The sequence below is a fragment of the Podarcis filfolensis genome (assembly GCF_964270895.1).
Source record: "Podarcis filfolensis genome assembly, chromosome: 16".
In the NCBI taxonomy this organism is placed as follows: domain Eukaryota; kingdom Metazoa; phylum Chordata; class Lepidosauria; order Squamata; family Lacertidae; genus Podarcis; species Podarcis filfolensis.
The window spans coordinates 3,421,505-3,538,036 of NC_139620.1; the positions used below are offsets into that span (position 1 = coordinate 3,421,505).

Here is a 116,532-nt window from a genome sequence, read left to right on the forward strand (position 1 = left end):
TTTGTGCGTCCGCGTGGGTGAGCATGTGTTTTGAGGATGCGTGGGTAAGGTGGGCGCGAGTGTCGTGACATAGATATATTTCTATCTATTTTTTGCATGGCTTCTCAAAAAAGAAAAAAAAAGGGGGGGGGAAACGTTACTCTGTTTCGTGTCAGAAACTCTCAGCTTGCGCCGGGCAGAGAGGGAGATGGACTTTCCTGCTGCGAGGGAACAACCACATCCCTGAATTTGCCACGATACAACCCAAACCCCCTTTCCCCGCTACCACGATCCGTGCAGGTGCTGTCGAGAAGAAATAAATGCACTTTAGTATTTATGCCACAGGGTTAGGAGCTGGAAGGGCCTTCTGAACAGATGCTGAGCCACAAAGTTTTTATTTTAAAAAAAAGCAAAGCAAGCCACAGCGAGGTTTTGTCCACCCATCCCTGTTCCAAAATTTAGCAGCTCTGTGGCTTAGGAAGAAATAGGAAGAAACAGAGCGCAGCCCAGGTCATCCCGTCGAAAGATGTTTATGCAATCTGCACACTTTCCACTTTGTGTCAGTTTGGGGGTTTTATTGTGTGTGAGAAAACTTACTGGTTTTCCCGGTCCTATCATGGGGCAGAGGCCTCAGTTGGCAATTGCAGGGGGTAGGATGGAGGGGGAAGCAGCAGCAAGGCAACGGGGGACAGAGTTGCGTGTGTCCTCAGGTGTGATGGAGGTGGCCCTCCTGACCCATCAGCTCAGGCACCAAAAAGGAAAAGTCTTGGGCTGGTCTTGCCTCCAGCTCCCAAGCCGGCTGCTCTGACAAAATCTACCAAATCAGGCAAAGCCACAGTCACACCACATGTTGAAAGCAGTATGGCGGCACTTGAAACAGCCGCTGCTGCGCCCAGAGGATCCTGGGAGCTGTAGTTTTAAGCATACTGATAGTTGCTAGGGAAACCTCCCCCCCGCCTTTCACCTCAGAGAGCTACAATTCCCTGAGTTCCCTGTGAAGAGGGATTGATCATTCAACCACCCTGAGAATTGCAGCTCCGGGATTTCTCCTAACAGCTCTCCCGCACTCTTAAACTACAGTTCCCAAGATTCTTTGGGGGAAGCCATGACACTTTAAAACGGTATCGAGGGTGCTTTAAATGCATGCGAATGTAGCCTTTGCTAACAAAGCACTCCAGTGGATACACAAACACCATATTGGTTTTAGGTTGTGGGTGAGCCAGTGGAATTTGGCGTGCGGACCTGCACTGATAGGTGACTGCAATAAAAACTACCTTTACGATGCGGCAGATAAGGGAGCGGATACAGGCAGGAGGAGATTTTCTTTGACGTCTCACCGACGATGCAAAGCTGCCCCCCTCCCCTCCTACCACACACCAGAATTACCTTCAAAACACAAAGCACACTGGGTGGCAAGGTGCATTCTGGAGACAGTGCAATACCTGTGGCGTTTTGGAAAACTTACAACTGCGCTTTGTGCACGATACCTGGAGTGCTCGAGACGGGTGTGACATTGCCACATCAAGGCAAGAGGTTGGGCGGCCATCCAGCAGGGATTCTTTAGCTGTGATTCCTGCACTTCAGGGGGTTGGGCTAGATGACCCTCGGGAGCCCTTCCCAACTCCACAATTCCGATTCCCGCAATTCTTAAGAGACACAGCTCTGAGAGTCAGACTTTGAAATGGCAAAAGGACACTTTCTGGAAACCAGTTTTTTTCCCATCGTTTGACTGCTCCACTAGTTAATTCTCCTCTACATCAAAGTTTCCTATAGCCTGACCCTGGTTCTGAGCTCTGGGACCTCAGAAGGTGCCTTCTGGCTTTGATAATCTCTTTCGATGTTTAAAAGCTCCCTGCTTCCAAAACAGCTGCAAACCAGGAGACCTTAATTATATATATTTTAAAAATCCAGACCCTGCACAATAATGTCTTCATTTTAAAGAAGAAGAAAAGAGCCCCAACTTGGCAAAAAAAGAGAAAAAATGAAGTTTTGTTTAAAAAATGGCAACCCTGCAAATCGTTTTGCCATCTTTTCCAAATTTGGCAATTGCTCCTGTGCCTTTAATAACAGGCAGACAAAGCACCAGAGCAGCTTTTCCAGACAAGGAGAAATTTCACCTGCCTCGATTTCGGAGTTCAGGCTTTCTTTCAGAAAGGTACAGAGAAGTTAGAAGTTTGTCTGAAGGAAGGGAAAAGATGGCAACCTAACAAATGCCGATACATTTCCCACAAGCCCTTTCTTCTTCTCCCCTCCCCTCCCCGCTCCCTGGCCGGTGTAAGCTGAGTGACGTGGTCATGTTTTTAATCAAAGCAGTGCATTACTATATATTAATAAATTGAATGTTTCTTCTTTGTTTGTCGACCGAGCTAACTTAAAAAGAGAGAAAACCAAAGTCGCTTTTTTGGCCTGTAAACGAGAAAATGAAAAGGAAAAAAAAAGGAAGAAGCTGTACATTTTATACCAAAGGTTTTTCTTTTCTTTTCCTTCTTCTTGGATACCTCATCCTGTACCTGTTTGTGGTGAAATGTTAATTCACAAAAAGTAAACGTCCTGAATTGAAATACAATGCAGTGCTTTACATTTAATGGGCAGAGGGCGAAAGAGTGTGTTTGTGTGTGTGTGTTTCCTCGACAGAAGCATCTGCATTTAAAAAAATGCATCCTTATAAAATCTCAAAAAGAAAATTCCTTTAGAAAGGCAGCCAAACTGCTAGGTGGAATTTCCAACAGCAAATCTCCACCAACAAACTCACCTAATTTGCAATCCCCTAGCCTGAGTGGAGATGAAGTCCTACTGTATCTGAGGGTGCCACAAGTTCTCGAGTCCCACTGAAAGACTCAAAGCACAGCCATTTATTATATATATTTATGGCCTGTCGTTCACCATGCTGCCCCATGATACACTACAATTGCATCGTGTCTCACCTTCCATTGTTTCAAAGGAGCAGAAAGGTGAAAACCTCAACCCAACGTCAAAAAGTACAAGAAGCGATGGGGCCAGAGGGAGGGGCATTCCACAATCTGGGGAGCCACCACCGTAAAGACCCTCTCATGCCCTGCCACCCCACAAACTTCACAAAGCAGTGGAGGCCCTGCTGGCGACTCAACACCTGGGCAGGTGTCAGAGGAAGCATCTGTAACTGAACTCAGAAGCATACAGGAAACCTGTGCTGGTCCTCAAGAACTGGTATAATACATGCCCAGCAAGCAATGTCATTGCACAGAGCAAGGGTAGCCAATGACGTGCCTCCAGGTGATGCTAAACTACAACTCCCATCATCCCAGGGTACTGGCCATGCTAGCTGGGGCTGATGGGAATTGGAGTCCAAACCATCAAGGTGTCACCTCACTGGCTAATCTTGGCATGGAGTGTCCACTACACCTATCACAATATACCCAACCAAAATAGCAGCCTAGGCTTGGAACATTAATGGGTTATTTTGGCAACTCAACTAAAGCTTGGAGCAGCCTTCTTTACGTGATGGCCGGCCCTCTCTCTACACCAGCAGGGTGTGGGTAAGCACAGCTCCGTAGCAGAGCACATGCTTGGATTGCAGAAGGCTCCTAGGCATGGCCTAATAAAAAGGATCTCTGTTAGCTAGACCAGGAAATAGCTCCTCTGTTCAAGAACCACATCCCAGGCCATGGAAGATAGAACAATGGTTGGATCGGATTCTCTCTTCAGGCAGCTACTTTTGGTTCATCCTAAGGAGAGCCTGTAGGATGATGGCCGTGGCCCACCTAGGCCAGCATCCTATTCTCACAGCGGCCAGCCAGACGCCCGTTGGGAACCTGTAAGCAGGACCCAAGCACAAGAGCACACTCTCGTCCTGCGGTTTCCAGCAACTGGGATTCGCAAGCAAAATTGCTTCCTCCAGCGGTGGAGGAGACTTTCCCCAACTTTGGGGAAAAGGTCACAGCTCATTGGGTGCAGGACACACACTGCAGATGAAAGGATCTTGGGAAGGGTGTGCCCAAGACCCCAGAGACCTGTGGCAATTCAGAAACGGCTCTGGGAAAGGCAGACCAGCAGCTTCACTCCGCCTGAAGCAGCTTCGCACACTTAATTCCAACAAGTGGTTCAAGGCTCCTAAACCCACACTTCTGGGTACAGAGCTCTCCCCAAAGATCCTGCATTGCAGGGGGTTGGACTGTGATTCTATGATTCCGTAAAAGCACTGCAGGATCAGAACAAAAGGTCCGTTTAGTCCAATACAATTCTTACAGTACTTAGCCAACATGAGATGCAATATCAGCAACGCTGCACGTATCATGCTGTGTTGCCAAATCAGAGTATGGAGTTCAGTTGGCTGGAATGTCTGGTTTCGTTTAAAAAACAAAACCAAGCTTCTAGATCTTATGAACATGAAAACATGACCTATAGCGTATGGGCAACACCTAAAAGTCTCAGAAGCCAGGAAGATGACGGAAGAAGATTTTAAGAGCATAGGTCATGGTTTGCCAGCGTGGTGCCGCTCTAGGTGTTTTGAACTACAGCTCCCACCCAGCAAAGACAGCCGAGTCAGGGATTGCGGGAGATCCAAATATCTGAAGGGGGCCTGGCTTGGGGAAGGCTGGTTAAGGGAAGGGGCTCCATTATGTAACAATCAAAAGCAGAATAAAATTATATAAAGAAATCATGCAAATCTGCCCTGTTCGCATAATCTGCGCAGGTCCCAAGAATTTAGCGGTTGGCTGTGGGTGCAGAAATTCAGGGCTGGATCCAGAATAAGATGAGCAGCACTGAAATGTTTGTGAAAAGTAATATAATGATTTTAACGCAATCAGAGGCAGCAATGCTTCTGAATGCCAACTGCTGGCAACCGAAGGAAAGAGTGCACTTGTGCTTGGATCCTGCTACTGGGTTTCCCATTGGGGCACCTGGTCAGCCACTGTGAGAACAGGATGCTGGAACAGATGAGCCATTGGCCTGATCCAGCAGAGCTCTTCTGATGTTTTTATGACTTTAAATTAAAATTTCATTGATTTCAATCAATGCAACTAAGTCTTGATCCAACACTTGGCTTTTCATTAGCCCAGAACACACAGAACGTCACCAGTTTATGGGTATTCTCTGCCTACTTTATAAACAAATTGCCACTGGGAAGGAAGTGGAACCGTGAGAATCAAAAGCATGGGGGAAAAATAACACACAAGAGATTGCATAGAGATTTGTGCTGTAATGGTTTTTTTTTCCAGCAGAACACAAGGAATAAACAGCACAAGGGAAAAACTGGGTCGAGAAAATGAGACAGGGCAAAACAGAGGTTGGGATTGTAAGATTTAACACACAGAGAAAAAAAACGGAACAAAACAAAACAAAAATCCCAAATGCACATTGTAATTTGTTCCTCCCTAAAACAGTGGGGGGGGGGAAGAGTTTGAAATAAATGAGGCGGCTCACTCCACTTCTAGCAGACACAGACCTTCATTTTAAACTGGGGGGGGGGGGACAATGGAACGGAGGGGTGTTCCCAGGGGGGAGGAGAAAACGGCGCACAAACTTCTTTGCTCGTTCTTGCAACCTAACAAGTCCCCAAATCCGAGGAAGAGGAGATGGTGGTGAAGATATAGGCGTTCCTGTAACAGAATGTCGCCTGCCATGCCCAACATCTGTGGTGGCGGCTACGGGCGCGGCAAGTCACCAATGCCCACCGCTAAGGAGCATGGGAAGATTCCACAGAACGGAAAAGGTTCAGTCCTAAAGAGGAAACGAGGGCCAAACCCACTCAGAACAGCCTCGCCCGACTCGGGAGGCTTTTAGGACTTGTTGAAGGCTGCCAACACAGCCCAGATCATCTCTGAGCCCCCCGCCTTGGCCGCTTCCGCCTCAGGGTCTCTGTCCATGAGGTCCTTGGACCGGTTCATGGCCACGTCGTATTTCTCGTCAACCAGGCTGGTGAAGACGTTCTCCAGCACGTCAGAGGCGTGGGCCAGGACCAGCAGGGCTAAGGTCCGCCTGTCCATGCGGTGGGGGTCATTGACCCACCGGTCCAGGACGCTCTCTTGCAGCTTCTTCACCAAGCGCTGCTTCTCCGTGGTGTTGGTGACCGGGTGGGTGGTCATGTCAAAGAGGAGGAAGTTCTGCTTCTCGGTCGTCAGGATCCCCTTCTCCACTAGGTTCTTGGCGATGCGCTCCCGGACGTTGCGGAGCTGGTACTGCAGCTTGAAGGGGTTCCAGGTCTCACCTGCGGGAGGCGAGGAAGAGGGTCAGCAACAAGGTCAGAACCTTGAGGGCCCATCTAGCTCGGTATGGTCTACTCTGGCTGGCAGTGGCCTGCTAGGTTTCAAGAAGGAGTGTCTCCCAGCTGCAGCAAGAGAAGCCAGAGATTGAGCTGGGCCCTTCTGTGTGCAAAGCAGATGCCCATTTACTGTGCTATGTATGTTACCTTAAAAAGAAACAAAGATTCTAGTCCTCACTGTTTTAGCTACAGATTGTTGTTTGTTAAAACAATCAAATTCATTTATTTAATTTTAGGGATTTATATGGCCTTTGGTTTAGACTCAGTCTGACCCTTATGTCCCCCCCCCCCCATATGGTCTTGATCTATTGGCTACTTTTAAATGAGGCTGCATTTTAAATTGTTTTTAACCTGTATTTTAAATTGTTCTGTTTTTGCCCCCCCTTATGTTTTTACTGTGATTTTATTGGTGTTAGCCGCCCTGAGCCCGGCTCTGGCTGGGGAGGGGAGGGTATAAATAATTTTTGTTATTATTATTTCTTATTATAGGTATGGGAATGTCTTTCAACCTATGATTTGCTCAGGTTCATATTACAATAATCTACAAAAGATGACCTATAATACAAACTTGGTTGAGAGGTGGTTGTACTTTAGCTACAGAATTTTGCACTAACACCTTATGCCCATCCAATTTTGGCAGCGGGGGTGGTGGTAGTGGAACGTGTTGTCTGGGGGCTGACTGTGGCCCCTGAAGCTTCTCTATTCCGGCCCTTGGGACTATCCCCAGACCAAACCAGTCACTGCCCTTGCTTCACATCCTCCTCGAGTGCTTTTGCTTGGGATGTGTCCTTGAACTGTGACAGGGTCTCTTGCTCACCTGGAGGAAGAGACTGGAATGTAGCCTACAGTACACCCACTCTCAGCCTGCAAAAAAAGGTTCCCCACCTCCACATTATTGGAGGGAGGGGTAAGAACGCAATAGGTTGTGAAGCTGGCTTGTTTCAAAAGGTAATACTTAGGGGATTAACCACAGTTTAGGGTCTGAACACAGGTCACTATGCTTTTTTCTTCAGAGCACTGTAGCAGCCCACAGGCATAATTTCAGTGTTCCTAATATTTTGCTTAATGTTTTACTGGACTCCTATTTACCCAGGTATCATGTACTGACTTTTTTTGTTTGTTAATTTACTGAAATATACAATGTCAACCGCTTAGAGATTCTGTTATAAGAGGCACGTAAGTTCTTAAAATGAGAAGGAATCTGTAGACGCCCCAAAGGCTTAGCAGCCCCGCAGTGCTCAGAAACACTTCCGCCCTCACCTGTCAGCAACTCAATCCACGTCTGCACTGTCTCGGCAGGTTCGGTGGCTTTGAGGTGCCGCAGCGTCTCGTCTAGGAGGACGTCTCCCGTCGGGGCATCTGACTTTAGGAGGACCTAGAAGGCAGAAAGAAAGCGAGAGACAAAGACTTCTGCCAGGCGCCCAAAGGCGCACTGAAACAGGCCATAACAAACAGCCTTAGGGAGGCCAGGGAACAGAAAAACCCTCTCACCTTCCGGTCCAGCAGTCGTTTTTTCCTCATAGTCTGTGGCTCCAGCTGTATCCTTCCCCTCATTGCCAGCTCAATGAGGATGCCGCCCCGGAGGCCGGAGGAGATGCAGTCGTTCCAGAAGGACGTGTAGCCCTGAGGAGGAGATCAGGAATGGACATCAGCAAAGACCCAGGAAGAAACTGCAATGTCGGGCCATAAAGAGCTTGTGGTTTGGTGCAAGTCACAGACTTTAGAGGTGACCAAAGACAGGATTATTAGTCAAGGCTGTCATTAAGTAATTTGAGTGGAGTTTTTTTGGAAGGGTGGTGATGGTGATGGTGATGGTTTTATGCTGCTGTTTTGTCTCTTTCATGAAACAGATGGGATAAAAGTTTCGGGCTGTATCCGAAGTTAAACAACTCAGAGCAGAGTTTAAAAAACATCAGATATAGCTAACTTAGGTCTATTTCAAAGAGTATTCCAAGAGCATAAGAAGAGTGTGCTTGATCTGGCCAAGGGCCCATTTAGTCCAGCCTCCTGTTCTCACAGTGGCCAACCAGATGCCCCAAAGGGAAACCAGCAAGCAGGACTCGAGCGCAAGAACACTGTCTCCCCTCCTACAGCTTCCAGAAACTGGTTTTCAGAAGCATCACTGCCTCCAGCACTGGAGGGAGAGTACAGTCACTGTGGACAGCAGCCACTGATAGCCTTGTTCTCCTCCAGGAATCTATCTAATCCAGCGGTTCTCAACCTGTGGGTCCCCAGATGTTGTTGGACTACAACTCTCATCATCCCTGAGCTCTGGCCTTGCTAGCTAGGGATGATGGGAGTTGTAGTTCAACATCTGGGGACACACAGGTTGAGAAACACTGAATTCTAATCCTTTTTTAAAGCCATCTGAGTTGGTGGTTGTCACAGCTTCCTGTATAAGTCAGTTCCATGGTTTAACTATGCACTGTGTGAAGAAGTCCTTCCGTTAATCTGTCCTGAATCCTCCAACATACAGCTTCATTGGATGTCCTTATTGTTACAAGAGAGGGAGGGGGGAAATTCCATGTATAATTTTATACACTTCTATCACGCCACCTCTTTCTAAGCTAAAAAGTCTTTTGATCACCCAGGTGTGGGCTGGGGGAAGGGAGGACTTACACACACACACACACACACACACTGCTCCAATCCAAACTTCTACCAGTTAGGGATTAACTTTTGATGAAGCTGTTCCAAGTTGAAGAACAACTCAAGTCTTCCTTTATAGAAAAAGGAGAGGAGGTGCTGAGCCAAAAGGAGCTGCAGCCTGCCAGATGGAAGGCAGCGCTTCCTGTGCAAACACCCAGCCCATTATTTCAACAGCTACACCGCTTGTTTTAGCCTAGGCAAAAAGCAAAAAAAAAAGTGTGGCATTTTAAAAGCCTATTCACTCCAATATGGTTAAGCTTACGCAAGACACCCTGCCCTCACAACCATTTAACAGCTAGAATCAGGCCTTTATTTACTTTTAAAAAAACAACCCTCCACTTCCTCATAGCAGAACATGCTGGATAAGAGTGTAATTGGAAAGACCAAAGAAAGTCTCTTTTCCACCCATGACCTTTCTTGACGTTTCACAAGGATACAGACAGCAGCCTGAAGTTCAGGAGTTTTATTTCTTATGCAAACAAATTCTGTGACATCAGTGGCTGTGGGTTCGGCTGGATTTTAACAGTTCAAGGTATCACAAAGAAACCTCTTGGAGTGTCTTCTCAAAGAGGGAGGCTGTGTATGTTCAATGTCAGTGCAGAATTTTTGACTGTGACAGGCTCAGCTTCCATTCTGGGGTCAGAGCAAGTTTCTAGTCCTCATTGCCAAGGAGTCACTCTGGATGTGGTTTCCTTAATGGAACTTGGTGCCTCAATTGTAAAGCTAAAATCCAGATTTCTAGTAAAAAACTAGGCAAATGCCACCCATACATGTCTCTGTACAAATTCAGCTGTCCCCTCAAGACCTATTTATTTTTGCAGCTGTTTGGGGACATAGTAAAAGTGGCACTATGGATATAATTGTCTCACTAATGTATTTTAGATTATGACTTTCCTTTTTTAAATTTTTTGCATTTTTAGATGCTGCTGGCTGTCCTGGACTCTTTATAAAGGTGGGCTATAAGGAATAATGATGGGCTGCATCCAACTATTCAGAAAAGACCCAGTGAAATCAATGAAACAAGCTAGTCCTGTCCATTAATTTCAACGGTTCTACTCTGTGGTTGTGCACCACCACAAAAAACTCAATATCATGTTACTAAAGACCTGAAAGGTATGCCTCAATTAAAGATGTATTGTGGAAATCAAAAACCTAAAAAAAAAAAAAAAAAGCTTTGGAATTTGAGATATTAATTCTGACACTGGCATTCTAAATTTCAAGAACGATAGTTCAAATTACAACTTTGCAACCTGCATTCTTGCACCAGACCGGTTCAGAATAGGCCTGAAAAGCACAGAAATGAAATTGCACTCTACCCAAATCTATTTTACTTTGGCCATAAAACCTGTTAATTTTATTGGAGTGTACCTACAAGTATGCATGCTAAGGACCACAGACTCTGACAGCAAACAGAGTGGACCAAGGATAATTCCAAAACCTTTTTTTTAAAAAAGGCCCCCAGCCACACCGGTACTGGGGCTTCAACTCTTACATGTAAAGTCAGTAAGTTAAACTCTCGGAATGATGCCTCGCCCCAGCAAAGGAAATGAAGTTGAAGAACCAGTCTGAGTCAAACCACTGGACGGGAAAAACAAACACGGATCAAGAGTTCCGGCAAGACCAGGGCTTTAAATCAAATGCAGAAGTGCCACATTTCCAAATCGCTTCAGCTCTTCTGGGGGTGCCTGAGCCCCACTTCTCTCTCCAGCTACAGCTCCAAAGGGAATCACATTTAGGCTGTGTAGCCCCCATATGGCTCTGCCCCCCCAAAAAAGAATTGGGGGAACGATAGTTTACCCCTGACTGAGCTACAATTCCCATCATCATTAACAAACCAGTTTCCAGGTTTCTTTGGGGGAAGTCATGCACTTTAAATGAATGCGTGTCTGCAGCCCAGTCAAAATGGATCAATGATTGCTTAACACGGGGGTAGCCAGCAAGGGGCCCTCTAGGTTATGCTGGACTACAGCTCCCATCATCCCTGGCTGATGCAGCCGAAGCGGGATGTGGCTCAGCAACAACATTGGCGGACCCTGGCATAACACATTTCAGTTGTCCCACAGCTCGTGCAGGTGCAATGAATAAGCACATCTTGCCTTAATCCTCAGGCTAAGTCACTATCTTGGTGCCCAGTCTACCTCAAAGGGTTGTTGAAAGTATAGAAAAGGGGGTAAACACTGATCTGTGACCCTAGAAGGAAGATAAAACTTCTACTATGATGTCAGTTACACTCAGGGTCCACCTAGCGTACAACTTAGTTTATGTATTTATTTCAGATATGTATATACAACATTAAGAATCTCTAAGCAGTGTAGATAATAAAAAAGAGAATAAGAACAATTTAAACTCATCCTAAAAGCTACAAAACTTCAAGATGCCTGCTGAACTAAGGAAGTTTTTGTTCGTGCCTGAAGTTCAGCAATGAGGGTGCCTGTCAAATCTAAGGAGGCAGCTTTGAAGATCAGCCAAAGCCCTTTTGGCTGCATCCACAAAACTATCTGTGTTCCTCCTTGAACCTGTTTGAGAGGACAATAAAGACGTTTGCACTCCCTCAAGCATTTGGGATTTAGCCGGGAACATGATTTCAGTTGCTTTGCTTCCTGGTGGCGTGGCAGTAACAGGGGTGGTTAGGAAGCCTATCTGCCACAAATTTCTCCCTATGCACCCTTGCTAAGCCACAGTTTAGGCTCAGTGCTTTGTGAGAAATCAGACCATTAACACTTAAAACCATGGTTTGTTTTACTAACCACGGTGAAATGTTGCCCATGGTTTGTTTCACTAACCATGGGGAAATGTTGTGTCAATATACCTACACTGAGAATTAAGGACTGGCCACAAACCAGCTGGTGAAATGGGCCTGGAGCAAACTTGCAAACCAGGTTAGGAATTAATTTGTACTAAACAAGCCACGGTTGTGTCAGCTCCCCTGGCTCCATGTCTGGATTAACCAAGATTAAAAGACATCCAACTGTGGCTAATGCTAACTATGCTTAAGTGTGATGGGTGCCCTGGGCTACTGTCCCTGCACCATTGCAAAAAAGTAGTGGGGGGTTGATGCTGTTAAATATGCTGTTGTAAGACAACCTGGGCCAGCTCCGAGGAACAGAGGAAGCTGCCTTATTCTGAGTCAGACCGTTGGTCCATCCAGCTAAATATTTCTACGCAAACAGCCCTCCAGGATTTCTGGCAGGAGTCCCTCCCAGCCCTACCTGGAAATGCCTCCTGGGACCTTCTGCTTGAAGGCAGATCCTCTATCACTAAACTATGGCCCTTCCCCACAGCAGAAGTCAACCACCTACGATATAAATGCAACATGAGCATGCAAATCAGTTCCTACAGTTCATGCCCTGGGGGGGAAGAGTCACAAGACAGGTGCAGCTGGAGTCTTGACGCCACAACTTCATTTAAAAGGGTTCCCTAAAGGACAAGGAGTCACTTACAGTATGCATCAGGATACTATTGTAATCTAGGCTAGTGACAGACTAGCAAGCTAATGCAGCTCTCCCTGACAGAGCTTATTCCCTCCCCCTTCTTATATTGTACCCTATGCCTGCATGCCAAGAAAGGGACTCCAAAGACAGGGGTGCATCTTTAAAAAAGTCAGAACAATGTGACCATCCTTCTAAGCAGGACAAAGGAGGGGAAGTCAAATCGTGTGCAGCCAAGGCACGAACCAGCAAGGTCTACATGGTGTCACAAGCAGCAGTGACAACCACCAACCTGGATGGCTTTAAAAGAGGGTTAAAGAGATTCCTGGAGGAGAAGGCTATCAGCAGGCTACTGGCCACACTGGCGTTGCTCTGCGCCAGGGTTGGAGGCAGCAGGCTTCTGAACACCAGCTGCTGGGAAATAATAATAATTTATTATTTCTATCCCGCCCATTTGGCTGGGTTTCCCCAGCCACTCTGGGCAGCTTCCACCAAAAGATTAAAAATACATTAAAACATCAGTCATTAAAAACTTCCCTAAACAGGGCTGCCTTCAGATGTCTTCTAAATGTCATATAGTCGTTCATTTTATTGACATCTGATGGGAGGGCGTTCCACAGGGAAACACACATGGAGAGAGTTGCTGTTGCACTCAGGTTCTGCTTGATGGCTTCTCTACAGAACAGGATTCTGGACTAGATAGGGCATTGACTGGATCCAGCAGGTCTCTTTCAGTGTACTTATGGAACCTCCAGGTCCAAGGGCAGTCTATCTAGATTCCTAGGTTCTTTGCGGTATTGGCCGCTATGAGATCAGGATGCTGGACTAGATGGGCCCCCTCTGGCCTCATCCAGCTGCAGGGCTCTTAGATTCTGGCAGGCTCTAAAAACCTAACATTTACTGGTTTCTCGCCAAACCGGCTTCTATTTATTGTGGACTCAGTCAAGACAAAGGTTCTCTCTCGCTCACTACAAATGTCTCAGTACAATATAACAGAAGGTTGGCAACTGCATGACAAGAGCTCCAATGGTCTAGCAGTTCTGAAGAGTAGTCCTGGGCAGCAGCGATCCTGTGATATGACTCCCAACTTCCACCCTCTTTTGAGGTGGGAGGCGTATGTCACTAGACCTGATCAGTGGCAAAAGCTTCGACAAGTATCTGTAGAAAGCTGTGCAAATGAGCAATTCCAAACCGGTTTACCTCAGTAATTACTAACCAAGGACTGCCCAGGTGCAGGCCTGACACACCTTTGGACAGAGGATTTTCTGCAAAAAAGGAAGAGAACTGAAACCAATGTATAAATGGTAAAGATACCAGTTGGATCAGTCCGGAACTGGTTTTAAAATCCATCATGGACACTGCCCTCTAATAAATTTCTGCTAAAAGAAAGAAAGTAAGTAAAGAGTCCTGGCAAAGTCAGTTATAACCTTTGCGAAAAATCACAGAGTCATAGAATGGTAGAGCTGGAAGTGATCATAAGGGTCATCTATTCCAATTCCTTGTAATTCACGAATCACAGCTATGTTGTCAGAACTAGAATCTGTCCACAAGCTTGATTCAATTAGTTTACGGACACTGCTGAAACCAAGCTTCTCTGACTTGCAACGGGTATTAATTGAGCATAGCTGGTTGTCTCCTTGGTGCTGTTTGGCAACCTTCTGGAGTTTTATTAGTTACTGTTTTGAATTTCTGCTTTACAATGTTATTTATTTCATTTGTATTTTGACAGCTGCCCAGGGTTGTTGTTTTGGCAAGATAACACAGGATATTTATTTTAAAATCTACAACCACAAATACATAAATATGAAGAGATTCTCTTCTATCACCAATAACTACTGGAATCGATGGCCACTATGCTTACCCTGTAGATATGTAAACTTTTCAGATTGAACGGATCACATTTTATGGCCTTTTCACACACACTGCACATATTTTTTGCTAACTTCATGCACCTCACAAAATCTTATGCCATAATAAATGGGGAGCCATTAAAGACTATCAAGAAACTCTCTTTTTCTGGTGGGATATAATGGAGCAGGGGTTATAAGGATATCCAACATTCTGGGCCAGAACAAGGGGAGAGAATCTGGCAAAATGTTTGCCAATGTGCATACAGACACTTATTATGCCCAGCCTTTTCAGTTCACAATAAGCGACAGGCTCAAATCAACTGAATCCCACCACTGGTAAACACTGGCAATCTGGCTCTCGCCACACACCTCCACCTTCTTCGCTCTGGCTCCTCAAATTTCATACAAGAACTGCCCACACATCTCTGGCTTATCTTAACCACTATGGCAGTGCAGTGTAGTGGTCAGAGTATCAGACTAGAACTGGGAAGATGCAGATTCTAACACTACACTCAGCACAGAGTCCATCAGCATCTCTCATCCTGACCTACCTCATAGGGTGCAGTGTGGGCAAAAACAGGAGGGAGCTAATTGAAGGAAAAGTCGGATATAAATGTAATAAATAAGGAACTGCCTTATACCAAGTCAGGCCACTGGTCTGTTTAGCCAGGATTGGACCTGGATCCTTCTGTGAGCGAAGCAGATGCTTTGCCTTCAAAGCAGATCCTCTACCACTGCCCTGAACAGTAAGGTTCTGGTCCTCATGGTTCTGAAGAAAGGGCTAATTTTAAAAAGGAAGCTGCCGTATCCAGGGTCAGGCTATTGGTTTGCCTACCTCAGCATTGTCTACACTGACTGGCAGCAGTTCTCCAAGGTTTTGGAAAGGAGGTCTCTCCCAGCCCAACCTGAAGATGCCAGGGATGGAAGCAGGGACCTTCTACATGCAAGCTGTACCACTAAACTACAACCCTTCTCCCATAAACAATCTCATGCAGAAGAGAAAGCGGCGAATACTGAAGACACAGCTCTCCAACCTGACCCTTGACAGGCAAGCTGTCTTGCTTAATTTCTACTGTCCTGTTTTGGATAGTGTGGTTTTATTTGTCTTTATAATTGCGCACCATATTGCTATAAACCACTCTGGGACCTTATGGTAAATGGGTGGGTAAGAAATCTTACAAATAAGATAAATAGTAATAAAAACCTTCTCAGGACATACATGCTGGGTTGTTTTCCCCAGGGAATCTCAGATATCTTCTCCTCTAGATCCCCAGCTGATTGTGCAGTTAAGGAGTCACTGAGCTTACCTTCTGCCAGTCAATAGCAGTTAGGTGTGCTTGACTAGGACCTGGGAGATCAGGGTTCAAATTCTGACTCAGCCAGAAGGCTCACTGGGCGACCCTGGGCTGCTGTCTTGAGACCTAGCCTTCCTTGCAGGGTGCTTGTGAGGGTAAAACGGGGTGCACCTGGCATCTTCACGATGCAGCTTTCAACAAATGCTGAAGATGCAGCTCTTTACCCTGGCCTTTGACGCCTGAGATGTGCCTGCCCTGCTCCTGCAACTGCAATCTGCTCTGTTTTTAATTCTGAATTTTAAATTGTTGTACCCCTCCTTGCGAGCTGCTGCTGAAGGGCGGTTAATCAATGCATCAACAAGGCTTTTGTACCTCCTTATCCTTCAAGCCGAGGAGCAGCACCTCCTCCATGAGGGTGAGGCGGATGTCTTTGGAGTCTCCGGAGTCTTCCTCGCCCAAATTCTTGTCTGGTATGGAGTCCTCCTCACCCTCCAGCCGCTTGTCAATGTTTCGCCCGACATCTGCGCGCCGACCCCGGTGAATTAACGTTGTCATGGTCTCTCTGTCGTGCCTAGGAACAGAGAGAGAAGAGGGGGGAAAGATATATATGTATCTCCTGCAAATAGTTCTTTGTGATGCTCCCGGTTTCTAGGGGAAGGGCCGCAGTTTGGGGTCAGAGGAACTGCTCTGCCAACAGAAAACCAACGTCTCCAGGTAGGGCTGGAAAACCCTCTCTCTCTGAAACCCCACGCTGCCAGTCAGTGTAGATAATAATGAACTGGATGGACTGATTGTCTGACTTGGTATAAGAAAGATTCCTATGCATTTAAGTATTCAGAACAAGCAGGGCTGGGATCTCACTGCACGGTTAGGGGAAGGGCTGCAGCTCAAAGCCAGAAGATTTGACTTGTGTGCAGAAGGTCCCTGGTTTAACCAGTGGAAAAGTACAGCTGACAGTGTCCAAAACCTTGGAGCATCGTCGCCAGTCTGTGCTAAAATGAGCTAAATTTAAAATTCAATATCAAAAGCTACTGAAAGCAAATAACAGACACAGGACTAGCGTTCATACTAAACCACCGTCTTGCAAAACATCCTCAGGCAAACCCCTCGTTTTTCAGCATTCCTGTCTGCAGCAAAGATAACATAAGGATATGCAATTATTAAGACAGGCAATATAAAATAAAAATAATCTAAAGCAGCAATTTTACAAACGCCGAAGCTGCCCTCCTAACCGAGCCAGTGTGGTATAGTGGTTAGAGTCTTGGACTAGGGCTTGGAAGAGACCAGGGTTCAAATCTCCACTCGGCCATGAAGCTGCGTGTGACCTTGGGGGACAGGTACTGTTTCTCAGCCTGACCTGCCTCAAAGGGTTGTTGTGGGGATTCATGGGGGTGGGGGGGAGGAGCCTTGAGCTCCTTGGAAGAATAAGGTGGGACATAGATGCAATTAATAAATAAACTAAATGAACAACCATGCCTATTCAGAACATCTACTGAATTGAAGGGGGCTTATTCTCAGGTAACTTGGGTTAGTGTTGCAAACTTTCTGGGAGAAGTATATACTGGTGTCTACTGCTGAGTAAACATAGATAGCATAAGGTTGCACACATGCCTGTTTTTTCTTTTCATTTCCCCATAAAACCACTGCTTCTGCTTGGCACAAACTAGACACGAGGTGGGTAGGTAACACCACATCCTGTGCCTCTAAAGAAATGTAGCTTTTCCTGACCCACAAATTAAACTGAGTGGTGCATGTGTAACTTCACACTTTTAACACGTCACTTATTGCAACAATTTGCATACCACTTAATCACAAAATCAAAATCCAATAAAAAACCCTGCTGGAATAATAATGCAAAAAAAAATATTCAGTTTTACTGCATTGAGGTATCACCTTTGCCTTCAAGATGCTCAAGCTGGCCTACACAGCTCTCCCCGCGCTTTGTATTATTGTGACAACAACCCTGCGAAGTAGGCCATGCTGAGAGGTGGCGACTTTGCCCAGGATTGCCCAGGGAGCTTCACAACTGTGTGTTGGGGACCTCCCCTAGGCCCTAGCCTAGGACTCAAACCTCTACTGTTTCAAACTGCAGCTAAACAGGTACAGATTATATTTAGCTGTCTGGTTATATTTCGGTATGCATTTATGAGAACCAATACAATCACTTAAATAAAAATTTAAAAGGAACAGAGGCGTGGGGCCGAAGAAGCAAGGAAGGGATTGGAACCGTAAGCAGCCACCTCTCTCTCGAACACGTTGCAAACAGGTCATTTTAAGAAGAGACGCAGCTATAAGATTACATTTAATACCCTCTTTAAAATAGGGTGTTAAGATAAACTCAAAGCCTCCTGTAGCCTAAACAACGAAGCAAACACAGCAGCATAATCAAGATTTATCAAGTGCACCAACACAATCAGGATTACGGTTCCCCCTCTTAATTCCTAGATGTGGGGCAGAAAGCCACTGCCTTTGTCCACCCCTTAAAGTGTACACATTAAAACGAGGGGGGGGTTCCCTTATGCACCCAAGGGTGCCAAGGCTTTAATCGCGCCTACAAAGTCCTTTCCCAGACTCACCTGTAACAATGCCCTGTTCTCCCCTCCTCCTCCACCTATTGCTCAAGTTGCTCGCTTGCTTCTTAATGGGAAAACTGGGGAATCCTAAGCCGAGCAAACTTTACTTCCTGGTTCATCGGCAAAAAGGAAGGGGGAGGAGGAGAAAGGGAAAGGAGGGGAAAAAATATACACCCCCAGCACATCAGCTTCCTGGTTTCCCTGGAAAACCTATCCTGGTGTGTATGCAAAGGGCAAATGAAAAGACCTGCTGCAAAGGAATTCACCAATAGGCTCCTTGGGAAGGCGGGTTTTACGCCTCTCTTTGTTTCAACAGACAAACTTGGAAAAAAAGAGGGGGGGCACGATTAATTAGGTAAAAAAAGATGGGAGGAGCTAGTGGGATTGACAGCAGAGGGAACCAATGGAGAGGGGGAGAGCGCGCCTGGCTTTCCAAGGCCAAGGAACCAATGGTCTTTTTGCACACACATGCACAACATTGGTGTGCACCACGGGAAAGAAGGAGGTGTGTCCAAGCAAAGGTGTTAAGGCGCCTGCGCGGATGTTTGCATGCCGGGTTAGGGATTGCAAGGTTTTTTTGGGGGTGGGGTTTTGCATCTAGGTCCTGCGCCTGATTACTCGGGAGTAAATCCCTCTCCCCGAATGCAAAGCAGGGCTTCTCCCTCCTTCCCTCTTTTTCCCTCTTCATCAAGTTTGCATGGGATGGAAGGTTTTGCAGGCTGCGCCCAGTGCGTGTTGCGTCCACTTTTCCTCTACCCTCCCCGCCCCTGTTTTCCTTTTGTATAATAATAATAATACTAAATTTTATTTATACCCCGCCCTCCCCAGCCAAGACCAGGCTCAGGGCGGCTAACAACCAATAATAAAAACAAGTTGATTAAAATACAATTTAAAAAGGTTAAAATACAACATTAAAACCTTAGGCTGCAACCTCTTCACAGGAGGAGAAAGGAAAAAGAAAGAGAGGGAGGGAATCAAATTGGCTCCAAGCCAAAGGCCAGGCGGAACAACTCTGTCTTACAGGCCCTGCGGAAAGAAATCAGATCCTGCAGGGCCCTGGTCTCATGAGACAGAGCGTTCCACCAGGTCGGGGCCAGTACTGAAAAGGCCCTGGCTCTGGTTGAAGCCAATCTAACTTCCTTAGGGCTCGGGACCACTAGGGTGTTGCTATATATGGAACTTAAGGTTCTCCGTGGGGCAGACCGGGAGAGGCGGTCCCGTAGGTACGAGGGTCCTAGGCCGTGTATCGTGTCAGACCATTGGCCTGTCTAGCTCCATATGGTCTACACTGACTGGCAGCAGATTTCCAGGGTTTAAGGAAGTGGTTTTCTCCTAGCCCTATGCGGAGGATTGGACCCAGGACCAGTGTCCCACTGACTTTTGGCCCTTAAAAAAGAAAGTAAAATTTCACTTCTGATGAAGGGCTGGTTTCGGGGTTTCAAATTTGGGGACATCCCCAGCCCACCCGGGGATGCCAGCGAATCAGCTACCGCTTATGCTTCCCTTATAAACCTTCCCTGTTTTGAAAATAAAACCCCTGAAGGCGTTAAGGCGGGAGAGGGCGGATTTTCGGACTCGACAGATCTCCTTTTGCTTCCACCTGATCTTCAAGATCCAGCAGCTAAAGCCACCTGTCAGGGATTCTTTCAGCCAGGATTCCTGCATTGTACGGGGTTGGACTGGATGACCCTTCCGACTTCTGGGATGCAAAATGGGAGAATGGATCTTGCAATCCCAGTTTAACCGCTTCTCTGCTTTATTTAAAGCCACCTAATTGGGGCAAGCGTGGGTGTCTCTTCCTTCTTGCCTTATTTATTCCATTGATAATAAAATTTATATCCTGCCTCTCGCCGCCACTCAGGGTTCCGCGTGGGGCGGAACAATTTAAAGCACCCGTTTTAAAAAAAGCTTTTGTTGAGCCATTTGGGGGGTCAGCCAGCGACCCTTGCAGATCGACCCACGGGCGGCCATGAGATCTCGCAGTGGATCCTGATCCGCTTTCTGCTGCAGGGATACATTTCCCCAAGGGAATATGCTTGTTCTGGGCTGACAGCTGTGTCCCTAGGAAAGCATCTTTTCCAGTGCCCACTTTAAAAACTGCAAACAAGAACAACGCTATTATATGTTACATAAAGATTTCCTGATTTTTTGCCTCCTCATTTGCTATTCTCATGCCCGTTCACCCGTCCTGGAGAACCCGCTGGCTCTCTGCTGCTTCAGGGATCCCCCTTTCCCTGCAATGCAGTAATAAAATGGGAGGTCAAGCTCAACCAGTAGATTTCTTAGCTGGAATGGAGATTTGAACTCGGGTCTCCTTTTCTTTTTTAAACGGATTTTGGTATTTTTATATTGCCTGTCAGGCCCAAAGTAGTTCAGAACGGAAAGTGTAAAAACATGTTGAAGCATAAAACAGTAGCCATCTAACAAGGCATAGGTGAAACAGCGGCAGTTAAAATGACAAATTAGCAAGCCTTGTACTTTGTTTCTTCTTTGTGTGTGTGTGTATATCGTATTTTTTAAGTATAAGACTAGGGTTTTTTAACCAAAAAATTAGGTTTAAAATTGGGGCTCGTCTTATACACGGGTAGTGCTGAGGGGGTGTTTTCTTAATTTGGAGTCCCCAAAAATAGGGGGCGTTTTATACATGGGAGCATCGTATACACGGAAAAATACGGTGTGTGTGTGTATATATGTATATGTATGTGTGTATATATACACACACACAAACAGGCCATAATTTGCTCTTCCTTTTCCCTCTCCTCCATTAGAGCCTTTTGAATTTTAAAGCCTTCTGGTGTGGCTCTTTAGTTTATACTGACATGAGCTTCTTTGAGAGGCAATAGTCCCATTTTATTTTTACGCAGTACTGTATAGAAGTTGTTTGTTATAAATGTGAATCACTTTGAGGTCACCCGCAACAGAAAACACTCAATAAGTGGATACAGAAATGTGGCCGAATTTTTCTCCTCAGGAACTTCTGCTGGGCCTGAGAGCCTGTGGATTTATCTTGTCATGTCTGAGGAGGAGCAGCCATGACAGTCCCTCTGACTGCTTTTTGATATGCAAACAGGGCAGCCTTCCTTCTTTTTTGACTAGGGCCTGGGAGACCTGGGTTCAAATCCCCACCTGGCCATAAAGATAACTAGCTGACAGGGTTGTTGTGGAGGATAAAGAGGGGAGAGAGAGACAAAATGCCATTTTGAGTTCCTTGGAGGAAAGACAGGATATATATATATATATATATATATATATATATATATATAAATAAATAAATATATTTTTATTAATATATAATATATAAATATAATAAATAAGATATTGTGTGGTGTCTAATGATCCAGAGACCCCCGCTTTATGCTTTGTTCCTCAAACGCTTCATGAACGATTGAGATTTTGACAATGACTAGAACCCCCAGGCACTTTTTGTACGATTTGACGTTCCTTTATCACTAATACTGCAGAACCCTCATTTTCAAGACAACCATTGTCACACAAGCCTGGCAAATCTGGAACTAGACTTGGCAGCCAAATAGTGCAAAACCGTATTTCTTTCTTTATGCGAAGACCGTTATTTTCCTTTCCTTTCATGACCTAGACTTTGTTACTTAATCCATACGTGACTGCAATTCTTCTACATGCCTGTTCTATGGTTTTGCTTTGGTTTACATCTGTTATTAGAAATATTCTCTCCAATTTATGTACGTCATAAAATGAAATAAAATAATCTTTACAAAAGAAGAAGAAGAAGATAACTATTCCTGAGAGGAATGGCCCCTAGTCTCAGTAGCTGCTTGCTCGGGTCAAGAGACAGGGAGCCATTGTCCCTTCTCCATTTTGTTTCGGACGCCAGCGCCTCAGCGCAGCCCTTTGGCTTTGACAGTTTTATGGCTTATTAATTTATATACCGCTTAAAACCAAAATAGGCTTCTTGCCACATTACGGCCTGATAAAAGAGAAAGAGGGGAACTGGCCACCTTCCTTCAGCCTGCCTGGGCTGTCACTGTGAGGAGAGGGAACGGCCGGTAACCCTGCTAAGGTTTATTTTTTAAAAGGCGGGAAAATAAGAAAGGCCTCATGTCTTAATTGACAACCCCTTCCTTCACTGACTTCTTGGTCGCTGCTGGAAGCCATTTTTGCCAAGGCCGTTGGCACATTTGAGACGCATGTTTTTCAGGACCCACCCTATTCCCGTGACCTTAATTTGGCTGAACTGTTTTTAATTTCATAATTTTTAATTGTCGCAACCTGCCCTGGGACTTGCTGGGGAAGGGCGGGTCACAATTATAATAATTTTGTGGCCGCTGAGGAGATGACAAAGATGGCGCTGGCCCTCCAAATCGACCACAACTGTGCCGTACATATAAAGCGCTATTATACTAAATAATAATAATAATTTTTTATATCCTGCCCATCTGGCTGGGTTTCCCCAGCCACTCTTCCAACAGAAGATTAAAAATACATTAAAACATCAGTCATAAAAAACTTCCCTAAACAGGGCTGCCTTCAGATGTCTTCAAAATGTCAGATAGTTGTTTATTTCTTTGATATTTGATGGGTGTTCCACAGTGTGGGCGCCACTATCTATAGAAGTTGTGGCTTTCACCAGCCAAATAATCCTGGGAATTGTAGTTTATTAAGGGTGCTGAGAGTTTTTAGGAAAACCGCCACCCCAATTCCCCTCACAAAACTACAATTTACAGAGTGGTTTAACAACCAGTCCCTTTTCCCAGGGAACTCTGGAAATGGTAGCTCTGTCAGAGGACAAGGGAGTCTGAGGAAAGGCTGAAGGAACATTCAGCCCAGAGAAGACACAGAGTCCATGGATAAATTGGCAATAGGATGCTTCAGATTACCAGACAGGATGTCACAAAGATGAGGACCAAATCTCGTTTTCCGCTGCTGCAGAAAATGACATATAATGGGCTGAAGTTAGAGGAAGGATTAACTGCAGTTGAACACTGGGAGAATTGTATGAACAGGAAGAACAGTTTGGAAGTGGGGCCCGAGGGCCGCATTCAGGTCTGAGCAACCTTCTGGGGGCCACATGTTTGCAGATGGAGCCAGAGGCAAAACTGGGCAGAGTAATGAATGCTAATTTTCTAAATTACCAGAGGCTAGTTTCTACAGGCAGTTTTCCAGGCAAGCAAAGGGCATTATCAAGAGGACAGGTGCACATTCAGGTTGAGGAAAAGCTTGCAAGCTTGTGCATGAGGTGTGGGAATGGTGTGTGGCATAGCTGTCAACTTACAGATTTGAAAATAAGGGACCAGCAGCCTCGAAAAGAAGGGATCAGCAGCCAAAATAAGGGATTTTGGCTTAGCTTATACAGAAATCCGCCACTGATGGATCCATGCTGCTTTGGCTGCGACTGTGTTTTGCAGGGGGTTGGACTAGATGATCCTAAGGGTCTACAACTCCCACCAAAGAAGAGTGGCAGACAAAACTGATGAACGACGTCAAGATGGCAAAGCTTACAGGCAGAATTAGAAACCAGGAAGAGGACCTCTTTAATAAAGAATGGGGAAAGTTTATAATTTAGTTGAAAAGCTATTGTAAAGAGTTACATACATTGGTAGGACTGACAGGAAACTTGTAGTAAAAATTTGAACTATGGATGGACAAATGATTTATAAAAATAGAGTTATGAAAGGGATGCAGAGGGGGAAATCACAACATTAAGATGCTGCACTGGTTGGAGGGCGAGCATGAAACCTGGGAAATTTAAGGGACAGCAGCGGGACAGGGCGCTGGTATAAGGGAGTTTCCCACCAAATAAGGGACGGTTGACAGCTATGGTGTGTGGCCTGGGCTGAGTCCCGAGGGCCGGATAGAGATCCCTTAAGGGCCACCATCACTGGCTTAAAGAAACAATGTGTGGGATAACCAGCCTCATGTAACCAACATACTTAAGTCGAATTAATGCATGAAGGGGGAAGACCATGAAATAAGCTGTCCTGGCACGCTTGGCTCACCTTGGTTGCAATAAAGATATTGTATATCGTAAATTAAAGTGTTCTCAATATAGTTAATCTTATTTAATATACACACTTAATTGATTTAATGTATTTCTTTATTAAGCCAAATATAATACACAAACAGATTTATGCACTTTCACTCTCAATGAAGACTTTGAGTCCCTGTCAAGATAAAAAGGCAATACTACTAATTTTACCTGAACTCATCATGTAAAGAGGTCAGAGTTGGTTGCTGCAAGCTCAGACCGCATGGCTCTTACAAACTATTCTTATGTTCCTATGTCCATAATTTAGGAACTTTTCACCACTATAATGCGCCAAGTTTTACAGCCTATGCAATTTTTTCTGAATGCCGTGTGGAAAAGCACACGAATCTGTCCCTTTGGAGAACTTGCAAGTAAACTGTTTTTAACTTACCATGCATGTGGTCTTTTTCTTTGCAGGGGGAAGATGAGACTATTTTGGAACTTACTCACAAGGCCATATTTTTAAAGGTCTAACAGTCTATATTTCCACACTTTACTTTGCAGCATATTTTGTGACTTTAAATCTCTGCTGGGGTTCTCCCACCAAAGAGTACTTGACCCAAACTTGGATCTTGGCATCCAGGAATTCTCCTTTTATACTGTTATAGATTCTGGTAGAATTAGCAAAAGTTAGAATTAATGATGGTTTGATTAAACTGTGCCAAACATGGAAATTCCTGTACTTGGCCTATGCTGGCAAGGCAGGCTGAGTGCAGCCATTAATAAACATAGAACAGTCAGTACCCTAACAAACAGGTAAGACATTCAGCAGGAGACAAGGAAGGGGAAGGTTGCCAGGGGGAAAAAGTGTCTTTTAAAATGAGGTTTTGAGCAGCAGCTTTTGGAAAGGAGGGGCCAGAACTCCATGCAGCAATTGGCTGGAGGAGGCTGCACCGAGAGACTGGGGGTGGGCATGACTGACTGCTGCCTTGGAAACAAGCTGGCTGAAGCTTTGAGGTGCAACGAGAGACACTATTGGGATATGATATTCTGCAGCACATCATAGACTCCAGGTATAAAGATGTGTAAAATAAACCATATTTCTTACAAGACACTAGCCTCAGCTGTGCCTCGATTTTCCCAATGGAAATGCAACAATGGTTGAGTGCCTGGAACTCCCTGAAATTTTGCTACAACTTGCAGAGATTGGGCTTTCCCTTGCTGGAGGGAACAGATGCTGGATAGCTATCTGGATGTTGTGTGCTGAGCAGGAGAGCCTAGATGCCTAGAAGTCTCCCTCCAGCTTTGATTCATTGACTAAACAATTTCAATCTATTTCAGTTTCTCATTTTTCCCAATCCTAACTTTAGTTATCCATATTTCTCCTTCAGCTTGTGTGTGTGTGTGTGTGTGTGTGTGTGTGTGTTTTAAGAAGCCCCTTAAGATATGCCAACATTTTAGTTTGCATTTCTCCCAACTGTTTTGTATGCAGTTTTCCAAAATGCGCATCTTTGGAAGCAGTTTTTCCAACTGCAGATTTTTCTAGGTTATTTTCACTAATATACACATTTTTGTGCACAGATGCAGAACTGCATTGCAAAATTAGGAGTGGGAATTTCAAAAGGTAAGTGAGCCAAAACACAGCTATTATTTTAGAAAGTGTTAGGTATGTTCACAGTAAAATGTGAACCAAACTGAATTTCTACCCCATTCCTACTCCACCGTGGCATTCAAAATGGCAGACCTGCTTATCAGGTTGAGTCAGTCCTGGAAGCTGAAGGAAAGCCTCTCCTCCCCACTTATTTAAGCAAATGTATATCCTGCATTTCCATCCACGTTGGCTAACAATATAAAATCCAAGAAACAATATCAAAACCCAATACAAACCAACCAACAAGGACTCCTGGTGTTATTTTTGAGGATGCTGTCTGTCAGCCATGGTGCCCCCACCCAAATAATCAATGAATCATTTTGTATGAGGTTTGTGGCATCCAGAAAATAAATTATTGCAAGATGACTGTGGCTGGCACTAGATGCCACTGCTTACTACAATCATCTTTGGATGCCATATAATTTTGCTTCCTGTGGAGTAAGGTTCCAAAGAGTTATTGCGAAAATATCAGTTATTTCTTTACAGTATTCTGAAAATGAACTTGGCAATCACAGAAAGATTGGGAGCACCCAGTGATGAGGCAGGAATCAACATTTAAAACAAACATTCTGAAAAGAGGCAGCTTGTTCAAGTTGTAAATATTTTATTGTGGCTATAAAATTGGAAGGTCTAAAACAAAGCACATGCACTGCAGACCTCTATAAACATTTAATCAGAAATCAATATGTTCTCGAGTCATACTTCCATTATGTTTCAAGAATTATATAGCATAAAATTTTTAAACATTTTCTCTACATTTTTTATAACACTTCTAGTAACAGAAAACAAAGTAACAAATGCTTTAAAAGTTAATTGCTAGCTCCAGAGAAAGTAAGATGTGCCTAAGAACTGTTGGAATCCATGGGGCTTAAGTCAATTTTGTGACATCTCATTCCACAGTACTTAGATGTGATTAACTTTTTCTGTGGATGAGGCTACTGGTTACAACATCCTTCCCCAAGCTGGTGTCCCGTCTCCCCCCATTTTTTGGACTACAACTCCTATCAGCCCTGGGACTGATGGGAGTTGCAGTCCCAAAATCTAAGAGGCTGAGTCACAAACCTTTAGCTTTTTCCTTCTTTTAATTCACATGGCAGTAATAATATTGCCTGAAATTTTTCCATTTGGAATCAATTTATCATAGTTTGTTCTTAAGGACATTTCCCTCTGGCCCAATTTAAACTGCTGTTGGGTCTCATTTCGCCTGTGCATGCAACATTAAGCACACTTGAGATTCATTGCCTGGGCACACTGTACAGGTAACAGCTCAGAGCCCCAAATTTAATGTGAGCCTGACTACATGAAATGCCACATGGGTATATTTTCTTGCACGCCCAATATTACATTTAAATCAGGCCTCAGATAAAGCAGCAGCTCTCTATCCACGCTGACAAGTGAAATTTACAAGACTAGATTTTACGTGTATCTGAATTAAAAGCCTGTACTCTTAACTGCAAATAAAAGCACTGAAAAATGTTGGCTGGTTTTAACAGGTTAAACTATACCCCCTCTAAAACATCAAAATACTGGATAAAATGAGAAAAACATTCTAGGGAGGGGGAGAAACGGGAAATAATAAACATTTGAAAGCCAATATCTAAATCCGCTCTTTTGGTTCACTGATTTTTCTCCGTTTGGGAACTGAGTCTTCACCAGAAAAGAACTCAAGATGATAAACCTTTTTTAAAAAGACAATGAAGTATTATTTAGTTAAACTCAGAGTAGAACCATTAAAATCAACATACTGACTTACTCTAATGCACCTAAATATTGTCCGGTAGAGCCCAATAATGCTGAGTTACAGAGAACAAAGAACTTTGTGTCCTCTCTGCTGGTTTTTCAGTGAAGGGTTTGCTACAATTGCCCTATAAACCATGCATCTGTGATATGTCATTGATCAAATGGGAATTTCAAATCTATCTGATCAAATAGGAACTATGCACTTTAACTGAGCAGAATTGTAAATCAGCCTCCCCCCACCCCAAAGCCTGACACCAGCACCAGGCTGTCACGATGACCCTGGGGTCAGATTCCTCATCTGCAGAGGATGAGAACAAGGACTCTGAAGCAGAAGGGGAAAGGGCATGCAGGGCCAGCCCCAGAAGCACTTTCAGATGAACCTGCTGGACCAGTGCGCCCTTGCCCCAGCCTGAGGATGTGGCACTGCCATTCTGTCTCAGAGGACTCCCCTGCAGAAGACTCAGAAAGGCCTGTAGCTCCCCTGCTTATCACAGTAGGAGACCAGTGCTGAAGGCCGGGTCCTTTAAGTAGAGCACCATCTTGCAGCACAGATGGCTATATCAATTAGACTGTCCCTGCCACTGCTATTGCTGCTGCTGCTACTACTGCTATACAGTGGTACCTCGGGTTACATATGCTTCAAGGTTACATACGCTTCAGGTTACAGACTCCGCTAACCCAGAAATAGCACCTCGGGTTAAGAACTTTGCTTCAGGATGAGAACAGAAATCTCACAACGGTGGCGCGGCAGCAGAGTGAGGCCCCATTAGCTAAAGTGTTCTTCAGGTTAAGAACAGTTTCAAGTTAAGAACGGACCTCTGGAACGAATTAAGTATGTAACCAGAGGTACCACTGTATAAGGTCTCAGTTTCAGCTTGTTCTCGTTGCTGGAGAAAGCTCAGAGCTCCATGTTCCCCAGAGCACAGCCTGAACCCTGCCTTGCATCCATCCAGCCTGACATTTCCCCCACCTCTTCTGGATTTTGCAGTGCTGTTCTCCAGCCAAGTATTGTGTACAAAAATATGTACACTGTGGCAAAGTGCACATATTATGCACAGATATTCCCCAGTATACACAATAATGTGTGCACTTTGCCCCAGTATACACAAAAATAGGTATACTGGGACAAAGTGCATAAAAGTGTACAAATTAGTGAAAAGAACATACAAAAGAGTATTATGTTAAGAAAAATTGTTTTGCAAAAATGTGTATATTCTGCAAATGTGTATAAAAAGGTAAAGGACCCCTGACAGTTAAGTCCAGTCACAGACGACTTTGGGGTTGCAGCGCTCATCTCGCTTTACTGGCCGAGGGAGCTGACGTTTGTCCGCAGACAGTTTTTCCGGGTCATGTGGCCAGCATGACTAAGCCGCTTCTGGCGAAACCAGAGCAGCACACGGAAACGCCGTTTACTTCCCACCGGAGCAGTACCTATTTATCTACTTGTACTTTGACGTGCTTTCAAACTGCTAGGTTGGCAGGAGCTGGGACCGAGCAACGGGAGCTCACCCCGTTGCGGGGATTCGAACCACCGACCTTCCGATCGGCAAGCCCTAGGCTCTGTGGTTTAGATCACAGCACCACCCAAATGTATATATAAGAAGAAATTGACACTGAAATTCAGATAAATTTTCATGAGGACTTTTAAAAAGAATTTCACAATTACCGCTCACTCTTCCAACCAGTGGGCGGGGTTTGCGACTCTGCATTGGCTTCCCATGCCAGGGTGACACCCCCTTTGGTTGCTGGCTTTACTCCACCCCCTCCCTGGCTACCCAATCGGCTGCTGGCTGGGGGGCAGAGCAAAGACCAGGTAGTGCAGGCTCCAGCTGACCATCTCTCCATTCAGTCTTTGGAGATGTAGAAATGTGGAGAAATCAACTGAAGGCCGGAAAAAATGAGGGGAATTGAGGGAAACCAAAACTGTCAGACTTGCCCATCCCTAACAGCAGGTAATACTCACCATTGTCCTAGATCTCAGGGTAAACAGGTTATGGAAAAGCAAGCCATAGAACTCAGTACCTGCCAGCAATACCTTAGCTCCAACCAAACTTTAACTAGCAAAGCCAAAAACAGCCAGTCCAGAAAAAGCAAAAACTTGTGTAGGAAAAGGATGTCACCATACTGGTTTCTGGAGCTGTCTTGCAACGTAAGCGGTTGTTGAGGGTCCTCTTTGGACAAGTTGTATTGAAGAGATATATATTTTAAACTGTCTGTCTCTCAGCAATTGTTTGGGCATCCCTGGGTTATTTGCCTCTTTCTCACTTTGGGAACTGCTGTTTCTGCTCTGGTCAGCCTCCCTGCCTGTGAAACGGAAGCTTTGAAGATGCAGACTGGGTGACAGCCAGCACCTTCAGAGGCTCCAGCTGGGAGGGAGAATCCAGAAGAAACACATCCCACCTCCACAAACCACATTTTGTTCTGTGCAGCCTCATTTGTTCACTATAATGGCTGCAATTGAAGGCATCATTTTGTCCACTTAAGGCCACAGTCCTAGGCACTGTTTGAACCCAATGAAGCACAGTGGGACTTCACCAAGTAAACATGCCTAGGGCAAGGTTGCACAGCAGGTCTCACTCAAATCAACAGGACTGACATGAGTGAAAACACAGTGGACGACAGCCCTATAAAATCACCTAATTTTCCAATATTGTAATTGCCCCTAAACAAAAAACTAGCAAACCAAGGCTTCTGGTTTTGCATAGAAATGTTGGATTGATAAAGACTGGAGATGGGGGCACCCACAGCAAGAACTCTTGTTACTTTCCTCATAATGCATGGAAAGAACTTACTGGCTTGCCCGATTCTGAGTTTCTTCTCTTCTGGGTTTCTCTGGGACACTTTGCTGCTAACTGAATTTTGTTGCTGCCTCCCTTGTCACCCTTGACAGAGACAGAAGAACCGTTAGCTCCAGGAGAGAGGTCTGCAGATGGCTATTAAGAAGCATGCTGTGCATCCGTAGGCTGTTACTCTTCCTCAACGTGTGTTAAAAAATTAATGAAGGACTCTTTAAGAGTGGCGACAGTAAGGGCAAGTCTTAGCTTGGTCATGACAACATTATGATTTACTTTCACCGCTGTACATCTGAAGGGCATTTCCTAAGATGCTGATTCTGGTGGAATCTTCCCCCACAATGTCTATAAGGTGAAAATGTCAGTAAAGCAACTGGCAGATGCCTACGAAGGTATGTTTCTGTACTGAACAGAGCGAAACTAGGAAAGGAGTGAGGGTAGAAACAACCTTAGTCTGATGGACAGAGAGTGTGGATGGACCCTCACTGTCTGTAAAAGAAATGAGCTGAAATCTTTACAAAACTTTTTCAGCTCAAAAGCAGGACCTTCGGGTTGTATGGTTTCATGCAACTTTCTTCCTAGGTTTCAGAGTCCAAGGCCTCCTTAGAAGCACAAACTATCAAAAACTTGTAGTAATCTAGTCCTGCAGCTTGTACAAAACTCAGCTTCTTACATTTTTAACATTACCTCCCTCAAAATCTTGCTATGGACAACAATAGCTTTGTCTATCTTTCACAAAGCCTAAGCTCTGGTATTTTATTGTTGAAAATAAACTAATGAATATGCTGCCCTACTGGTGCTGCTACTATTTATAATAAATGTTTAGGTTACCTCCAGACTGTTATTATTTTGTGGGACGGATTCAATGGCATATTAGGAATTTAGCTTTATGAAATTTAAGTTGATTTAAAGCACTCTGGAGCAACAAATCCACTTTAAAAAGACAGCAGACCCTTTGTGGTAAGGAACGTGATGGAGAAATGCACTAAAAAAGTGTGGGATGAATGATCAATTGATGGGAAGAGGTATATAACCTCCCTGCAAACAAATCAGGATAAATGCTCAATAAATAGGGCATCTGAAGGAGCCTTAGTTAGTGTCCAAACATGCTGGACATGCATTGGCACTGGAGCCTAAATCAAATATTTTCCAAGAGCTCAGTATGAAGCTGTGAGAAGAAATCTGGGCTTTGATGCTGAGCACCTAGGTTCAGCTGTGCAGCTTATCACGTGGCCTTACGAAAATCACAAGCTTGCTGAAAGGATAACTAAGGCACTGCATTTGGAGTACTATTGCGGAGGAAATGCTATGGAAATAAATGAATACATTATTAAAAATAATAGAATTAATAATAATCCTGACTCCAACTTGCGCAACAGTAGCAAAATTGAGGTAACCTGAAAACTGAGCTAAGCCTTAAAGAACAGGGTTTGTATTGTAAAAATCTAAGTTATGCATCCCTTAAATTTTTTATCTCATTCAGATCATGCAACAGAATAGTTCGTTAATTATTTTAAAAATGACACTAACTGTGTTGCCTTTAAACTTCCTTCCACTTCGGGTCTTTCCCTCAGCTACTTCAAGTTCTGATGTCTTATTAATTAGATGTTCCACCTAAAAACAGTTAAATAAACAAAGAGAACAGCTTTTTAAAAGAGAACAGCTTTGGTTTGGGCTCTTGGAATGAGGACAAACATACCTACACAGTTTTGTATGTGATTTTGCCAAATATACACCCATACAAACAATATCTACATACATTTTGCAGGAACTCTTCCGCTAATTGTCAGATTGTGTTGCACTTGTTAAATCTAGTAAATATTTATCCAGCCACAAAAAAGTAAATCCAAAAAACTAAATGAGAACAAAACATTGGCAAAGAATAAAAAGGCAGCTTTATACCTGAGAACTATTGATGGAGAAAGTTTGGCTATCTTCTATCCTCATGTCTTCATCTTCTTCACACACTAAATTAAGTTCTAGGAATGGCATTGGGAGAAAATTGTACAAATTCTCAGAACACTGAATAAACAAAGAGTTTAGATTTCTGTACATAAGTAGAATGTTCTTAAAAGAGGATTGACAGATACATTGACAAGGCTCTAGTCTTCTCTGAGTGAGAGGCAGGCCTCTTCCAGAAGGCGCAGGCAGTTGCTAAGGAGACAAAAACTGCTGAAGATATTAACTGTGAGGAATGTGGTCCTTCCTCCTCTGCTGTCATTACAAGTTCAGGATGTGAAAGTAGTCTAAACATGTGGGAAGGTTCATTCTTGGGGGAAAGGACATCACTAAGTGGTAGAGCACACATATTGCATGCAGAAGGTCCCAGGTTCAATCTTTGGCATCTCCAGGTAAGCATGGGAACAACTTCTGCCTGAAATCCTGCAGAGCCACTGCCCATTGGTGTAGACAGTACTAAGCTAGATGAACCAATGAATGTGACTTAGTCTAAGGCAGCTTCCTAGGTTTCTAAAAGCAATGGTTGTAGCTCAGTGGTAGAGCACCTGATGTCCAGGTTCAATCTCTGGCATCTCCAAGAAGAGCTGGGAATGACCTCTTGCCTGAAACCCTGAAAAGTCATTGGCAGTCAGTGTAGGCAATACTGAGCTAGATTGACCAATGGTCTGACTTGGTATTTAGCAGCTTCCTGTGTTCCTATCTTCTAACCCAAGTCCTGAGCAGAGTGTCATGCACAGTTTCATAAAAATAAAGAGGTGTGCAGAAAAGGTGTTGCCATGGAGAACACATCACCGTGTACCAATATGAAAGCAAAACACTCCTAGATAACATATGCTCTGTGTACCTTTAGTATGAGGAACCCTGTGTGTGTTTTGCTGCTCCCTCATTCTGTTTTCTGCAATAAAATCTTCCTGTGTAAAGAACACAAACAAGAACGTCTTCAACAAAGCTGAAATGTACCTGTAAAAGCATTTTGTTAAGGATAGGCAATGCAAATACTGTCAAAATTTCAAATAATAATAACTCCATACATCATTACAAAACTATAAAAATAAATTTCAAACCCTTACATCCATTTTATCAAGATGCTGTGGCTTTGTGGAAGTCAATTCCTTCCCTTGCCTTAATAAGTCTGCATCGATGCACTCCATTCGATCTTTTTCCGTCGTCACTTTAACTTTCATCGTATGAAAAGGGGTTGGAACCTCACCAACGCTTAGGTACATTGGCTCCCCCTCGAATGCCACTGCTTCACAATGACCCTCTTTGAATCCTGGAGGGTGGTAATCAGGAGGCGTAACTAAAAAGGAAAGTTGGTGATATTTCATAATGGGAAACATTTGTTTCATCAGCAATTATTCTGACATATTGATGTTGAACAGAATTAAAATTTGAAATGGTACCTTCATCATAATAGAACAGCTTCATCGTCAGACAGACATCACCAGGCAGAGGGCCCAGGTTCTGCATGAGGACATAAATCTTTCGTAGCATCAGGATACTAGCTTTCTTAGTACTTGTGCACGTGTTGTTGGAATTACTTCCATTGTTTTTACTAGAAAAAACAAAACCATCCATTATTTGAAAGCAAGGGCAGCTGGTGCCTCTACTAGCAATACTGGAAATGGAAACAGGAGAATTCTTACATCCCTAGCCCTTACCCACAAAGAATGGCTTTACTTTCCTTCTTCCCATCCTCCACTCTCCTGATCTGTCTAAGCAACATGCCCCAGCCCACCATGGTTTAAAGCAGTCAGGACCCACTATTGACTCTGAGCCTGATCTAAACTAGATAACAATGGTAGCATTACACTCCCCACATACAAACACATGGTAAAGTATTTAAGAAATTTTAAAATGCATGTTTGGGTTAAAGGTAGGTCATGGGCTGAAAATGGTGAAGACAATTGTTTAAAGTACTGTATCTATATTCTGGAAGTCAAATCCATTAGGTACAGGAGAAATTGGGAACCGATAAAACTGCATATTTGCTATTTGATAATATTTCCTGAGCCTTTCTAATAAATGTGACTAGAAACCAGTTGAAGGCTGATTGTTATTGAGCATTTGTTCTGCAGCAATTAAATGCCTTCTCTTTGGTGAACACAGGGACATATTAACATCCAGTTTCTAGAATCAAAGAATACATGTTGGCTTTTCTCAGCTTGCTAGAACAGCCTGGCAGAGAAATGTCTTGTATAACTGCCTGATGAAAACAGTGGGGTAGGAGAGGAGAGAATACCTTGTGAAATCCATAGATGGTCCTTGATCACTGTATTTGAACTTAAATTGGTAGCACTCTGTAACAGTCTAAACACAAAACATAGTAGTTACGTATCAAGTGCCGAAAATTGGAAACAGCAAGTAGAATGCAGCACCAAGTCTAACAAATCCTCCGCCTTTGAATGTCCTCCAGTAAGCTCAGGGTGGAGGACATGGGCTCTCTTTCCCCTGTTTTATGGTCATAACAACCCAAGTGAGGTAGGTCAGGCAGAACAAGAGTGACAGGTCCTGAAGTGAGTTTCATGGCTGAGTGGGGTGTTGAATCCAGGTCTCCACAATCTGAATCTAAGCACTTTGGCTCTCAGGAGTAATGTATACTGATAGTTAATAATTTTAAACTCATTGTATCTAAAGTGAACAAGCAATATGGATACTTAACTGCACTACTGAACACAATGGGTTGCATCTGGTGTTGGTCCTAGACCCACTGAAATTAATCAACATGACTAACTTATGTATATCAATTTCAACCTAGCTGGATATCACTCATTGGTCTGAAATCTCTTTTAGAGCCTTTGATGACAGAAGGCTGGGTTTGACTCTTTTAAATAGACTTCATCCAGAGTGGATGTTAATGATAGCTTCCAGGCCACCCAAACTGTCAATTCACAAGCCAAACCAGCAATTTGTTTCAAGGCTTCCCTGCACCATTCACTTTCATGGAAGAAAGATCCACTTTCTTTAAACAACATCAGTATAAAAAAAAATGGAATGTCCTTCATCATGGAGTTTGATTTGATGCTGGCCTAAGTACTGCATTCCAGTTTTAATCCCTTTTTCATTACCAGCTTTCCTTTGTGATCATTTGGATATTCTTTTTTAAAAAACAATGCACACTTTTCTAATGGAATTAGGGTCAGCAGAAGCAAATAATAAGAGAAAAGATTGCCATAAAGTTTGGGCTGCAACATTTAATATGTAGAATTCATCTTCTTTAATATTATTCTAATTATCACATCAAATAGAGGAAGAGTGACACCTAGTGGCTGGATTTTTTAATCCTTATCTGTGGCAAGGGATATACCTGGGGAAGAGAACTTGCGGTTCTCCAGATGCTGTTGGACTCCCAGCTCCCATCAGCCTCAGCCAGCCTGGAAAATCATCTGTGATGATGGGAGTTGTAGTCCAGCAACACCTGGACTGCCACAGGTTCCCCCCCTCAGCAATATACACTTGATACACTCTTCCCTTGTTCCCAAAGAAAGGAAGAGTCAAACTCGACAAGAAGTGATTGGCTCTCCTGAAGTTTCCTCCCCACCCTACCCCTTTAGCCAAGGGGATGAATTAGATGAGGACCGCAGCCGCTGGTTTCCCCCCAAACAATGTATTCCCAATCTGAATCCACCACTTTTATAAAGCTGGTTGCAGATTAGTGTTTGAAAAAGGAGGTGGTGTTGGAATGTAGAGATGGTGAGAAAATAGTCCAATTACAGTAAATTTCAGAAACCGTTCCCTTCAAATGGCTGTTTAATGATTTATATTAGAGCTGTCCTTTGATCTTTCATAGTGGTCACTGTCAGATGCACTGAATGATCTTACAATCCACATTTGTCGACATGTGTCTCTTACAGCATGTCTCTTCACAAAAAGTATGTATTGATCCAGGACAAAACATCTGCAATATAAAATGTGCACTTATGAATGCAAAATCATAAACTTACCTGAGGATCATCCTGGTTGGTGTAGACCTGTATTTAAAAGATAAACAACATAATCAGGACAATACCAAATACAATACAGCATATGAATTATTAATTAATTTTGAAAGGTGGATGTGTATAAATATATATTAAACTTACTGCTAAGACGATTAATCTGAGCTATTTACACAAAACAATAAAGAAAATAAATTAGAAATTAAAAGCATTATAGTGTGTTTACTATAATGAAATTGCTAAGATGAATCTGTGAACACAGTTACTCATTAAAGATAAAACCATATTTAACTTACATATTTTTTCTGCAGTGCATCATAGCATCCCAGCATCCTGCAAAAATCATAAAATGCTACTGCTTCACACAAATATATGCATTTTGGGTTTTTTAATCCCATTCATCTGTATCTATTGTGCAATTTTTCAATCCTGCTTTTATTCATTAAATGCTTACCATTATTTTATGGGCCTGACAAAGACAGCAATTGGATTCCTATTTACACTGAGTGAAATCCTCAACTACACACACACACACACACACACACACACACACACACACAACTTTCATCTCTAGCCAGCACCCTGAAGCCAAAATCTGCTTTGGCCACATCACTGTCCCTTAAATCTCTGAAATGCCTTCCTCTCCACTCCTAAATCCTGCACAAGCCCCTTTATCATTCCACTCTTCTCCCCAGAAAAATCCCCACCTACAGTACAACCATTTATCCTCCAGCTCTATCACTCTGAAATGTCTGAAGTTCTTCTGCTCTCTCAAATGACATTTTTGTTCTTCTCTTAGTCCTTCTGAAGCCTGGAACTGTTTCCCAGAATGCCACCATCATGCCACCTCTCTTACTTCCTTTAAATTCTAGCCTTTCCATTCCCTCATCTGTACTATACATTTAAAGCAGTATCATACCATTTTAAACAGTCATTGATTCTTTCAAAGAGTCCAGTGAAATTTTCGCCTCACAGAGCTACAATTTCCAGAGTGGTTTAAATATCAATCCCTCTTTCCAGGCCAGGGAACTCTAAGAATCTTTGTGAGGGTTATGGCAGGACGGGGAGTCTCCTAACACTTCTCAGCACCCTTAATTAACTACAGTTCTAAGGATATTTTGGGTGAAGCTATCACTGTCTAAAGTGGTATGATACTGCTATAAATGTATAGTGCTGTGTTAGAAACTGAGATAAGAAAGCTAGGAGCTAAATGGCACCCTAAATCTAGGTTATGGGTGCAACAAGGGAAAGTCTAGGCATGGTGGTTTTTTTTAATAACGAGAATACAAAGCTGGAAATGAACTGCAGCTACAATATTATGTTCATTTTTCACATGGTCTAGTCCTTCGCCTGCCCACCCCCTAATATTCTTAAGAGGGTCTCATCTCCAGTCTTCAGAAAGCGGCTGGAAGTGGGGAGGAAAAGGTCTTCCTTTCCTTCCACTCTGCCGTTTTAATATGAAATCTTTGGCACAGTACTGGGCCCAGAGCTCAGAAACTGCTCACACTAATGAAATTCCCTGTCGCAAAATGAGCCTAGAACAATGGGAGTTTTGAACACTGGTATAGTGCGGATGGGGGCAGCACATAGTACCAAACCTAAGCACATATACCGGTATGTCACCTCTTGTTCCCTTGTTCAAACCTGACTCCATTTCCCTTCATCTGTTTTCTCATGTTGAATTACAGACTGTAAGCTCCCTGCGGTAGGGACCTATTCTCTAATTATTTGCAAAGTGGAAATCACAAAAAACCTACCATTTCACCAGCTGACTGGAGCCAGGGCAGTTTTTATCTTCCCGCAGTATTTTCACACAGAGGTCTTAAAATACAATCAAAATACATTTGATAAATCTTAACTACAACATTGATAATGCTATTACTGACAACTTTTTCTGTTCTTTACACAAGCACAGAATGGAAAGGGAGAATCACTCAACAGCAGTTTGCAAAAATAACCCTGCACTTTCAAATAATTATTTGATTACATGTTTTTGCATATTTTAAGGATTGTCCTATATTGATTGCATGGTTTTATTGTTTTTTGGGGATTGCACCCTGCTTTGGGATCATATTCTGCTGGAAAGCAGGTCACAAATGTTTATAAGTAAATACATAACAATAGCTTAAAGCTCTGGGGTATCACTGTGTAGTAACTTCTGAAGATCACAGTCTGGTGTGTTTATCAGCTACACTACAGAGAAAGTTTGCTCTTTTTGGAAAAGTCATTACCATCAATATATCTTGTTCCATATGCACTTTCTGGAAATATCCCTCTTAGGTAGGTAATGCAGGATACAGCTATTGCCAGCAGTCTTTTCACTAATACTAGAGATTGCTGCTCAGTTGATATTTTGTTGGGAAATATTATTGCACTCTAAAAGGTAAAGAAGAAAGAATTAAGAAGAGCATGGATTCAGATTAGCTCTACACATTCTTATGTCAATAAATATGCAAGTGCCTAACTCACTGCAACCTTCTGTGCATCATACTGAGTTGATCTAAACACAATGGTTACCATAAACATATAATTACTGTAAAAAAAAACAACTTATTAAATGGTAAGAGAAATTAAATTTTTGAAATGGAACTATACCAGAGAGGTTCTTTGCTTCTGAGCAGTTGCCATATTTCCTGGTCTTAGTCACCTGTTGATAAAAAATGTTGTGTTAGTATATACAGTGTTTTGGTGAGAAATTCGTTTCTCAGGCCTGAGTATTCTTGGCATTGACAGAGGCTATTCATTAGCCTTTAAAAGTAACATTTTGCCTATGCACAGCATCTTGTGAGAAAAGCGGAGAAAAGCTGTTTTGGATTTTTAGAAGACAAAAGAAGTTTTGGACAGTTTTGAGGCCTGGGGCGATTATTGAAGCCTGGGGTGATTTCAGACAGGATTTGGGTATCCTGTCCCTTCACTGGGAGTAGACTCTCTTTTTATAAAATGCCCCACTTGGTTTAAAATGAACACATTATTTATTTAATATGTATTTATATATTATTAAAATGCTTTATGCTGCCTCTAATATCACAGATGAAGAGTTTTAATAGTTTTAGACTATATTTTATTGGTTGTATTTTTTCCCCAGCCGGGACCATACCTCTTCTGCCCTGCCCTGCCCTGCCCGCTCCTTGAGGGTAGTAACCAGAGTTTGTTGAAATTAATGACCATGACTAGCTTCAATGTATTCATTTCCGTCTACTCTGAGTAGAACTGAGTTAGGATACAACCCAGAGTGCTCTTGGCCTGGCTGAAATGTGTTTTTGACCTGTGATGACCGTGCATGCCTCTTGCTTGCCTGGGTGAACGATAAAATCACCGAGGCTTTTCATTTAACAATTCAGCAGTATATAAATTTTATGGAATAAATAAATAGAGAATCAGAGTGGGAAAGAACCTCGAGGGTCATCCAGTCCAACCCCCAGCAGTGCAGAAATCTCAGCTAAAGCCTCCATGACAGACGGCCACCCAACCTCTGCTTAAAAACCTCCAAGGAAGGAGAAATGTGTGGGTCTGCACAGGACAGAACCTCTCCTGGACAATGACAGTTCTCTTTCTCAAGCTCTGGGAGGAAGACCTTTCATTGCCTACAGACAGCCACCCAATCTTAAACAACTCCTAACCCACAATAATACTACAACCAGACGTAACACGGACACTGGCACCAGAGCCTGCAATAAACCCAGATGCCAACTTTGCTGCCACATACACCCGGACAACACCATTACTGGCCCCAACAACATCACACATACCATCTCGGGACTATTTAATTGCTCATCGTCTGACATTGTATATGCCATCAAATGCCAACAGTGTCCTTCAGCTCTCTATATTGGACAAACAGGCCAAACCTTACACCAAAGAATAAACGGACATAAATCGGACATCAAGAATCACAAGACAGAGAAACCAGTAGGAGAACACTTCAATCTCCCAGGACATTCTATACAAGATCTCAAAGTAGCTGTATTACTACAAAGGAATTTCAGAAATAGACTGGAAAGAGAAGCTGCTGAATTGCAACTCGTTACCAAACTTAAAACCATGGAGAGACCTGGTCTGAACAAAGACATTGGGTTCTTATCTCATTATACATGACAAAGCCATTTTTCACCTTCTCACCCCTTGCTTTTTCCTGTAAGACCTATTGCAGTCGTTAAGAGTCGTCAACAGGCTCATCACAGCTATCTGCCAATCACCCATTCCCACCACCCTTCTGAGTAATACCCCTCCCCACCTTCTCACTATATAGAAGGATCTGGCAACTTCTGTTTCAGTGTATCTGAAGAAGTGTGCATGCACACGAAAGCTCATACCAAGAACTAACTTAGTTGGTCTTTAAGGTGCTACTGGAAGGGAAAAAAATTTTTTGTTTTGACTATGGCAGACCAACACGGCTACCTATCTGTAACTGGTCTGCACAGGAACACTCTTGTCTTTTTTGTGTGTGCAGAAACTGCCCTACTGCTCAAAGGCAAGAGTCAGATCCGCTGCAAGTTTGCCTCTGGCCCACCCACCCGCCATTGGCGGGGCAAAGCTAGGCTTTATTTCTCCTGGGTCAGAGACCCAGTTTGGCACACACAACCCACACCTTTACGTCATAGCTGTCAATTTTTCGCTTTTCTTGCGAGGAATCCTATTCGGAAGAAGGGAATTTCCCTTAAAAAAAGAGAAACGTTGTCAGCTATGATTTAGGTACACATGCACACAGGCTGAGGGCCTCATTGGTGCCCTTCTGGAAGCTGCACCTAGGACAAAAAAACCCTGCTAGAACCATAGCTGTCAACTTTTGGATTTCAAAATAAGGGATCAGCAGCCTCACCTGTCCGGGGGACAGTCTATGGGATATCAAACAATCTGGGATAGCAACGGGAAGCAGCGCTGGAATAAGGGAATTTCCCACAAAAAAAGGGAAGGTTGACAGCTATGACTAGAACCCCCCATAGCTACCTGGAAAAAGGAACATGGCTCCTCTTTCCCATCTGGGCATTCTTATTATCTCTTACACCAGGAATGTGGAACCTTTGCTCCCTGCCATGGGCATAGCCAGGATTTATGTTGGATGGGGAGAGAACACTATCTGTGCTGGAATTGTTCAGTTATAGTTAAGGTTTTTTAAAATTTATTTACTTGATTTAGTGTGGGGAGCAGCTGCGGCCGGCCCCAGATGTTGATGAACTACAACTCCCATCATCCCTAGCAAGCATGGCCAAAGACAAGGGGTGATGGGAGTTGTAGTCCAGCAAATATCGAGCGAGCCAAAGTTTTCCCACGCATAACCTATTTGTTGTTGAGTCTTTTCTCGATTGAAATTGTTCCCTCATCCCCGCCAGCTATTTACTCCACTGAGGGAGGAAAAACACCACTGAAGCTTGGGAGGGACGAGGGGAGCAAATTAGATCTAAGAAAAGTATAGGACGAGGGAAGGCTCGCATATTATCTACCAACCTCTGGGCATTAAGAGCCCAGCTGCAAAAGTCAACTGGGAAGTTGGCAGCAGCAGCCCTGAGGTTTACGATAGAGATGGAGTGTAATATATAAAATGGGGGGAAGTTCAGGTGCAGAAGCACTCCTGAGAGACCGCGTCTGACTTGAGGCGATTAAAAACAGCCAAGCCATGTAGCGCACGATGCGGTTTTTTTGCCGTGGGGCGGGCGGGGTGGCGATTTAGGACGGCCGTGCTTATAATAATAGTAGTAATTTTTATTTATACCCCGCCCTCCCCAGCAAGGCCGGGCTCAGGGCGGCTAACAAGCAGTAATAAAAACAAGTTATAAGCAGACGACGTTAAATAAAAATCATTCAGGGGTATTAATTTATTTAAAACAGACGCCCTTACATCATATATACAGACTGTAGTATTTTGTTTTATTTTTAACTATTTCATGGCGATTCCCGCACGCTTTTCAAAATCCTTTTTCCTCTCAGCAAAAAGCGGGGATTTTTAGGCTCCTCGCGCGCGCGCCTCCCGCTTTCCCGCCTTTTTTCGCTCCTCCGACGGTTTAACGGACGGCCGCCCTTCCCGCTCCGCCGCCTGAACTTTCCCGCCTTTTTTACACCTCAGGCGACCCAACTCAGTCGCTCAGGGCAAAACCTATTCAGACTGAAGGGTGTACACTGTCAACAACAATAATTCTTTCCTTCCTTAGCTGACATTTTATTTACCCTCTCCGGAGTTACTTAATAAAGCCACACTTCTGTTTTTTCCACCAAAATGGTCCCCGTCTTATGGTGACTTTTAACGCTATCAGAAGCAAATCGCCACCAATCACTATTGTAATCTGGCGGTTTTTACCTTATCATAGATGTTAACTATTTTTGGAAGGTTTTAAATAGGTTGATTTTTTTAAAAAACTGAAACTTTCATTGTCTTATTCTTCTAAACTGCTTTGAGGTTCATTCGTTTTTACAATCAAGCGACATAAATCTCATAAAATCAAAAAAATAATTATTACTGGGTTGCATTCAATGCTAGTTCTTTTCAGAGCAGGCCCATTGAAGTTAATAGACCTAACTTGCTTCCCTCAATTTCAATGGCTCTACTCTGAGTAGAACTTGAGCTGGCTACAACCCCTTATTGTTTTAAAATAGTTCCTTAACAGAAGTGGGGTGTAAGTATAAAATGGCATTGTTCTTTGAAACCATGTCTCACTTAAAAGAAATATCATCTTTTTCTCTCCACCCTCAGCTCTGTGCCTTTCTATAAGCGGAGCCTGTTTTAATTTCATGCCAGGCATGGTTTGAAAAGCACACAGAATATTTTTTCGGTGGAGAAGCGCTGCAGCCCCCTCTTAGACAAGGGAAAATACACTTTTAAGGACATATATATGTACACTTCATGCCCACATACTCAGAGGGACTGCCCTCAACCTCCGTCATGGCTAATAAGTTTGCAAACTGACCAGAAAAAAAATATATAGCAGCTTCTTCTCCACCTTTAACAGAAATCAGAATGTGACATTTTTCATGGCATGGAATTCAAATGATTTTAGCCCTAGCTACAGATCAAATTGCTGCTCAAGACAACCCTACCCTAGGTCTGATATAGATATAGACAGCAATTATTTTATAAAGTCAAGAGTAGTTGAATAGGATGGGCTGTGCTGGTTGAGTACCCTATAAGGCCTTCCTTGTATCTGTGTGTCCAAGTTGGCCAGTTTCCCACTGGTGAATGAAAAAAACACTCTGCGCATCCTCAGAGAACATTTCCTCAATTACCTTCTTACCTCCTCTGCTAAACTGACATTGAAAACAGGGCAAAGTCAAGTACGGCTCTTTCATGCCACACCTTCCACAAAGAAAGTCTTTTCACACATATTTTTGAAAGAACAGGGTTAACGTCTAAACCAGGGGAGTATAAAAGGGTGTTAGGGTATTTTTGTGTGTAGAGAGATATATGGTAGATGTGAGAAGGGAAATTTATCCAATTACTGTTCCTCAGAGATACTGAATGAAGAGGAGAGTGCTCAGTTTTCTTTACTGTGAGGCATTAGAGCTCAAAGTTGTTTAAAAGTTAGTTTAACCTGGAATCCCATGTGTCCAGAGTGGTTGTGATTATTCAGTGGTGTTCAAACGTACTTTATTATTCCTTAACACTGTGCAACGGCCAAATCTGGGATTTCAAAGTATGTCCTGGCAAATGTGTTGTATGTTCAGAATGAAGTGAAGGCATTAGCTGGCAATAGCTATATACGTCCTTGGAAAACATAGCTTGACCTTTGCAATGCACACACATTCCTTAAAAATTCCAGGCAGTAACAGCCCATGATATTTTGCAGCCTGATGTGGAATGGCCAATGGCCCCTTCCATACCAAGTCAAGGTGCATGATCCCAAAGGCCGACCAATATATTCTGGCACCTGGGGCAGAAAATCCCACAAGAATAATAGAATTGTAGGGTTGGAAGGGACCACAAGGGTCATCTAGTCCAATACCCTACAATGCAGGATAATAAACAACAATTGGTTGTCCATTCTTAACACTTTGAGTCACTTTACCCAATGGTAGAGCCGTCCCTGATTCCAGGTTCTTTCATGAACTTTTGCTAGGGGTGTGGCCCTTCAAGTCTCTCTATCTGGCCCTCAGAACTTTCCCCAGGCCACATACACTCAATAGCCCTGTTTTTGCACCTTGGGTGTTTTTGCTTCTGGAAATGGGTCTTTGAACAGCAATAATGCCTCTTCCTTACCTGGATGGAGGATAGAGAGGTGTTAAGTGTGGAGACTATTAAGTCTATTGTGCAAAAGTAATATTTACATGTGCTGTCCCACCCACTTTTGCCTCTGGTCATGTTCACTACTTGGAGTTCAAGACGCTGAGATTCCCTTCCTCTGCCTAATCCAGGCATATCCAAAGTCCATTTTGGGGGCAACTAAAATCATCATCATCATCATCACCACCACACCCTTTCCTGCTGAGTTGGCATTTTATTCGCCCACTCCAGAATTATATAATAAATCCACATTTCTGCCTTTTCCACCAAGATGGTTCCAACTAAAGTGGCCTTAACCCATATCAAAAACAATTAATCATCAATTATTAGTATTATTGTATTGTCTCCAGAAGTAGTCCATAACCCTTTTTCTGGGCCTCAGAACTTTCCTCAGGCCACACTCATGCATTGGCCCTGTTTTTGCACTTCGGGTGTTTTTGCCTGGCTGCAAATGTGTCTTTGAACAGAAAAAATGCCTCTTCATTATTTGGATGGAGGATGGAGAAATGTAAGTGTAGAAACTGTAGTCTACTGTGCAAAGGTAACATTTGCATGTGTTGCCCTGTCCACTTTTGTCTCTTGCCAGTGCTCACTACTGGTATACGGCCTTTAATGGTTATGCAGAAGGAAATGTGACCCTCGGGCTGACAAAAGGATTCCCCATCCATCATTGTAAAGTGGCTTGCTTGCCATTTCTGGAGCCACAGAAGGTTTTTGTTTGTTTCTGTGTTTACCTGACACAGCTTTTATTCCAACATACCTTGAGGTTGTAACAGTGATACTATCCGGCAATTACATAAAGCTTGGGCTGTTCAGAGCAGGACTACAGACATTACATTATTAACTGATTAAGCCCCATAGCGTCCAAGGGATGCTCAGCAAATACCAAGATAAACCAGGATAAATCATCATTTTGGCTGCTTGTCTCAGATCTACCAGGTGGAGCTGACAGGAAGACCTTGCCTTTGGAGACCAATCACTCTTCTTAAAACAGAGCAGTTTGATTTTTTAAAAACTCTAAAGATTAGTTGCCTAATGGGCTGTTCTTTCAGTGACGAACAATCCATTGTGAGCTGGAAATCCTCTCTAGATTAGTGGATAGGAGCACTGGCTGGCAATGCCACAGCGATTCCCATGATTCCTTGCAATTTTAATGAATCCTTCATCGCCAAAACTTAGACCCCAGCTGTTGAAATAACAGAGAATGAGACATTAGGAGAATAATTAACACTTTCATTGTGAACAAGGGGCTTTTCAAGGGTCTTACGATTCTCAGTAAGGAACTAAAAGTAATTATCATGTAGCATTAATATCTCATGTTACGGATGCTTCCAGTAACATGGGCCAAACTTGGGCCCCAAAATGTTGCTGGACTAAAACTCCCATTAGCTAAACACTGAGTCCTGACAACAACTCAACACCCAAGGTTGAAGAACAATGCTTTAGACCAGGCTTCCTCAAACTCGGCCCTCCAGATGTTTTTGGCCTACAACTCCCATGATCCCTAGCTAGCAGGACCCGTGGTCAGGGATGATGGGAATTGTAATAATAATTATTATTATTTATTATTTGTAAGAGGGACACGGGTGGCGCTGTGGGTAAAACCTCAGCGCCTAGGACTTGCCGATCGTATGGTTGGCGGTTCGAATCCCCGCGGCGGGGTGAGCTCCCGTCGTTCGGTCCCAGCTCCTGCCCTCCTAGCAGTTCGAAAGCACCCCTAAGTGCAAGTAGATAAATAGGGACCGCTTTATAGCGGGAAGGTAAACGGCGTTTCCGTGTGCTGTGCTGGTGCTGGATTGCCAGAGCAGCTTCGTCACGCTGGCCACGTGACCCGGAAGTGTCTGCGGACAGCGCTGGCTCCTGGCCTCTTAAGTGAGATGAGCGCACAACCCTAGAGTCGGACACGACTGGCCCGAAAGGGCAGGGGTACCTTTACCTTTACCTTTACCTTTATTATTTGTACCCCGCCCATCTGGCTGGGTTTCCCCAGCCACTCTGGGCAGCCTCCAACAAAGTTTAAAAATACATTAAAATGTCACACACTAAAAACTTCCCTCAAGTTTGTCTTCTAAATGTCAGGTAGTTGTTTATCCCTTTGACATCTGACAGGAGGGCGTTTCACAGGGCAGGCGCCACTGCCGAGAAGGCCCTCTGCCTGGTTCCCTGTAGCTTTGCTTCTCGCAGTGAGGGAACCACCAGAAGGCCGTTGGCGTTGGACCTCCGTGTCCGGGCAGAACGATGGGGGTGGAGATGCTCCTTCAGGTATACTGGACCGAGGCCATTTAGGGCTTTCAAAGTCAGCACCAACACTTTGAATTGTGCTCAGAAATGTCCTGGGAGCCAATGTAGGTCTTTCAAGACTGGTGTATGTGGTCTTGGTGGCTGCCCCCAGTCACCAGTCTAGCTGCCGCATTCTGGATTAGTTGTAGTCTCAAAACATCTGGAGGGCCGAGTTTGAGGAAGCCTGTTTTAGACTAAAGTGTCTCAGAATGGATGGGCAGTGGACTCACTGATATACAATGCTGGCTTAGCAGCTGGTTCTCTAAAGGGTATCCTTACCTATTCTTCACAAGCCAATATTCTTTGCCTTCTTCTGTTCCATATCCAATTACGACAACTCCGTGATTTATATGCTGAGAACACTTTGGATCATCATATACACCTACATACAAAGGATATAGAATCACTTTCAGGTGTGTATGAGCATATGGTACATTTTTGAAACTGAAGCAAATGAAAGTTGCTCTTGAAAAATAGCCCTCCTAGTTTAGGGTCAACAAAATGTGCTATATTCCACCAAGAGGATACAGGAAGCTGCCTTCAGGGCTGCCAAATGAGAAGGAAGAGATGGCACCCATTGATCCCATGTACAGAATCTGATCAGGTTGGTAGCCTAACCTTACTTCAGCAGTGGTTATCTGTTAACATCTTCCACTATAGTGTCAGGCTAGCCTTGTGGGCACAGAGCAGGCTAAGTTAGGAAACCTAGGGGAAATAGCGGGGGTTGCTGTTGCCCTTGGCACCTGCATCACTCTGCCAAATAGCAGGGCCAGCCTTTGCTGCCTCATAACAATTCAGACCATTGGTCCATCCAGCTTAGTATTATCTAGACTGACTGGCAGCAGCTCTCCAGGGCTTCAGGCAGGGGTCTGTCCCAGTCCTACCTGCAGACACCAGAGATTGCACCTGGAACCTTTTGCATACAAAGCAGGTGCTGTACTGTTGCGCTACAGCCCTTCTGCAAACAACGTTGGGGGAAGCAGGTATCAAAGATGCAAAGGTAAAATCATAATGGGATATTAATTGGAGGAGGGGAGGAAGTAATAATACTAGAGTAGTAACCTAACTCCTTACCAAGTTTGGAATTGGTGTTTTGGTAAGGGGGAGTTTTGAGAAAATGTTAGTAATGTCCTGGGAAGTTATGTAGCCTGTTGGTATTCAGTTGGTGGGGTTCAGGACCAACTAAATGTAGGTCACATCAGCACTGGAGAGAAAATGAGATTGGTACACCAAAGCAAGAGAGAGGGAAGAATAGTTCTAGACAGGCCAACAGTAAAAGTGAGAATAATACAAGGCATAATTTATTTGTTCTTAGTGGGTCCTGCATTGCTGTTTGGGGTTAAAAATGGGTCAAGGTTGTGGAAAGCTTGAAAAGTATCTATGGAGAGAACAGCAAGGAATTGTCAAGGATCACACCCAATTGAATAATTTCTTGAAGGAAAGGTAAAATTGTGGCTTTCAGAAGACCGTTAATCTGTGTGCATGCATGCAGACACACACAACCAGCCCTGTCTGAACAACTTGCCTGCACAAAATGGTTGACCTCACTGGGATAGCAAAAGAGTCTGCTTCTTTGCATGCCAAAGAGGGTTGAATCCAACTAAGTCATACTCAGAGTAAACCCACTGAAATTAGTGGACTTAAGCTAGTTTTGATGGGCACAAAAGAAAGCACTGATTTTGGTGCCCACCCATGTTCATCTTATTCAGTGCTGTTTCAGTTCCACTGCAGTTCGGCTTCCAAAAAAAGTGACTTTACTTGTAAATGTGAAGGCCATTCATTTCCATGCAAACAAAAGATAATAAAAATGGGGTGGGGGGTGGAGAAGAGAGAGTCATTGATTACTGTATATATTGTTCACAGACTGAAAACAACAACAGCTAATACTGTTTGTATTTACTGGATGGATTTCCACTCCAGACATGAAACAAATAAGTAAGTGAACAGCTGGCTATTTCTGCTCCTATTCCGTCAGAATTCTCTTGTGTCCCTTGATTTCCAATGAGTCTATCCAGAGTATATTTGCAGGGAAGCACGGTAGAACTCACCTCGCTTAAACAGGAAGAATGACATTAGCCTTGCATCTATACCAACCGATACAGGGCCAACATTGGCTACGGCATCCATCAGGGCAGCTTCATCTCCATATGGGAGAGTAACATATTTAGAGCAGGTAGCAGCTCGTGCAGAGGGGTCATAGTGACACGTTCCATTCTGAAAGAAAAAGAAGATAAAGTTGCTTCTTTGGCCTCCATGGGTTTCTCTAACAGTATAAGATCTTAAGAAGAATTCTGAAGCTGGATCAGATCAAAGGGGCCCGCCTTGTGGGTAGCAGGTTTTTAAAAGGTGTGCAGTAGTGACTATTGCTGACACTTAGGGCTGGATCTACGCTGACCTGTTTAATGTTGTTATAACGATATTAGATGTATCTAATCTATATCTTAGTTAAATAAGTCAAATAATTTTAGCTGATTTGGCAACTAAGGCACGGGTTTTAATTTACACAAATATTCAGGTGAAAGCAACCATGTTCCTGAAGAAGAAAAAAGAACAACTTTGTTTCAGATGCATACAATAAGCAAATATCATCTTAGAAGAGGTACGTCTTTGTATGTAAGTACAATAAATGTAATTTATTTGCAACAGTCTCTAATGCATTGCTAGCAATCATGGCAGGATATATTCTGAAATAAATCTGAAATAAATCTGCAGATGCACTCTGTAGTGTTTAATGTTTACATTCAATCTAAATTAAATGATACAAACCTTGGCTTCATATGGGTAGGAAGCTTCCGAATCAATGCCGTTGTTGTCTATGATATACTGGAAGGCAGCCTCCATGTAGCCTCCATTGCACCCATGGTTTCCATACTTACTGGAGCAGTCAACGAGGTTTTGTGCACTGAGAGACACCAGTTTCCCTGTTCTGAGTTTTAGCTGGCCTTCCAGGGCCCCAACAGCACTAAAGGCCCAGCATGAACCACATGCACCCTAAAATGGAGAGCATCAGTTTCAAAGGAAGAAATTGCTAAGTTCCAGAGCCTTCGTTCTCATTTGTTTGTGGAGAGATTAGACAACATTGTAGCAGGCATTTCCCCACACTTTCCAGTGCACTTGCCAATCACTTTCCTTATCGCAAAAAGTCTGATTTTTCTGGAAGCTGGTTGTTGTGCAAGTCCTCGCAATCAGCTTTAATTGCACAATTTGAATTTGCTGAGGTGTGATTGAATCCCACCCAAAGACAGTGATGGTCTGGAAATGCCAAAAGACCCTCTCTTACCTGGTTCTTAACATCTGTGACACACCCTTTCTGCCTCCAGTCTACAGTGTTGGGGAGGACTCCCAGACTTCGCACATAATATGTTGAATTGTGCATGCGTGAGTCAGGAACTTTCAACCCAGTCAACATAGCAGTCACCTCCTCGCTGGTCTACATGAAGGAACATATTCCAGAGATGTTGCTGTGTTAGGTGGTAGCTTCATGAAGCAAAAGCAACCAAGAGTCTTGTGGAAACTTAAAGACTACCAATTTTATTATGGCATAGAAACTTTCATGGATTTCAATAAGATGCATAAAGGAAGTTCATTAAATCCAACCCATCACTACTCGGTGCTAGCTCTGTAACACAGCTAAAGCACCCTCCTTCAGTAAGATGAAAATGTTAATACTGAAATCTACGTATGAATTGGACTCCCCTCCCCTATTTCACATTTAAAAAGTAATGTTTAGGAGGAACCCTAGAAATGAAATGAAAATTTTCCACCTCTCTCAAAATTTTATTGCTGTAGTTTTCCTCAATCCCAGCAGGAAGTTGATTCAGCCAGTTCCAGTTATTTGGTTTCAATCAGTGGCATATTTGTTCTAATATGACAGAATTACCAACATACCCATCAATCATGTTAAACATTCGTTTACTAACCATATCCCCCAGATGATTCATGCCAAGTTCATAGGAATGTAACCCCAGCGAATGTTCGAGGTTATGCAACATGATAAACTGCAGATTCCTTTCCCAAGTCATACGTCGACCACCTTCCTCTTTCTTAAAAAAAAAAAGAAAAATGCAGAAGCTCACATTGTTTATGAAGGGAAATTTATCTATTATTATTACCATTGCTATTTTATAAATTTATATGCAACTTTTTCATATAGATGTGCTGGAAGTGGCTCACATGACAGAAAAACAAAAATGCTGATTGATACATAATTCCAATAAGAACCAAATGCTACATCATTTCAAAACATAACACGGCAATCACACAAATCACTCAGTTTGATTATGTGAAGACGATAACATTTTAAGGTTGTCATAAGGCAAACTATCAATAATTAAAACATACCAAAATGTATTTATTATTTAAACTAACATAAGACTGTTTTCACCTTACAATTTAAAGTTTGGGTCAATATTGCCATATCTATACAAACAGAACCCAAACTCATCCCAATGCCTGCAATTAAGGTCACATCTACACTTAGTGCTGAATCAACAAACGTCAATCCACAGAAAGCACAAATTACCATTTGCTCTGATTCAGCATTAAAGATGGGGTTTTCCTGGGGAAAACAGTGGCAGGTGAGGGAAAATGCTCAGACACAGACGAGGAAATAGGAAAGTGTGGACCTGTGCCTAAAAAGCACAGGGCAAAAGGTAAGTATGGATGAGTCCTAAGTATCCCACTACATCAGAGTTGTTGATTAGTATCTGTACAAACAGAATCGGTCCTTTGGGCCTGTTGGTTTCTGCCCACAGCCAGCCCATAGTGGAGGATGTTGCAGAAGTTTATACTTATTATTGTGATATGTGCCGTTTATTGCCCTCTGCTTCAGTTTTCTAACTGATCAAACAACTGTTATATCTACTTAATGTCTGCTCGTGTTCTCTAGGACAGGAATGGGGAACTCAAGTGCCTGCCCCCCCCCCGATCTTAGCAGCTGAAGCTGGTGAGAACTGGGGTCTAGCAACATCTCAAGGGCCCCAAGTCTGCCTCCCCTACTCCATTATCAGACCGGGCTGCCTTTGCATTAGGACTATCTTGGCTCTCACTCCAGCTGCCTTGACTACTTGGCCTTGCTGCAGACCTGGCCTGATACCCCTGGAATTATTATTCTGTCTCAAGGCTTTCAAAGCCTTCTGTGTGGGCTCAGTCATTTGACCCAGACTTGGTTATGCTAAGCACATTTCCCTGTCTATGGGGATGGACAAGATGGTGCCCTCACTACACCCCATGTACAGAGGCCACCTGGACTTGTCTTTATCACACTGACAGCAGTAGTCTATCTTAGGTGGGTTGTGTGGCACACAGCTGTGTCCTCCCACCACCTTGCAGCAGCTTCTCACCATCACCACCTCTATGTCTGCTACCGGAGGTAACTGCCTCACTCTACCCAACTGTAGGGTCACAACTGCTGAAGCATCTTCCTCAGACTCAGTGGATAGCAGTTCTAAATTAGCCCTTGATGGCATCCATCTCTGTGTTGTATCCAGTGCTAGTCCTACTCAGACTCATTAATGGACACGACAAACTTAGGTTCATTGTTTTCAGTGGGTCTGCCCTGAGTAGAACTAGCATTGGAGACAACCCTCTGACACCTCTTGATTTCCTGCTACTTGCTTGCTCCTAGAACTGGTGGGGCTTACAACTACAGTGGTACCTCGGAAGTCGAACAGAATCCATTCCGGAAGTCTGTTAGACTTACAACATATTCGGGAACCAAGGCGCGGCTTCCGATTGGCTGCAGGAAGCTCCTGTAGCCAATCAGAAGCTGCAACGGACGTTCGGGTTCCAAAGAATGTTCACAAACGGGAGCAATCATTTCCGGGTTTGCAACATTCGGGAGCCAAAACGTTCTACTGGCAAGGCGTTCGGCTTCCAAGGTGTACTGGAATTTCTACACCCAAGCTCCAATGCCGACAGCTTGTGCCCATACCTCATTTTTGTATGTTTTGCCATACTTTTTCTTCCAAAGCTCCCAGTGCCTGTTGAGTGTGGGGTCCTTCTCCCAGTATGCAGACGAAGCAGCAGCAGCAAATGCCAGGAAAACACAGGCCCACAGTTCCATCCTGCTGAGGCAGACACAGAAAGCTGGTAAGTACGGGGTTGCTGGTGTCATAGCGATAAGACAGGTGGCTTCCAGGGTGAGGTGAACCCTGGGTAAGCACCTGGAACCCCTGGAATCTCTCACCACTTGGAGATTGAGATGCCATTCTTATGTTCTTAATCTGGTATTTCAGCACCTGGGAGAAACATAGCCTGCAGTCTTCATTGTAAGCTCAGTCTATATCCAGCCCTCGTGGCTATGTGTATATTTTAGGACCCACCCTATTCCTCAAATATTAATATGCTATAAATTGTTGTTTTTTAAATTACTGTGAGCAACCCTAGGACCTTAGGGCAAAGGGCAGGTACTAAATAAAATTAACAACAACCTCTAGCCTCCTTTTCCAACTTTCCTTTTGTTACCTACCTCACCTGAATAGTCTTCCCCTTTCCATAACATTTTGCCCAATAAAGAGTTCTGCAGTGCCTAAAAGCTGGCCACAGTTTATGGGTTGTTGTTTTTTTTTGTTGTTGATCCTAATAAAAGTTACCCCTATTTTACTTATTTAAAAGCATTTCAAAACCCCTGTGTGTGTGTGTGTGTGTGTGTGTGTGTGTGTGTGTGTATCTCAGCCTTTTGGAGGGTCCCCTCCCCTCTTATGGACCTACACCCTTTTCAAAAAGAAAAAATTAAGTTACTTCCTCAATTGCTCTGAAAGAGATCAGTAAAGGCGAGAAAAAATCTCTTTCTCCAAGTCTCTCCTTATAAATACCTACCTGAATGCCTTTCAGCAGGCTGAGGCTGGGTGTTCTCTCTTGACCTCTTCTTTAGAGTGTAAGAAACCTTCCTGTTCCAGGAGCCCCTTTCTTATGTTGTTTCTCTGGCTGAACCTTTCAACAACACTGCTCCTGCTTCACCCGCATGCTGTTGATAAAAAGGCTACTTTCGATTTCTTATGCTCAATGTCACATGAGCCTCCCCACCCCAGTAAAGGAAATGCCTTGCTTTCATTACAATGGTGAGCAATCTGAGCATGCAAGATGACTGTGAATAGATTTGTTACATCTTCAGGCTTGCTAGGAGATTATGAAACAAGGAAAGTTTAGCTTGGTTCCCCACTTCACAGGATGCCCTGCATTTGTTTTCTGCATCTGCATCTCTCTCTTCACAGATTGTGCTCACACAACCAGTAACTGGGCTGCTTTCCCCCACTGGATGTGTGTCTATATTATTAAGATTTAAACTAGTTGCGAAACACATTGAAGGATATATGATCTGGATCAAGCCAGATTAGAAATGGATGAATCTGTCAATTTCAGTTCCTCTCAGTGTCTCTCCTTTTTTCCTGTACTGAATTTAGTTTACAATTATTTGTGCATCAGTTGCAATGGGTTTTTTTTAAGTCTTCACTAATGTCTGTCAGCATTTTTCTTAATACATACATTTTTAAAATACAATTTTCCATAATACAATGCATTGTTGGTCATTTCCCACTAATATTTGAATTTGTGGGCAGATACTTTTCCCTAATGCCCACAGTTTTGATTGGTGAACTGCACTGCAAAATTTGGAGATGGGCAGATTTTGAAGGACAGGTACATCTCAGTTTGTGTACTAAGTTTGGGAAATGTGACCTAGGAAGTTCACTGATAAATGTGACCCAATCCAAATTCTTCCCCCATCCCTAATCCAAGTAAAGCAAGTAAAGTTACTAGTACTGTACAAGTAACCAGTAACAGATCTGTCCTCCCTGAGTCAATCTGTTAGGGGCAGAGGAAGCTGCCTTATACTGAATAAGACCCTTGGCACATCTAGCTCAGTGCTGTCAACACTGACTGGCAGCAGCTCCCCAGGGTTTCAGATGAGGTGTTTTCCCAGCCCTTTCTGGAGGCATCAAGGATCGAACCCGAAACCTTTGCTTGCAAACCACGCGCTCTTCCACTGAGCCATGATTCTTCCTTGGCCTTCCTTCTTCCAGTTTGATATTGGTGATGTAAACAGATGGCACAAATTTAGGATGCAGACGTCTCTCAGAAGTTGTGAGTCATGATGGCTATGTGAAGCCTCCAGGTCTAGAGGCAGCCTACTACTGAATGCCAGTTGCTGGGGAGAGACAGTGAGAAAAGGTTGTTGGCATCCAGCCACACTGGTAAGCTTTCTGGAGGCATCTGACCGGCCATTGTGAGAAGCAGGATTCTGAGTAACATATACCCACTTTGGCCTGATCCAGCCAGGCTTCCCAAGCCTATAATCACAGAATGGTAGAGTCGGAAGGTACCCCTAATGGTCATCTTGTCCAATCTCCTGCAGTGCAGGAATCACAGCTAAAGAAACCAATCAGGAGGTCAGGCAAGGAGTCAATTGACTTTGCTGGAATGTGGAGAAGCCTTTATAAAAGACTCTAAAGGACCCCTGACCTTAGGTCCAGTCGTGGCCGACTCTGGGGTTGCGGCGCTCATCTCGCTTTATTGGCCGAGGGAGCCGGTGTACAGCTTCCGGGTCATGTGGCCAGCAGGACTAAGCCACTTCTGGCGAACCAGAGCAGCGCATGGAAACGCCCTTTACCTTCCCGCCGGAGCGGTACCTATTTATCTACTTGCACTTGACGTGCTTTTGAACTACTAGGTTGGCAGGAGCAGGGACTGAGCAACCGGAGCTCACTCCGTTGCGGGGATTCGAACCGCCAACTTTCTGATCAGCAAGTCCTAGGCTCTGTGGTATAACCCACAGCGCCACCCGTGTCCCATAAAAGATCTCTAGCCCCTCTCAAAAACCTGAAGCAGGAAGGAGTCCCTAGAATTTGGTGGGCCATGAAAATATAAACTGGTTTAACTTTAGTGTGGCATGGAGGGAGCTGGCTCATGTCGAACCCAGAGACTGTAAGAATTTGGCTTTGCTGTACAAGAAGCAGCTGGGCTGAGGGAACAAGTGGTTTTTGACACTTGCCACAGCGAAAGGTCCTCTTTCGCCCACACGTATGCACTGGGGCCTGACTCTTGAGTTGAAAGCGGACCAAGTCACTGCACTCAACAAAATTCAGCTGGTGCCCTTCCTGTAATCACCAGAAAGGAGAAGCAAAACTTGACCCAGCTGCTGCCAGTTTTCTCTTCCTGAGCTCACTGATGCTTTCTGCACCCATGCAGACAGTTCAAAGTCCTTGTTTTAACTTGCAAAGGCCTGAACAATTCAGGTCCAGGAAACCTCAGGGACCGCCTGAACCCTTATATATCCCAGCTCAATCGCCGAGATCATTTGCAGGAGTGTTGTTGGTCATCCCCCAAGTTGGCAAGGCTCATTTGACATCAAGAAGAAACCAAAGTGTCTTCTGTGCCAACTTTTAAACACCTGCTGAAAACTTTTCTATTCTGCCAGGCCTATGCAGGAAATTAAGAATATGCCATTGCACAATGGTTAATTGATGCCTGTTTTTAACTCTCTTTTTTAAAAACAAAAAAACAAAATTATTTTATGGTTTTATGTTTCAATGCTGTGAACTGCTTTGGTTTCTTTTTAAATGGCATAGTGGTATAGAATTAAAAAATAATAATAGTAAACATTTCAAAAAGCCAGGCCAAGTTGGACCAAGTCTAGAAGTTTTGCTCCCTGCAGCGAAGGACAGGATGGCATGCTTGTTTCCCACTCATGTTCAGGACTGGTACTTGAATCTCACTTAGGAGCGCAGCCCTAAGGATTTGAATATGGAACCTTCTGCATGAAAAGCTGGTGTTCTATCACAGAGCTACAGCCCTTCCTTTAAAAACAACAACCTCACGGTTTTGAAGAAACGGCCAGTTTGAATAGGAACTGAGAAAGTTGCCTTATGCTGAGTCAGGCAGTTTGTCCCACAAGCTCAGCATTGTCTTCAGTGACTGGCAATAGCTTTCTGGGGTTTCAGGTGGGACATTTCCCTGGCCCCATCTAGAGATGCCAGGGATTGGACCTTCTGCATGCAAAGCAGAAGCTCTGCTACTGAGCTAATTGCTAGTAAATCCAGAACAAAAGAAAACTCTTTGACACAAGGTATTGCTAGTTTTGGGAAATCACCCCACCCCACCTTGGTTGGTGGCCACTGGTTCACATGGCTTTTTCAAAAATCCAAAAGGTTGAGCAAATTCATGGAAATCCATGGCCAATTGCCAAGACTGAAATCAAACCTCCAAGTCCAGATGCACTATATCCCTGAATACCAGGCAGATGGCAGGTGACAGCTGGTCCCTTTGTGCCCTGTTTTGGGGGCTTCCCAGGGGCACCTGGCTGACCTGAATTGGAAATAGGATGCTAGATGGACTGGACCCCAATTCCTCTTTGTCATTATGATCCCAGCTTGTAGCTGTAGCAGCGATCCAGTGGCAGCAACTGAGTCAACCTGAGACCACTCCCCCACTCCCTCCCCGAGAGACTGCTGCCCCCTTCAAGATTTCATTGAAGCACCACCTCTTCACCTCCAGGCCTCACACTCCTCTAGCCCTGCTGGCCCAAGCAGATAATGCACACAAAAAGCATTCATGGAGTATAAAAAGGACTTCGTTGAGACTTGCTTTTAGCAAGTTGCCTGCTCCTAGGGCTTTCTCTGAGTCCCTTAAAATTCTGTCCTTGACCACCTTTGTTCACTTGATTGCTGGACCTTGCTGGGCTGCTTCATACCCACAATATGACCTAGCACGCCTGCTGGATCTTGCACCCTCCTGACTGTGGGCTCCACCTCACCAGGACTGGTCATTCATGGAGGATGTGGCTTGGCTCACTTGCTTGAGTGATCTACTCTGTGTGTTCCTTCCTGCTTTCTCTGCTTGAGGATGTTCTGATGCCCTGATTTGCACGCACCAGGCATGTGGAACCTCAGGCTCCGATGCAGTGAGCAAATGCAGCCCTTCAGCCCTCTCTATCTGGCCCTCAAGACCAAGTCACACACCCCTCATCAGCCCCTGCTTTGCATCCTCCCCTTGTAGGTTGTTGCCCTGCAGGGATGTGTCCTTACACTCTGAAAACGCTTCTCACTTGCCTGGATAAGAGAGGAATACCCAAGTGTAGAGACCCTGGCTCTTTCGCGTTGGGAAAATTTTCATTCTGGGATCCAAGAATCAGCTCAATAAAAAGATCTGCATTAATCTATGCTGCATTTTGTATTGGCATTGAAGTTGGGGTAGAGAGAGAATGTGTTCCTAATATTAGCAAGTTTCCCATTTTTCTTGCAGAGGAAGAACCAAGAGACATTTTGTGTTTAAAAAAATGAAAATGAAAGAAAGCTTTTTAATATGCTGTCACAGACAACTGCCTATATCATTGCAGCAAAACAGCTTTCACGGAAGTCCCTTGTTAGTGCTCCTTAATGTCAGCTCAGGAAGCCAGCCATTTGCTGACACGAGGGCCACTTCTGGTGTGGCAGTGCATGCATGGACTGGTCACATCTTTGGGAAGCTGGCCAGGTTGGCAATCCCGCAGGCGTTGTCCATATTCCGGGCCATCAGGATGTAGCCCTTGTTGCCCCAATCGTCCCCCCAGCTATAGGGAGGAGAGGGAGAGAAAAAGAAAGAGAGAGAGAGAGAGAGAGAGAGAAAGAAAGAAAGAACGTGGATGAACATTCTCTGTCAGCCAACACATTAGAAAATTCAGCTAACCAGGCAGGTGAGATGTCACTTCTGTTTTGTTTCATCTGCTCTGGGTATCTATTCATTTCCTGCTTCTACTTAAAGCGGTGGTGACTGCTTTCAAAAGCCAAAATCGCCTGGGACCAGGAACGTCAGGAGTGTAGAGATGCAATTTTCATGTGCAGGAGTTGCCCATGAGTACGAAAGAAGCCGGGTGCTGGATCAGGCCTATCAGGGGCCCATCTAGTCCAGCAAGCTGTGTTCACAGCGACCAAAGGCCCCCAAGAACCTTGGAATCTAGACTGCCTGCCTCTGGACCTGGCAAGCTGGAACATGTCCAGAGGAGGGCTGATCCTCTGGAAACCAAGTCTTATGAGGAACGGCTGAGGGAGTTGGTTATGTTTAGCCTGGTTGAGAGGAGATGGGATAACCATCTTCAAATTTCTAAAGGGCTTCCACATCAGGAATAACTTTCTGACAGTAAGAACTGTTTGACAGCGGAACAGACTCCCATGAAAGGTGGTGGTGGACTCTCCTTCCTTGGAGGTTTTTAAAAAGAGGTTGGGAGGCCATCTGTCATGATGTATGAACTAGCTGTGATTCCTGCACTGCAAGGGGTTGGACTAAATGAACCTTGGGGCACCTTCCAACTCCAATTTTTTTATTCTATGATATCAAAAAAGCTGGATCAAGGCACTGGGAGCCCATCTAGTCCAGCAACCTGTTCTCACAGCGGCCACCCAGATTCCTGTTGGAAACCCACAAGCATCTGCCTCTGACTGTCAAAGAAACATAGGAATCTGCCTTATACTGAAGCTCTGTACACGCTGTATCTTTAAAGCACATTTGAAGCACATTCTTTCACCCAAAGAATTCTGGGTACTGTAGTTTACCCCTCTCAGAGTTACAATTCCCAGCAAGTCCTTAACAAACCACAAGTCTAAATATAGAAAGGGCAAGGGGATATTCAGGCCACTGGCTGATAGATGGTGGATGTTTGTCCTCCTTCCAGCCTCGCAGTTAAAGTCTCTTAGCCACCTATTAGAGCTCCCCAAACCCACCATTCTTGGACATACTTTTAGAAAACTTCAGATATGTACCTGTTTTTAACAATCCAGTGCTTGGTGCCTTTCTGAGTCCCATAGCCCACGGCCAGGACAGCATGGTTCATGTTGCTGGCATCACATTGCTCGTCGTAATACACACCTAAGGAAACCAGAAGGGGCAGGGTGTGACTCAGTTTAGCCTATCGCAAACTCTGTCTATGGTTCTCAAAACGGGATGGACAAATTAGTCGGTTTTAGTGCCTCCTTTTTCCAGTCTTAAATTCAGCTACTGCAGATCTTTCCTGCATAGTGTGTATGTGTTTTAAAATAAAAAAGTTCACCTTGCAGAAAAATGCCAAAATTGTACCGTGCATTTCTCCAGTGCAGTGTGGTGGTTGAACTGTTGGACTAGGACCTGGAAGAGACCAGGGTTCAAATCCTTCCACTTGGCCACATGGTGGTCCCTGGGTGTGACTTTGGGTTGGTCACTGCCTCTCAGCCTAACCTACCACACAGGGTTGTTGTTAAGCTTTGAGTGTCATACTAGGACAAGGAAGTCTAGGGTTAAGCATCCCCCTCAGCCACAAGGTTGTTGTGGGGGTAAAATGAGGAGAGGGAGAACTATGTAGATGCCGCCTTGAGCTCCTTATAAATGCAGTTAATTATTTAAAAAAAAGTGTGTAATATTTTGCCTTATACAGTTTGGCATGCCATTTCCCCAAATATTATGCCTTTCTCTATGTAACTGCCATGAATCTATGGACGTTTATGCTGACTTTCCCCCAATCTATGCATTCTTGTTTCCCATTTTGCTGCAGTAGTCCATCCTCTCTTACCTCGGCTGTAGAAGTGGAAGGAGGCCAGGCTGGCATCGATGGCCACAGCGATGGGGCCTATCCGGGCAACAGCTCTTTTCAGGGCCTTCTCGTTCCCCTCAGGGATCTCCCTGTAACCACGGCACTTGGCAGCTTTACCAGTTGGGTTATACATACAGTTTTCATCCTGCAAGGTGGATGAACAGGAGAGGGTGAATACAGAGCATGGCAGATTGTGCAGAGGAGCAGTAGAGTTTGGGTTTGGAGCTCAGGTTTCCCATTACCTGGCCGATATATGGGTAGGAATCGTCCGAATCAATGCCTCGGTTCTCCTTCACGTATTCAAAGGCATGGGTCATGTAGCCGCCCCCGCAGCCATCATTGTCGGTGACGCAGTCCACCAGGTTCTGTGGGCTGAGGTTAAGCAGCTTGCCAGTCTTCCTCTTGAGCTGCCCCTCCAAGGCCCCCACGGAGCTGAAAGCCCAGCAGGACCCACACTGGCCCTGCCAAGAAAGAAGGGGGAAGAAACTCAAAACGAGAAGCGGTTGTGGTCAAAACAGCCTTTCCCCAAAACGGCGTGCTATTTGGCCTTGCTTGTGCTCCAGGGTGAATAAGTCTTCTGCATCTCTGCATTGGGTATACAGTATGATTGGATTAGTCCATGGCTCCCAAAAACAGAATTAGCATTTATTATCATTACCACGGCTCTCAAAACACAATTCTTCTTAATTATCATTAGTATTGCTCCCCAAACAGAATTACTCTTTATTGTCATTACCATGGCTCCCAAAACACAATTCTTCTTTATTATCTTTATCATTTGGGAGTCATTATCATGGCTCCCCAAACAGGATAACGGCTATTATTATTTGTGCTTATTATTTGTGTCTTTCCTTCCGAAAGAGCCCGGCGTGGTTCTGAAGGAGCATAAAGACACAACCACCCACACACAACAGCTAAAAAATTCTCCTCTGTGAATTTGTCTAATCCTTTAAAGCCATTCAGGTTGGTGGCTCTCACTACCCCTTGTGGGAGCAAATTCCAGAGTTTGACTATGCTGTGCAGTGTGTGTGTGTGTGTGTGTGTGTGTGTGTGTGTGTGAAGAAGGCCCTCCTTTTGTCTAAAGTGGGATCCTTGGACCAAAGGGAAGGAGCAGAAAAGCATCACAAGCCATGCAGGGATGACTTAAGGCCCACCCAGCAAGAAGCTGTAAACAGAAAAAAGAGACGAGGATTTTCACCTGATTCTTGACGGGAGTAACATAGCCTTTCTTTCTGTAGTCCATTTCGTCAGGAACCCTCTTTTCCCAGTCTGGGATGTACAGGGTGTCGTTGGTTTGTTTGCGTGAGGAAGGGACTTTGAGCCCCGTCATCTTCTGAACAACTTCTTCACTGGTCTGGAGAAGGAAAAACAGCAAGCGAGTGAAAGGTGGATGGATGCATTTGTACTCTGTGAGTTGCATTCTTCATTTTTTCCAACTATATTCTGCTTAACTCTGTAGTCTTTAAGCGGTACGCAACAGGATTACCCCCAAATGCTGTTGTTGCCCAGACAGGCTGATAGCGCAACAAAGGGTGTGGGGACAAAATAACCCGAAACAAACACCAGAACATTAGTGGTATGAAAAGTTACAGGATTTCAGCAAGAAGTTACAGGGATACGCACTGATTGGAAATGAAGCAGTGTGACCGCCTCAAACGCTTGCAGGTGCAAATAGTATTGAAATTAGGATCACGTGTCACAGCCTGGATATTCATCATAAACATGAATCGTCATACGTGTGCTGTAAAAAGAACTTCTAGAAGTGTCCCAGGTTACTAGGTTTTTCCGAAACTGGAGGCCAGGGAGACATTTATAAAGAGGTGGTGGAAGGGTAACAGAAGTGAAGCTGGATTAGCAGTGGAGGCAGGTGGATGTAAAAATAAGTCAGCCTTTCGTAAGGGGTTGGTCAGCTAAAATATTGGCAGTTACCACCATCCCCCCACCCAAGTTAAAAGGTTACCAATCTTCACTTTTGGATTATTTCGCTGCAGAGATGTCCCCAGCAAATTTCTACCACTAGCATTACCTACCATATCTCCCAGGTGGTTCATAGCCAATTCAAAAGTGTGCCTTCCCAGAGAAAATTCCAAGTTATGGGTGTTGATGTATTTAAGGTTCTTCTCCCATACAAGCCTCCGGGAGACCTCATCCATCTGTAGGTTACAAAAAGACGAAAGGTTAGTTCAATATCTTAATGTACAGGATAACCCCTGGTGGCCCTTGGTCCAGAAGCGCCCCCCAGCCAGGTTTCACCTGGACCCCTCCTGACCACCTGCTGTTCTGCCGGGAGCAGAAACGGTTTCTATTGTGTGCAAAGGGCACAATTTCAGGTATTCCCTCTGCGTGAACAAATTGTTGCTAGCAGAAAGGTAGATCTTTGTTCCTCGCAATGCTGCACAAAAAGCAGCCCATCTTGCAACCACTAGAGTTGTTCCGCAAAGATTTGAGGAGGATTTCCAGAACCAGCTAGGGTCAATGCCCCTTCCTGCCTTGCTGCCCAGTCCCCCTACCTTGCCATTATATTCCTTCCTGTGGGTTTTCTTCCAGAGTTCCCACTGAGAGTCCAGCATTCCATCAGGAGAGCCATCAGTAGCCTTGGCTATTGGCAACAGGGCAGCTAGTATGAAGGTGGTCCACAACATCCTGGAATGGGAGAAAGGAGGGCAAGGATGAGGAAGGGAGGAAAGTATCAGGTCACATACACACCGTCCCTTTAAAGCACATGGCTTCCCCCAAATAATCCTGCGGACTGGAGCGTAGCCCTCACAGTGCTGCAATCCCCAGCACCTGGAACAAACATCTGTTCCCAGGATCCTTTGCAGGAAGCCACACGCTTTTAATGGATGCTGGATCTGATTTGGGAGTAAGGATGCACAGGATCAAACCCAGCCAGCCACCCACCCAGGAAGTTTAGAGTGGGACCTCTGGCCAGTCCTCATCTGCCAATCTTACTGACCTCACTGGGTCATTGTAAGGTATAGCACGAGGAGGGGTGTTGACTGGGTAAAACCACGTATGCTTGTCCTGAGCTCTTTGAAGGAAAGGCCAGCTCTTTAGATTGGTAAAGTTTGCTGAGTTCAAAAAGAAGTGAGCTGGTCTTGGTAAGTTTGGGGTCCCCCCTCATTCTGCCGGGTGGGGCGTTGGACTGCTGCCTCCCAAAACCTACCTGGACGGCACTTCTGCTGAAAACAAGTTATTTTTCTGTCTTCTACAGCCCCTTCCCCCCTCTCTCTCCCCAAAACCCGTCCTTTGAAAGGACTAGGAAGATAAAAGAGTCACGTGCAGCGCCACAGCTGGTTCCCATTTATACACTAAACAGCGCCATACGTCATCACTTTCAGCAAAACCAAGATCTGGTTACCTTTGTTCAGCTCCGTAGGGAGTAAAAAAAAATAAACCGAAAAACTGGGGCAAGCTAAATCTCAGTGGAATCCTGTAGGTTCAGGGCTTCAGACAGGAGCCTTTCACAGCCCTTCCTAGAGATAGGACTGGGCCTCTAAGGGGATCTTTCAGAGGATTTTTTGTTCCTCCCACCCCCCAAAATAAAGTAAGATTCTAGTCCTCTTGGTTCTGAAGAAAGGGCTGATTTAAAGAGGAACGTAAGAAGTAGCTGTCTTATCCTGAGTCGGGCCACTGGGCCTATCTAGCTCAGTGCTGTTGACGCTTGGCTGGCAGCAAATCTCCAGGTTGCCAGAGAGGGAGTCTCTCGGCAACATCTGCAGAGGACCAAAGGTCCCCCCATTACATGCCTGATTTAGATGACTGACAAACCACCGCAAGGCTGTAGCAGTGATGGCCAACATGTTGCCCTCCAGATGATGCAGGTCTAGATTACCATCGCTGACCATCGGCGACATTGGTTAGGGTTGATGGGAGGTTTGAGCCTTAAGGAAGGTTTGAGCCTTAATAAGGGATGAAGGGATCATAGATCATAGGATCATAGAGTTTTCCCCACCCACTTCCCACCCTAGAAGGGTCGTCTAGTTGATGGAGAAGACATCTTTGATTTGGCCCATGTTTCAATGCAAACCCACATAATTTGTGCTTCTCTCAAAACAACACGTAAACTGAAACACAGCCATCCTTCAAAATTCACCGCTCTCCAGATTTTGCAATGCATTTCTCTGATGCTCAGTCGGTTAGAGCATGGTGTGGATAATGCCCAGTTTGCAGGTTCAGTTTCCGTAAGGGACAGCTGCATATTCCTGCACTGCAGCAGGTTGGACTAGATAATCCTCACAGTCCTTTATGATTCTATGATATGCAACCCCAATCTCCCAAACGAGTATAAGAATTCATATGAATAAAAATGCAGTTTAGTGAAAACTGCAACCAAATGTATTATGTTAAATTCCCTGCAAACAATGTGTATATTGGGCAAAAATTGCATGCAAAAAGATGTTTATCAGTTGAAATACATGCTAAATGCATTTTTAAAAAATAAATAAATCATGAAATGATGCAGAGGACTGAAAAAAGCAGAAACCGAAATTGGTAGACCAGTCACCCCCTCTCTTCTACAGCTGTCTTACCTGAGTTAAAACTCAGCCACCGAAGTTCTCTTGCAAGGGCAGAAGTTGCTTTTTAAAATACCCAAAGATTGCAACTGAGTGGACAAATGCCCGCGGGCTGCTTGGCTTTATGCTGAGCCGGTTTTGAGGAAGTCTAGCCAGGCGGTGGAAAATCTGGGCTGTTTGTCTCAGGCAAAGTTTACTCAGGATTGCAGACTGACCCGTGGTAAGAGAACGAGGGGGGCTGGGAGTGGGGAGGCCTGGCTGCGGGAAGAGGATCAACTTCCTCACATGATCCTTTGGCAAAGATCACATCACTTTTCCAGCTGGCTCAGGCGGAACTTCAGCTCTGACAGGAAGTGGGTGGGAAAAACAGTTTCCAATCCAGTGCTACTCCTGCTCAGAGCAGAGGGATATGGATCTACTCTGAGTAGAGCTTAGTTAGCTGTAACCTAATAAAGAATAAGTAACAAATTTGCTAGGTACTTTCAAAACATTAAACTCGCTTCGCAAATAACACAAATCCCATTTTACAAAAGGAACAGTAGAAAGTCCTTCTTCATGCAGCACATAGTTAAACTGTGAAACTTAGGAGGCAATGACGGCCACCAACCTAGATTGCTTTTAAAGAAGATTAGACAAATTATTATTATTATATATTTATTATTGCTGTTTAATTAATTTGCATACCACCCTTCATCTGAAGATCGCAGGGCAGTTCAGAACAACAAAATACAAAATGAGAATACAAAATACATAATAAAACAAAAACAGACCGAGAACCCCCCCTCCCAGAAACACATTTTAAAAGCTATAGAATGTTTAATCAGCCAAATGCCTGGTTGAAGTGAAATGATTCTGCATGGTGCCTAAAGATATGTAATGAAGGGGAACCCCTGTAGAAAAGGCCTGTTCTTGTGTTTCCACCTTCCAGATCTCTCTTGGAGGAGGGCCTCTGATGATGATCACAGGGTCTGGGTAGGTTCATATGGGGAGAGGTGGTCCACTTAGAGTTATCGCGGTCCCAAGCCGTTTCAGACTTTATCGGTCAACACCAGCATTTTGAGTTGGGCCTGGAAACTAATTGGCTACCAGTGTAGTCAGGCTAGGATCGTTGTAATATGCTCAAACCATCTTGCTACGGTGAACAACCTGGCCACTGAATTCTGTACCAGCCGACGTTTCTGAACCGTCTTCAGAGGCAGCCCCACGTATAACACGTTTAGTAGGTTACTGGAGTAGATAGGGGCGCAACTGGGCCATCAACCCAAGCTGATGGAAGGAACTCGGTGTCACCGAGGCCACCTGAGTCTCAGGTGACAGCAATGGATCCAGAAGAACCCCCAAGCTGCATCCCTACTCCTTCAGAGGGAGTGTGACCCCATCAAGAGCGGGCCACCTCCCATCCATCCAGTCTAGGGAGCCACCCATCAAAAGTGCCTCTGTCTTATCTGGATTGAACTCCAGTTCGTTGGCTCTCATCCAGTCCAGCACTGAGGCAAGACACCGGTCCAGCACATCCACAGCCTCACCTGCAGATGTAAATGACAAGCAGAGCTGAGTGTCATCAGCATATCCAAAACTCTGGATAACCCCACTCAGTGGTTTCATGTAGGTGTTAAAACAGCATAGAAGATAAAATTAACGGAGGAGAAAACTTCTGATGGCTGCTAGTCATGATGGCTCTTCTTCTTCCATAGTTGGAGGCAGCAATACTTCTGAATACCAGTTGCTGGAAACCACAGGAGGGGAGAGGGCTCTTGTGCTCAGGTCCTGCTTGCAGGTTTCCAACAGGCTTCAGGTTGGCCGCTGTGAGAACAGGATGCTGAACTAGATGGGGCATTGGCCTGATCCAGCAGGCTAGTCTTATGTTCTTAATAAGATATAGCAAGGCATCAAAGCAACACCATTTCCGAGGATTGTGTTCATTTTTCATGGAATTGGGGAAAAAACTGTTTTGAGAACATACCATTTGGAAAAAATCTATACTCAGGCAGCTGGGGAGTGGTAGGTGGGAAGGGGGAAGAGGTAAAACATTTGTCTGGGCTTCTTTTGACCCAATGCAAATCTTTGATATGCTGTCTCTCAGAGCCAGTGTGGTGCCTTGGTTAGAGTGTTAGGCTGGGGGGACCTGAGAAATCCAGGGTTCAACTCCCCACTTGGCCACAGAGCTCTTACTGGGTGACCGTGGGCCAGTCTCACAGTCTAGCCTACTTCGCAGGGTTGTTGTGAGGATGAAATGGGGAGAGGGAGAAAGAACCACAGACCCTGCCTGCAGCTCCTTGGAGGAAAGACAGGATATAAACATAAGAATAAAGAAATGAATTAAGGTTTGCTTGCCCCAAAGCATCATGGCCTCGTTCGACACAACCCACACGCCTTTATTTGAGTTTCTGCCATTTAGCATAGCGGCATTGTGAGGATCTATCTTGCGTTTTCCTTCTCGAATATTTCTGCAAGCTGCCTTTGATTGTTCAGAGTGTTCAGAGCTGCAGAGATAAAAGAGTAGAATCTCAATCAAGGCTGTTTCTCCTGCTGGCTTTGAAAAGGAGATTTTGGGATTGATTTGGAGCTGGTTTTGTTATTTCCCAGCCCCATCCCTTCCAAATTCTGGGTTGGGCAGGCACAGGGCACCAAAACCTACAGCAGCAGGAATGCAATGAGCAGTTGACCTTGAGCTCACCTTGGTTTGCTAAAAATTGTCATAAGTCAATGCTTGTGCATGTGTGTATATGTATGAATAACAGGGAATTTCCAACTGGAGATTCGTAAGGCCCCACATGACACAGAGAAGGCAAGAGTCACATCTAGCAACACAAAATGTTCTGGCTCCCAAGCAAATGAAGTGGAAGCCAGGCTAATGAGAATTTGATTTCAGAATTCAGACTGCTTTTCTTCACAGTGGCTGCTTGGGGTTTATGTTGTGTTGGTGCCATGGATGCTTTGGGAGAGGGCAGCACACAATACACAGAAATTAGAAAGCAAACGAATGAATACCCCATAGGGGTGGAATCCTTGGGCTTGGGGGCTGCATGTGGTCTCAGGACTCTCCTGAGTGGTGGTGGTGTAGAAATATCTGAGTTTTGCATGATTTGAATATAGCCTTGCATGGTAAGAGTCAGATCCATGACTCCACCTACTTATGTTCTCAGCCCTTCCCACAATTGCATCTGGTCCTGCCCACCACTGCATGTGGCCCCTGAAAGGTTCCCTATTGTAATTTCTTGTAATTCATATTTGGTGTCAGCCACCCTGAGCCTGGCCCTGGCCGGGGAGGGCGGGGTATAAATAAAATTATTATTATTATTATTACTACTACTACTACTAATACTACTACTACTATGAGGGGATCTGGCCCCTGAAAAGAATGTCTCCTGCCCCTGAAATCAAGCTTAAGTATGCAAAACTGAATTACATCCTTTTTTAAAAAGTTTAGGTGGGAAGAAAGGAAAACTAGGAGGTGGGAGATCTTAAATGAAAAGATGTGACTTGAGTCACCAGCTTCACATCAGGAATGTGCTCTTTTTGCAGAAAACTACAATTCTGGCAGCACAGCAAACCAGAGAGGTTTTGATTTTCAAAGGAGAGCCTAACTGCAAACAGCTTACATCCAGCCTTCGCCAATGCGCTGCCCTCCAGATGTCTGAGGACTACAACTCCCATAACCCCTGGCCAATATGGCTGTAGAGCACAGCTGGGAGCACCAGGTTGGTTGGCCGAAATCTCTTTGGGGGACATGTTTCAGAAGCAGGACTCGATCCAGAAGCAGAAAATAACACCTGGGTGCATTTACAATGAAACCATGTGGAAAGTTAAGATGTCAGTCGCCCCCACCTGCAGGTGCAGGTGCAAAAGAGGCTCCCTTTCCCACGATGCATGACTCTTGCTAACATCTGGCAGCTGCCCATGGGTTGCTTGTTTTTGCAGATCAGGCCAGAGGCAGCAGTTGATTTTCAGAGCAGACAGAATTACACAAGGCATAATTATTAATTAACAGGGGGGATTTGACGTGCCAAGGTCCAGCAATGGTTGCTGCCTTGGATTAAGGCTTCCTAGCTGGCAGTGACCATATACAGCCACTTCCAGACAACATCTTTATCAAACATTTATCCTGATCTGTCTGCAGGGATGTCAGATGATGTTAACTATTTCAGGAGCCTTCGTTCTAATTTGTTTGTGAGGAGGTTAGATGACGTGTCAAACAGAGCACCAGTCCCACACTTCCTGGGGTGGATCTACACACAGGAAAAAACCGCTATAAATATGTCAGAAATTAAATCGTTATAACAAAAGGGGGGGAAAAACCTATGTAAATACTGCATAGAAAATTTGTTTGCTCTCTGGCATCATCTGGTGTTGCATGTTCATAACACATTCAAAGTGTTGCTTTTTGACTAATGTGGCTGAGTCCCTAGTATGTTCTGCCATTTCTTTCCTCTATCACAAGAAGTTTGATCTTCCAGGGAAGCAGGTTTTGTCATGCAAGACCTCCCAAACTGCTATGGCCTCTTTGAGGCTGCCGCTGTTGGCATGAGACGAATACTGTAGCCGTCTAGTCCAACCTCCTGTTCTCACTGTGGGCATCCAGGTGCCCCAGTGGGGATCCCAGAAGCAGGACCTGAGCACCAGCGCTGATGGGAACTGGAGTCTAACAACCTTCTCTTGACCCCATCGACATAAGAAGCATGACAGAAGAGAGAGCCTTTTCTGCAGCTGCTTCCATATTGTGGAATCCCCTCCCAAGAGAGGCCAGGCTGAGGCTGGCTCCCTCCTCGCTCGCTCTTTCCGCCAGCAAGCTGAGCGAAACCTTCCTGTTCAAACAGACCTTTGGAAACAGGGGACTCAGCTACATTGGCAAAGAAGAAACACTTTATATTCATTGCTTATGCATTCTAACACTGCGACGCCAGATGGCACTGTGGAGTTCCATTTTTGCCAACCCGATTTCTCATACAAAGTTTGCCACGCATTTAATTGAAACGCTTCTTTGATGTGTCTAGATTGAGCCTGAGGTGCAGGCGATGCTGATCACTGAGCTGCTGTCAGGTTAGGCTGTGCTTTAATATCTAGTTTTAAACGTGTTCTGATGCATTATAATCACTGCTTTTAACTAGATTGTTTTTATTGCTTTGTATTTTTGTCCTCAAATGTTGTAAGCTGCCTTGGATCCCAACCTGGGAATAATAATAATAATAATAATAATAATACAGTAATAATAATACAGTAATAATAATACTTATTACTTATACCCCACGCCTCTGACTGCTTTCACCCAGCTACTCTGGGTGGCTTCCAGCATGAAAGCTTCCTGATACAGGGCTGCCTTCAGATGTCTCTGGAAAGTCTGCAGTTGTCTATCCCCTTGACATCTGAAGGGAGGGTGTTCCACTGCGGAGGGTGCCACCACTGAGAAGGCCCTCTGCCTGGTTCCCTGTAACTTTGCTTCTCACAGTGAGGGAACTGCCAGATGGCCCTTGGAGCTGGACCTCAGTGTCTGGGCTGGATGATGGGGGTGAAGACGCTCCTTCAGGTATACTGGGCCGAGACTGTTTAGGGGTTTAAAGGTCAGCACCAACATTTTGAATTGTGCTCAGAAATGAACTGGGAGCCAATATACAAATGCATTAAACAATGACAAAATCACATTAGGAGTGTCACAGACTAGCCATCCTTTTGTTAAGTGAGACATGAAGAAGTTGTTGATTTGTCTTTTTCTGCTGCCCTGGAGCTGCTGCTAAGTCTGTTTCTTGCAGGGACCTGGTTTTAAGATCTTTCAGTCCTCTTTAAAATGCAAACCGCAGCCCAATACTCTTCTGATGTTGTGGAACTACAGCTCCCGTCAGCCCCAGCCAGTGGGAATCGTAGTTCCCAAAGATGTGCAAGGGTTGGCTGATGAGCACGTACAGAGCTACTCTTTCAGAGCTTAGTTAGTGCAAATGCAGGACCCATTTCCCCTTCCCTCTAGCATACTTCCCTCTGCAGGAAGATCATTCAACCCGGGCAGCTGCTCTGCTGGGCAAAAGCTCCACCTGTTGGTTCCACCACAACTATAAAAAGCACAGGAGCCCTTTCAGCTGAAGCAGGGGGTGGGAAGGAGGAAGTGGGAAACTTATGACTATATTGCTGCTGGTGGTGGGTTCCCTCCCCCCGAAAATAAATGGGAAATGGGTCATAGGAAGAACTGACTACTTTGCTGCAAGCCATGAAGTGGTTTTCTTTAGGCACAAAATCTGAGCTGCTTCTTCACACACACACATACCAGTTTGCTAAACTATCTCACATGTATCCCTCCTTTCCTCCAAATAGCTTGAGGGGGCGCTATATCCTCCCAGCAGCCCTGTGAGGTAGCTTAGGATGGGAGGCAGTAATGGATGGGCCAAAGTTGCCCCTGTGGGAGCTTAATGGCTGAATTTGGTGGTGGCAGTGGGGGAGAGATTTGGTCTATTGGTCCAAAATGCCACAGCCAGACTACTGGCTGGGATTCCGTTTAGATCCCACATAACCCGTCTTAAAAGCAGCTACATCGGTTGCCGGTTTGTTTCTGGGCCTCATTCAAGGTGCCATGATGGCAGGGGGTTGGACTAGATGACTCCTTTGGGTCTCTTGGAACTCTGTGTAAATAAAAACACAGCTGAATGTGAAAGTGAAGCAAGAGCACTCCCTGGTGGGACAGGCCAAAGTAAATCAATATATACCGTTCTGCACACCAGTAGATTGTGGGAAATGTATAAATTGTCCTCATTATTATTCTGGTCCCTGGGCCTCTTCAGAGCCACCCTGCAGCATCACAGAGGCAGAAACTTTAAAAGGGGTGAGAGAAGCAGAGCTTAACCTCTGATACAGGCTTTGCGGAGGCAGCTATTCAGAAGCCAGTGATGTAAAAAGAAAAAGGCAGAGAAGGTTAACTCCTGGCCAGAAGCATCAGTTGCAGGCATCTCAACTCTTCAACTGGCAGAAGCAGGAGGCTGAGAGATGGGGGGGGGGGAGGCGGGGGATGCTCTGGGGCAGTGTGGGGTAGTGGTTAAGACACTGAGCTAGGGACTGGGAGTAAAATTGACAGGCCTTTTGTTGTAGCTGCTCTGTCATCATGGCGTTGCATGTTTACCTGAGCTAGGTGAGTGTTAAGGCTGTAACCACGTCAGAGATCTGAGGGAGGGCACCAGCTGAGCGTGTGGAACAGTCCCAGATAGAATCACTGGCAGTTCCAGTTTTAGAAATAATCCCCCGAGAACCTGAGCCAGCCAGCCAAAGTAGGCATCCCTAAGTGAAATGGACCAATGTTCCTGCATTGCAGGGGGTGGGCTACATGGCCACAGGGTCCCTTCCAACTCCGTGTAAGGCAGCTGCTACGTGGTTTGTGTCCATGTAGAAGAAAGGTTGTGGCTGCCCTACACCCCATACATTTAAGGCTCCCCCCCAAAAAATCCTGGGAACTGTAGCTGCGTTTCCCAGCACCCCTAACAAACGAGTTCCCAGGATTCTTCGGAGGTTAAATGCAGCGTGGCCAAACCGATTTTTTTCTCTGTTGAGAGAGGGAAGTAATGGCTCTTATTAAAAAAGGATTAAATGAGTTTACATGGATCTCCTGATATCTATTTATGCACAACAGAGCCTCCAGATATAGAAGCAATATATCCTGGGAGTACCAGGAAACAGGGCAAGCTGCTCCTCGTTTCTGGCCGTTGTGGGGAAAGCACCCAGTGTAATGAACCATGGATTATTACGTAAACGAGCCATTGGCTCTGCAGAAGTGTCTCTGCCAGTTCACAGGTCTGCTAGAAAAAAAATAAACCTTTGTCCAGTCTCATTAAGAACCATGAGGACTGGGATCTTACTTTATTTTTTCTTGCAAGTAGCTCAGTGATAAGGGTGGTGGGGGTGGGCTGCAGCGCAGTGCACTGTGGGTAAACTGGCATTGGGGTGGGGAGGTGGGCAACGTTCAGGCTCTTGGGCAGGAGAGATGGATGCTGCCTTCTGTACCAAGGTTTCTTTCTTACTGCCAGCCTGTGCCCCATTGCATGCATGCTCAGGGTGCCTTGTGGGTCATGGAGCATCATGGGTACAGAGAAGGGTTGCAGCTCAGCAATAGAACACCTGCCTTGCATGCAGAAGGCCCCAAATTCAATCCCCTGTGGCATTTCTAGGAAAGCTGGGGGAGATCCTAATCCTCGAGGTGTCAGGTACGCACCACTTTTGAAGTACTGGTCAGCTGACACCCCCCACAACGCCCCACCTCAGGAAACAGACCCCAAAGCACAGCCTGATGAGATTCTGAATCCCAATGTCTATCCCACAGCACATGAGCCTGAGCTGGCACAGTGGTCCAAGTTAATCTGGCCCTGGGGAAACACCATACTCCTGTATTCTTAAAACCCACCAGCTGAAATTCAGGAAAAAAGAAACTCTTTTCTCATCAAAGCTGAGCACAACATCATGAATAAAACATATGGCATATCGTTTATTTTGCATAATTGCTCTGTTAAGCCAGGGCAAGGGACAAAAGGCCGACACGAAAAACAGTAAAATGCTTCTGAGATACGGGCCCACAGACATCATCAAGCTGGTCCTCTTCATCATGAGGGCCAGAAACTTGATTTTTTTTAAAGTACACAAAAAGGGGGGGAAAGAACTAGAAATTATCCAGATGCTGAATTCTGCAGTCATTACTAAAAAGTTATTGTTGCTTTTAAATCGCAAAGTGGTTGGTGCCATATTTTTGGGACGCCAGGAGATCAATCCCTGCACTTTGGCAAACAATGGCTGAGTTTTGCAAGATAGAAATGAGAATCGCCGTGGGTTTTTAAAAGAATTTGTCCTGATCTTTCATTTTTCCTTCTCAGAAAAGACAGCACTGCATTGTTACACTATTCAATATCGTACACATAACTTCTGGAACACGAGAGGAACAGTCTTCCCCTCTATCCAAAGCCTGGGGTGCACCCCACTTTCAACTGAGATTTATGAAAGAAGACAGTGGTAGATTCCAAGAATTCAGGCTTCATGACAAATGTAAGTATATTTCGATGACGATCACACATCTCCAGAACAAGGTTCCCATCGTCTCATCTCAATTCTTACTCCCCACCCCCTAGAACAGGTGAGCAGGATGATGCCTGGATTGGGGGGGGGGGGAGAGACAGGTATGTGTGTTCTTTACCCCCCACTGAAGAAGGGGGGGAGGGGAAGACATCACCAGGAACAACAGATGGACAGGAAACCTGCTCAGATTAAATCTGCTTGTTTCCAGAATTGTGTGAGCGCCGGGGGAAGATTGCAGCCCTGTCCCATTTCACATTAAGAGAGAGATGGACACAAAGGGGACCCACGTGAACCCCAAAATCCTCAACAATGCAACAACAACAAAAAGCTTTTGTTATACGGATGCTTTTTATGGCTTGGAAGTGTCCCCCGTCCTGAAGCGTTACAAGAAAAAAGGAAGCCAAGAGGGTTCCGCTAATGAGCGAGGCCCACTTTTAATTGCACAGGTTATGGGAGGAAACAGGGCCAGCTTCAATGGAGGATATCTTGAGTCTCATCATCCCAGAAGGCAAACACCACACTTGCTTGTCTGTGTTTCCAGAGAACAGAGGAACCTGAAGGCTTCCTTCAGGACAAGCCATGCCTACTTTTTCCTTGACTAGCCAGGTGCAGCCAGCTTCAATGTCCCCCAACTTCCTTGTTGTTCCCAGTGCCGGCTGGCATCCCAGTTCCCCTATACATTATGGGGAGAGCACAATGCTCTAAAGACATACACAGCATTCAAGCCCTGGTGGGGGGCTTGGCGGCTGCTGGGAAAGGGGGGCACTTGAGAAAGTTGCTAGCCCAGCAGGGTGAACTGTTGGGGTGGGGGCAGGCAGACCCCTCCATTTCATTAGCACTGCTCGAGGGAGATAACGTGCAAGACCTGAACACACGAGTGCGGACGCTAGTGAAACGAGTGTGCGGCAACGAGTTCCTCTATATGCCTCGGGTGTTCACAGGTGACGGAATTACACAGCGCTTTAAGCATCATTTCAGGGGGCAAATTCTGCCCCCATTCCCTGACATCGTATAAACAAGAATACAATTTTGATATATTTATATATATATATGTATATATGTATAAAAGGTTATGGCGTAGGGTGTTTCTTTTTTAAAAAACCAAACACCCATTGAGCTTTTAAAAATCCCTGATGATCGCACACTGAGCATCGTCCACTCATCGGGCTCCCCAAGTCCTCGCGACTGCTTTTGGACTCTGCACACGCGGCTTTCTCCAAAACACAACCGGTTTGCGGCAGGTCTTCCAGGAAGGAGGGAAACAGCGGCCTCGCCGGAGACTCCACCCAAGTTGGGAACGAGCCGGACTCCCTCTGCAACGCCTCGCCTGCAGCGCTTCTGCTTCCCAGAAGTAGGAAGACTTTGGCAGTCTTTGACAGAAGTTAGAAAGGGTGGGGGGAGTCACAAACGCTCCTCCCTCCCTGCGTCGCTACACGGGGGGCCAGGGGAAACTGCACCATCTGCACAGATCTTTTCCCATCCTTATTCCGAAAAGGGGGGGAACATGTTCAGCTCGGGAAACTCTTCGTTGTTGTAGCTGGCTCCTTGTTCCCCTAGCATGGACAACATGTCCTGTAAATGAAAGGGAATTCGAAAATGAGACTGAAATTATCGTTGCTTAGGTAACAGTGCACTGTATCTTCTAGGACGGGCAGAAAGTGGTTCCTGAATGCAGGAGAAGGGTTTCCAACTTGCAAACATTTAACAGCGCCCCCAAAAATGAACCCTCAAATGTGCTATGTAAAACCTTTATCTGTATTAACTCAGATCCCTTCTGGATCATACATTTAAAGCACCCTTATACCACTTTAGGGACGCGGGTGGCGCTGTGGGTTAAACCACAGAGCCTAGGACTTGCTGATCAGAAGGTTGGCGGTTCGAATCCCCGCAACGGGGTGAGCTCCCGTTGCTCAGTCCCTGCTCCTGCCCACCTAGCAGTTCGAAAGCACCTCAAAGTGCAAGTAGATAAATAGGTACCGCCCCGGCGGGAAAGTAAACGGCGTTTCCGTGCACTGCTCTGGTTCGCCAGAAGCAGCTTAGTCATGCTGGCCACATGACCGGGAAGCTGTATGCTGGCTCCCTTGGCCAGTAAAGCGAGATGAGCGCCGCAACCCCAGAGTCAGTCACGACTGGACCTAATGGTCAGGGGTCCCTTTACCTTTACCTTTACCTTTACCTTTATACTACTTTAATAGTTATGGCTTCCCAGAAAGAATCCTGGGGACTGTTGTTTGTTAAGGGTGCTGTGAGAGGATCTAGAGCTGCTGCCGGTCTGTGTAGAAAATACTGAGTTAGGTGGACCAACGGTCTCGCTCAGTATAGTGCGGCTTCTTGGGTTATCAGTGCTTTTAAATAAATCAAAGATGGGGAAATAGAGTCGGCTGCCGGAGGTTTAAATCCTGGTTTGGATCCCTAGCAAGAGGATCATTGGCGTCTTGGCCTCTGTTTATAAAACGGGGAGCAGGAAACGTTACTGGAATCGTGGCAGAGGGGAGGTTGACTGACCGGGAAGACTTCCGACTGGTTTGGTGGTGGCTGCTGGGCGTGCGACTCGCTTGGACTCTGTCCGTGGTGCTGACCCTGCCACTGCGACCACACAGCGACCCCCTCCGCTGCCCGGGGCTGGAACGGGGCTGGGGCCTGCCCGCTCTCTCCAGCAGCTTTGAAAGGAACAAAAATGTGGTTAGCGCTGAGTGTAGGAGACAAGACTGTTCTTTCCCCATGCCCTTGATAACACGCTTTGATCTAGATTGACTGGTTTGGCTTAGAAGGAGTTGGTGGGCAGAAACACACTGCTTTGGGCTGCAGAAAGAGGTCTAACAATCAGAAGTGGGGCAGAAGGTAGATCCCAGGTGGATTCACAGGAGATGCCCTCCCTTGTGAGGTGCGCCCGTCTCCCTTGTTATTGATATTCAGGAAGCATTTGAAAGTATTCCTGTTGGAAGACAGAAAAATACTGTTCCCAGCAACCATGAAATGATTGTGCGATTGATGACATGCTCTGAATAACTCTTGCAATGTTACAGAGACTTTGGACATATTGGAGAACTGAAATTTGGATGAACTCTAATATGCAGTTGATTAAGAAACTTAAAGCACCCACAGAGGGGAGGAAGGGAGTCCTAAGATTTGGGAGAATCTTGTTTTATTTTAAACTTTTCTTTTATTGAAAAATGTTAATCGTGATTTATTTTGTAAAACCAATAAAAATTATTTCAAAAAATTGATTATGCTTTTGTTTCCACGACAAACACATTTAAAAGGATGTAGAATATTAATCAGCCAAAGGCTTGGTTGAAGGGAAATGCTTTTGCCTGGCGCCTAAAGATATGCAAGGAAGGTGCCGGGTGGGCCTCCCTGGGGAGAGCATTCCACAAGCGGGGAGCCACTACAGAAAAGGCCCTGTTGTCATGTTGCCAGCCTCTGGACCTCTCTTAGAGGAGGCACATGAAAAAGGGACTCAGATGATGATCCCAGGGTCCATGTAGGTTCATATGGAGAGAGGCGGTCCTTGTGGGCTCTTGTTACGTTCAGGCATGGTCTCCCCAGCCCTAGCAGAAGGTGCCTGGATTTGAACCTGGGACTTTCTGCAAGCAAAGCAGATATTATTCTGCTGAGCTCCAGCCCTTCCCGCTATGCTCAACATACACGCCCATCATTTCACAGCGTTGCTTCTGCAGAACGAGGAACTGCACGGCGACAGAGTCCTGCCTCTTCAGCAGAAGGATCACCGCATGCAACTTCCAAACCCGGTAGGGAACACTCACCAAAGCTGGCGTTGCGGCTGGCAAGGCTTGGGTAGGCAGACCCGCCTGGCGAAGCTGTGGAGCCTTGTGTCGACATGGGGCTGAAGGAGGACGGGGTGCCTTGGAAGGTGCCCATGGCAAAGGAAGGCGGCCGAGTCTTAACAGCATGGGAAGCCGCCTGCTAGAAGAGCACGAAAAAGAAATTTAAACAGTGAGCAGATAAATAAAAAGCAACTGGTAGGTTACAGGAAGCTGGAGTGTATGTCCTTGCAGGAACAAAATGACCTTCCTTGGAGATTTTTAAGCAGAGGCTGGATGGCCGTCTGTTATGTACAATCTCGTTGAGATTCCTACATCGCAGGGGATTGGATTAGATAACCACCAGGGGTCCCTTCCAACTCTACAGTTCTATGATTCTATGAGGCAGAAGCTTCCTATACTCCTAAACCAGCCCAGTTCCAGCTCCTCCAGCAGACACGGCAGCTTGTGACTATTCAACACAAAACTCTGGCTAAGCCCAGTTTGTACTAGGGATGCCCATATATATGGTCTGTAGGAAAAAGACAAAAACTACCTGGGCAGTGAAAGACGTGCGTGTCGTCCCTGAAGCCCAAGTGGTCCCGGAGACCTGATCAGGATTGGAGTGGCGAGAGATCTGGGCCAGGATCTGCCCCGCCGAGGCTGAATGCGGTGCTGTGGGCAGCTGCTGCTGAATGACGTTCACGGGGGGCACCATCGTGCTGCTCCTACGGAGGCGAGGAAGAGGGCAGAGTTAAGGGAGGAAAGGCCAGTGTGGCTGAAGAGGCACGTAGAGAGCTGACATGCCATTCATTCTTTCATTTGTTTGCTCAGTTTGTCTCGCCTTTCTTCCGAGGAGCTCAAGGCGGCATACGTGGTCCCCCCGTCCCCTTTGATGTAGGTTAAGCTGGGAGACTGAGCTTGGTGGCTGAGTGAGGATTTGAACCCTCACTCACTCTAACCGCTGCACTGCAAAGGCTGGGCTAAACTGGAAAGGAACCTCAGCCAATTACAGGAGTCTTGAGACTATCCCTTGGACCTCACCTGAAGTTCTCGGTGGGACGCGGAGCTATGAAACTGCTTCCCTGGGAGAAGAGGGACTGGCTGGCGGGCAGAGAGCCAGAAGAGACGGCTTTCGTCTGGTCTGATTGAGAGAGAGAGAGAGAAGCATGGTTAGCCCTGACCTGGCCACCCAAGAATGGGATATTGGGCGGTATCCAACGAAGGCCTCTGATACTAATGGGCCTTATTCCGAGAGACTGGCTCTCTCCTTGCCCTTCCTGCTGGCAGAAGAAGATAAATTTATTCTGACAGGCTTTTGGGAATGACTGTTTTTAAGGAAAGGGCTTCTGACACTGCAGTGCTGCTTTTTTATTATCTATATTTCAATCTGACTTTATGCTACTTTCATTCCACTCTAGTTTAAACAAACTATTTAAAAATATGCTTTTAGCTTCTTGTACTTTCTCTGTGCCGCTTTAACTTGTGTAAGTTGCCCTGAGTCCCGGCCTGGGGAGAAGGCAGGATTTATAAATTAAACAGCTAAATAAGGAACAAATCCACCACCTTCGTTCATTTCAAGGGGTCCTGGTCTTAGCAGGACTAATGCTGGATCCAACTCATAGCAAAAAGGCTGCTTGGGCCCATCTCGCCCAGGACTGTCGACACTGACGGCAGTGCCTCTCCAAGGTTTCAGGTGAGGTCGGACGTCCCCAGCCCTACCTGAATATGCCCTTGGGGATTGAACTCGCGACCTTTGGCGTTCCCCAAGATTTCTCTCTTTTTTCTCCCAGGGGATGGACCGACATGGCTACCAATTACCGGCTCCGATTTCCCACCCCTGACTCCCACCCTCTCACCTGTGCTGATGCTGCTGTAAATTTCACTGAAGCGAGGATCTCGCTCCTGACTGAAGAGGGTCTCTGCTTTCTCCAGAGGTTTGCCATGGTCCGGGCCGGTGGTGGCCACCGGTTGAACGGCAGCCTGGAAGGAGATGAGCAAACACAGGGTTGCACAGTCAGCTCAATCCTACTCCTGAGTAGATCCTCTGAAATCAACGTGCCTAAGGTCAGTCAAACCCATTAACTGCAGAGTCTTGAGTATGATTAATGTTGGATACAATCTGCCAACATGTGTCAACATGTGCACACACAACTAAATAAGTGATAAGCCCAGGGATTTATTTCCATTTCCATCCCCCGCCCCGTCCCGAGAGTTCAGGACACCATACCCCATTCCTCCTCCCCTAATTTTATCCTCACAACTACCCCAAGAAGTGGGTAAGGCTGAGAGATGGCAACTGGGCCCCTGGACAACCCAATAAGCTTCACGGCTGAGCAAGGATTGGAATCTAGGTGTGTTCTAACATAAATCCTGCAACATGCCACTTAAATGAGAATGGACAGGGTGGGAGAATCCTGTTTGGATTGCCACTCCACAAAATCTATGTTTTCAGTTGTGTGCATGCAAAGGGGGCAGGCTGAAGGATGGCTGAAGAGGGGAGTTATGAAAAAAAAAGTCATTTCTTCCTCTCATGCCACTGCAGTCCTGTATTGAACGACTCCTCTAGTCGCCAATGGCGACTGGCAACTCCACAGAGGTGAGCCCCGTGAGTTCCTTCCAGTGGAGTGTGTGGTCTGCCAAAGGAGCGACACAGTAATGTGTGTCAGCGGGTGTGTTTGTGTGTGCCCTCCGCCACGCCTCAATTTGGGGCAGGGAGCTGGGACAAGTCCCCATGGAAACTCTTGAAAGCTTTGCCGATTTACCTGGGCGTGGTCGTAACTGGCTAAGCTCTCCCTGACGGGGACCACGTCGACATCTGTTGGCTGCGTCGCCTGCTGCCTGAAACGCAAGCCATTGTTAAGAGGTTAGGAGCCAGTCGTGGGTCAGAGGAAAGTGCCACAAAGCAGGGAGAGGAACTGAGAAGGGCTCACAAGGTGCTCCGACACCTATGTGCTCCGGGGGCCTTGGGATAGACCCCTCACAGAGCAAAGGGCCCCAGGGTGACTCCAGCCAGCCCCCCACTTACCTCGTCGCCAGCTGGGCAGGACTCATCTCCAAAGGCAGGCTGGCGTTCGGGCCCAGTTGGGGCCGCTGCATCTGACTGGCCAAGGCAGGCCGGGACTCCTGGCTGGCGTTCCTGGGGGATCATCAGGGAAGGGAAGGTCAGGGATCGGAGGGAGCCAATCGCAACCCTCAGAGCTTTCAGTGAGCCAGGGGATCTTTATGCCCCTCCCTCCTCCCAAGGCTGTTTTTGGCGCCTGCTAAAGTCTTTTTTGCTACCCCAGACACACAATTCTTTTTACACATATCTGTTGGTTTTCAATCTGCATTTTGATAAATTTCAGGCACGTTTGTTTTTAAAGCTTGATTGTAATCAGTTTAAAAACAAAACAAAACACCTTACACTGTTCTACATAAGCGACTCCATAATAAATGCAAAATCTGGCTTTGATTTCTCTGAACTCCCCGTCTGAAGCTGGTATATGGAAATGGGATGGATGAGTGTATGGGTGTGTGGGGTTCTCCCCACCCCCAAGTGAAGGGGCAGAGATAGATTGTGCATAAGCTTACTCAAGCCGACTGCCACAACACTCTCTCAGAGGCCACCCGCCCTTCCACACCACCACAAAATTATTTTTAAAATAGACTGAAAGATGGGCAGTGGGCAGAAAATTGAGAGCAGTCTCCAATGTTGGCGCTACTCAAACCAGAGCTACTGAAATCAATCAACATAACTTAGTTCCATTCATTTCAATGGGTCTACTCTCAGTAAAACTTAGCTGGAGATGATTCTTAGTCTTTAGCTCAACCTGCAAATGTGTCCCAGTTTCAGATTTACGGATGGTGAATGTATGGATTCACTCAAGGAAATGACACCAACATGACAATATGGGGCAGACCGAGAGGAGAGCTGGTGTCCTGATGGCTGAGGGGGGCGGCATTATGGGTCGCATCCCATGCCAGTCCTACTCAGCAGCAGACCCACTGAAACTAATGAACCTCCTGCTGTGGATGGGCCATTGGCCTGATCCAGCAGGCTTTTCTTATGTTCTCCAAGGTAGTCAGGTTCTGTAGGTCTGCTCCAATTAAGGTTAGCGTATTCCCTGACAACACAGCAGCCTGTCCAATCAAGAGCAAAAGAGGGGGATACTCAGAGCAGACAGGTGGTTTAGACCAAGGGAAGGGCAGAAAGTAGACTGAGATCTGTGGGGAGATCTCAGGGCAATTTTGCAGTAGATCAACAAGGGTTTCTGACCCCAGAGCAAGAAAAAGCAAGTTTTCCCACCTAGGTTAGGCAGCTAAAATGAAGAAATCTGAACTCATAGTTGGCAGATTTTTGTGTGTGTGCAAAAGAGCTGTGACCTCTAGCACTGGAAACAAATCCCTACACTCAGAAATGGGATTGGAGGCTCCTTGCTCCTAAATTCTAAGGGCGCCAGCTAACTAAGTTCCAGTCAGGGCAGACTTATGGAAATCTATGGACTTAAGTTAGCCTGTCCACTGATTTCAGTGAGCCCACTCTGCATATGACTAGCATCAGGTACCCAAAGGCCACATTCACACCATAAATTTAAAGCACAGTGATGCAACTTTAAAGAGCCATGGCTTACCCCCAAGGAATCCTGGGAGCTGTAGTTGATGCTGAGAGTGTTTAGGAAGAGTGCCGTGGCCCTTTCCCAGAGCTACAATTCCCAGAGAGGCTTATCCCTCTTTCCCATGAAACTCTGGGAATTGTAGTTCTGGGAAGGGAATAGAGGGGCCTCCTAACAACTCCCAGCACTCTTAACAAATGACATTCTCCCTAATTCTTTGAGGGAAGCTGTGAATTTTCAAAGTTGGATTTAAAATTGAATGTGCGCTGCCTAATTTTGCATCTGGCTGGTAGGTCTTGGGGTTCAACTGAACAACAACAACAAATAAGACAAAGGAGATTTGACAACCCAGAAGCAGAAACTTATTATAATGCATTTTGCTTAAAAAGAGGCTGGAATGAAGCTAAGGAGGAGTTTTTTGGGGTGGGAGACTGCAAAGCCCCCTCCGGCCTGCAAGCCTTTCGAGGACACAGCGAAAGAGCAGGCCCCGCTGCCAGTGGGGTCGGTGGAGGTGGCACAAGGAGTCCCCGCGTACGTACTTCACATTGGTGTTGGTACAGATGATGTACTCTATCTCATCTGAGTAGGGGTTCTGGAAGGTGAAGGAGCTAGTTCTCATCCAGAGCCATTCTTGGTTCTTGGACCGGAAACGGAACATGACGGACAGAACTTGGCCTTTTAACTTCACCACCTGGAAAAACGGGGGTGGAGTGGGGGTTTGTTTTGGTTTTACGCTGGCAACAGCAGCAGCCACAGCAGAGAGGTGGAAAGGAAGCCCCCCCCCCAAACAAGACATGCAGTTCCTGAAAAGACAGCGCTTATCCTAAGATCCAGAATCAGAAGAACCCCAAATAAAGCTCCGCCACTTTGGAGCTTCCCAATCTTAGCCCCCCACTTCAGCTTTCTAAAAAATGCCAGCAAAGGGGGCTAGGGCAAGAGATGAGATTGGGTTGGGGGCTGCAACTTGCCTGCCCTCTTTTAATGCCAGCACTGGCTACAATTCCTCCTTGCCTGGGATTTTGGAGGTTGCTTTCCCTGGGGCAGGGATTCCCCCTATGCCTCTCACTACCCCTGCTTTGCACCCCAAAGGTGGTTTTGCCTAGCTGGAGATGTTTCCTCGAACTCTGATCCTGCCTCTTACTCACCTGGACAGAAGACAGAGAGGCATCTCTCTCTGTGTGTAGGAACAAATTATTCTACAGAACTCAAATTTATGTTCTTGGCCCCACCCACTTTTGATTCTGGCCCCACCCACCAGTGGCATGTGGCCCCCGGAAGGTTGCCAAGAATGGAATGCGGGCCCTCGAGCTGGAAAAGTGGTTTCTGCAGTCCGCGCTGGGGCACCTGGCAGGTATTTATTTCCATTTTTCGCAGATGTTGATGGTTATGGGGTGGAATGCAGGATTGTGAAGGTCGTGAAAAGCCAGCTTCCCCTCCCTCCCAGGGCATTGGAAAGATGGCCTGAAGTTTGTGCTCCAGACCAGGGAATGGATTGGTCTATAAGGCAGGCGTGTGTGGAACCTCTGGATCTTGCTGAACTACGACTCCCACCAGCCCTGATGGCAAGCGTGGCCAACGGCCAGGGAGGAGATGGGAGTTGTAGTTCAGCAACCTCAGGAGGGCCCAAGGCTCCCCCTGCCTGCTCCGACGGCATTCAAATGCGTTTGCCAAGGGTTGTGTGCTGGGTTGTTGTGCAGATGCCAGGCTGAATCAGTCCTGGACTCGTGGCTGGTTTACCTGCTGGAAGCTGTCCCTCAAAAGCTGGTGGTCTTCCGGGTGGCAGAAGTCAACAATATCCTTTCCCAAGAGTTCCTAATTTTTTTTGTGGGGGGCGGGGAGAGAGAGAAAGAGTCAGAATGTCACTGCTGAAGGCAGATTACCTCTGAATAAAACCAGTTGCTGGGAATAGCAAGTAGGGAGAGCTGTTGCTGTTGCATGTGGGTCTCCTTGTGGGCTTCCCTATGGGGCATCTGGGTGGCCACTGTGAGAACACGATGCTAAGCTAGGAGCGCCCCCCTGTGGCCTGACCCAGCCGTCAAACACTTCTTAAGTTCTTATGAGTAATAGTGAGGCAGGGCTCTTGCATTCCCTCCCTACCTTCCTGGAGGCATCTGACTGGCTCCTGCAAAAACCAGGTGGTGTGCTATACTAAGGTGACCAGATTTTTTTCAATGAATCTGGGGCCACTTTTCAACTTCAGTAGGAATGATAGGATTTTGTCAGAGGACTAATTTGTAAATCCGGGGACTGTCTCCGGGAAACCTTATGCCATACACAGCTTTCATTGATTTGAAAGCTGCATTTGACTCAATTTCATGAGTAAGACTCTGGGATAAGCTGAACTCCTCAAATATAGACAAAAGACTGCTGTACTTGATTAAATGCTTATACAAAGTTACTGTGATGAAAGGCGTGCTGCTCTACAAATGGACAACTTACAAGTCACAAAGGGAGTTAAGGAAGGGTGTATTTTAGCCCCAGCACTGTTCAATTTATATATAAATGATATTGTCCAGGATGCTGGACTATGTGGGCTTTTGGCCTGGACCCAGGGAGCCAATGTGCACCCAGCTCTTGCTGGGAAGCCCCTCCTCCAGTTCCCCGCACCTGTGGCTGGTAGCCAACGGTGGCCACGCAGCGGTGGTCGACAAAGGTGAAGAGGCAGTCAGTGTTGTGCCGCGAGATGAACTCTGTGGGCTGGCACACGGTGTTTATGTCCACGCAGCTGGGCGAGCTCGTGACCTGCAAGGGAAGGGAGACGCCAAGAGGTTAGGGGCCGGTTACAGAGAGGGGGCTAGGCAGGAGGGATTGGGCTTCCCGCTTGGAGGAGAGACAGCCCTTTCCCCCGTAAGAAGGCGAGTTGGCAAGTAAGGGGAGGCAGGAAACTCTGCGGAAGGCCCCTGATTATTTCTCTTATTTCTCTTCTTCGGCAGCGGATTCTCCCTAAGAGCTGGGAGAGGCGAGGGACTGGGCCCTAATCTCTGCCATGTGCTCACCAAACTGGCCATCTCGCGGGGATTCTTTAGCCATGATTCCCGCATTGCAGAGGGTTGGACTAGATGGCCCTTGGGTTGCCCTTTCAACTCTCCTACGATTCTACGAAAGTGGCCTCAGGCAAGCTGCCAGCCCTGCCCTGGAGCAACATGGGACAGCAATTGTGGTCCGGCTTTTGAGGCTCTCAGATAAGGACACCTGCTGCAATAAGGTACAAAGAAGGCTCAGCAATCAATGGCAACCTGGTTCCCGCGTCCTTTTGGGGCTAGAAGGGAAAGGCTAACTCACCTGCAGCCTGCCGATGGCCACCAGGCAGAACTTGCTCCCCTGCCCAGCATCTGGGTCGTCATCTGGGAGGGAGACCCCTGTGGATGGCAAGAAGGAGGAGTTGAGCTCAGAGCCAGGACAGGCTTTTCTCAAAGGTGGGTTCTGGTCTTAGTGGGTTAAAAATATATATGTTATTGACCCCATGTGGCTGGTAGAGTGGGAGAAATTTGGTGGAGGTAGAGAGGGACCAGCATTGTGTGAAACACTTCTGAACCAAGGGGTAATTGGAAGCCGTTGAAAACGGGGGTCTCCGTGCGGAAACGCTCGCGGGGTAAAATTAGTGGGGATCTTGCTATGGGAAAGGAGGGAGAAAACAACTGACAGAGGGGAAGAGAAGGGATGCAGTAATTTTTTAAAAAAATTGCTAGTGAATTTAAAAAAAGAAAGATGAGGGTAAGAGGGAAGTGAAGGAACCTCAGAAAGGAAAACTGACAGTTATGTAGAAGAAAAAATGAAAACAAGGGAAAGAAAATCTGAGCAAGTTAGGATGCATGGCATTATTTATGCACAGATACAACCTGAGCATAGGATGGAGGGGCTCACAGCATTAAAACTCCAGCAGATATTGCCTCCTCATTAAGTTCCCAGCAAGATTATCAAATTGTAGCTTTGGCTCCAGAACAGAGCAGGACAATCCTGTGTGTATCCAGCTTCCAGCATCAGCCAACACATGCACACATTTTCTCTCTCTCTTTTTCACACAGAGCGCCCCCTGGCCTATCGTTCTCCAGCCTAGGATGACTTGGCATACAGACAGGTAAGGTGGGAAAAGACCCATCCATTGGTCTCTATGGCAACCAAACCAGCTCTTTAAGACATGTAAATGGCAGTACTTCAGCGGCCAGCTAAAGCTGGAATCTTGTGAAGAAACTTGTCTGGGCAGTTCAGTACCCTCTTCTATTAGACTCTAAACCCACTGGATACAAGATCACAGGCCTGGAAGGGACCCATGAACATCGTCCAGACTTCCCACCCCCCTGATAAAAACCCTGTAACACTTTATTTTTAGAACAGGACTTCAAAGTACCAGGAAATAAATGAATTAGCAGAAACATCAAAAAGGGGGTCTTCCAGAATGAGACATTCAGGTGAGGTTACCTGCCGGTGGCCAGGCTTTGATGTAGCCTGTGCAGTGGACCACGACAAAATGAGGCTCGCCATCCTTCACAGCACCCAACCCATTCCTGGAAGGAGGGAACAGAGAGAAATATGTTGCCAGGGTTGCATTTGCTGATCTTACTGGGGTGCAGGGGGGGGGGGATGAGAGTCCACCTGAACTCTCAGCAAAGCAACCTGCCAACGAAAACCTCAGCTCTAACCCCTGCATTGATTAAACAAATGTGAGAGGCAGCGGTGGTATAGTGGTTAGAGCATCAGACTATGACCTAGAAGATCAGAGTTTGAATACTCCGCTTTGTCACATGAAGCTAATATTGGGCTGCTTGCTACCCTCTATCAGTCAACCAAGCCCTGGCTCCCTGAACAACCAGTTTTACCGGGTCCTGTTTCTCATAAAGCTGAGGCGGTTCATGGAGACCGGATCCACCGTGGCATTGCCGCATCTGTGGAGCGAAGAACAGAAACAAACTCATGCTACTTCCATTTTCACCCAAAGACTCTGGTTCCTCCCGCCCCCTGCAAGACGTTGGTATCTTCACTTAGGGACCAAGCTGGCCCACAGCCCTTTGCCTGCTTCCTTGTGGCAGAACTACACAGATTTGCTTCCATGCCACCTGGCCAGGGAGCACTCCCAAAAGCCATGCTGTGGCTGCTTCTGGTCACGAAGCTAAGAGTCTACTGGATCAGGCCAGGGGCCCATCTAGTCCAGCGTCCTGTTCTCGCAGTGGCTGACCAGATGCCTCTAGGAACCCCACAAGCAGGAACTGAGGACAAGAGCCTCTCCCCTCCTGTGGTTGCCAGAAACTTTTATTCAAAAACAATGCAGTTGCCATCTATTTCTGGGGACTTTTAAGGCTGAAGGGGAGAAACCTGGAGCAGGAACCCCCAGCCCTGCCCTGCCCGGAACATATTTACCCCTGTATGTTTTTAAATTTGCTGTAAGTCACCTGGAGACTGCTATAGATCAGGCAACTGACGAACTGAATATTAATAATACTCTCTCCTTCCTCCTCACCCACACAGCAGCGACGAGTGTGTGAATTAACACTCGTTTCAAAATCTCCCCAATCCATTTATATTTTACAGCAGGAGGCTTTTAAAAAAATAATAACAATACTATTGATAATACAGATTTGGCAGTTCGCTGAACAAGTGGTTAGTGGGGCTGTCCTTCTGCGCAATAGATTTTCTACATAAACCGGGTCCCTATTGGAAGCTTTGCTTGGATTTTCTCAGGGCTGCATTTTTATTGAAAGGTTTGTTCCCTGACCTGGCTATGAACCAGCGGTGTAGAAGTAAATTCTTAATACACTACGTTGCTTGGCACATTTATTAACAGAAACATGGCCCTGAACAACGTCTCCTTTTCTGAAGGTTCAACAATGAGTTTATTACCGTATTTACTTGAATCTAATGCTCACCTTTTTTGGCCAAATTACGCTGCGAAAATTAAGGCGCGCATTAGATTCGATGGCACATTTACATTTGCCGGCAAATACTTTTTTGGGGTTTCACAGTTCTGAAAATTGAAGCGCACATTAGATTTGATGGCACATTAGACTCGAGTAAATACAGTAGCTACAATACACTTCCAAAGCACCATAGCGTACTGTTGCATCGTACCAAGGCCTCTTAGCCTGTCCCTCTCACTTTTTCCTAAACTAAAAAGCCATAGATTCTGCTAGAGGAGTTACTGCAGCCTCTGCAGCATTCTGGATCCTTTCATTCTTTGCCCTTCCCTAACCCCTTTTCCCAGCTCTATAATACCCATTAACATGGTCAGACAACCAGAACCATACTCAGTGCCAGCCTCAATCCTCTGCATAGGGGATGGGAATGTCCCCTTCCTGAACCCTGGAGAGCCTCTGCCTGTCAGTGTAGACAGCACTGGTCTAGATGGACCAAGGGTCTGACTCAGTATAAGATAGCTTCAAGTGATCCTGGGCTCATGTTTTGCAAAATCATGCTCTGGCACTGCATCCCAAGCAGGCCGTGACACTTCTCCTTGTTTGCGGTCCTTATTTACGCCCAGCTCACGCAGAAACGACATGTGGGTTTTGTACGCGGAACCGAGGAGCCCCGTCCTACCTCATCCGACAAATGAAAGACCGCCGGGATCCCATGCACATCCGCATGGATTGCTGCCCTTCCTTCTTGACGGTCCCCGTCTTCAGGTCCAGGATGCGACCTGGGAAAACAGGAAACCGTCATTGTCACAGTCAAAAATGCGAGGGCAGTTCTGCTCAGGAGAAACCTACCTTCCAAGGTTGTTGGGGTTTTTTTGCACTCCCCAGCAAAAGGAATGCACATGGCAGACAGTTAAGAATTGACTGTCAAAAGTGGACACTTGCAGTAGCTTCTATGGCTTCCAGTAACCATGCACAGGAATTCTCTGGTTTGCGCTCTATGGAGCAGTTGCAGCAACAGGGAATCACTTCCTCTCCAATTTATGTACCTGCTCCCGATGGGCTGTGCGCACACAGCCAGAGATTATGCCTGCGTGGAAACTTCCCCTGCTCCTCCCTTTTCAATTCCCTCCTGGTTCTGGGAGACAGTGGTTCAGGGGAGAATAGGGAAGCACTGGGCTCTTCACTTGCCTGACCTGCCTCCTCCTCCTCTTCTTCCGACCCATTCTGTGCTCCACCCTCCATCTCTGGAGATTCTCCGACTCTTGCCTCCTGGCTGACACAGGTCCCCCCAGATCATTGACTGCCTCTCCCAAGTTAGACTCCAGCCCTCTTCCCCCCAATGCACCCTCACCAGCACTCTGCCAGCCCCTGACAGCAGTATTCTGCAACGTAAAAACCTCAGAAGAGCCCTGCTGGATCAGGACCAAAGGGGGTGTGATGGCCTGTGACTCGGGCTTGGGCTCAGAACCAGAGGAGTCTCAGTCCGCACCGGATCCTTTGCCTCAGGCATCATCTGAACCAAGTCTGGGGCCTGATACTGAAGAGTCCGTGTCTGCACAGGTTCCCCTGCAACAAGCACCAGCTGGGCCGAGTCAGGGGCCTGAGCCTGCCCTGGCTCCAGATGCGGGGATGACCTCGTTGCCTCCAGCTGGGCCATCACTTACAGCTGCTCCACTACTGGTTGGGTCAGGAGAGGCTGAGGTAGCTTCTGGGTCTAGTAACCCACCGACGTCTCCCGAGCTGCAGAAACTGAGGTCTGAGAGAAGGAGAGACCTGAGTACTCACAGGAGGAGTGCTCGCCTCTGGGCAAAACCATGGAGGTGAGTTGCCGGGGGATCAGGACCGGTCGTTACCCTGACAGAGATAAAAGGCTGCTGGACCCCACCCCAGGTTGCGGGAGCAACATTGCTGTATGTTAGATTCTGCCTGAGATCCTGTGCCTGTCCTTGCCTTGTTTCCTGCCTCGTGTCCTGCCTTGGCCCTGTCGGACTGACTCCCAGCAGAACCTTTGGATTCTGGACTGGTCCTGGACTGTGTTTCAAGGGTTACCCCCGGGCCCAGCACAGGGGGCCCATCAAGTCCAGCATCCTGTTCTCACAGCGGTCAAATGACCCAAACCACCCAGGAATCTAGATAGATTGCCTCAGGACCTGGAGGTTCAATAGGAATATCTGAAGAGCTGGATCAGGCCAACAGCCCGTCCAGTCCAGCATCCTGTTCTCACAGTGGCGAACCAGGTGCCTGTGGGAAACTTGCAAGCGGGACTTGAGTTCAAGAGCAACTCTGCCCTCTTGTGGTTTCCAGCAAGGGGTATTGGGTTCTGCTTCCCCAAGGTTGGCAAGCATTGTTGCCATTCTGAGCGGAACGGGGGGCACTCCTGCGCTAAAAAACAGGGCGAAGAATAAATCCCGGGACATCCACGGTTATGAAATGTCAACAGGATTTCAGCAGGAAGTTACAGGACATGCGGTGACTGGGATGGTGGTGGCAGGACAGCCGAGCTCACCCGTGAGGGCGTTTTCCGACGTGGAGAGCTGTTCCCGCAGCTTGTCCACATCGTCGGGGTGCACCTGGTCGTAGAGGGTGCTGCCAAACCACTGGGACTGGGGCTGGTTCAGGACGGGCGTCACGGAGTCGGAGACGTAGACCACCCGGCCCGTCTCGCAGGACACAATGAAGAGGAACCCGTCGGCCGCCTCCAGAATCAAGTGTTTAAGCTCCTGCAGAGAGAGAGAGAGATGGCAGAGCATTAAGCTTAGTAGTGTTCACACTGACTGGCAGCAGGCATTCCCATCCCTACCTGGAGATGCCAGCAATTGCATCTGGGACTTTTGCATGCAAAGCCTGTGCTCTACCCCCGAGGCATGGCTCCCGAAAAATAAACTCAAGATTCTAGTCCTCATGACTCTGAATAGGAACACTGGGAGCTACTTTGCCCCCAAGGGGTCTCTGGGGATTGAGAGAGCGAGTCTCTCCCAGCCTTACGTGGAAAATCATTTATTACAATTGTACTCCGCCTTTCTTCCAAGGACCTCAAGGTGGCGAACAAAGTTTTCCTCTTCCTCCACTTTATCATCGCAACAACCCTGCGAGGGAGGTGAGGCCAAGAGAGGCAATGACTGGCCCAACCGAGGCCCCCCACAGTGAGCTTCCTGGCTGAGTGGGGATTCGAACCCTGCTCTCCCAGGTCCTGGTCCGACACCCTCACTGGCGTTTCTCAAACTTGGGTCCCCAACCGTTGTTGGATTACAGCTCCCATCATCCCTAGGTAGCAGGACCAGCGGTCCGGGATGCTTGACTCTCATGTGACCAAACATACACTGGGGGGAAATCCAATTCAATTCAAACCCAGAAATAGTGGGAGCGAGCCGGAAAGTCCTTGTGGCACACAAGGAGAGCCCGAAGAGGACATCAGGGAGGGCGGAGGAAGCCCCGAAGGCACCAGAGGCACAGCAGGGATTTGTTTAGGCTGCTCAGCCTCTCTGCCTAATAGCTGCTACAGCAGCAGCTGCTGCCACTTTTATTTACATGTGTTCCAGCCTCCTGGAGGCCCCAGAACTTCAGTTCTAGTTATGGATATTTTTGGATCCAGTATTTTTGCTCTGGGTTGGAGAAAGCACGGCACAGAGGGCGTTTAAAGGGAGTTTAGAGGGTGCTCCCTACTTATGCACACGGAGGCCCTGTACGTAACCCCTGCGTTAAGTGAGGATAGACAGACGCCTGTGTCAGAATTCTGTACGGCCGACCTACTCCTCCTCAGACGTTCCTCCGACGGTGATTAACAACCTAAGCCTTTAATGAGGCTTCAGGCACGTTCCCTCATTACGCAGAGTATCCAAGCAGCAGAAGGACGAGAAATATAAGCTACATTGCCAGGTTTTATTTCTAACTACGCAGACAGAAAAGAATATACATCCTCTCTCTGTGAGAGTCAGTGAACCAACTGAGACAAAGAAACAGGAAACCAGTAACAACAACATCCGTCTCCCGTGAGACTTCCAACAGTCTGGAATGTAAACAGAGTCTTGTGACTCCAAAAACTGCACAGTGGCATAAACAGAAATCTAACAGCCTGTACCTGGTCAGTGAGGAAGGAAGGCTTGTAGGTGCCGTCAGTGGAGGTGTTCCCGGTGCCCCGCAGGGACTTCATGTGCGAGACAGCCATGCGCAGGATGGTGAGCTTGTCCGGCTTGCGGGCCAGGGCGCTGCAGGTGGGCACCATGTCCGACAGCTCCGTGATGTAGGCCGTCATCTTGTTCCTCCGGCGGCGCTCGATCTCGCTGTGGTTCTCCCTGCAGGTTGGCGGGAGGGTGAAAGGAGGCAGGCCGGTTAGTTCACAAGGCTCCAGTGGCCAACCCTGCGCACGGTCGCACGAGAGGAGAAGGAGGAGGAGGAAAGGAATGGATGCGGGGCCAGGAATCGTGGTTAGAGGCTGCAAAACTCTCATGCTGGACATGCAACAGGAAAGGTGCAAGAGAAACTTCCGGCCGCTTCAAAACAGGAACAACCATAGAAGCAGCTCGACTGCACTTGGAGCCAAAAGGACCATCGGGCGCTGGGTTCTGCTTCCGGCAACTGGCAGCCAGTTAGGTGCCTTTGGATGCTCACAGGGCACAGCAGTTGAGAGCATAAAAAGAGCCCTGTAGCCAGATCAGGCCACTGGGGGCCCATGTGGTCTGGCACCCTGCTCTCACGGTGGCCAAAAGCCCCTAAGCATTGAGACAGGCTGCCTCTGGATCTCAGTAGCTGAGAAACAAGCTGAGCTTTGGAGAAGCAAACCGTGGTTTGTTGGGGCAATGCATAGTCAACCTGTGATTAAGCAAACCACAGTTATTGTTGCGTGCAAACCAGGCCCTCAGGCGTGGCAAGGATGTAACAGGCCACCTTAAAGGAAACGTTCGCAGGTCGGACTGTGAAAGCCACCCTCCCTTCCAACACTCCTCCCCTCCAAAAAAAAGATTACACTGGGCTTCCTACAAGGAAAAAAGAAACCGTGTTAGAGGCAACGGAATGAGTCTGATGTGTGGCAAGCGTGGAATGGGAGATGGAACTGGATGGATGGTGGAGTGAAGACGGAACAAGTATTTTTTTTCTTTAATGTAAAAAAGTAGACTTGGAATTGTCCATCTTGACAACTAATTTTTGGGAACCTTTGGCTGGGATCTCGTGCTTCCCAGGCCAAACACACAAAGCTACTGAGTGAAGCAAAAAAAGGAAGCAACTTTTCCACAGAGGGGACTTACAGGCTTCTCTGCAGAACTCCTCGCCAGTGCTACCCCCTACATCCCTTCTCTTCACAAGAAGTTGGGGGGCTTGGCACTAGTGCGACTCGCAGAGTAACCATGGGAGATCTTGGCTTAGGCTGAATTGGACGCCCACAAAAAACTGAGAATCTTGACACCTGACAAGAAATCCTTCAGATCCTCAAGAGCCTTCTCCTCCCTCCAAACCAAGTGCGGTGAAACCTTTGGCCCTCCAGCTGTTTATTTATTGCTGATTGATTGATTGCACTTAGATCCCACCTCCTTTCCCCCGAGGAGCTCACAGTACATGGCTCTCTCCCCCCCCCCCCACTTTATCCTCACAACAACACTGTGAGGTAGGCGAGGCTGAGAGAGGCAGCGATTGGCCTACGGTTACTTCGTGGCTAAGTGGGGATTCAAACCCTGGTCTCTACAAGGTCCTAGTCCAACACAGACAACTGCACCGCAATGGTTCCCAGTCTGTTGCTGAACTACAGCTCCCATCAGCAAGCACGGCCAATGGCCAGGCATGATGATGATGATGATGGGAGTTGTAGTCCAGCATAATCCAGAGGGCCAGAGATTCCCCCACACCTGATGTAAGGGGGAGGGAGACGGCTGCAGCCTCAGGAGGCTTCTTCAGCCCAGGGAATGGGGTGGCTCTCCAAGGTAACTGTTGAACTACAACTCCCAGCAATGTCATCATCAATGCTGACCGCTGGGCCAGCCTGGCAGGGGCTGATGCGCGTTGGTGGTTTAAGAACACCTGGAGGACACAGGTGCTTTTCTCTAGACCTTCTTTATTGTCCTGAAATGCTGTAAAACACACACACACATGCTACAGAAAAACCACCTTGCAGAAACTGTTGCTGTTCTCTCTCTACCTGCCTTGGGTTCTATATACTCCCAATATTCCAACTCGCTTTCTGCTACAGTTTGGACATGACAAATCTTTAGCTCTCAGTTATGTTCAGGATTATCATCCTACTTGGACCCAGCCTCTGTGCTTGCTATCTGCTGGATCTATTGTGGATTGTGGCTTTTCCCTCTGAACCAGCCCAGAGGGAAATTTCACCTTGCCAGCTCCATCCCTATGACTCTACCCCACAGCAAAACCATCTGAAAGCCTTCCCCCAACTCCTGAAGAAAAACTTCAACACAATGCATCGGGTGGGACTTTGCTCTTCTAGGTTGCGAGCAGTTTGGAAGTAAAAGAAAAAAAGAGTCCAGCCGTAGATTCTTGCAAAAGTGGAGGCCTGTCTTGTCCAGCATCCTATCTGCACAGCCGCCAAATGCCCCCAGGAAGCGAGATAACTGCCTCTGGACCTGGAGGTTCCAGAAGAGCCTGGCTGCTGGATCAGACCAAGGGGGTCCCACCTAGCCCAGCGTCCGATTCTCACAGCGGCCAACCAGAGACGCCCCAACAGAAACCCCACAAGTTCTACTGAAAGGGCACGGTACCAATAAATAAATTTAAAGGTTTCCACATAGATGCAGGGAGAGAGTCTCAACACGCTCAGCAGGCTCAGGTGCCACCTCAAGCACCGAAGTCAAGATTAAGCTGCAAAAATTAAAAAGGATTCTAAAAGTGCTTGCCGCTGCTACCTGTGGCGCTGTTGTTAATGTAGGTTAAATGTCTCTCACCCACCCACCCCAAGCACTGCAATCAAGGGGCTGGCGGCTTTGGACTGGCGATAAGAGGAGCCTGAGAGGAGATATGCTAGGCATCTTCAAATATCTCAAGGGCTGTCACATGGAAGAAGGAACAAGCTTGTTTTCTCCTGCTCTGGGGGGCAATGGCTTCAGGTTACAAAGAAAGGAGAGTCCGACGAAACATCAGGAAGAACTTTCTGACAGTAAGAGCTGTTCGACAGTGGAACAGACTCCCACTAGACGTGGTGGGCTCTCCTTCCTTGGAGGTGTTGAAGCAGAGGTTGGGTGGCCATCTGTCATGGATGCTTTAGCTGAGATTCCTGCATTGCAGCGGGTTGGACTGGATGACCCTCGGGGTCCCTTCCAACTCAATTCTATAACTGCCTCCCAGTTTTAATAGAGGACCACCTCAGCTAAGGAGTGGCAGCCAAGGTCCTTTTGGTTGCCCCATTAAAAAACCAGCCTGCCATCAAGTCCCCCTGTTGATCGGGCAGCCAGATGAGGCATAAGCGATGCCAGCTGCCGACCCCCTCACAAAGGCCGGCTTCGTCATAAGCATTATACAGAGTCAGCCCACTGGTCCATCCAGCTCAGTATCGTCAGCACTGACTGGCAGCAGCATCTCAAGATTTCAGACTTAAGAGGCCATTCCTGGTCCTACCTGGAGATACCGGGGATCTTCTGCATGCAAAGCAGGTAATCTGAAACTCAGCTATAGCCCTTACCCTAAAATAAAGTAAGAATCCAGTCCTCCTGGCTCTGAACGAAGGGTTTCTACCAAGCCAGACCCTTGCTCTGCCTTGTCTACACTGACCTGCTGAAGTTCTCCAGGGTTTCAGGCATGAAACATTCGCAGCTCCACCTGGAACTGGGAAATTAACCCGGGTTCATATGAATGCTGCTGCTGAGCCCCTTGCCCTTATTTTGCAACCCACCCTGCTTCTGAAAGAGCCAACATGCCGCTCATCAAACCAAACCAGGAAAGGTGCTGATTTTTCAGGGAAGTCTCGTGTTTGGGTTCAAGACCTTGATTTAAGGAAGGAAGCGGGTGAGGGCAGGGAGACTATTAAGAGGAGGCGGACGGGGAGGGGTGTCACAGAGGAGGAAAAGAGGAGGAGGAGAAGGAGCTCTGCTTTGCCATGCTTAAATAAAAAACACAACCAAATCTCCATTCTCCTACCTGGCCAGTCTTTCCTTATCCGCTGAGCTCTGCTCATCATCAGACCTAGAAATAAAAGGGGTGAGCTAAGCTAAAACTGGGGAGGAAAAAAATGTATTTTAAAGTAACAGGGAATAAAAGAAAGGAGGGGGGGAATGTAACAGGAGACCCAATTCATCTGCAATAAGAAGTGGAAGGTGGGTGGGGGGTGTCATGACTTTGCTGGCATTCTGGAACCAGCTGCAGGCCGGGTGCTGTATGCCCTGCATGAGAGGAAAAGGTCTCCGCCCAGAGGGGCTTACAAACCGTGTTAGAGACACAGATGAGGGTGGAGAGAGAAAAAACAAGAGGTGAGAGAAGAGGAGAAAGTCTGGCCAGAGTATAGTGTGGAGCAAGTGAAGGACGAGTCAGGTGGCACAGCAGGACCCCACAAAGGACATTATGTATGTATATATTTATTTTTATTTCACTATATAGAGAGAGAGCATTATTGTAAAACAAACAGTACCAAACCTCAACCTCAAAGCATGCTACAAAAAGAATAAAACAATGAAAGCATCAGGAAAAAAATAACTGTATATATTTAGCGCTAAGCTAAAACCCGGAGTAAAACACACAGAAGTCTATGTACTTGGAGAGGCTTTGCCTAAACAAAAATGTTTCTACCAGGCATCAAGAACAGTACAGTAAAGGCACCAGCCTGATGCGTCAATAGGCAGGGAGTTCCAAAGTGTGGGGGCTGCCATACCAAGAGTGGAGCAAATATTTACGTGGCACCTGGAACAGTGCCAGTTCCACAGGCTGGAGCAGCTCACTAGAATATAAGCCCCAGGACTTGGTTCTAATACTAGGGGAGCTGTAAGTCCCTTGCAACATGCCAAGGCATGAGAAGCAGAGGGCCTCTGAGAGCGTGCAGAGCGCCTTGCTGCTGACCAAGACACAGCCATGTGGGTTGAGAAGTGCAAAGGCAAGCTTTCATGAACGCCATTCCCAAATCCCAAAAAGGAAAGGTGGGATACTTATATGATGAATAATAATAATATTACGGAATGGGAAGTTCTCAGTGGGGAAACTGATTGGCTATTAGTTACGGTTTTGCAGCACTGCATGAAGACTTAAAAAGGAAAAAAAATCCTGAGGCTTTTAATTCTTAACCTGTGGTGGAACTGGTTCAACCGCTGCCTCCTGTTAGTTTTTAAAATGACTGTCTCTTTCCAAAGGAGTCCTGAAGCAACTTGCAAATGTCACAAAATACAAAATATAGTCGGACAATAAAGGACGTGTTAAAAACAAGTAGCCTAAAAGTGTTCATCCAAGGAAGGTCACCGAGCCACATGAAATATCCACGCTGCCAAAGGAATGCCAGACCCCTTAGCGCTGTCCAAATTGCCTGGGAGAATATTGGAAAGCAAACCACGGGGAAGGCCAGGAATGTTCCTCACACTGGTCTGTCTAGTTCAGTACTGTTCACACTGACTGGCAGTGGCTTTCCAGGGTTTTAGGCAGCGAATCTTTCCAAGATGCCCCCAGTGGGGACTGAACCTGGGACCTTCTGAATGCAAAGCAGGTGCTCTACTACTGAGCTTCCATAAGCATAAGCTAAGATTCTAGTCCTCGTGGTTTGGAAGAAAGGAGCAGCCAAAGACAGGAACATAGGAAGCTGCCTTATACCGGGTCAGGCCACTTAACTCAGCACTGTCCACCCTGACTCTCCGGGTCTCAGACCAGGATATTTCCCTCTCCCTACCTTGGGAGATGCTGGGGCCTTCTGCAGGCAAAGCAGGTGTTCTGTCACTGAAGCTGCAGACCTTCCCCAAATAATTATCCAATTAAAACAGCCGTAGTAGCATCCAGGCTGCCTTTTAAGCCCTGCCACTTCCCACTTTCAAATCTTAAAAAAAAAATGGGTTTGAAGCCAGATTTGGTGGGGGAAGGAAACCCGGGTTGCAGCTTTAAAAGAAACGCCCCACCCCTGCCACCCCCGAACGACTGATGCAAATCCAGCAGAGCGGTTTTTGCAAGTCAGAAGGAGGAGGAAACAGAGAAATCTCCACCCCTTCTCAAAATCTAAGCAATTCTCCAGAACTGAGAACTGAGAAGCAGAAATCTTGTGAGTAACTTCTTTTGCTTCCCACTGCATCTCAGCTGGTAATCAACTTGCAACGAAGAATCTGAACCCAAGCCTGTATTTTTCCTCCTCCCTCCCACTCAGTTTTCCTTTTGTGTCTTTTTAAAAAAAGGATTGTTAAGTCTTTTTTTAAAAAGTTATACTTTTTACATTACAAAATCAAAAATATATAACAGAAACGATAAAGAGAGATGAAAATGAAGAGGTGTTAAAAAGCGATGTGTAAGCCACTCTGGGAGCAGGATAAAAAAAAAAAATTAACAAAATGAATAAGAAGAACATAGGGAGATCAGAAGAGCCTGGCTGCTGGATCAGGCCCAGTGATCCATTTGGTCGAGCATCCTGGCCAACCAGATGCCCAAGTGGGAAGGCCGCCAGCAGGACTTGGGCACCAGAGCAGCTCCCCACCGGCCCCCGCGGTTTCCTGCAACGGTTATCCAGATGCATGGCTGGCTCCCAGTGTGGAGGCAGAGAATAGCCATTGTGGCTAGGAGCCATCGATAGCACTCTCCTCCTCCGTGAATTTGTCTAATCCTCTTTTGAAGGCATCCAAGTTGGCGGCCCTCAACTGTAGGAGCAAGGGCCATAGTTGAGCCGTGTGAAGAAGCACTTCAAAAGCAAAAGTTTTCTTTTACAGTCCTTTCAGTTCATTCATCCGAACCTCCTCCCCATCGGAAAAGACCGTCTCCGTACTAAGCAAGGTAGCTAAGTCATGGGTAGGCAAACTAAGGCCCAGGGGCCGGATCCAACCCAGTCGCCTTCTCAATCCTGCCCAGGAATCAGGGTGTTTTTACATGAGTAGAATGTGTCCTTTTATTTAAAATGCATCTCTGGGTTATTTGTGGCGCATAGGAATTCGTTCATATATGTTTTCAAAATATAGCCTGGCCTCACACAAGGTCTGAGGGACAGTGGACTGGCCCCCTGCTGAAAAAGTTTGCTGACCCCTGAGCTAAGTCCTGGTTACCACGGGCGTTGAAATCCCCCATGAATTGCAACCTTGCACGAGGGCACCCGTTTTGAATACAGGGGTAAATAACCCTCTGAGTGATCCCAACATGATGGATGGTGCAACTGGGGGACGGGCCTAACTCGTAGGGTGGAAGATACACCTTAATAAGTAACAAGGATGATATGGTACAATGGCATCTTACGTGGGGATTCGGTTCCAAGTGTTCCGTGCATGACACGTGCGTACATGGTAACATGTATATAGTGGTGCCCCGCAAGACGAATGCCTCGCAAGACGGAAAACTCGCTAGACGAAAGGGTTTTCCGTTGTTTGAGCTGCTTCGCAAGACGAATTTCCCTATGGGCTTGCTTCGCAAGACGAAAACATCTTGCAAGTTTGTTTCCTTTTTCTTAACACCGTTAATACAGTTGCGACTTGACTTCGAGGAGCAACTCATAGAACGCAGTGTACATAGTAGCCTTTTTTGAGGTTTTTAAAGACTTTGGTGATTTTTGAAGCTTTTCCAAAACTTCTTTTGCAGCCATTTGGTATGTTAAGCTTTTAAAACTTTTTTTGGGGGGGTTGGATTTTGGGTTGGGGTGTTTGGAATTCAAGGACTTGGTGTTGGGGAGGGGTTTGCAAGAATCTGGAAGCTTGTGTGTTTTTTTCTGCATTTTTATGATTTTCTGTGACCATTGGGCCACTCTGCTGTTTTTTTAAAAAAATTCTGGATTTGAATTTCTGTGTGCTGGGTGGCTGGGGGAACAGTTGGGGAGGGGTTTGCAAGAATCTGGAAGCTTGTGTGTTGTTTTCTGCATTTTTATGATTTTCTGTGACCATTGGGCCACTCTGCTGTTTTTTAAAAAAAATTCTGGGTTTGAATTTTGAAATGCTCTTTACAGCATGTGTGACTTTAAAGAGCACTTAATAAACTCTTGTTGTACCAAATTTGGCTTTGTTTGGACTTTTTTTGACCATAGGAACGCATTAATTGATTTTCAATGCATTCCTATGGGATTTCGTGCTTCGCAAGACGAAAAATTCGCTAGACGAAAAAATTCGCGGAACGAATTAATTTCGTCTTGCGAGGCACCACTGTACTCAAAACCTTGGAGCCATCCCTGCGCCAACACCCCGGCCTTTTGAGAGGGGCTGGCCCACCAAGCAACGCAGAGCGTTTATACGCTCTTTCCACACCAGGAAAACCTGGCACAAAAAGAGCTTTTGCGGTCTCTCACCTTGCTTACCAGGCAAGGCCTGCCTGGAACACCGGCTCTGGGTTGCTCTCGCAAAATCTTGTGGGGCTGTCCTAAGTTTTCATGAAATCTCGCGCTTCTGCAGCTGGCGCACCAAGAGGGCCTTGCACAGAAAGCAAGTCAGGGAGCTTAAAAGCTCTTTTCATGCAGGAAGAACCTTGCGTGCTTTTAATTTGCGTGATTTCACCCGGCCAGCCTTCAACCACGCAAGGTTGAAACCGCACAGGTTTAATGTGTGCAAGTTGCCACCGTTCTCTACTTCCGTTTTCATCTTTCCTGAACCAGGCCAGATGCAGGAGGTGGAGGTTATGCCCTGATGTTACTGGGCAAACCACAAAGGACTTCTTTGCCATGCTGAAAACTGGCGAAGTAAGCCAGAATCATCAGTGAAAGGACTTTGAGGCTCGGTTTGGATCTGGGCAAGGAGCCCAAGCTGACTGGCTCTCCTGCTGACTCACAGAGCTCAGCCCCTTAAGAGAGATTTCCTGCAAGTGACAGGCACCAAAGATAACAGCAGGCAGATGTTGGGGGCCAGCTCCCCAGCTTTAAAAAAAAGGAAGAAGAAAGAAGACCGGCTTTTGACCTTTAAACAGCAAAATGGCCTCACTTCGAACCAGGATTGCAAAAGGCAGGTGAGTGTTAAAACTCATTGTGGGCAACAGTTTCTCTTGCCAGCGAGGCAGAGATGCCTATCTTTGAAGAGGAAGAAGAGGAACAGGAAGAAAAATCCCCCCTCCAATTTAAGACGTTTGCGCAATCCGTTCCGAAGCAGGCCAGGGATTAAAAAGAAGTCGCTGGATGGCTGCAGGTATGAGGCAATTCAACGGAAAGAATAGCCTGACCTCAGGCAACCGGATACGAGCAAACTCCTTGACCTGCCAGTTGAGACAGTGTGGCAGGTCCAAACAAACCACAGGATGTGTTTTTTTAAAAACTTATGTCTCACTTTCCCATCAGGCCCCTCCCTCCCTCTGTTATTTACGCCCAGCTTCCGCCAGCTTCCCATCCCACCCCTGCCTCAGTTTACCACCTGGTGCTTGCCTTCTCTTTCTCCCCAGCCCCTTATTCCTGCCTCCGTTTCCCCACCCAGTGCCTGCCTTCTGTCTCTTTCCCCCCCAGGAGCAAGTTGCTCTCAGAGCTTCGCCATTTAAAAAACCAACAAGGAATAATAATTTTTAAAACCCTGGCTTTGCAGTCTGCTGCCCCCCCCCCCCCACAAAAGAGCAGCTGCATTCTTCTAATTAGCCGTGCTTACAAACTGAAAATTACTCCAGCCAGCCCCCGCACCCTAAATTTCGAGAAAGAGGCTATTTGCTTTGCTGTTTCAAAGGCAGAGTTTTCGGAGGGATTGGGAGGCGGGAGAAGGCGCAGAGGGAGGGAGGGAAGGAGGGCTAGGTCACATGGGATGCTTTGAGCTGGGGCAGAGATGGATGAAAGGCCACCTGGAGCTCAGGTGAGTGGCACATGCCAATGGTACAGCGCTTGGGCCTCAATGGCTCCTGCAGGGCAGAGGTGCTGGAGGAAGCCTTACCTAGCAAACCGCTCCTTGTCGTTCGGGAGCTGGTCATCATCGCACCTAGGAGAAGAATCGGGAGAAGGAAGACATGAGAAAAGGGCAGCTTCCAACAGCACGGAACGGACTGTGCCTCTTTGGACAACAGCCTGGGTCACAACTGCTGAGACTTGGGAGACTGTTTCATCCCGATTGTTAGAATTCCAAGTCTTGGCAAATCACTGTTCTTGGAAGAAGAATATTATTCTTTATTTGCAATATAAATGTTTTACATGCAAATATTTTATCTGCAAATACAGCAGCTCAGGTCTATGTGGGCGCATTGTACAATCCTTTTCTTTTAGTCGCCTTGTTTTGAAACATAAAGTATGGTGGTGAATTTTTCTTGATTCACCTTTTTGTAAACTGCTTTGAGGTTTTTACAGCCCAGCTGTATATAAATTTTTTGAAACCAACTAACTGGCTAAGAAATACATGCTCAGAAGACCTGCTAGCCTGGATCTCCTACAGACAACGACACTGGCTTGAAGAGATTAAGCTTTTGAACAGTGACTGTTTCAGAGCCGTAGCTCATCAGGAATCCCATACGGGATGAGATGGTGTTGCAGGACTCCGTAGCCTAGTTCATCAGGGATCCCAGGCTAGATCATGGAATCACAGAAGTGTGGGGTTGGACGGGACCCCAAGGGTCGACTTGTTCAAACACCTGCACTGCAGGAATCACAGCTAAAGGAAGCTATCCAACTTCTGTTTAAAAACCTGCAATGGATGATAGCCCAACACCTTCTGAAGGAGTCCGTTCTACTGTCAGATAGCTCTTACCCTCAGAAAGTTCTTCCAGATGTTTTGCTGGAATCTCCTTTCTTGTAACTTGAACCCACTGCTTCAGGTCCCACCCTCTGGAGCAGTGGCAAATAAGTTTAATCCATCTTACATTTGACAGACCTTCAGATATGTGAAGACTGCTATCTTATCACCCTTCAGTTTTCTCTTCTGCAGGCTAAACATACCCAACTCCCTCAATTGTCCCTCCTAAGGCTTGGTTCCCAGACCCTTGATTATCTCGGTCGCCAGACTCCACACACATTCCAGCCTAAACATATCATTCTTAAGATATTATAATGTTGCAGCTCTACATAGCCATGCTCATCAGGGATCTTCCGCTAGACACGACAATATTGCTGTACTATGCAGCCTATCAAGTTTGGCTATGCACTGGCATCACTAAGGGCAAAACGAAGCCTTCTGTAAATGAAGGAGATCCTTCCTGCACTGGACACGAGTCATCCCAGCCAATCAGGGATACCAGAGAGAAAAGAATTTGACCTCAGCTCTTGCACAGCCAAGTCCCATTCCCTTCTATTTTCTGATGAGCCTTTTCACAAGACGGATCCCTCTCTCGCTTTGGCTCAGCAGAAGTCTCCAAGCCCCTTGCCACTGGAAGTCCGTCTCACCTGAGAAATTTGCTGTTCCCTTCTCCGTCGTCATCAAAATCGAGCCTGGAGAACAAGAGCAAGAACGACTGTTATCTCAGCTGCAACAAACCTCCCCCTCGGACTCCCACGTCAAACAGCAGGTGAAGAAAATGAAAGCCAAGTAGAGTCTTAAAACTCAAGAGGGCTCCAAGGATGTTGAAATTTAGGTGTAGGGTTTACTGTACCTCCTCCCACCTGGCCTGGTCTCAACTCATCCCAAAACTCTTCCCAGAGGCAGCAAAAGAGGGGCCCTGTACCTGTTCTTGGACTGCAGCTCCCATCAGCCGCAACGCCAGCAAGGTCAACAATAAAGGATGATGGGAGTTGTAGTCCAACAACATCGGGGGGGGGGGGGGCAGGCACCAAGCTGGTTTTGCCTCAGCAGGAGAGATGGGAAGAGGCTTGTTGCAATAGCTTTGCCGACACCCCAGCTCCATCAGGCGCCTGCTCCTACCCCTGAATTGTGCCAGCACTTGGTCATTATAAGAGGAGATATTTAAGAATTGGCGCTTGAGTTTGATTTTTTCCCTTTTCCCTCCCCGTCCCTTTTCCCTCGTGCGTCATGCTTTTTTGTAAGGCTGTGGCAGAGACCGCCTTGTTTTAATGGATAGTATGTAAGCCACGCTGAGAACCTTTTCGGCTGAAGAGCAAGGTACAAATGCTCCCAATAAATAACAATAAATTCTAAAAACAGGCGGGAAGCCTAAATGCAGCCCTCCCAGCCTCACTATCTGGATTCCGAGATCCTCCTGCAGGCCACGCCCTCTCCCAATAGGCCACACCCCTCATAGTCCTGCTTCGTGCCTTCAGTTCTTTCTTCCTGGCTGGGATGTGTCTGCTGAACTGTGATGTCATCTTCTGTTTGCATGGAAGGAGGGAGGCGTGTGTGGACGTACGGGAAATGTCTGAAGTTGCTGCCCATACCAATTTTTGTACAGTAAGCCCGCAACTTGTGCAGGGGTTACATTCCAGAGATTGCACCTGAAGCTAAAAATTACTTAAAGTCAAAGCACACTGGGTTCAACAGTGGGTGGGATTGCCCAAGTCTTTTTTCTCAGATGCCCGTCCACTTTTTATTTTTATTTTTGGCCAAGTGTGTAAAATTGAATGCGCACAAGTTAAATGTGTGTAGGTTGTGGGCTTGCTGTACCAGCAAACATATTTGCAGATGCTAATGTACTTTTGAACTACATTCCTGTAGCATGGAGATTAAAGGGCAGGACAGCAAAAGTGGAATTGGTGAGCCTTCGTGGTAGCCAAGAAACTTAAAACTTCGAATTTGGAAGGCTGTCTATCACAAAATGGCCTTGAGAATCTCACCAGCCCTGGCTACATTTGAACACACTTCCTACAAACGCATCAGTCTCGTAGCTGTACTTATTTTGGCTGGCTTAGAGCAATATTTCTATTTAAGATGGATGTACTGATGTTTATTGCATTCTTAATGTAAGCTGATGGATTGTTTTTGCTATTTTAAAGCTCCTCTTCATTTTTTGTCTCTTTCTTCTTTGTTAACTTGCTATTCAAGAATCAGCTTTCTTAAAAAGAGAAACTTCTGGCTTCTGGGATGAATCCAATAGAGCAAAGGGAGAGTTGTATCCATGGCGCCACTTGCTTTTGCCTCTGGCCCTGCCCAACACAGGTCCGTGGCCCCCAGAAGGTTACATGCGGCCCTTGGGTTGGAAGGGGGGAGCCCCCACCCCGCCGAGCATCCTCATTCCAAGTGACCACCGGAGCCACCCTTACCCCGTCCTGCGCTTGTTTGCTCTCTGGACAATGCTCCCTCCAGAACACGCGTCGGGTCCAGGCGTCCCTGAAGCAGAGCCCAGCAAGGGGACATCCGATGCCATTTCTGGAAGGAGAGGGAGAAAGACGAGAGGGGAAGTGAGGCATCATCCCCTTCAAGCCCTAAACGGCCTCGGTCCAGAATACCTGAAGGAGCGTCTCCACCCCCATCGTTCTGCCCGGACACTGAGGTCCAGCTCCGAGGGCCTTCTGGCGGTTCCCTCCCTGCGAGAAGCCAAGTTACAGGGAACAAGGCAGAGGGCCTTCTCGGTAGTGGCGCCCACCCTGTGGAACGCCCTCCCACCAGATGTCAAAGAGAACAACAACTACCAGACTTTTAGAAGACATCTGAAAGCAGCCCTTGATGTTTGATGTATTACGGTATTTTAATATTTTTTTGGAAGCCGCCCAGAGTGGCTGGGGAAGCCCAGCCAGATGGGTGGGGTACAAATAATAAATTATTATTATTATTATTATTATTATCATCATCATCATCATCCCAAGAGGGCAGCAGACATCTGGTTTGGGTTGCTCCGCCGACTGGCTGGCTTGCCAGGCAAAGAGCGCATCGCCAGAGCTGAGCCTTCTACATACACCCACAGCAGGATGGAAGTACCAGACTTTCTGGCACATCCCTCTGAAGAAAGCACACTGGACGCCAGAGAGAAAACATGCACAACTCAAAGGGGAAATGTGTCTGGCTTTTAAGAAGGCGATGTCAGGATCAAAGTCCCTCATCGTTCCCACTTAGTCACAATCTGGGGTTGTGCGAATACTGAAAGATCTGGGACAGACAGAAGGAAGGACTTCTTCGCACAGTGCAGAATTATGCATTTTGCTCCCACAAAAAGACAACAACGAGTGTTGCCTTGGAGGGGCTTTATTTATTTAGGGGAAGGTTTTATGACACCGTGTGGGCCCTGCAAAACAACAAAACAACTCCAGTTTGAATGGTGAGCACTCGTCCCATAAGAAACACCCATCTGGAAGCCCCCAAAGTCTCCTGGCCCCAGATGCCTAACAGAGGGAAAAGGGAAACAGAAAAGCAAGTACTTTTTAATGCAGCACCGCATTAAACTATGGAATTCTCTCCCATTGGAGACAGTGGTGACCACCAACTTGGATGGCTTTAAAAGAGGAATGAGACAAATTCATTAAGGAGAAGGCTAGGCTCTGTCTCTATAGTTAGAGGCAGCAACTGAAAACCAGTTGCTAGAAACCACAGGCAGGAGAAAGTAGTTCTTGCACTCAGGTCCTGCCTTTGAGCTTCCCACTGGGGCATCTGGTTGGCCTCTCCTGATGTTCCTATGGAACCTCCATGTCCAGAGAAAGTCTACCTCCATTCCTAATTTCTTTGGGGCATTTGGCCACTGTGAGAACAGGACCGAGGACTAGATGGGCCACTGGCCTGATCCGGCAGGCTCTTCTCATATTCTAATTTGCCCCTCAAATAACAAACCGTTGACTCAATTGGGCTGCCACAGATGGAAGAACTCTTGGAGCAATAAAAGCGCATCACGGGCATGGCATGTTTTATGCCGCGGCACTCACGGAAAAGAACGAAACAATACCCACAAAGATAATTTAAAATTCTGCTGCAGGCTTCTCTCAGGACTCCGTTCCCTCTGAGGCAGGCCCGATCTAATTAATACCACAAGGCTGTAAAACTCAGAGAACAAGCCATAAACCATCTGAAGTGCTCTTAGGGGCTTCAATCTCCCTGCCTTGCTTCTCTGGGTGTTTTTTTAGCGAAGAGTTAATAAGATCATATTCATGTACAAAGCCTTTAGAGACTGTCCAGAACAGAAAGGCAGTAAGGAAAAGAGCAACAATGACGCAACACCAGTCTAAGTTCTGCTCCTTACAACCCTTTTACGAATTGAAAAAATAAAATAAAATCAATTTTCTGCCTGCAGCTGACAGTGGAGAAGGAGTCTGCTGAAAATGAAAGGTTTCCTGGCAGGGGAAGGGAAAAAAGCAGACGACCAAAAGCCTGCTCAAGGAGGGGAACTCTTAAGAGGGCCAAGAGTGGTCAGGCGACATCCCTCCCCACCATTCCTCTCACAGAGCTCCCTGTGATGAGGGACTGAGTGCTAAACCACTCTGGGAATTGGAGTGAAGAGTCCAAAATATCCTCTCCTTTCGTTTCTGCCCTGGTGACTCCCCATCTTCCATCCTCCGTAACACGGGAAGGACCACCATTGTCCAGCAGGCCTATGTCCTTCATCCTACACGTCTATTCTCAGAGAAGACATGCCATAGAGGCAGGGAGACCACCGTCTCCAGCTCTTGAGGAGGCAGCTGGTCCATCTAGGCCAATGGGGCAGTGCCTCACCAACTTCTGCCAGCAGCCTGCCTTCTTGGTTGCTGCCAGTCCACTGTCTCATCAGCTTCCTCCTTGGTCTGAGTTGCCCCTTATAGACAGAACTCAACAGGGAGGAGACAAAACTAGAATTTGCTCTAGCACCACCTACTGCTGGTCTCCCTGCCTTAAAGGTAAAGGACCCCCGACAGTTAAGTCCAGTCGCGAACGACTCTGGGATTACGGCGCTCATCTCGCTTTACCGGCCGAGGGAGCCGGCGTTTGTCCACAGATAGTTTTTGCAGGTCATGTGGCCAGCATGACTAAGCCGCTTCTGGCGAAACCAGAGCAGCGCACGGAAACACCATTCACCTTCCCGCCAGAGAGGTACCTATTTATCTACTTGCACTGGTGTGCTTTTGAACTGCGAGTTGGCAGGAGCAACGTGGGGAATCGCACCGCTGACCTTCTGATCAGCAAGCCCTAGGCTCTGTGGTTTAGACCACAGCGCCACCCTGCCTTACATCCTACCAATTTCAACAGGCAACACCAGAGGCAGTCCCTGCCTTCAAGCGCTACCTGCCAGCTGAAATGAAACTGCCTAGAGTAATATAAACTGCCTGATGAACTTTATGCAGATGCCCTTACAGAAATATTTCCTTTCTTTGGTTCAACAAAAGGTTAGCAGGCAACCAGGGCAAGTGGCAAACAAGCAGCTCTCTGGGTCTGAGGACCAGTTCCTGCAGACACCTGCCATCCCCTTCAAAGTTGCTGCTGCAAAAATCCAACGCTGAACCAAAGGCGTGGCCAAACGGGTTCTCCCCATCTTATCCTCACAACAACCCTGTGAGGTAGGTCAGGCTGGCAGGTCACCCAATGAGCTTAAGAAGAGCTTGCTGGATCTTGCCAATGGCCCATCGAGGCCAGCATCCTGTTCTCATTGCAGCCACCCAGTTGCCTCTTTTGGGAAACCCGCTTTCCGAAATCGGTTTTCAAAATCAGAGGCTCAGCATGGCAAGCCATCATGGCTAGTAAAGGTAAAGGGACCCCTGACCATTAGGTCCAGTCGTGACCGACTCTGGGGTTGCGGCGCTCATCTCGCTTTACTGGCCGAGGGAGCCGGCGTGCAGCTTCCGGGTCATGTGGCCAGCATGACCAAGCTGCTTCTGGCGAACCAGAGCAGCGCACGGAAACGCCGTTTACCTTCTCGCCGGAGCGGTACCTATTTATCTACTTGCACTTTTTTTTTGATGTGCTTTCGAACTGCTAGGTTGGCAGGAATCATGGCTAGTAGCCATTGACAATTTTCTCCGCACCACACTGTTATACGTTCAGCACACCGCAGAACACTGCTGGGTGTTTTCTGCCTTCTCTTAGGACCCAAATATTTCAGATTAATTCATGCCTCCCCCTGCTTATAAGTCCCATGCATTTAAATCTACCAGAGTCGATGAAATATATAGTAGAAACACTGAAGGAAAATCTACCTGTAGTTTTATACACACTACATTGAGATTTTGTGGCAATTAATCCCAACTTCCTCCCCTCCCTTCCACTTGCCCTACTCCACTTTGCACCCCTAACAGGAGAAAACGCACCATCATTAATGGTTAAACCAAGCCATTTCTTGGCTTGCAGAGCTCCCCCCAGATTGTGCATGAATCTATAGGTCGCCTTCCTGTGTCTCCCTAAATATCCCCGCTCTTGCATTCCAGAAATCGCACTGCGGCCCAGTCACCCTTGTCATCCGCCCACATCCCCAAATCATGCAGCCAAGGGTGTGTTTTTTCTATTTGTTTGATCCTAATGTAATCTTAAATTTCATCACATTTTCTTGTGTTGTGTATTTAATCAGTCAATATTTTTCTTTTCCTTTTTAGAGAAAGGTCGGCTATTAATCCCTTAATAAAGAAAAGGGTCATTTCCATTGGCAGTGCCCCCTTCCGAAGCCAAGACTCCCCCCCCCCTCAAATCCTAACTCCAACTAAACCTTTTCCGAAGGGGTACCCAGGAAAAGTCTGCAGCAGAAAAAAGTGCTGTCATGCCCAAAAGCCGATTTCACGATAAATGTGTTATTTCAGGGGAACCCTATTGTCCAGCTCATTTACGTCACTCCAAGCCCTGAGCCACCCCATTCCCCTCTCAGCCCACAACTGCCACAGCATCCTCAAGTCATTCTTACCTGTACTGTACTTTTCCCATCACTCCAAGCCCCTGCCCCACTTCTAACCCTATGCTCCCCATGCTATTAAGAACCCTTTGGCCACACCCCCAGTCAAGCCACACTCTCCGCCATCCCAAAGAAACTCCCCTCTGCAGGGGTGGCCCCCAGATTCGCTTCAGCTCACCCAAACCTCTAGGTCTGAGCCTCCCCCCATATCTCATGATCCCATGTAGCCCCCCACTCTCCACAATTCACCCGCAGTCGTCCCAAATCTATAACCCCTAGCTGCTCACAAACACCCACCTCCTATAACTCCCCATTATCCCAAACTGCAAGTCTAAGCCCCCAAATCTGTATCTCCCCTTACCCTGCACTGAAGGCAGCCCTGTTTAGGGAAGCTTTTAATGTTTAATGAGTTACTGTATTTTAGTATTTTGCTGGAAGCCGCCCAGAGTGGCTGGGGAAACCCAGCCAGATGGGCGGGGTATAAATAATAATATATTATTATTATTATGACTTCCCCTTCCCACCCCCAGTCTCACACTCCCCTCCCCCAAATCCCCCTCAAACCCTCTCCCACTACGCCCCCTAACTCATAACTCCCTCCCCCCCATTCCCCTTCCTCCCCAAAGGAAGAGACCCCCCCCCAAACCCCTCTGCCCCCCCCGAGTCCCTCATTAACCCCTTCCATCCCTCTGACCCCCTCCCCTCCTGTCACTCCAAGCCCTCCCCCACCTACCTCATGCTGCCCCCTCCCCACAGCTCATCCCCTCCACCCTCCAGTCAGACCCTCCCTCCAAAGTCACTCCAGCCCCCCAACCTCTAACCCTGAGCCCCCTCCCGCTCTCGCCCCCCACCAACCCGGCGCCCAGGCCTCTGCCTCCCCCCCCCCCACTCACCCTGGTTAGCAGCGGCTGTTGCCATGGCGACAGGAGGAGAGGGAGGCCGCTCTCCCCCCCCCCCCCGCGCCTCAGTTCTCCCCTCTCGCCAAGCGTCAATTGCAAGATGGCGGCCGCTCCAGCTCCGGGCGAGCCCCGCGAGGGGGCGTGGTCGAGGAGGCGGGGAGAGGGGCTCTCCCATTGGCGCGCGGCCTCCCCTGGGGGCGTGGCCTCGCCTCCCGCGAAAGCAGCTGGCGGGGCGGGGCCGGAGAAGGGCGGGGCTTATAGGTGGGGCGGGGCTTGGGGAAAATAAAAGGCTGGTTCGGAGGGGCTCCCCGCGCGGCGCGTTGTCGGGAAGGGGAATGCGGTGACGTCAAAGTGACGTAGTTTAAAGGGGCAGGGCGGGGGAAGGAATCTCGGGTGACCTCACAGAGTGACGTAGCTTCAGCGGGAAAGGGCGTTTTTTTGGTGGGACACCATCGGCAGGGCTGGTTTTAATTTAGAAATTAAAAGGAGGGCTGAGGACGATGCCGTCAGCTTGGCTTTTAATATAATTTTGTTAACAGGTCGGGGGTTCTAGGTGTGACGTCATGGGTGCGTTTCATTCATTCATTCCAATACGGGATGAGTATTATTTTAAAGCTGCTACTATTAAATAGTAGTATTTAACACAGAGAAAGTTGCTTATTTTTCTCTCTAACTACAGTACATATAAGGGACGCGGGTGGCGCTGTGGTTAAGCCACAGGGCCTAGGACTTGCCGATCAGAAGGTCAGCGGTTCGAATCCCCGCGACGGGGTGAGCTCCCGTTGCTCGGTCCCTGCTCCTGCCAACCTAGCAGTTCGAAAGCACGTCGAAGTGCAAGTAGATAAATAGGTACCACTCTAGCAGGAAGGTAAACGGCGTTTCCGTGCGCTGCTCTGGTTCGCCAGAAGCGGCTTAGTCATGCTGGCCACATGACCCGGAAGCTGTACGCCGGCTCCCTCGGTCAATAAAGCGAGATGAGATTACCTTTTTTACTATACATAATGGGGGAGGGGGTTCTTTCCTGGAGACTTGCAATCTTAAAAAGGTAAAGGGACCCCTGACCATGCGGTCCAGTCGTGGCCAACTCTGGGGTTGCAGCACTCATCTCGCTTTACTGGCCGAGGGAGCCGGCGTATAAAGAAAATGGACTGGGGTAGGAAGAGGAAAGTGAGCAGTGAAATAGCTGCTCCTTCCCTGGTGGACAGAATGGGGCTAGCTCCTCCCTCCCCACACCACTCCCCATGGTAGCCTGGTCAGCAGCAGAGTGTGGCTCCCTTCAGCTCTCCAGTTCTACAGCTGGGCTGAGGACAAAAGTGCTGCTCGGTGTCCTAACTGCTGGAAGACCCACATTTAAAGCACAGGAGTTTCCCCAAAGAACCCTGGGAGCAGTCGTTTCTTAAGGGTGCTGGGAACTGTAGTGCTGCGGCATAAACTATGGTTCTCAGGATTGTGGGGTGTGTGCTTTAAATGCATGGTCTGTACAAACTACTTTCAGAGCTTCGTTATTAACCAGCAACGGGGAAGCTGCCGCCCTTCCAGTGTTCTTGGACTACAAGTCCCAAGTCTAACCTGTAGGCACTAGGTAAAGGGACCCCTGACCATTAGGTCCAGTCATGGCCAACTCTGGGGTTGTGGCGCTCATCTCGCTTTACTGGCCGAGGGAGCCGGCGTACAGCTTCCGGGTCATGTGGCCAGCAGGACTAAGCCGCTTCTGGCAAACCAGAGCAGCGCACGGAAACGCCGTTTACCTTCCCGCCGGAGCGGTACCTATTTATCTACTTGCACTTTGACGTGCTTTCGAACTGCTAGGTTGGCAGGAGCTGGGACCGAGCAACGGGAGCTCACCCCAGTGGCGTAGTGTGGGGGGTGCAGGGGGGGCCGACCGCACCGGGCGCAACATCTGGGGGTTAGGGTTAGGGGGCGCAAATCCACGGGCTAGGGGGCGCAAATTACTTGCCTTGCCCCGGGTGCTGACAACCCACGCTACGCCACTGGCTCACCCCATTCCAGGGATTCGAACTGCCAACCTTCTGATCAGCAAGTCCTAGGCTCTGTGGTTTAACCCACAGCGCCACCCACGTCCCTAACCTGTAGGCACTAGCTTGGATGAAATGTAGGTGAAATCACACAGAGGTTCCATTCTCTGATCTGTCCTGCTCCTACTGCCAGTCCTTTTCATTGCAGCGAGTTCTGGTACACAGGGACAAGCATGACATCTGAGCCAACCTCAAAGGAGTGGCTATCTCAAGCCAGCACGCCTAGAATAACAACCCTGAGTCTTGGTTGCATCAGCAAGTCCTCAGTCCTGCTGCGAATGCACTCTGCACATGTTTAGAGGCTATGTCATTTGAATCAGGGAACTGGAACTTCAAGGCTGGGCTTTCTCTGCTCTGAGACTCTTTCCAGGCCAAACCCCTTTTTGGCTTTGCACCCTCCTAGAGCACTTTTGCCCTGTTCAGAATGTGTTCTTGGAAGTGTGGCAATGCTTCTTCCTCACCTGAGCAGAGAGAAACCTGTGACTTTCATGTGACTCTAAGGTAGCCTTCTGTACAAAGACTCACACCTTTTGCTCCGCCCGCCATCTGCATGTGGCCCTCAGAAAGTTGCTGGTCAGAGGATGCTGCTGCCCTCACCCTGCAAAAAAAAGATTCCTCACCCTTGATCTTAATGACACCTTCACCTTCCAAGGCTGTGCCTGGCTCCTCATGATACTGACAGAAGCACAGAACTGTAGAGTTGGACTCTGTAATAAATGAAAATCTTCCCTTATTCCCTTATGGGGAACACAAGAGCCCTTATAGAGTCCTTTGCAGGTTCTCCATCAGTCGGAGAAAATAACAGGCCAACCAGAGAATATTGAGAAGCAAAGCAGCTAGTAAGGCTGATCTTTATTGAACTGTTGCGACAGGGTGCTCCCCTCACCCGCAGAAGGAGGAGGAACCAGAACCAAGGTGTGCCCGACCTTATATAGACATTTTAAATTGCCCGCCCTGGAGTCCAAGACCACCCCCAGAAACATCATACATACATCACAGAAAGGGCGGTCTACAGCAGAAATCTGAGTGCGTTGTTTATCTCCTGTCATTTATCTCCTGTCTGGCAGGTTACTTCTTAATGCTTACTTGATTGGATACCCTGGGGAGCCTGGCCAGTCTTTTGTAGTGACAAATATTTAGTTCCTGAGCCAGGTCACAGGCTCACCCTATTCATACAGACATACCCTTAAGACAGGTTTTGTGAATGAAAAGACAGTGGGGAGTCTTTTACCTTTTCCTTCGACCTTGCAGAGAAAACATTTGGTTAGTTTGGAAGCCAAAATGGCTCCAGGACTGCCCTCCTGTGCTGCCTCAGACATGTGGCCCATACATTTATGTACGTGTTTGCCTGGGAAATCCACGAACATTTATTATATATATAAGACCTTAGTTTTTTATTTCAATGGGACCCCAAGGGTCATCTAGCCTAACCCCCCGCGATGCAGGACCCTCGAGCAGGGTGGTGGGGCCGGAACCTGGCCTGTTCCTCAGCTGTCCCCTCTGCCCATACAGTGGTACCTTGCTTCTCAAACGCCTTGGTACTCAAACAACTTCGAACCCAAACACTGCAAACCTGGAAGTAAGCGTTCTGGTTTGCGAACTTTTTTTTGGAAGCCGAACGTGCTCCGTTTTGGGTGCCACGCTTCCGTTTCGAGTGTTACGCTGAGGTCTGTCTGTTTTTGCGGCTCTTTTTGTTTTGTTTTTGTGACTGTGTGGAACCCAGTTCAGCTACTGATTGATTGATTGACTGACTGATTGACTGACTGGCAGTACATTGTTTATTGCTTTCCTTTTATGGATCAATGGTCCCGTTAGATGGTAAAATTCATGTTAAATTGCTGCTTTGGGTGTTGTTTTTAAAAGTCTGGAACTGATTAATCCATTTTGCATTACTCTCTATGGGTAAGCACACCTTGGTTTTGGAACAGACTTCCGGAACGGATTAAGTTTGAGAACCAAGGTACTGCACTGTACAGGAAAAGAAACCCCACATGGAAAGATATGCTGGCTGAGTGACTGTGGGTACAATTTAATGGATGAGGGATCATGTCGCTCTCATTACCGGGAGCATTTGAAACGTGATGCCACCCCAACTTGATGAAGTATTCATGAGACCTTTGGGCTACAGCAGAGGGGAACTGGAGCTGCCCAGTGGTTAAGACCAGCTGCGGAGGATAACCAGCAGATCTTTTGCCAACTTACAAGGGACGTCTCTGTGTCGTCAGATTCCAAACGTACGGTAGGAGCCAAATCCGGTTGACTTCGTACCACTTCTCTGTCTCCCCTGCATCTGCAGTGTCTTTTGTTTGACCTCACCACAGTGATCCACGTGACGGTCACCTCCAGACTGGATTATTGTAACTCACTCTACGTGGGGCTGCCCTTGAGACTGACCCAGAAACTCCAGCGGGTGCAGAATGCTGTGGTGAGACTCCTTACGGGGTCCTCGCCGCGGGATCACATTCACCCGGTGCTATACCAGCTGCACTGGCTCCCGGTGGAGTACAGGATCAGGTTTAAGGTGCTGGTTTTAACCTTTAAAGCTCTATACAGCTTAGGACCCTCATACCTACGGGACCGCCTCTCCTGGTATGTCCCACGGAGGACCTTACGGTCTTCAAACAAAAACATCTTGGAGATCCCGGGCCACAGGGAGGTTAGGCTGGCCTCAACCAGAGCCAGAGCCTTTTCAGTACTGGCCTTGGGAAGTTTTTAATCAGAGCTTGGGTGGCCAAATGGTTGGACAAAATGGCCTCTGGTGTTCCTTTGAACCCTTCTGTTCTAAGATTCTAAATATAACAAGTGCAGGGGTTCTGGGGGTGTCACTTGGCATTTCAGATGTTGCTGAACTACATATCCCATCCTCCCTGTCTTCTGGCTTCCGAGGGCTGATGGGAGTTGTAGTTCAGCACCATCTGGATGGCTGGGTGTCCCACATGCCTGAAATATGATAGCTCAGTCGGTATGTAAAGGTAAAGGGACCCCTGACCGTTAGGTCCAGTTGCGGACGACTCTGGGGTTGCGGCGCTCATCTCGCTTCACTGGCTGAGGGAGCCGGCATACAGCTTCCGATCATGTGGCCAGCATGACCAAGCCGCTTCTGGCGAACCAGAGCAGCGCATGGAAACGCCGCTTACCTTCCCGCTGGAACGGTACCTATTTATCTACTTGCACTTTGACGTGCTTTCGAACTGCTCGGTTGGCAAGAGCAGGGACCGAGCAATGGGAGCTCACCCCTTGCGGGGATTCGAACCGCCGACCATCCGATCGGCAAGCCCAAGAGGCTCCGTGGTTTAGACCACAGCGCCACCCATGTCCCTAACTCAGTGGGTAGAGACTCTTAATTTCAGGGTCATGGGTTTGAGCCCCACACTTAGCAAAAGATTCCTGCATTGCAAGGGGTTGGAACTGTACAATTCTATGATTTCCCCCCCCCCCCCAATGTACAGCCGGGGGTCTGAACCCAGGTGGCCCCACACCATGCTGCCTCTCTCTCCCCACAGGTGAGCAGACATGCTTTTGCCCGGCTGCTGAGAAGCAGGCTGACACGCCGGCCCCATGGAGAATCCCACGCCAGAGACCTTCGTGGATGTGGACAAGGGGATCTGCATCGGCTTCCTCTCGCTCATGTGCTTCTTCTTGATGCTCATGATGGTGCGCTGTGCAAAGCTCATCGTGGACCCCTACACTGCCATCCCCACCTCGACTTGGGAGGAGGAGCAGCTTGACTGACAGCGTCCATCAGCACGCAGCAGCGCATGATGGGGACAGACCAGGTGGAGGTGGAAAATGAGGGTGGAAGGAAAGCAGATGCTTAACAGTATTGATCCTAACTCTTGGTTGCTCCACTGCTGGACTGGACCATCTGGATTCCTTCCAACTCTATGATCCTTTGATTCCATGATTCTCATAGTCGTTCTCCTCTGTTCCATGAAGCAATGGAAAGCTCAGGACAACATGCATTGTCTGACGTCAGATCCACGCCAGACATTTAAAGCACGACTTTCCCAAAGAATTCTAGGAAACTGCCATTCTTCTTCCTCTCCGAGCTACAATTTCCAGCCCCCTGAACATACTATAGTTCCCAAGATCCTTTGGAGGAATTCATGGTTTTTTAAAAAATGTGCATTGAGTGTACTTTAAA

At 46.6% G+C, this 116,532-nt stretch overlaps 5 protein-coding genes and 1 long non-coding RNA gene across 20 annotated transcripts; 1 reads left to right on the top strand and 5 right to left on the bottom strand.

Moving 5' to 3' along the window:
• Positions 1–5,138: 5,138 nt before the first annotated feature.
• On the bottom strand, positions 5,139–22,968 carry GOLPH3L (golgi phosphoprotein 3 like). Of its 9 annotated transcripts, none has more exons than XM_083591532.1 (5): positions 22,869–22,968; positions 15,815–16,013; positions 7,712–7,843; positions 7,481–7,595; positions 5,139–6,166 (listed from the first exon to the last, which is right to left on the bottom strand). In XM_083591532.1, the coding sequence occupies exons 2-5, from the start codon at positions 15,995–15,997 to the stop codon at positions 5,739–5,741; spliced, it is 858 nt and encodes a 285-aa protein (XP_083447658.1). In that variant the 5' UTR covers positions 15,998–16,013; positions 22,869–22,968; the 3' UTR covers positions 5,139–5,738. The 9 variants fall into 9 exon arrangements, with proteins under 9 accessions (XP_083447658.1, XP_083447652.1, XP_083447656.1 ...); XM_083591526.1 differs by lacking the exon at positions 22,869–22,968 and adding an exon at positions 22,153–22,184; XM_083591530.1 differs by lacking the exon at positions 22,869–22,968 and adding an exon at positions 21,990–22,120.
• Positions 22,969–26,191: 3,223 nt separating this feature from the next.
• Positions 26,192–42,713, bottom strand: HORMAD1 (HORMA domain containing 1). 2 transcript variants are annotated; one of them, XM_083591427.1, is made up of 15 exons: positions 41,873–42,713; positions 38,632–38,683; positions 38,268–38,412; positions 37,794–37,857; positions 36,333–36,369; positions 36,181–36,201; positions 36,043–36,069; positions 34,341–34,408; positions 33,502–33,653; positions 33,169–33,398; positions 32,943–33,009; positions 32,042–32,118; positions 31,670–31,753; positions 30,140–30,229; positions 26,192–27,285 (listed from the first exon to the last, which is right to left on the bottom strand). In XM_083591427.1, exons 2-15 carry the CDS (start codon positions 38,662–38,664, stop codon positions 27,205–27,207), a joined length of 1,176 nt encoding a protein of 391 aa, XP_083447553.1. In that variant the 5' UTR covers positions 38,665–38,683; positions 41,873–42,713; the 3' UTR covers positions 26,192–27,204. The 2 variants fall into 2 exon arrangements, with proteins under 2 accessions (XP_083447553.1, XP_083447552.1); XM_083591426.1 differs by lacking the exon at positions 41,873–42,713 and adding an exon at positions 41,478–41,671.
• An 807-nt stretch (positions 42,714–43,520) lies between these two features.
• Positions 43,521–53,488, bottom strand: CTSS (cathepsin S). The gene is made up of 8 exons (XM_083591498.1): positions 53,345–53,488; positions 52,458–52,590; positions 50,446–50,568; positions 49,806–49,955; positions 49,292–49,516; positions 48,574–48,739; positions 46,805–46,907; positions 43,521–45,431 (listed from the first exon to the last, which is right to left on the bottom strand). Exons 2-8 carry the CDS (start codon positions 52,587–52,589, stop codon positions 45,332–45,334), a joined length of 999 nt encoding a protein of 332 aa, XP_083447624.1. The 5' UTR covers position 52,590; positions 53,345–53,488; the 3' UTR covers positions 43,521–45,331.
• Positions 46,845–72,028, top strand: LOC310751948. 2 transcript variants are annotated; one of them, XR_014542710.1, is made up of 6 exons: positions 46,845–46,938; positions 49,041–49,138; positions 52,497–52,615; positions 61,298–61,468; positions 68,102–68,277; positions 69,571–72,028. It is a non-coding gene; the product is annotated as an uncharacterized lncRNA (long non-coding RNA). The 2 variants fall into 2 exon arrangements; XR_014542711.1 differs by lacking the exons at positions 61,298–61,468; positions 68,102–68,277; positions 69,571–72,028 and adding exons at positions 53,400–53,586; positions 60,021–60,128.
• Positions 57,789–64,862, bottom strand: CTSK (cathepsin K). Of its 2 annotated transcripts, none has more exons than XM_083591479.1 (8): positions 64,592–64,862; positions 62,570–62,702; positions 62,090–62,212; positions 61,258–61,413; positions 60,302–60,520; positions 60,039–60,204; positions 59,257–59,362; positions 57,789–58,070 (listed from the first exon to the last, which is right to left on the bottom strand). In XM_083591479.1, the coding sequence occupies exons 2-8, from the start codon at positions 62,699–62,701 to the stop codon at positions 57,971–57,973; spliced, it is 1,002 nt and encodes a 333-aa protein (XP_083447605.1). In that variant the 5' UTR covers position 62,702; positions 64,592–64,862; the 3' UTR covers positions 57,789–57,970. The 2 variants fall into 2 exon arrangements, with proteins under 2 accessions (XP_083447605.1, XP_083447606.1); XM_083591480.1 differs by lacking the exon at positions 64,592–64,862 and adding an exon at positions 63,226–63,934.
• A 980-nt stretch (positions 72,029–73,008) lies between the features above and the next one.
• ARNT (aryl hydrocarbon receptor nuclear translocator) lies at positions 73,009–110,503 on the bottom strand. Of its 4 annotated transcripts, none has more exons than XM_083591094.1 (22): positions 110,347–110,503; positions 104,943–105,048; positions 103,176–103,220; positions 101,740–101,784; positions 95,894–95,938; positions 91,896–92,109; positions 90,324–90,537; positions 88,497–88,596; positions 86,786–86,851; positions 86,388–86,473; positions 85,251–85,327; positions 84,576–84,710; positions 83,706–83,780; positions 82,508–82,659; positions 80,402–80,512; positions 80,139–80,214; positions 79,233–79,356; positions 78,418–78,517; positions 77,930–78,101; positions 77,377–77,533; positions 76,115–76,269; positions 73,009–75,181 (listed from the first exon to the last, which is right to left on the bottom strand). In XM_083591094.1, exons 1-22 carry the CDS (start codon positions 110,369–110,371, stop codon positions 75,092–75,094), a joined length of 2,370 nt encoding a protein of 789 aa, XP_083447220.1. In that variant the 5' UTR covers positions 110,372–110,503; the 3' UTR covers positions 73,009–75,091. The 4 variants fall into 4 exon arrangements, with proteins under 4 accessions (XP_083447220.1, XP_083447219.1, XP_083447222.1 ...); XM_083591093.1 differs by having other exon boundaries at positions 77,377–77,536; positions 110,347–110,502; XM_083591096.1 differs by lacking the exon at positions 95,894–95,938 and having other exon boundaries at positions 110,347–110,502.
• Positions 110,504–116,532: the final 6,029 nt, after the last annotated feature.

Coding starts and splice junctions, on each gene's coding strand:
- GOLPH3L (XM_083591524.1), bottom strand. CDS start 21,952: ATGTGGCAAGAAGCCTATTTTGGTTTTAAGCG. Junction 7,844..15,814: donor TCGGCTTGAAGGATAAGGAG/GTACAAAAGCCT, acceptor TCTCCTCCTCAG/GGCTACACGTCCTTCTGGAA. Junction 7,596..7,711: donor AACGACTGCTGGACCGGAAG/GTGAGAGGGTTT, acceptor TCTGCCTTCTAG/GTCCTCCTAAAGTCAGATGC.
- HORMAD1 (XM_083591427.1), bottom strand. CDS start 38,664: ATGGCAACTGCTCAGAAGCAAAGAACCTCTCTG. Junction 32,119..32,942: donor CAGGGTTCCTCATACTAAAG/GTACACAGAGCA, acceptor TGCCATTCCTAG/AACTTAATTTAGTGTGTGAA. Junction 27,286..30,139: donor ACTCAGAATCGGGCAAGCCA/GTAAGTTCTTTC, acceptor TTTTTAAAAAAG/GTTTATCATCTTGAGTTCTT.
- CTSS (XM_083591498.1), bottom strand. CDS start 52,589: ATGGAACTGTGGGCCTGTGTTTTCCTGGCATTTGCTGCTGCTGCTTCG. Junction 48,740..49,291: donor CCTACCCATATGAAGCCAAG/GTTTGTATCATT, acceptor TTTTTCTTTCAG/AATGGAACGTGTCACTATGA. Junction 46,908..48,573: donor ATTCTTCCTGTTTAAGCGAG/GTGAGTTCTACC, acceptor CTTTGTATGTAG/GTGTATATGATGATCCAAAG.
- CTSK (XM_083591479.1), bottom strand. CDS start 62,701: ATGTTGTGGACCACCTTCATACTAGCTGCCCTGTTGCCAATAGCCAAG. Junction 61,414..62,089: donor TGAACCACCTGGGAGATATG/GTAGGTAATGCT, acceptor TTCCTTCTCCAG/ACCAGTGAAGAAGTTGTTCA. Junction 60,521..61,257: donor TTACTCCCGTCAAGAATCAG/GTGAAAATCCTC, acceptor CTTTCTTGGCAG/GGCCAGTGTGGGTCCTGCTG.
- ARNT (XM_083591093.1), bottom strand. CDS start 110,371: ATGGCAACAGCCGCTGCTAACCAGG. Junction 77,537..77,929: donor GCACGTCTTTCACTGCCCAG/GTAGTTTTTGTC, acceptor GTGCTCTTCTAG/CAGGCGGCTTCCCATGCTGT. Junction 76,270..77,376: donor CAGCCGCAACGCCAGCTTTG/GTGAGTGTTCCC, acceptor TTCCTTTCAAAG/CTGCTGGAGAGAGCGGGCAG.